The sequence below is a fragment of the Bufo bufo genome, chromosome 11, assembly GCF_905171765.1.
Source record: "Bufo bufo chromosome 11, aBufBuf1.1, whole genome shotgun sequence".
Lineage (NCBI taxonomy): Eukaryota > Metazoa > Chordata > Amphibia > Anura > Bufonidae > Bufo > Bufo bufo.
In genome coordinates, this window is record NC_053399.1 from 10246765 (window position 1) to 10390943 (window position 144179).

At 46.5% G+C, this 144179-nt stretch overlaps 4 protein-coding genes across 7 annotated transcripts in view; 1 reads left to right on the forward strand and 3 right to left on the reverse strand.

Moving 5' to 3' along the window:
* Positions 1-3274: 3274 nt before the first annotated feature.
* On the reverse strand, positions 3275-24073 carry AK7 (adenylate kinase 7). The gene is made up of 18 exons (XM_040411658.1): positions 23891-24073; positions 20574-20759; positions 19408-19516; positions 18350-18444; positions 18155-18265; positions 17778-17861; positions 16980-17068; positions 16229-16319; positions 15533-15610; positions 11783-11932; positions 10572-10700; positions 9839-9953; positions 8467-8595; positions 8285-8353; positions 7072-7269; positions 6202-6422; positions 5365-5523; positions 3275-3360 (listed from the first exon to the last, which is right to left on the reverse strand). Exons 1-18 carry the CDS (start codon positions 23975-23977, stop codon positions 3322-3324), a joined length of 2139 nt encoding a protein of 712 aa, XP_040267592.1. The 5' UTR covers positions 23978-24073; the 3' UTR covers positions 3275-3321.
* A 3737-nt stretch (positions 24074-27810) lies between these two features.
* On the reverse strand, positions 27811-33158 carry LOC120982370 (GSK3B interacting protein). The gene is made up of 4 exons (XM_040412457.1): positions 33031-33158; positions 32837-32916; positions 30567-30818; positions 27811-28093 (listed from the first exon to the last, which is right to left on the reverse strand). The coding sequence occupies exons 1-4, from the start codon at positions 33071-33073 to the stop codon at positions 27932-27934; spliced, it is 537 nt and encodes a 178-aa protein (XP_040268391.1). The 5' UTR covers positions 33074-33158; the 3' UTR covers positions 27811-27931.
* Positions 33159-33793: 635 nt separating this feature from the next.
* On the forward strand, positions 33794-93346 carry ATG2B (autophagy related 2B). Of its 3 annotated transcripts, none has more exons than XM_040412454.1 (42): positions 33794-33992; positions 37106-37268; positions 37391-37540; positions 38530-38632; positions 38708-38870; positions 39925-40104; positions 41804-41900; positions 45217-45399; positions 45489-45643; positions 46715-46817; positions 48910-49171; positions 50945-51095; positions 51778-51870; positions 54517-54705; positions 55837-56110; positions 56205-56316; positions 58128-58323; positions 59285-59427; positions 60647-60804; positions 62353-62525; positions 63290-63440; positions 64497-64696; positions 65602-65682; positions 67124-67230; positions 67626-67718; positions 67918-67988; positions 68385-68452; positions 69103-69273; positions 69914-70055; positions 70967-71169; positions 72868-73097; positions 74039-74147; positions 75960-76154; positions 78899-79000; positions 80299-80377; positions 81567-81756; positions 81855-81924; positions 84159-84241; positions 87520-87641; positions 91182-91336; positions 91703-91852; positions 92909-93346. In XM_040412454.1, exons 1-42 carry the CDS (start codon positions 33831-33833, stop codon positions 93137-93139), a joined length of 6213 nt encoding a protein of 2070 aa, XP_040268388.1. In that variant the 5' UTR covers positions 33794-33830; the 3' UTR covers positions 93140-93346. The 3 variants fall into 3 exon arrangements, with proteins under 3 accessions (XP_040268388.1, XP_040268389.1, XP_040268390.1); XM_040412455.1 differs by having other exon boundaries at positions 63293-63440; XM_040412456.1 differs by lacking the exons at positions 87520-87641; positions 91182-91336; positions 91703-91852; positions 92909-93346 and adding an exon at positions 84611-84793 and having other exon boundaries at positions 84159-84265.
* An 8279-nt stretch (positions 93347-101625) lies between these two features.
* Positions 101626-144179, reverse strand: part of LOC120982178 (B2 bradykinin receptor-like) — a 50730-nt gene continuing 8176 nt past the window's right edge. The window contains exons 1-3 of one of the 2 annotated variants that reach the window (XR_005774856.1): positions 142180-142298; positions 118132-119806; positions 101626-101637 (exon numbers count right to left, since the gene is read on the reverse strand). Coding sequence is in view for 1 of the 2 variants with exons in the window: in XM_040412159.1 (XP_040268093.1) it covers positions 118705-119806; positions 143566-143588 (1125 nt within the window). In the remaining variant the exon portion in view is untranslated. Of the gene's footprint in view, positions 101638-116484; positions 119807-142179; positions 142299-143565; positions 143713-144179 lie in introns of those variants that run through there. The other variant, XM_040412159.1, reaches the window with a different exon arrangement.

Genomic DNA, 144179 nt, shown 5'->3' on the forward strand with positions numbered 1-144179 from the left:
CAGTCAAGTCACATTATACTATGAGCACCAGCTAATATCCAGAGTAACCGCCACATGCAGCATAGACAGCAGCTAGATGGCCCTGGAGTGATTCAGTAAGGTCCTGGTAGGTTGTCACAGGTATCCAAAGCCATGCCGACTGCAGTGCATCCCACAGCTGCTGGAGGAAGCACAACCATCGAGGTGGTCCCACAGATGCTCCATTGGGTTCAAGCTGGGGAACTAGGGGCCAGTGTAGTACTTGGAAGTCTTGGTTATGTTCTTCCAACCAATGTTGGACATTTGTAGCCATGTGTCACATGTCTTGCTGGAAGATCCTATCCTCCCCAGGAAAGAATATCAGCATGTATGGGGCCCAAAAGCCAATAAATCACCCCTTTTTGCAACTCTGAAAAATCCTTTTACCCATGACAGCAACAGGGATGTATGTGGAGACAGCCTATCGCACACCCTGCAGTGTATATACCCACCGAGGCGGCTCAGGACACGTGACTGGGCACCCACCTTCTCACTTAGGGACCTGCTCAAGGCGACTGAAGACGACTCCTCTTTAATGAAAATAGCAAAACACCATCTTGTGTGAAATGCAGAAAAAGAATCAATTCTGTAAACCTACTTCATGTCCGACTCTCCCCCTATAACTTGCTCCTGACCGTTCGTTAGTCGTCGACAATCAAACCTCCGTCGTGGTTGTGCAGTCACTTAGCGCCATCTTGTGGAGAATGCGCTCCTTTCACGCTTGGCATCGAGTACAAGCTCTCAAAGGCAATTAGGGAGGCTTTACACTAGTGATAAAAGCCGCAGAATACTGAACTGTCTTAGTGAAAACATGTTCTGTACAAATTAAAGAAGAAAGCAGATCAGACGCCTGTCGACAGCGATCAGCGATGAGAGTGTTAGGAAGCGGCGGCCGCTCATCACAGGCACAATGTACGGAGCTGGGAGAGTTTCTTACCAATATGCTGTGTGGAGGGCAGGCTGACCACTGCTGCTTCTGGATGGGTCGTATTGTGGGCAACTGGTGCACCCTGTCTCCCTATTCCTTCCTTTCATGGCCCGCTCTACACTAACTCCTTGGCATCTAGTGACATTGGCTGAAGTGGGCACAATAGGGCTCCGTCAGGGTGGGTTCACATCTGTGCTCATATGTCCATTTTGCAGATCCGTCATAGGAAGAGAAAATCAAAATTGATGGAAAGCCGGATCCGTCACTTGACTTATAATGGGGTCGACCGTGTTTCTGTCATGGTACCTGTCATTTACTGCATGCTTGCTAATTTTTTATTGATAAAAAAATTTGAAAACCAACGTTCACTTCACACATACCTGTACTTTGTGTTGGTCTATCACATAAAATCCCAATAAAATACATTTAAGTTTGTGGATGTAACTGACAAACAAAATGCAACATCACTCTGCAAAGTACATATAATAATGCCATACTTGCTATAAAAAATACCAATGTTACATTGTAAATGTGAGATTCTTGGCAAATACTTTTGTACAAAATTATTTTTGCCCGTCTGCCGGCGTCAAGGCGATCTCTTTAAGACGGGAAGCTAACACTAAATACAACATTCACTGAATGCCATAGCAGCCTCCATTAAATTCAGGGAATGCAGGCTCCACATGCATGCTGAGCCCACACTATTGTACCTCTTATGGTTCCCATATTAGGCTACTTTCATACTTGTGCTAGGAGGGTCTAGTACTAATGCTAGCCCCGTATTAATGCTAGCCCAATTGTGCCGCCGGCCCCATTAACTATAATGGGGACAGGCTGGAGGTCCGGCCACAGCATGGCAAACATGCCGAGAGGTGGCCGGAATAAAACTGCAGTATGCTGGAACAACCCGCAGGACCTTCCTAGGCACAAGTGTGAAAGTAGCCTTAAAGAGATCGCCTTTACGCCGGCAGACGGGCACAAATAATTTTGTACAAAAGTATTTGCCAAGTATCTCACATTTACAATGTAGCGTTAGTAGTTTATATAGCGAGTATGGCATTATTATATGTACCTATTTTGATGTTTGTGTTTGCAGAGTGCCGTTTTGTTTGGCCCTTATTTTTGTATTTTCAGCCATGGCGACATGCTCCTGCACATTCGGATGTGCTGACTGACCCCCAGTTTTGTTTTTCTTTAAGTTTGTGGATGTAACGTGAAAAAAATTAGGAAACGTTTAAGGGGTATGAATACTTTTTCAAAGTACTGTATGTGTTTTCCAGCATTTATTATGCAATGGAAGCTCCTGAATAGTTAAATTATCAGTCACTGTATTGGCACTATTAGACTGATAAGCCAGAACATTAATACTACCTGCCAAATATTGCGTTGTGTCGTGAATACCGCTGTGAACCGTCGAAGCATTGGCAGTACATCCATAGACTGGACATGATCCTGACTCTGGTCACCATTCCCTGGACCACTCCTGGTAGGTACTGACTACTAGATACCGGGAACACCCCACAAGACCGGATGTTCTGACCCAGTCCTCTACACATCACAGTCGCTCAGATCCTTACAGTTGCTCATTTTTCCAACACAACTACTTAAGGAATTGACAGTTCACTTTCATCCTAAAACATCCCACCCCCTGACAGGCGCCATTGCCACCATATAATCCTTGTTCTTCTACCTTTCAGTGCTTTTAATTTTATGACTGACTGGTGTATAGCTCGTTTAATAAGTCACTCTATTGCACTATTATAAACACACTATACGGGCAGTATGGTGGCTGGTTAGTGGTGGTTAGTGCTGGTGTCCTGGGTTCGAATCTGACCAAGGACACCATCAGCATGGAGTTTGTATGTTCTCCTCGTGTTTGCGTGGATTTCCTCCGGGTTCTCTGGAACTTAGAATGTGAGCTCCACTGGGGACAGAAAGCAACGATAATGTCTGTAAAGCACATCGGAATATAGTAGCGCTATATAAGTGTAAAAAATAAATAAAAATAAAATATATGCCAGTATTACACTGCATCCATGTCCTGAGACCCTTCATGGACTTGTGCCACTGGCATCAAAGTGTTTGTCATGGGTTTGGATTTTAAAAATTCTCTTTCATTCCCCATTGTAGACCCCCCTATTGAGCACCATGACTCGGGGTCACATGCCATACAATCTGATAACTCTGGGGTTGTACCACAGGATTCTGAGATCTCAAGACCGTCGCCCCCACCATTGTCATCCCTGCATGTGTTTTTTGGTGACCTCCGTCTTCCCTGATGTCAGTCTAATCCTGCTCTTCATATGAGACACACTTCACAATGGCTTTCACGTATTCCACAGGTTTTAATTGAACAGACAGCTCTTACATAATCTTCATTCTATCTGAGGATTGTGCTTGAACAGATATTCTGCCTGTAAGAAGAGAAATAGGCATATGGAGCTGTTTAGAAATCCGCTCGGTAGTAGCAGGTGAGATTACATAGTAGTTAAAGGGGTCGGCCGCTTTGTGAAAAACAAAAAAAACTCTAAAACATCAGAAACTCGCCAGCTGCCCATGGATTTCAGCTCTAAACAGTGGACACTGGCGGCCATGGAGATCAAGATGCCAGCGGTCACACCATTAACCCTTGGGACTCCTGCCCTATAAGCATCCTCTGCGTTGATGCTGAAAGCATTGTGGACATGCATCGGAATCTGCTGTATCTGCGCATGCGCTGAGGATGCATCAGGGGTAGCGGTAATGTGGATAAATCATGTGACCACTGCCATCTTGATTGTCATGGACATGGTGGCTGCCAGCGTCCTGTGTTTACAGTGAGAATTCATCTGCAGTGGGTAACCCTGAAGGTATAGGGGGCCTGGGGTTTCCAATGGCAGTGGACACAGGTTTATGATGATGACCAACCCCTTTAACTGCAGTTTATGTAAGTCTGTACCCAGCAAATGGGCCTGTAAATTTTCTTTAAAATAGGAAGAGTTTGTAGTAATCAGGACACGGGTCGTCAGAAAGAGGAGGAGCAGGAGAAGCCATGTAATATCTGTCGTCATTTAATCTAAATCAGTGGTTCTCAACCTTTCTAAAGCCGTGACCCCTTAATACAGTTCCTCATGTTGTGGTGACCCCCAACCATTACATTTTCCCATATGAGCCGCTGACGCGGCTGGGTATGACATAGTTATGGGGGATCTGTGGAGGACACTTATGGGGGACCTGTGGATGGCACTGTTATGGGGTGGATCTGTGGAGTACGCTGTTATAGGGGATGTGTGCTATGACACATAGGGCCATGAGGGGGGCCAGCATAAGACATATAGCATCTTATGCTGGTCCCCCTCATGGCCCTATGTGTCCCTCATGTGTCCTAAACTGCGCACATAACTGTCTTTGCGTGTAAAGTATGTTACTCCTGTGTGAAACAATCTCTCTCCTATTTGTAGTGTTATACTACCCTACCTCGTGAGATTTCCCTACCTCCTGACTTCCTGTCGCACTGCTAATGATGTGAGGAGGCGTTCCTGAGTTTTGACGATCTGCGGCATGCGCAAACCGACAGTTTATGGAAAATCTCAGTGGAGTTCAGCTTTACACCGGGACACTGCGCATGCGCAGGAGAGCCTTAGTAGGGAAATATTACGGCCCAGTGCACAAGCGCGGCTAACTCCGGCCGGCGCATGCGCAGTGTCCCGGTGTGAAGCTGAACTCCGCTGAGATGTTCCATAAACTGTCGGTTTGCACATGCGCAGATCGTCAAAACTCAGGAACGCCTCCTCACGTCATTAGCAGTGCGACGGGAAGTCAGGAGGTAGGGAAATCTCACGAAGTAGGGTAATGTAACGCTACAATCGTGCAGCCCTAATAGGAAGCCTCAGGCGACCCCCCGGAAAGGGCTGATCGACCCCCAAAGGGGTCGCGACCCCTAAGTTGAGAACCGCTGATCTAAATAGTTGTCATGTAGTACTACATTTCGCCTGTAGTGGCCGCTGCAGGGAAATGCATGGCTAGCTGAGATTTCCTATCGATCCCTGAGGTTTTCAAAACGTGGATCTGCATCAATCAGATGAAAGCTATGGCAGATTCCTTCTAAAGGGGTTGTCATGATAGCATAACTGCTTTAAATATACACGATCCTGTAGCACAAGGCTGCCACTAGGGGGAGCAAATTGAAGACAGATTTACACAGTGCGGTATTTTAGAATCATACCTTATGGAATCTCTGCACTTGCAGCATGATTGTCCTTCATGTGCCAAGGCACCTATGGGTCTTTCTACAGCAGACTGCAACCTCTGTACTGTCTATGGCTATGGAACTAAAGGCAATCCTGGCAATTTGGAAATTCTGGCTCTTCAACATTTTTGGGGATGGGAGGGCTAGAAGATGTCTAAACATCTTAAGACCACGGCGAATGAGATCTTACCAGATAATCTACGGGGTCGTCCGGTCTGACTTTGCTGCACTCATTCAGCCCCTGTATCAGAGTCGGCATGACGTTCTTCATTAGGTAATTCCTTAAGGGGACTGACTGGGCTTCCAGCATCTCGTGCTCTTGACGTTTTACCTCTTCAAGGCGACTGTTCTGTAACATTAGAGATGGATGTAACTTGCAGTGTGCAGGTCTACGTAAATGACGATTCATATATCGTAGGTCAAGTTACAGCAAGTTGAGGATAATTTTACTGCTGTAGTTTACTATGGTGCCTGACCCAGGACCTGTGACCATGGTAAAGGCTCTCCATAGGAGCCTGTGGTCAATGGACGCTATAAAGTGGCATCCATCAGAGGTATACGTCAGAAAATCTGACTGACACTGCAAAATTAAGGGTGAAAAGTGGGTAGAATTAGGCTTGTTTCACATTTGTGTTTGCCGATCTGGCAGGCTGTTCTGGCCGGGAGCAGCCTGCCAGACGCTACCAGAATGCCATCCGGCCCCAACTATATTGGGGTCCGGCGGTGATCCGGCAAGCATGCTGAGAATTGGCCGGACAAATACTGCTGCAAGGCACCAATGTTGCGCAACATTTTTTATAAGGACACTACAACATTTGCAAAAAATCCATCCAAGTTGGATCTCTGTGTGACGGTCGCAGTCATGGCATGTCGCAGTGCAACACCATTGATATATCATTACAAAAAAATGTCCCGCGACATTGGAGCAACATGAATTTTGCAGTGTAGTTGTAGCCTTTTTGTCGCACGTCACATGCCGCCGTGTAGCCCTAGCCTAACACAGAATACGGTCATTGAGCACACTCACCCACTCCTCCCATCGGGCAATCTTCTCAGCTTCCTCTTCAGACTCCATCCTTTCTAATTCAGCCTTTCTTTCTGCCTCCCGAGCAAGACTTGCCTCTGCCTGTTTCAGCTCCAGCTCTGCTAACTCTTCGGGTGTCAGGCCATAGTTCCGAGGTTCCCCGACCTCCTTGGTAATTTGCTTTGTAACATCTCTGTATTGAGGATCATCGTCTTTAGAAACATCTGTAGCAATGATGTGTTGAAAATGATAATTAGTATGAGGGTTGTACATAGCAGAGATGGGGCCTATAGTGAAAGTCACAATGGGCCCCCTCCGCTATGATGCTGCTTCACACCACTTCTGTATCCTGAAACGTACGGCCCAGCCAGGCTCGCCTCTCATTTTTCATGCTTTGTGTGATCCTCAGGCTGTTTGCTGTGCTGGTGAGTAAAAGGAGCTTCGCACAGGTTCACATTGCCCATAGGGAAGGTGGACACACTTCTGTACAGACGCCTATTAATGCATATGACAAGTCTACCCTAGTAGGCAAACACATGGGACCGCCCTAGGGACCACTGCTAGGTCAAGGGCTGTCCACATGGTGATGCAAGCCCCAGAAATTACGCCACCAGGGCCAGCATTCATTGCTACACGGAGGCTTCCTTGCATGCACATTGCTGTGGTCAACTACCCGGATCAGCTGATCTACTGATCTAACCAGCGCACTGACAGCAACTGCCAGGCATCACACAGACGACCGTGATGTACACAACGTGGGTAAAAACCAGAATTGCTGTTCCTGTGATGTAAGATGTTCGGATCTCATGATCTGAGCCTTCTGGGACTTGCCGTTCACATTCTTCCTCATTCATCTGTATTCCCAGGACCTACCTATATGCAGGGGGTGAATTTCAGCTTCATCGAAATAGTTCAGAACGGTTTCGTCTTCAGTGTTTAATTCACGAAACGTGGCGAGAGCTCGCAGGAAACGATCCTGAGCGTAATGCGTCCCAGCAACTACACTCTCGGGTAGGTTAATCACCCGGTTTTTAAGGAAGTTGTCAGACGCGTCCAATGAAATAACATAATCTAAAAAATAATCACGAAATAATTAGTAAATCCACAGCCAGCCTTAGTGCGTTCTACTGACCAGCTGTGGAGCAATGGAAAGCTGGTCAGACACATACTACAGCCATGATCCCTGACTGCCCCGCGAATGTGCACTTTCAGCACAGTCCTGCAGGCATGTTATTACTATGGAGGGAGATAAGCGTCTTAAAGGGATTCTGTCATGAGATTTGAGGCCTATAACCTAAACATATGGCCAGGTCCCTACTAATAACATTAATCCGAAACTGACCTTATTAAATGTGCCTGTGGCTCTATTAGCATATAAAACAGGTTTTTATAACCTGTTACTCACTTACCAAATGTGTCCAAGGGGACGTCTCATCATGCAGGGTGCCCGGCTGCAGCCGCCTTCCGACTAGAAATCGCCGCCCTCCCTTTCAATAGAGCCGCCTACCTCACCTCATCGCCGCCTCCCTCACCTCAGCGCTGCCTCCGAAATCGTCCGCTCTCCTCAGCCAGATCCCGCGCGTGCGCACTAAGTATAACTAGAAATAGATCAAAAGGGAGCCTCTGTAGAAAAGCAGCCTGTGCGCTCCGAACAGCTTTGCACCCGGCTGTAAGAGGTTGGATGGCTGCAATAGGGCGGTCAAGGCAGGTTTGAGCGAAGTGCGCCGGCCGGCGCATGCGCACTTCGCTCAACGAGGCCACTGCCGAGTCCGCACAGGCGCATCAGGTTATACCTAGTGCGCACGCGCGGGATCTGGATGAGGAGAGCGGAAGATTTCGGAGGCGGCGATGAGGTGAGGTAGGCGGCTCTATTGAAAGGGAGGGTGGCGATTTCCAGTTGGAAGGCGGCTGCAAGTCTTTTGCAACTGATGCCGCTTATCTGAAAGTTAACTATATATTTGGAAAAGGTAAAATCCAACCTGTTGGGCCGTCTCATACCCGATGAATGTGTAAATCACAAGGGTCACCAAAGGTAACCCTATGTATTAAATAAAACTCCTTATGGATAGGCTTCCTATTCACATACCTGGGGTGATGGTTTTATCGACGCGTGGTGCCTTACTCCTGCTCTCCTCCTCTTCTTCACCTTCTTCTGCTAAAAACAAGTAAGAGCCAACATATAAGATAACAGACATATATACATGTATTTCATAAACTCATTTATACAGGGATGGACAAAGCTCATCTTCAGGGGTCAAAAATACTTACAGGTAAAAAGGTCCTTGGCTTGTTCGTAGGTCTTAGGATATCCATCCAGGACATAACCCTGGTTCTGACAAGGCATAGATTTCAGTTTTTCTCTCATGAAACGGATCACGTAGCTGTCATCCAGGCGCCCTGCAATACACATGAGAAATATCATAATGGGTTTTTTGGAGAGTAATTGTTAAATATATGAAATACTCTTCTGGTAACAATGGATAACAATGTAATTAGGAAAAAGAAAAAATCCCATTACACTTCTCCGGCAACATGAAACATACAATAACTACTCAGATTCCAACATGACTTAGTGTCGCGTACATTACTTATCCTGTACTGATCCTGAGTTACATCCTGTATTATACTCCAGAGCTGCACTCACTATTCTGCTGGTGGAGTCACTGTGTACATACATTACTTATCCTGTACTGATCCTGAGTTACATCTTGTATTATACTCCAGAGCTGCACTCACTATTCTGCTGGTGCAGTCACTGTGTACATACATTACTGATCCTGAGTTACATCCTGTGTTATACTCCAGAGCTGCACTCACTATTCTGCTGGTGCAGTCACTGTGTACATACATTACTTATCCTGTACTGATCCTGAGTTACATCCTGTATTATACTCCAGAGCTGCACTCACTATTCTGCTGCTGCAGTCACTGTGTACATACATTACTTATCCTGTACTGATCCTGAGTTACATCCTGTGTTATTCTCCAGAGCTGCACTCACTATTCTGCTGGTGCAGTCACTGTGTACATACATTACTTATCCTGTACTGATCCTGAGTTACATCCTGTATTATACTCCAGAGCTGCACTCACTATTCTGCTGGTGCAGTCACTGTGTACATACATTACTTATCCTGTACTGATCCTGAGTTACATCCTGTATTATACTCCAGAGCTGCACTCACTATTCTGCTGCTGCAGTCACTGTGTACATACATTACTTATCCTGTACTGATCCTGAGTTACATCCTGTATTATACTCCAGAGCTGCACTCACTATTCTGCTGGTGCAGTCACTGTGTACATACATTACTTATCCTGTACTGATCCTGAGTTACATCCTGTATTATACTCCAGAGCTGCACTCACTATTCTGCTGGTGGAGTCAGTGTGTACATACATTACTTATCCTGTACTAATCCTGAGTTACATCCTGTATTATACTCCAGAGCTGCACTCACTATTCTGCTGGTGGAGTCACTGTGTACATACATTACTTATCCTGTACTGATCCTGAGTTACATCCTCCATTACCCGTTACCTCATACTCCTGCACAATCACCTTTTTTGTTACTTGCCTAATTGGAAGAGTCTTTACATAGGGAGACGATATATAGAGCAATGGATATTGTGCACAAACCTCCATTTTGCTCCATGTTCTCTTTCACAGAATCCAGTAGTTCCTGCCAGGCTTCCGGGCCTTCCTCTGCCTCCTCCTCCTCCTCTTCTTCTGGGGGAGATTTCACCAAACGTTCCTTTACGTGAAGAAAAATGGACAATGCGATTAGTGATCGATGACGATTCCAAAGTTAAGAAGAAAACCAGACACACAGAATATTTACTCAGGTCCATAAGAGGCTAATTTCTTAAGCCCTTAATAACTGCCAGTACATGGTTGAATTAATAATTAAAATTATTAATAAAAATAATAATAAAATTCGAATTAAGGATTCCAGAATGATTCAATACATTTTATACAAACAGATAAAATTACGGATACGTTACATAATAACCTGAAGAAATCCTTTATCAGCTTATAGAGTAAATGTTTCATATGTGAAGAGTATTAAAAAAATGTAGATAATTGTATTTTTAAATTTTCATATGACAAAAAATATATATAGAAATGACAAACTAATATATGTGTACCCCTACCGAGTCCTACGTCTCCCCCATATAGAACCATGTCAGTGCAAAATTAAAAGGCTGCTGAAATGCAGAGGCAAAAATGAGAATTATTTTGGCATGTCATGCCACACGTAACATCTCGGCCTTAGACATGCACGCTTGGATCAGCTGAGCATGCATGCATATGATGGGTGAAATCCGGCGTCCACACCCCATTGGTGATATCACGTGCACACATAACTCACCAGGTTGTCGATGGCCTCCGTGATGACCTCCTTTATGTGGATGTGATGCAGTTTGTAGTGCTTGCACAGTAACTCTGAGACTGTTGTCTTTCCCACCGCAGGGGGGCCGAGAATGCAGATACGTATAGGCTGAAAACACAAACCAGAAGGGAATGTCATCCAGATATTCTGGGTCTAACCTCAAGATATTGACTGGACCCGTGACACACACTTAAAAGGGGTGTTCTCACCTCAGGCACAAATCGTCACCAATGTCAGATAGGTGCAAGTTCCACCTCTGGGACCTGCTCCTATCTCCAGAATGGGAACCTTTGAACTGAACAGAGAGGAGCTGTACATGCGCATCGATCCTCCGTTCGCCGATATAGGATTTTTTCCGAAAATAAGCAAGAGCTGGCTTCACCATTTCCAGCAGCCCATAGCGGTAAATGGAGAGGGGGTCGTGCATGTGCGGTGTGCTCTCCATTCACTGCTATGGGACTTCTGAAAATAGCTGAGTGCACTCGATCGGCTATTTTCAGAACTCCCATAGCAGTAAACGGAGCGTGCGCTGCACATGCGCAGTGTGCTCTCCTTCACTGAGATGGGAATACCCCTTTAAATATTGATCGCCCTATCCTGAGGGATAAGACATCAATATGTGATTGAAGTGAGTCAGACTACAGGCACCCTCACCGATCGGCTGTTTTAAAGGGTCATGGCGCTCTCCCCGGCATGTGACGTCACGTTTATCGGTCATATAGCCTTCTACAGCTCAGCTGCAATACCAAGCACAACCACTATTGAATGTGCGGCGCTGTGCTTTGTATACTGCAAATAGGCTGCAATGCTCCTCCGAGTGCCGAACAGCTGATCGGTCATTATTATTTGAGTACTGGACAATCCCTTTAATGCCATCATGTTATAGCCCTTCTGATACAGTCAGTGTGGCTTCCATTGCATGGCATTAGCTTTTCCAGCCTCCTGACAGGCAAAACTACTCAGTTATGAAGTGAAACATCACAGTCGATCACTTAGGATCCCAGGAGTGAAACACTCAGCAATCGTCATAATGAATAAAGGCAGAAAACCCCTTTAATTCATGTAAGGTTATTTTTTTCATTTTAGGTGGGCGAGCATTTTAATTAGCATGAAGGTATAAAAGAGTAAGGGGTGTGGAGGTGACCACGGTAAGTACATTACAGTATAAATGTCCAGATAGTCACACTTACCAGTAAACCTCGACTCTGCTTATATTCCTTGATGACGGAAGCAATGTTCTCCACAATCCCGGCCTGAGACACCCAGTTAATATTGAAGTTCTCCTTTAAGAACACGGCCTCCATCCTCAGGTTCACCAGTAAATGGTCAATGTCCAGTTGCTGAAAGACAACAGATATCAGGCATTGATTAGAGTTCTGAGAAAGTCACGGGATTGAAAGCGTAACGTATGATAGGATGAGACACGGGATAGAAAGCAGGATGTATGATAGGATGAGACACGGGATAGAAAGCGTAACGTATGATAGGAATAGACACGGGATAGAAAGCAGGACGTATGATAGGATGAGACACGGGATAGAAAGCGTAACGTATGATAGGAATAGACACGGGATAGAAAGCAGGACGAGTGATAGGATGAGACACGGGTTAGAAAGCAGGACGTGTGATAGGAATAGACACGGGATAGAAAGCAGGAGGTATGATAGGAATAGACACGGGATAGCAAGCAGGATGTATGATAGGATGAGACACGGGATAGAAAGCAGGAGGTATGATAGGATGAGACACGGGATAGAAAGCAGGACGTGTGATAGGAATAGACACGGGATAGAAAGCAGGACGTGTGATAGGAATAGACACGGGATAGAAAGCAGGAGGTATGATAGGATGAGACACGGGATAGAAAGCAGGACGTGTGATAGGAATAGACACGGGATAGAAAGCAGGATGTATGATAGGATGAGACACGGGATAGAAAGCGTAACGTATGATAGGAATAGACACGGGATAGAAAGCAGGACGAGTGATAGGATGAGACACGGGATAGAAAGCAGGACGTATGATAGGATGAGACACGGGATAGAAAGCAGGACGTATGATAGGATGAGACACGGGAAAGCAGGACGTATGATAGGATGAGACACGGGAAAGCAGGATGTGTGATAGGATGAGACACGGGAAAGCAGGATGTATGATAGGATGAGACACGGGATAGAAAGCGTAACGTATGATAGGAATAGACACGGGATAGAAAGCAGGACGAGTGATAGGATGAGACACGGGATAGAAAGCAGGACGTATGATAGGATGAGACACGGGATAGAAAGCAGGACGTATGATAGGATGAGACACGGGAAAGCAGGATGTGTGATAGGATGAGACACGGGAAAGCAGGATGTATGATAGGATGAGACACGGGATAGAAAGCAGGATGTGTGATAGGATGAGACACGGGAAAGCAGGATGTATGATGGGATGAGACACGGGATAGAAAGCGGGAGGTATGATAGGATGAGACACGGGATAGAAAGCAGGATGTATGATAGGATGAGACACGGGATAGAAAGCAGGAGGTGTGATAGGATGAGACACGGGAAAGCAGGAGGTGTGATAGGATGAGACACGGGATAGAAAGCAGGAGGTGTGATAGGATGAGACACGGGATAGAAAGCGGGAGGTATGATAGGATGAGACACGGGATAGAAAGCAGGATGTATGATAGGATGAGACACAGGAAAGCAGGAGGTGTGATAGGGATGAGACACGGGATAGAAAGCAGGAGGTGTGATAGGATGAGACACGGGATAGAAAGCAGGATGTATGATAGGATGAGACACGGGATAGAAAGCAGGATGTATGATAGGATGAGACACGGGATAGAAAGCAGGATGTATGATAGGATGAGACACGGGAAAGCAGGATGTGTGATAGGATGAGACACGGGAAAGCAGGATGTATGATAGGATGAGACACGGGATAGAAAGCAGGATGTGTGATAGGATGAGACACGGGATAGAAAGCAGGATGTATGATAGGATGAGACACGGGAAAGCAGGAGGTGTGATAGGATGAGACACGGGATAGAAAGCAGGAGGTGTGATAGGATGAGACACGGGATAGAAAGCGGGAGGTATGATAGGATGAGACACGGGATAGAAAGCAGGATGTATGATAGGATGAGACACAGGAAAGCAGGAGGTGTGATAGGGATGAGACACGGGATAGAAAGCAGGAGGTGTGATAGGATGAGACACGGGATAGAAAGCAGGATGTATGATAGGATGAGACACGGGATAGAAAGCAGGATGTATGATAGGATGAGACACGGGATAGAAAGCAGGATGTATGATAGGATGAGACACGGGAAAGCAGGATGTGTGATAGGATGAGACATGGGAAAGCAGGATGTATGATAGGATGAGACACGGGATAGAAAGCAGGATGTGTGATAGGATGAGACACGGGAAAGCAGGATGTATGATAGGATGAGACACGGGATAGAAAGCAGGATGAGTGATAGGATGAGACACGGGATAGAAAGCAGGATGAGTGATAGGATGAGACACGGGATAGAAAGCAGGATGTGTGATAGGATGAGACACAGGATAGAAAGCAGGATGTATGATAGGATGAGACATGGGATAGAAAGCAGGATGTATGATAGGATGAGACACGGGATAGAAAGCGGGAGGTATGATAGGATGAGACACGGGATAGAAAGCGGGAGGTATGATAGGATGAGACACGGGATAGAAAGCAGGAGGTGTGATAGGATGAGACACGGGATAGAAAGCAGGATGTATGATAGGATGAGACACGGGATAGAAAGCAGGATGTATGATAGGATGAGACACGGGAAAGCAGGATGTGTGATAGGATGAGACACGGGAAAGCAGGATGTATGATAGGATGAGACACGGGATAGAAAGCAGGATGTATGATAGGATGAGACACGGGAAAGCAGGATGTGTGATAGGATGAGACACGGGAAAGCAGGATGTATGATAGGATGAGACACGGGATAGAAAGCAGGATGTATGATAGGATGAGACACGGGATAGAAAGCAGGATGTATGATAGGATGAGACACGGGATAGAAAGCAGGATGTGTGATAGGATGAGACACGGGAAAGCAGGATGTATGATGGGATGAGACACGGGATAGAAAGCAGGATGTGTGATAGGATGAGACACGGGATAGAAAGCAGGATGTGTGATAGGATGAGACACGGGATAGAAAGCAGGACGTGTGATAGGAATAGACACGGGATAGAAAGCAGGATGTGTGATAGGATGAGACACGGGAAAGCAGGATGTATGATGGGATGAGACACGGGATAGAAAGCAGGATGTATGATAGGATGAGACACGGGATAGAAAGCAGGATGAGTGATAGGATGAGACACGGGATAGAAAGCAGGATGTGTGATAGGATGAGACACGGGATAGAAAGCAGGATGTATGATAGGATGAGACACGGGATAGAAAGCGGGAGGTATGATAGGATGAGACACGGGATAGAAAGCAGGATGTATGATAGGATGAGACACGGGATAGAAAGCAGGATGTATGATAGGATGAGACACGGGATAGAAAGCGGGATGTATGATAGGATGAGACACGGGAAAGCAGGATGTGTGATAGGATGAGACACGGGATAGAAAGCAGGATGTGTGATAGGATGAGACACGGGATAGAAAGCAGGATGTGTGATAGGATGAGACACGGGAAAGCAGGATGTATGATGGGATGAGACACGGGATAGAAAGCAGGACGTGTGATAGGATGAGACACGGGATAGAAAGCAGGATGTGATAGGATGAGACACGGGATAGAAAGCGGGAGGTGATAGGATGAGACACGGGATAGAAAGCAGGACGTGTGATAGGATGAGACACGGGATAGAAAGCAGGAGGTGATAGGATGAGACACGGGATAGAAAGCAGGAGGTGATAGGATGAGACACGGGAAGTGATTACCGTCAGCTCTTTGTTCAGGAACGCCGCCTCCTTTGATACTCTTTGTGATTTTCCGGGCCCCAGGTGACGGCTGATACACTGCAGGAGAATTCAGAAATAAAGGAGGAGATAATATATATTTTTATAATTGGTCAGCTTACCGAATGGGCAAAAGGGGCAATTACCCTGCGGCCTTTACCAGTATGGGTGACTTCACACAGGCCTGCTCTCTCTGTCCTCCCTGTGTTTAACCCCTACAGCACTAATGTTCGGGCAGCGTACGGCATTGCTATGTGTCACTGGTATGTAGGAACCGTGTGACTGTGTGATGTAGACTCACCCCTGCCCATCAGCTGGGTAGTTTGGGTGCTAGAACTTCACAGCCTCATCTGTTGTGTAGTGGACAGAGCTGGTGTCATTTTCAGTTCCGTCCACTACACGATGGGTGGAGCTGTGTGGTTCCTGGGCTGGAGATACTGCTGAAGAGCTGATCGGGGGGTGTCAGTGCTCTGACAATCAGATATTGATCACCTATCCGGAGGATTAGCCATCAATATTAAAATCCTGGACAGCCCCTTTAAAGAAGAAGCATGGATCAGGAAGTGTATTTTGGTGTCATGCTCCGCCCCTTTCAGTACTGGGCATGGCACAATGCAGGTTTGCCCTTTACATAGAATAAGAGAAATGATAAATGAATGGTCAGTGATATTTCTGTACCTTGACGACCTCCTCCAGCGTGTGCACGGCTTCATCCACTGCCACCAGGTAGTGAGTCCTCGGCCTCCGGTCCACTATGTTTTGTACCACACTAGACTCAGCATATAAATAAATGACCGTGTCATTACATATTAAAGGGATTTTCTGGCGATACATCAGTGGATCAGTGTGATATGAGATTGGTGCTGGTCAGAATAAAATCAGAAAAAAGAAGAGGCCTCGCTGCTTTAATGCAAACAGCGCCACTCTCATCTGTGTGGCCATCTTTAGTATTGCACTTTCTAACTTAAAATGTCATACGATATGAAATGGTTAAAGCATGATTGCTTACTCCAGCCCACCTGTAGAAGCCCCTCTGCTGCCCAATCTGCCACATCTAAGAGGGTGGCTATGACACAATTTAATCTAAACTGTGATTTGGTATCTGCACCTGCGAAGAACACTTCCAGGACCTGTGCAGTAGAGGACGCAGCCAGGCAGCCGGCCCCGTGGGTATATATTGGACACTATGAACACAGCAGTCCTACATATTGCAACCGTGGGCAGCAGGGGCGGCGGCTATAGATGTGATGGGGTAAGCAATGCGCCCTCCCGGTACACGTCAGTGCAGGGCACTTCAAAAGTGTAAGCAGAAGGCGGACAACCACCACCTATGCACCTGAACGGCTGCAACACCAGAAAGAGTTCCATGCATATGGGTGGCGCCATGTTGGTCACCGCAGTGATGGGACCACGTGTAGAAAATCATTACCTGCCTAAATCAGCAATATGAATCATTGGGGTGATGTTCTGTCCGTCTCCATAGATGGATAATGCAGGCGATTCCCCCATCCAGGCCTCCTGCACCCATGAAACAAGCATTACCAATCTGATTGTACAGATATCCCACCAATTGTACATTTTACATTTCCTCTGAGGAGTTCATGACTCTTCAAAGGGAACCTGTCCGTGCCCATTAAACCGCCAGCAGTACCGTAATTGCAGCCTGTAGCACAATTATAAAGGTGTCTGTGTCTTTTCTGTACAATGCGCCAAAAGTCTGAAAAAAGACTTTTATTCAACTAACCGATAGTCTTGAAGCGAAGCGTGCCCCGCCGCCTTCCCCGCCCTCTTAGTATTTCATTGATAGGATGTCCAATTCCTTCACTGCCGGGCGCTTGAGCGTAGTCTCGCGCATGCGCAGGCTCTCATGTGCGAGTGCCTTATCATTGAGCCTACCTCACAGAGGCGTGGAACAGTGCGCAGGCGCAGGGACACATCGCACACGCAAGACTACGTTTGAGCGTCCAGTGGTGAAGAAATTGGAATTCCTATCAATCAAACGCTAAGGGGGCGGGGCACGCTTGACTTCAGGCGAGAAACCCGCTGCCCCCTTGACTTTTTACATAGCGCTCCCAGTTGAATAAAAGTCTTTTTTCAGACTTTTGGCGCATTGTACAGAAAAGACACCTTTATAATCGTGCTACAGGCGGCAATAAGGTACTGCTGGCGGTTTAATGCGCATTTTATAGGTGACAGGTTCCCTGAATTTTCTATGAAAGGAACCTACCTTAAAAATTGCATGAAGAACGCCTTCCTCCGCTCCATAAGGCACCCCAGATGCAATGACATATGTTGAAAATTTCCCCTTGTTCTGTGCAGGACAAAAAAAACCTGAATTAATGTTTCCTTATTAAACTAATTATTACATATTACTTTTTAGTGCCACGGAGAGAAAATCTTCCATAACTGTAATTCTACTAATCACCACTAGATGGCAGTGTTAGCCTTTTCATATTATCAACAGGGATTTTGCATTATGTCATTTGGGACAAGTGCAGAATATTCACAGATCAGAACGGCCTGTACATGGCGGTCACTGGCGCTTTCCTATCCTAGCAGCATTTTCTGTGACGCCCCCGTACACGCCACCCAGAAAATACTCACAGATTTCCCCATCTTAATCACCAGCTTTTCTACACTCATGTGATCTTTAAAGTTTAAGTGACACTTCCGTCTCCGATAATCGTCTTCAGTGAAAGGAATTTCAGGATCATCCTTTAAAGAGAAGGAAAACGTGAAATTGTCTCTCGTTACGTCTTGAATTTCCAAATCCAGCTTCCACATTCTAGGCGTACTTACCGGATCGAGGGGCTTGCTCCGCGCCCAGGTCATGACCGTCGATATTAATACGAACAGTTTTTGGCTCTGGAAGTTTTCAATCTCGGTGTGAAGTGCTTGAGGATGCAAAATGAGATTATAGACTGCGTTATCCTGAACCGGGGGAACTTCTGATAATCCGGCGCCGCTGCGGTGGGTGGAGACTGGATTGTTGGAAGTTTATAGTAATGAGCCATGCAAACCTCTGGTGGGGGAGATTTACTAAATGTTAGGCCTCATGCACACGGCCGTTGTTTGGGTCCCATCCGAGCCGCCGTTTTTGCGGCTCGGATGCGGACCCATTCACTTCAATGGGGCCGTGTGCTGTCCGCATCCGTTGCACCGTTCCGTGGCCCCGCAAAAAAAATATATAGCATGTCCTATTCTTGTCGGTTTTGCGGACAAGAATAGGCATGACTACAATGGTCCGCGGTTTGCGCACCGCAAAAAACGGCATGGTCGTGTGCATGTACCCTAAAGCATAGAGTGGGGTACATGATGAGGGACGCCCGCTTCTATCTAGAAGGAGCTCAGGCTTCCTGCACACAGCATTTTTTGTTTGCATCTCCCCCCCCCCCCCCCATTTTTTGTTTGCATGTCCCCCCCCCATTTTTTGTTTGCATGTCCCCCCCCCCCATTTTTTGTTTGCATCTCCCCCCCCCCATTTTTTGGTGTGTTCTTAGAATACATTTTTTTCCACTTCCATGGAGCTTTCTATGGGAAAAACGCCTGAAAAAGACGATATACTGCAAGCATCCTGCATTTTGACAAAAAATGCCAAAAACATCTTTGCAGTGAATTTTATAAAACACTATAGACTTTAAAGGGGTAACATGCCACTAGAAGAAATGGCACAGCTGAGACCAGCCATTGGCGGCAGCGGCACACGTGGGCCGGGCACTGGAAGATCTCTGGACGGCATCGGGTGGCGGGTGACTGTGATATTTCTCACCACATACCATGTGTGTCACGTTTATTGGTGCCATTTGCCAATCTGGTGCATGTTACTACACTATAAACCTTTCCCCGTCGTCTCTCACCGGACACGGCCCATGACGCTTCCTCGATCTGAGCCGGCTCCTCCGTGACGTTGTAGATGATGACATCACTCTCCAGCAGATGATTTAATAGTTCATCTCTACCGGAGACCTAAAATACAGAAGACATGGTTTATGGGACAAATCCTCGCGTCTCTGTCCAGCAGCGACCCACGTCAAGGGGCCAGGAATCACTGCAGGCGCTACCTACAGAATTAACCCCTTATAGACACCTCTGACATCCGAAATGTATACTCTGCCCACATGCCAAAGACAGGAACAAGAGCAGCGCTCATACTGCAGCGTCTTATGTTAGCAGTAAAGTGGATTCAATCTCACCCACAGGCTGCGAGAAGAATCCACAGACTGAGCCGCGCAGCAGATTCTAAACCTGCAGGTGTCTGCGCTGCTGAAGACTGAACTCAGAGGAGGAAACCTGCTGCAAGAAATGCAACAGCTCTGCATGGAATGCAAATTCACAGACGCTGCCAGTATACAGACCTTTCCCTGTATACAACCCCACACCGGATCCTCCCTGTCAGACCCCTAAACTAGAACCCCCCTGTATACAGAGCCCAGGACAGATACCCCCCTGTATACAGACACCAGGACAGATACTCCCCTGTATACAGAGCCCAGGACAGATACCACCCTGTATACAGACCCCAGGACAGATACCACCCTGTATACAGAGCCCAGGACAGATACCACCCTGTATACAGAGCCCAGGACAGATACCCCCCTGTATACAGACCCCAGGACAGATACCCCCTGTATACAGAGCCCAGGACAGATACCCCCCTGTATACAGAGCCCAGGACAGATACCCCCTGTATACAGACCCCAGGACAGATACCACCCTGTATACAGAGCCCAGGACAGATACCACCCTGTATACAGAGCCCAGGACAGATACCACCCTGTATACAGAGCCCAGGACAGATAACCCCCTGTATACAGAGCCCAGGACAGATACCCCCCTGTATACAGACCCCAGGACAGATACCCCCTGTATACAGACCCCAAACTAGACGCCCTCCTGACCAGAATGTCCCTGTATAGAGACACCAGACCAATCCCCTAAACAAACAGATCCTAAAATAATAGTGATCCCAGACCTGATCCCATAAATACAGACCCCCTATGTCTACAATTGAACAGGACTTTACCACGTAAGCTTCCACTGAGAAATTCGGCTTCTTTCCAGAAGAATTGGACAGGGTCCCTACAATCTGGAAGAGCCCCTGCCCGGCGTTACTGTCTCCCGAAGCTTCTTGGACTGACTGGGCTTCCTCTTCCTCGGCTCCTTCTTCTGCTTCTTCAAGGGACGCTCCAGCCACACACGTGGACAGGTACTGCAACAGGAAGGAAAGCACAAAACCTGATGCCGTGTACAGTCACTGACAAGAAAAACCCCGCACCACAAAGGAGCTGTCAGAAGGAAGCCTTCTCTGTGTGACTGATGGTATTAGAGGAAGAGGGGAAAACTGTGCAATGGAAAGGAGGCCCCGTCTAGGGATTGTAATGAAGGGGCCGCTTGTGGTGGGAGCTGCTGGTGCTTGTTGGGGGACTATTGCCTCTACGGGTGTCGGGCCGTCCAGAGCCCGTTTACTGTGTGAGCCCTCGTGTAACCACTGCTCCCAACATCTCCTAACAGCAAAGACAGAAGGGCCTAGATGGTGGCAATTTATCCTGCTTCATCTCCGTCCAATGATGCACCTCTTCTCAAAGTCTGGGCAAAATGTCCAAGAGGTAGATTGCCCAAAAGTAGCCTCTGAGAGCCCTTTTACAGGGCAACGGGTGAAGCACTTTTACACCCTCTTAGGGTCCATTAACACATCTGTGTGTGTTTTGCGGATCCGCAAAACACGGAAACCGGCAATGTGCGTTCCGCATTTTGCGGACCGGACATCGCCGGCACTAATAGAATATGCCTATTCTTGTCCGCTATTGCGGACAAGAATATGACATGTTCTATTTTTTTCGGGATCGGAATTGCGGACCCGGAAGTGCGGGTCCACAGTTCCGGATCCGGGCTGCACATCGTGCGGCCCCATAGAAATAAATGGGTCCGCAATTCCGATTGCGGATGTGTGAATGGAGCCTTATGGTAAGACCCAGCGTCTTATCACAGCAGACCTGTAATCATTTCACTATCTGCCTCAGACAGAAGGGCCGGACGAGTTTTGCAGCAATTACTTTTATTTTTTTTATCACCAGTTAATTGCATTCAGCCGTAGATGTATCGCCACGGAGGCCAGCGATTGGCTGCGCAGTACTGGCGGGGCCCACCAGAGCGGCAGCGCAGGAGTGACAGGGAATTTAACAGGTATTAGTTATTTGTATTATTTCATTTCCTACTCTTAGACAACTTTCTTAAAATCCTGGGCAACCCGTTTCTTGCAGGGGGTCACCAGTGCTGGAAATTATACAGTGGAAGGACAAGGGTCCCTCCTCATGCTGGGAGCCGCGCTGCAGTACGCCAGCGCCGGAGACGGCCCAGTGACTGGGGCTTTCCGTACAGTATTAGAACGTATTGGCTCCGATGAGCCGAAGTTATTGGTTTGTGAAGTCTCGCGAGACTTCGGGTAATAACTTCATAACTTAATTTCTACTGTAAAAAAACATTTCCCGAACTCGCGAGACTTCACGAACCAATAACTTCAGCTCATCGGAGCCAATACATTCTAATACTGTACGGAGCTCCTGCTCCGTATAGTACTAGAGCTCATGCACATGACCGTTGTTTGTTTCCGTGTCCGTTCTGGTTTTTTTGCGGATAGGATGCGGACCCATTCATTTCAATGGGTCCACAAAAAATGCGGACAGCACACCGTGTGCTATCCGCATCAGTATGTCCGTTCCGTAGCCCCGTTTTTTTTTGCGGACCGCAAAACACACAACGGTCGTGTGCATGGGGCCTTAGAACGAAGTTTTATGCGAATCGACTTCGGATGAATCATTCGCTCATCCCTAGTGATGATTCGGGCTACATGCACACGACCGTATGTGTTTTGCAGGCCGCAAATTGTGGATCTGCAAAAAAAAAAAAAACGAATGACATCCGTATGCCATTAGTTTTTTTTTTTTTTGCGGATCCATTGAAACAGAACAATGCCTAAAACGGACAAGAATAGGACATGTTCTATTTTTTTTGCAGGGCTACGGAACGGACATACTGATGCGCACAGCAAACAGTGTGCGGTCCACATGTTTTGCAGACCCATTGAAATGAATGGGTCCGCATCCTATCCCCAATAAAAACGGAACGGACACGGAAACAAAATACGTTTGTGTGCATGAGGCCTTATCCTGAGGATAAGAAAACGCCTTATTTACACGCCTGTGTCCATTTTTCATCCGTGTCGATGTCCGTGTTGCATCCGTTTTCACGTGGCCCATTGGCACTGATCTGTGTCCTGCTGTGCACTGCCAGGCTGAAAAGGGGATTCAGCAACAGTCCGTGGAAAACGGACCAAATGCGGACGGCATCATAAGGCTCCATTCACACGTCCGCAAATGGGTCCGTATCCGTTCCGCAACGGACCCATTCATTTTCTATGGGGACGGAATGGATGCGGACAGCACACAGTGTGCTGTCCGCATCCGCATTTGCAGAGCGCGGCCCCGATCTTCAGGTCCGCAGCTCCGCAAAAGATAGAACATGTCCTATTCTTGTCCGCAGCTTGTGGACAAGAATAGGCATTTCTATAGGGGGTGCCCGGCGGGTGTGTTGCGGATCCGCAACACACCACGGACGTATGAATGGAGCCTAAGACCTAAATGGCCATTCGGATCAGAAAATGGACTAAAGTCGTGCACGCTTCCACTCTTTCCAGTCACGGATGTCCGCTGCCGCTCCATGAAAGGTTTTGCTCTGCCATCTCCACCAGCCCCTACAGAGTTTGGAGGACGTCCGGAAATATCAGTCACGCTCAGCTCTTTTCAGAAGTCCCATAGCAATGAATGGAGAGGGCGCAGCGCATGCACAGTTTAGGAGGGGGTCCCACAGATGCGGTCCCACTAGGCGGCTCCTACCGCAACATGCCGCAGACGTGAGCCTCGCCTGACCTACATCTATGAATCCGTATTGTATGGAATATCAATCCCCAGCCTCTTCACTGCCCATAGCAACCAATCAGAGCGAAGCTTTCATCTTTCCAGAGCAGTTGCAGAAGTGAAAGCTGAGCTCTGATTGGTTGCTAGGGGCAACAAAGACCATCTTTGGTAAATGAGGTCTAAGATGGACGTAGCAACTGATTTCTTTACACTGCGACAGTCCCTGTACCCCCCATAGGGCCCGGTCCTGATGCTGGACTGAGCCCTCCTACATTTAGTCAGTGTCTGGGATTGTCCTCATAACTTCCAACCATAGTCCTATAAATCCTCCATGCAGGGTCATCACAGACATGGGGCTGTATGGTCATGAATACAATGTCCAACCTTCTGTAGAAGCACAAGCCTTTATAGCATCACGCCGTGTTACCTTGCCTATGTTCCGGGCGGCGTAAGAATCTAAGTTGTTGATGAAGATCCGTTTGGGTCTGACGATTCTTTCTCCTTCCTCCGCCATGTTGCTCTGCTGGTTGCTAACGTCGCACAGCGGTTGCTAGGGGCGGTCCCCAGGCTTTTGGTTCAGAGCCTCGGCACGCGTTGCCATGGTAACTTTTCGCGAGGTCTTTGGATAGGCAGGCACTGCCGCGGACACCTATAAACTTGTAAGCTGCCTTCGAATAGGGGTCTTTGCTGAGACAGGCGCCGCGGCGGACACCTACACCGTAGAGAAGGACGGGCTGGAGACCTGATTGGCTGCCAGTGACAATAGGATTCTTACTAAACGCACCCAAAGGTAGCTGAACGTGTCAGTGTCACCCCCAGCACCTCCGATACTGCATGCACCAAGATGGGAAACATAATGCTTTGAAAAGCCGAACTAATAAAGTTTGTTTCCAGTCCCTGCTACTTTCAAGATCTCTGCTTGCTGTCAGAGAAACAAGGGGTGCTACCCTCGGTTATAACATTTGTCTTGTATTTTTATGCATTTCACACAAAAAAAAACTTCACACAGCACATGAATAATAAAAAAATATTTTTTACTTTTTGCCCAAGACAAACAATAAGAAAACGGTCCCCGGCTTCAGTATCTGCACAGGTCCCTGTAAGCAGGGCGCGGCTGACGGCCGACACGGTGATTATTACAGTGTGATAAATGCAGATTAAAAATATTAAAAAGCTGCTAAAAACCCAAGAACATGTGCACCAATATATACATCCGGATGTCGTGGGGGTCATGACAAGAGAAAGCGCCCCTCGGCTCCAGGGAATCTCTAAAGGGGTCACCGCTTTCAATGGGTTAGAAAAATAGGGTCCACTTTTTCCTTGTTAAACAGCGCCATCATTGTCCATGGCTGCCACTGGTACTGCAGCTTAAAGGGCCTATGACACCGGCTGACCGGTTACATGTGCGCTTAGCAGCTGAAGGCGTCTGTGTCGGTCCCATGTTCATATGTGTCAGCATTGCTGAGAAAAATGATGTTTTACTATATGCAAATGAGGCTCTAGGAGCAACGGGGGCGTTACAGTTACACCTAGAGGCTCTGCTCTCTCTGCACTTTAACACAACCAGGTGTGATGAGGTTTTCATTGCCCGGTCCTGTCAATCAAAGTGCAGAGGGCGCAGCAGCTGCAGAGAGAGCAGTGCCTCTAGGTGTAATGTTAACGCCCCCGTTGCTCCCAGAGGCTCATTTGCATATAATGAAACATCATTTTTCTCAGCAATGCGGACACATATGAACATGGGATCAACACAGATGCCTTCAGCCGCCAAGCGCACATGTAACAGGTCAGCCAGTGCAATAGGGACAAAACTGCTGACAGATGCCCTTTAACCGTATTTATATGAAGTTTCAATATAAGACCCAGCTGAAGACTAGGGTGGTGCTGTTTTGGTGGAATTAAAGGGTATGCACAGGATTATGAAAAAACATGGCTTTCTTCCAAACAGCACATCCCCTGTCCTTAAGTTCTGTCTAATATCACAGCTCTGCTCCACTGAAGTAGATGACGCTGAGCTGCAATACCGCACACAACCTGTGAACAGGGGCGGCACTGTTTAGAATGAAGACGTCAAGGTTTTCGTCAGTGGGCTATAAAGGCTCAGTAAGAAATCAATCCTTTATCAAGCACAGCAGCCCATCATTATGAGGACCCTCCCACACGGCTTCTGGTGCATCATGAGAGGTCTTAAAGGGCTTTTGTCACCCCACTAAACTGTTTTTTTTTTTTTTTTTTTGTGTACTTATAATCCCTATACTGCGATTTATCCATACATAATGTGATTAATCATTTTGGTTCAGTAGATTCTGCTAAAAACGTACTTTTATAATATGCAGCCGCATCCTCCTATCATAATGACGCCCCCTCCTCATGTTGATTGACAGGGCCAGCGGACGGGATCTTTCTCTGCTAGCCCTGTTTGCATTCAAAATCTGGCGCCTGCGCCGTACCTGTCTTCAGTCGGCGCAGGCGCACTGAGAGGCGGCCGCTCGCTCAGCCGCTCCATCCTCAATGCGCCTGCACCGATGATGTCACATCTACACCCGGCGCAGGCGCATTGAGGAAGGAGCGGCCGAGCGAGCGTCCTCCTCTCAGTGCGCCTGCGCCGACTGAAGACAGGTACGGCGCAGGCGCCAGATTTTGAATGCAAACAGGGCCAGCAGAGAAAGATCCCGTCTGCTGGTCCTGTCAATCAACATGCGGAGGGGGCGTCATTATGATAGGAGGATGCGGCTGCTACCAGCAAGTAACCGCCGTACTTGCTGGTAGAGAGGTAATTTACATATTATAAAAGTACGTTTTTAGCAGAATCTACTGAACCAAAATGATTAATCACATTATGTATGGATAAATCGCAGTATAGGGATTATAAGTACACAAAAAAAAAAAACTGTTTAGTGGGGTGACAGAAGCCCTTTAAGATGATTAAAAGTGGAGCACCCCTTTAAATAAGCCCAGAGCTGAACCCTACAATGGCTGTGCCGAGTCTCTCCAGTGATTGTGACACTATACCTCCCACCACGCGGACATCAGAACATGCTGAGAGTTGTAGATTCTCGACGGCTGGACAGACACAGGTTGGAGAAAACGTCTTTGGGTCATGCCCCACATATGAGAGCCCTCCTTGTCAGTGACCCCCGCCACTCTCTGCAGAATAAGATAAGACGGGCGCATCCAAAATCACGACGTAAAGCGGTAAAAACGAATATTAAAACAATCAGGAAGCAGATATACAGCTGGACATATCTGTACACGGACGGAGGGGGCTCATACTTACACCATAGTAAAATCACTGATATAGGACAGCCTCATGCTAAAACAGGCTACAAAGATGCAGGATGCTGGGAGTTGTAGTTTAGCAAATGCCTTTCAGCTCCACAGGTATCTCAGCCTTGTAGAAGTATATACAGTGAGCGTGGCAGCAGCAGGAGGGATGATGGCGGCCATGCGGGAAAAGCTCCATCTCTTCCGGAGGACAGGAGGAAGGAGCAGTGAGGGCAGCCCCGTCCATCAGCCGCTCCGCGCCAAACCCATAAGATGAACGTCTGCCAATTTCAGTGCATACTGGGGGGTCCCTACTGAGAAGACGTTGGGGGAAAGGAGTGGGCATCTTGAATATCAACATGCCCAATCCTTTGATCTCAAGGGAGATAAGAGTGCAGCAACAGCGCGTTCCCCTCATCTCATGAAGAACACATGCATGCTCAGCTGAACCAAGTGTGCGCGTGTATGGGCGACAGTCATCTAAGGTGGGTGGGCTACTCCCTATAATGACAATGGGAACTACATGACGGGGGCTCCTAGCACCCACCAGTTTAACACTTTATAGGTACCTTACCATTGCTTAAAGTGACAGTGTTATGGCAGAGGCCGAAAGGGGGGTAAATGATTCATTGCGTAATGATATGTCCCGCAACTTTCTCAAGTTCTTGGTTTCATTTCCTCACTTTTTCCAATATCTATGCTTGCTGTCAGTAAATGGAAAGAATCTTTTGTATATTCAGCAGTTTTAAGGTTGCATTCACACTTGATGCAGAAATTTCTGCATCCCCATCTAAAGGGGGATATTTTTGCAATCTCCCTTCAGATGAATGGGACAAGTGCAGATATTTCTGCCACAAATCTGCAGCGTGTGAATATAAGCAAACCCTTTCCTGGCTTAGCTCTACTTTGGCACAGCTGAGGGCTTGCTACCCTGTATCGGTGCAGGCCACTGTCCAGTAATCCCACCCTATTGTGAGAGGCGGACGCTCGATTAGACAACTGTGGTTAAGAAATTACTCTTTGCGAATTTGCCCATTAGGGAGCGTGACCACAGCATGGAGGATCTATATGGCAAGCAATTAACTCTTTGTTAAAATACTGTTTGCTGGGGGGGGGGGGGGCAGAGGTGAATAAAAAGATAGAAGGGGCTTAAAAATAATAAAATCAAAATCCTGCATGAACGGCTCAGTATCTGCACGACCCCTGATCAGGACTGTCCATCGCTTTTCAGCTCCTCCAGCCTCCGCAGCAGCGCGTTCCCAAATGCCTCCCGGTAGGCAGGACTGAGAGAGTCCAGCAAGGAGTAGATGGTCTCATGGTACTGGCTGCGACAGCTTTCATCAACCTGGTCAAACGCGAAGCCCACCACCTGAGGAGGAGGAAACGTACAAGGCATGGAAGAGACAATATAGATAGAACTGTTCATAGACATACACCGCTGGAAACATGAGACTATGCCTATTAGTGCATCCCCGGCTCTGCTAGGTCTGCAGGAGAATGTCGTGGACCCCATGAACATCCAGGGAGACTTAGGCTACATGCACACACGGAAAAAAAACTGCAGTTAAAAACGGACACGCTGTCAGTTTTTCATTGCCATTTTTCAACCATTTGTGCATCTATTTTCTGTCCGTCCTTAATGGCCGTTAAAAATGGAAGAATTTCATTGGCTTTTTGTTTTTAAATCTCAACCACTGCAGCATACATAATGTCCCCCATAGTGACCCCCGGCTGTAATAATGTCCCCCATAGTGACCCCCGGCAGTAATAATGTCCCCCATAGTGACCCCCGGCTGTAATAATGTCCCCCATAGTGACCCCCGGCTGTAATAATGTCCCCCATAGTGACCCCCGACAGTAATAATGTCCCCCGACAGTAATAATGTCCCCCATATTGACCCCCGACAGTAATAATGTCCCCCATAGTGACCCCCGGCAGTAATAATGTCCCCCATAGTGACCCCCGACAGTAATAATGTCCCCCATAGTGACCCCCGGCAGTAATAATGTCCCCCATAGTGACCCCCGGCAGTAATAATGTCCCCCATAGTGACCCCCGGCAGTAATAATGTCCCCCATAGTGACCCCCGGCAGTAATAATGTCCCCCATAGTGACCCCCGGCAGTAATAATGTCCCCCATAGTGACCCCCGGCAGTAATAATGTCCCCCATAGTGACCCCCGGCAGTAATAATGTCCCCCATAGTGACCCCCGGCAGTAATAATGTCCCCCATAGTGACCCCCGGCAGTAATAATGTCCCCCATAGTGACCCCCGGCAGTAATAATGTCCCCCATAGTGACCCCCGGCAGTAATAATGTCCCCCATAGTGACCCCCGGCAGTAATAATGTCCCCCATAGTGACCCCCGGCAGTAATAATGTCCCTCATATTGACCCCCGGCAGTAATAATGTTCCTCATATTGACCCCCGGCAGTAATAATGTCCCCCATAGTGACCCCCGGCAGTAATAATGTCCCCCATAGTGACCCCCGGCAGTAATAATGTCCCCCATAGTGACCCCCGGCAGTAATAATGTCCCCCATAGTGACCCCCGGCAGTAATAATGTCCCCCATAGTGACCCCCGGCAGTAATAATGTCCCCCATAGTGACCCCCGGCAGTAATAATGTCCCCCATAGTGACCCCCGGCAGTAATAATGTCCCCCATATTGACCCCCAGCAGTAATAATGTTCCTCATATTGACCCCCAGCAGTAATAATGTCCCCCATAGTGACCCCCGGCAGTAATAATGTCCCCCATAGTGACCCCCGGCAGTAATAATGTCCCCCATAGTGACCCCCGGCAGTAATAATGTCCCCCATAGTGACCCCCGGCAGTAATAATGTCCCCCATAGTGACCGCCGGCAGTAATAATGTCCCCCATAGTGACCGCCGGCAGTAATAATGTCCCCCATAGTGACCCCCGGCAGTAATAATGTCCCCCATATTGACCCCCGGCAGTAATAATGTCCCCCATAGTGACCCCCGGCAGTAATAATGTCCCCCATAGTGACCCCCGGCAGTAATAATGTCCCCCATAGTGACCCCCAGCAGTAATAATGTCCCCCATAGTGACCCCCAGCAGTAATAATGTCCCTCATATTGACCCCCAGCAGTAATAATGTCCCCCATAGTGACCCCCAGCAGTAATAATGTCCCCCATATTGACCCTCAGCAGTAATAATGTCCCCCATAGTGACCCCCAGCAGTAATAATGTCCCCCATAGTGACCCCCAGCAGTAATAATGTCCCCCATAGTGACCCCAGCAGTAATAATGTCCCCCATAGTGACCCCCAGCAGTAATAATGTCCCCCATAGTGACCGCCAGCAGTAATAATGTCCCCCATAGTGACCCCAGCAGTAATAATGTCCCCCATAGTGACCCCCAGCAGTAATAATGTCCCCCATAGTGACCCCCGGCAGTAATAATGTCCCCCATAGTGACCCCCGGCAGTAATAATGTCCCCCATAGTGACCCCCGGCAGTAATAATGTCCCCCATAGTGACCCCCTGCAGTAATAATGTCCCCCATAGTGACCCCCAGCAGTAATAATGTCCCCCATAGTGACCGTCAGCAGTAATAATGTCCCCCATAGTGACCCCCGGCAGTAATAATGTCCCCCATAGTGACCCCCGGCAGTAATAATGTCCCCCATAGTGACCCCCGGCAGTAATAATGTCCCCCATAGTGACCCCCGGCAGTAATAATGTCCCCCATAGTGACCCCCGGCAGTAATAATGTCCCCCATAGTGACCCCCGGCAGTAATAATGTCCCCCATAGTGACAGGCATGTGAATAGCACCATCCCCTAATAAACCCCAGCAGGAGTCCTGCCTCACCCTCAGGCCGGCGTCGGTGAGCTCCAGGCAGTACTTGGCGCCCTCCTTTATCTCCACGTTGATGTAGGCCACGTCCACAGCGCACGGTAAAGTCTTGGAGACAAACATGTTGGTGACGGCGAACAGGACGTCATTTACCACGGCTTCGGCTTCCAGCCTCATGTCCTTCACGTCTGTCCCCTCCAGATCGGAATCACTGTCATAGACGGTGTTGATCGGCAGCTCCACAGGATTATAGTCTACTTCCATTTTCTGCAGAGAGAAGATGTAAAATGGGGATAAACAGTTGTGGGGAGCGAGATAAACCAGCAGTGGCTCCCAGTCTATCGATGTGAAGCTTAGAGAGGGGTCCGTGTCCATCTTCTGGTCCCTACACTGTTTTTTTATTTTTACTGGCACTGCATGGGCACAGTTACATGTACCGATCCAGCGATGTTGTGGCCACAAGCAGCACTGCTGAAGCCAGGCCGGAGCGGCACATTTGACCATGGCCAGCCTGATGAGAACAGTGTGGGAACCAGAAGTTGGAGACAGTGGGGGGAGAGGACCGGAGCGGCGGGGAGCAGGTAAGTATGAATCTTCTGCAGGAACTTGCCGAAAAAGCATTATTACCAGAATACCCCTTTAAAGGGACTAGGGAGGGTCATCAGGAAAGTCCCCGTTGCACCAGAGACCGTGCCTTGTAGGCTGAGCTCAGCTGAATGTGATGACGCCTTAGTGATCCGTAGCTTCATTCTCGAGAAAAGTGCTTTTAATCCATATACAAATGAGCAGTTAAAGGGGTATTCCCATCACAGACAATGGGGGCATATTGCTAGGATATGCCCCCATTGTCTGATAGGTGCGGGTCCCAGAGGTGGGACAATGGAGCAGGGAGAGTTGTGGCTCGAGGACCCCAGGTTTCCCGGGGTCCGGCCACCACCAAGCGCTGCTCCCATACAAGTGAATCGGAGCGCACCACGCATGTGCGGCCCCCGCTCCCATTCATTTCTATGGGGCCGACGGAAACAGCCAATCCAGCGCTCGACTATTTTCAGCGGCCCCGTAGAAATGAATGAAGGGCAGCTGCGCATGTGCAGTGCGCCCTCTACTACTTTCCCTGCGCCGTTCTACCACCTCTGGGACCCACACCTATCAGACAATGGGGGCATATCCTAGCACATGAGCATCATGGAGGGGCACTTAGGATCCCCCTCTATGAGCAACAACATTTGCAGTGATTTGCACACGTGGCTCCTGTCCTTGCATTACACGGACATCCATTGGTAGGAACGGCCGCCACGTCATACCACATTGCCTCTGTGATGGAAGTGCCTTTCTAGCTGTGGCTTCCCCTGTTTGCTGCGGGTGCCATGAGCCGGCCTGGGGTGATCGGCCGATTGCCCTGGTGGACATGTTGGGAAAGGGGCTGCCTCTGACAACCCCTGTAACCTAAGCGTAAGAGAGGCAAAAATATCTCTTCTGTGCAGTTTTAAGTCTCTCAAAGGGGTTGTCCTCATCCACAGAATAGGGGATAAGTATCTGATTGGTGGGGGTCTGACTGCTGGGACCCCCACCAATCACAGGGCCTATGATTCCCCACTTGAATGGAGCAGCTATAGGGGGTTGGTGATAGGTGAGCGATTGTACTCTGCTATCTCTGGCCTTCCCACAGAGCAGCATTCCAATGGAGAGCACGGGCCCCTGTTCTCATGATCGGCAGGGGCCCTGGCGGTCAGACCCCTACCGATCAGGGTTCAATGTACCACCCAGACCACAGCGCGTCTTTTCGCACCCAATGTCAGATCAAAGCAGTATCTCTACAGTAGGTATGCCCAACTTGTGGCCCTCCAGCTGTTGCAAAACTATAACTCCCAGCATGCCTGGACAGCCTACAACTATTAAGGCATACTGGGAGTTGTAGTTTTGCAACAGCTGGGGGGGCCGCAGGTTTAGCATCCCTGGTCTAGAGGGTCAGGCTCCAGAATCCCTGAAGTGCAGGTCTGTCAGGGTTTCTAGATCTGAACAGACTATAGTGGCGTGTGCACTGGAACTAAAAACTGCAAGTGTCCAATCAGAATTCAGCTTACATTTCCCTAGGGGAGTCTTGATATTGAAAGCTGAACTCTGATTGGTTGCTATGAGTAACAAGGACAATTCGGTGTTGCTTTAGAAAAAAATGGAGGCCAAGTCTCATCCTCAGCCAGTCACAAACACAAGAAGAGGAACACTGAGTTAGGTCCATCCCTTCTGTACGAGCAGAAAACCTCGGCTGCACCAGAGCCACTCACCTGCTCAGTTCTGTCAACTGCGTACAATTCAGGGCACTTCCTGTAATGTGATCCGTTACCCATGACGTCACTTCCTATATCTAACAAAAAAAACACAGAAATTATTGTCCCCCACTCCCTCGTCTAATGTTCTGTACGGGCGGCCATTTTCCCGTAGATCATTTTCCATTGAATCGCTGGCAAAAATATCTTACACAGAATGGCTCCACTATCAGACTCATTGGTTCCACTCCGCATTGTGACTCGTGAGCGCCGCCTAATAAACACTGTACAACAGCAACAGCGGGGACTTGAGCCGCTGCAGGTGCCCTGGACTGCAATGGCGCTCCGTGTCGGATAAGCGACTTCCTGTCACGTGACCTGACGTCATTGTTTATGTCTAGAGACCACAACGAGCTGAGCCGGGGGAGATCCGGACGTGTCTGACGAGGGGCCCGGCAGCTCCAGGGGCCCTGAGTGCTCTCCAGTGACTGACAGGACAGTGTCATAGACTGAGGATGGCTGAGTGACACTCACTGAGGGGCCACGGTCTGTGTGGTTGTCACTGGTGGATTATTTGTGGTTGTACTTGGTTGTTGCTGATTTTCAAAGGTGTTGGTTGTGGTTGTCGCTGGTTGTTGGTTGGTCGTGGTTGTCGCTGGTTGTTAGTTGGTTGTACCTGGTTGTTGGTTGTGGTTGTTGCTGGTTGTACCTGGTTGTTGGTTGTGGTTGTTGCTGATTCCCAGTCGTCGTATTGTGTGTAATGGCATACTAGTATCCTGCATCTTACCAGGTTGTGTTGCTGATTGCATGGCAGATTGTGTCATTGGTTGCATGTGATTGTACTGCAGATTATCCCCCCCCCCCCCCTATTGGTCGTCATTGTGACCCCCGGATCACTGCCTGATTGGTTCATTGCTGTACCCCATGTGACCTACTGATTGGACGAATGACTCTTGACAGCCTGATGGTATAACCAGCTTGGGGCCCCCAGAGCCTCTCCCCTGTGGCCGCCATGCCGTGGCCCTTCTCAGAGTCCATCAAGAAGAGGGCCTGCAGGTACCTGCTCCAGAGATACCTGGGCCACTTCCTGCAGGAGAAGCTCAGCCTGGAGCAGCTCACCCTGGACTTGTACCAAGGCACAGGCACCCTGTCCCAGGTGCCCCTGGATAAGTGGGTATGTCTAGAGCTCTCCTTTTTATGTTCAGCAGCTTTCAGCTAAAGTTTATTACCGTTTTCAAGATCTCTGCTTGCTGTGAGAGAATAGGGGCTATATATAATACTGGTGTATTCCAGTCGTCACAAGTTATTCCCTACTAACTGATTGACGGATGTCCAAACGCTGGGACCCCCGTCTATTCCAAGAAAGGGAGGGGGGATCCTGTTTCCCCATCCTAACGGAGCAGCAGGTCATCATGCAGCCGCTCCATTCATTCTCCATAGGACTGCCGGAGCTCACCTGTCCCTATAGAGAATGGAGCAGCCGAGGACATGTGTGACCCCCTTATTCAAATGGGGGAATGGGAACCCCCGTTCTCGTGATCGGCAGGGTGCTTCCGGCTGCCGGGCAATAAGTGTTTTTTTTTGTGGGGCAGCTCCTTTAAAAATGATCTGCTGCTCATGTCTTGTGGAGACCATGCCCCGATGGGTCCGAGCTGTTTTGGGGGAGGTAGGTGGTTTTAATATTATGGCTGATCAGTGTATATCCCTTTAACTCGTCCACAGAGGAGCGAGGTCATTCCTGTCCCTACTACATCTGGACTTTAACCCTTGATTCGGTGCTTCTCCAGGATCACGTGATCTTGTTGATCATTGGTTTCAAAAACTTTCTGCTGAGGCCAGAGCTGCACGGTCTCCAGTACTCCCAGTCTCCTACTGGTAATCGGCCTAGTTTATCCACCAGTGTCAGTCTTCTAGGTCAGGGATGCTCAACCTACGCCCCTCCAGCTGTTGCAAAACTACAACTCCCAGCATGCCTTATTAGCTGTAGGCTGTCCAGTCTATACCAGGGCTGTGAGTGAGGGTCTGTAGAGCGTCCTCGGCTCCTGGCTTATAGCGCCTACTACAGGTGGTCTCCAACCTGTTGTTTATGAGCTCAATCGAAACTACAACCCCCAGCATGCCGTGCCAGCCTCTGTAGGGGGGGGGGGGGGCCTCACTGGCTTTTTTCTATCCTCTCTGAGGGTTCACCACTGGTCATTCATGGAAACTAAAAATCAGATTCTTTCTCAGATTTTTCGAATCCATTTGGAATCTGAAAGCCACAACCTGATTGGCTGCTGGGGCTACTCAGACTCTTTGCTTTTGTATTAGTTGGGATTGATTTCCTAGATTTCCAGTGAAGGGGTAACCATGCCCCCCTCGTATATTCTTGTTTGTAAGTCATATGGATCTGTGACGCTCAGCTGCCTGCGGTGTCTGATGGACGTTGCTGCGCCGTGTACTGCAGAGGGTTAATGCTAAGTGCTCGGTGTGATGATGGCCCTTCAGAAGTGGATGCGGTCAGCCGGATGATTAATAATGGATTATGTAGGGATCTATTCTAGGCTGGAAAGTAACATCTCTGTTTTATAGGAAGTTACGATGTATCATGCAATGGGTAAGGGTTTCCTATGGATGGGTATAGGTGATCGGTGAGGGGCTGACCCTGTGGACCCCCATTAAAGGGGAGCAGCATTGTAGTAGGGAGCTCCCTACTCTACAATGTTGATGGTGCTGTGTAGCTTCTCCAGCTGCACCAAACTGCTGATCGGCTGGACCACCCCTTTAATCACTGAAGTAGAGACTGGCCAAAGCATAGTGACCCCTGGGGGGAACCTGACGGTAGGGGCTCATGCACACGGATGTTCATGTATTGCGGCCTGCAGGTCGTTTGTGCACCGCATGTTCTATTTTGTTGCAGTGAAGACGGATTCAACTTAAATGGGGCTGCATCCATCTGCGGTAGTCACACGGATGGTTCCTGTGCCCATAACGAGCGGCACACGTTTGTGTTCATGAGCCCTACGGGCACTTTCACACACGGCAGATTTTGTTGCAGAAAATTTTTAGCGACTGAAAATCTGTTCTATTCACTAAAACGGGGCTTACAGACGTCCATGTTCTTGAGGCCAAGACGACCCCATTCAAAGGAACGGAATGGATTTTGATTCGCAAAATATTTTCTGCAATACAGTGCCCCCCCAGCGGTCGGACCCAGCAGTGTGTGAAGGCTCTCTAAGGCCCTTTCGGAGGGCGTCCATGTGGGAGCTGTATTTCCCGTTGTCTGGCCGAAAACCCGACATTTATGCCAGATCTTATTACAGTCCATGGAGATCCAGCAGTGAACTGTAGAATCCGGCGAGATCCGGCAAGCTGTTGTCTGCCGGAGATGTGAGCGACACCTAAGTGTTCAGTTTATCCTGCAGCTCTAACACAGGGAAAATGAAGCATTGCTCCGTACCCGATCACATTAATGGATTGTTTGTATAATACAGGACAGGACAGGTCCGCCAGAGCAAGAGCCGCTCTCGGGTCCAAACATGGGGATCGTGAACAAAGGACCCCCACCCTTCTGAATTCAGAATTCACTGTCATTTTGTAGTATAAAGGTCACCGAGAGGCACGGAGCATTATCAATCATGTTAATGCTCCGTGTCTCTGCCGTCCGGAACGGGGCTTGGCTCTCTTTCACGCAGCGGATTATCCGCCCGTGTGAAAGAGCCCTTAAGGTCACACATGCACATCCAAGGACATGAGCTATGTGCACCGGGTCTACCCTTCATCCAAGTCAGTACAGGTACAGTACAGAGCGGTCCTTCTCCCCAGGAACCCCTTTAGTTTTAACCCCTTTCATTCTGATGATGCAGAACTGCGTGTTCATGCTTTGGTATCTGCACCTTGGGAGACGGACGACATCTGCAGAGAAGCCTAAAATAGCTTTCAGATGACAGCATTGGCCTCATTGTGCTGAGCGATGGGGAGAAATCACAGATGCAATTCATCTTTGGAAAATGCACAATTGTGTCAAGTGGATAAATGCAGAGAGCTCGGCTCAGGCTGATAACAGAGCGATTGTCCCTACACGGGCTCATTCACCGAATCTGGCGACTGTCACCAGACTAGCAATCCATCGAATGTGTATGCCTCCAGGTGGCAGATGACATAAGGATCGGGCATGTTGGATTTCAGCTGCATGATCCCTTTTATTCTTAGGGGTGATGAGCCGCTGCTGGAGGCGTCTGGTTGTCGCCCAATATCCGACTTTTGATGTGATGAATTACCTCTCGCACTTGTGTCTCCCATTTTCAGAGCCTTAATGAAATCATGGAGTCCGCGGATGCCCCCCTGGAAGTAACGGAAGGCTTCATACAGACCATCTCCCTGTCGGTGCCTTGGGGGTCCCTACTACAAGATAACTGTGCGCTAGAGGTGAAGGGTCTGGAGATGGTGTTCAGGCCAAGACCTCGACCACGTATGTAAAAGTCGCAGGATGTCGCCGCTCCTCAGCTCTTCTCGCGTTAGATCGCACGCCGTGATCAATGCTGTCGTCCTGAGCAGGTGACGCTTTTCTGATATCTTGGTTTTCCTGCGCAGGTTCTGCCTCTGAGCCGATGTATTGGTCCAGCTTTATGACCAGCAGCATGCAGCTGGCCCGGGAGTGTCTGAGCCAGAAACTGACCGATGACCAGGAATCCTCGCAGCCTTTTGAGGGGTTGGAGAAGTTTGCAGAAACCATAGAAACCGGTGAGACATCGGGGGGCAGAGGCTGAACTTTGCTTTTGGGGATAAGCAGTTTGTTACAATATTCTTCCTTGTGTTTCTACTTCTCAATTTAAGGTCTCTGCTTCCTGTCAGTGAATGGAAACATTCTTGCTTACATCCAGAGGTTGAAGATCTAAAATATTTCATAACTGAGGGCTTGTCACAATTGTATCTAGTATGGCCTATCCTCTGAGTTAAACTGTCTGTATTGCACTGATATTTTTTTTTTACCTGCGCTGACACATTGCAGCAAACTATTTAATACAGTTTGCTGGTGATCTTCTCTGCTCAGACTGGGTACAATTGTAGCAAATCTTCAGCTGAAGAGAAGCATCTAAAGGGTTGTCTCACCAGTTTTTCTAATCTTTGTGGATCGGCACGTAATACATTGATGGGCAGGGTCCACCAGACCAGGAGCTGCTCTCCATTTTGGCTCATAGATGGCCATCCTGAGCAGGGGCACCCCCTCCCATGGCACCATCTGCATTAAAGGGGTTGTCCAGACTTTTGATATCCTGAGGATAGGCCATCAATATCAGTTCAGCAAGCGTCTGACACCCAACCCCACTGAAGTGAATGGGAGCAGAGCTGCAGATACCAGCTCCGTTCACTGCACAATGGGCAGAGCGGTGTGGGTCCGGCCCTGGCGTAACAAGGTAACAGCTGATGGGGGGGGGGGGGGGGGAGTTGCAGGGTCTCAGACCCCCATTTATCTGATATTGATGGCTTATCCTGAGAATAGGGCGTCCGTATCAAAATCCCAGACGAACCCTTTAACAAAGTGAATTGAAGGGGATTGTCTGTATGACCCAGTCTGTAAGGCTGCGCATGTTTTCAACCTCTGTAGGTATTCCCATGCACTGACAGCAACCAGAGTTCTTAAAAATGGTGAGGGATTAAAATGTATTTGCCGCACGTTGAGCAATCTGAATGCATTTCAATGGTTGCACAATTTCCTTGTTATGTTTCAGTCCTGCGACGGGTCCGAGTCACTTTTATTGACACCGTATTTAGAATAGAGAACATCCCTGACAACTGTAAAACTGGCTGCGCCCTTGAAATTAGAATCAGCAGGTAAGAGCTGTGTGTGGACGTGTGTGATCTGATGTGCAGGTAGGTGGCCTCGCTCACGCTGTCATCTACTTACAGGACTGTCTATTCCGATGAGACGGTGGACGAGCAGTCCGGTATCAATGTCCACAGACCTTCTGCCTTTGCTCATAAAGTTCTTGAACTGAGCGGAGTCTCCTTCTTCTGGGATGAGTTCTCGGCATCTGCAAGATCCTCACCTGTTTCTTCTACTTTGCACGTGGTAATGGGCTGCTTGTTTTCTGTATCTGAATGCACTTATTTACTCCCATAGTAGTGAATGGAGAGATCCGTACTTGTGTGGCCACCTCTCCATCCACAGCAGCCTGAGAAGGGGCACTATTCTAGAGATGGGCACCTGTCGGACATGTATGCTATAAATGTCCCGAAGGGGCTAGCCCTTTGAAAGGTCACTGAGTTTTCATAAAACTTTTGATATGTCTTAGGTACGTATCAAAAGTTTTGATCCCAAGAAGCAGGAGAGAAAAGTGCGCCCAAAGCATCCTCTCTTTCCTCCCTGCAGGGGACGGAGGAGAAATGGGCCCATGGACTTTCTATTGAGTGTGTCTCGCTTCCTATCCTGCAATGAGGAGAGACGGCACGCTGTGCAAGCACTTTTCTCAGACCCCCACCATTCTAAACTTTTGATGTGTCTCTATGATTTATATCAAAAGTTTTATGAAAATTCGGTGAATAGGGCCATCATTAGTTCCCTGCACAGCTGGGCCGGGGTGCAACTCTGCGGATAAAGCTTAGAAGGGGCTGCACGTCAAATCAGGGCTGGGGCATCTTCAGTCTCGGGATAGGTTGGGGTCCCAGAGGTTGGACCTGCACTGATGATAAAGTGATGTGATTTGCTATCACTTTTAATATGCCAGCACCCCTTAGATGGGCTGTCCCTGTAATACACAGACCTGCATATGTCAAGAGTTGTCCAAAGCAACTTCATATCCTATATTTCTTTCTAGATCTTTCATTTTGATGAGTGCGACTTCTGCCGTGTCCTCGGTCAGTGGTCTCCAATTTGTAGTTGTTCAGGTGTCACAAAACGACAGCCCCCATCAGGCCTGTGGGACATGCTAGAAGCTGTCGTTTGGTAACAGGTTCTGTCTCCTAGAATAGGACCAGGAGGACCTAACGTTTATTTCCTTCAACCTCCCAAGTGCAGGAAAATGTGTTCCTGTGGGCCAGAGGCTGATGGGAGTGATATTCTGTGATATTGGTGGTAATCAATGAGGTGCAATCAGTGAGCTGTGAGATCTATCGCTGTTTTTCAGGAAACTGAACCAAAACTGTCTCCGAGCTGGAACCCCAAACCAGTGTTTGAGCCCCATCCACAGTTCACAAGGAGCGTAACCGAAGTCACTCCCTCTGACCCAGTACAGATCGCCACGCTGGTCGGCAAAATTGAGCTGGGGCTAATCCTGAAACAGAATGAAGTCCTTCCGGGGGCAAAGGTCAGTGACACATGAAACAGATAGACAAAGAAAAGCGTAGGAGCCGCAAGAAGGAACCGATCCAGAGTCTGTTTGCCAGACCACGGGCAAATAAATCCACTGCGGGCTACTGCAAAATCCACGGGCAAAGCTCGCTCCATTTCCACAGCAGATAGAGCGTGCTCCAGATTTGACAACCTGCAGAATGCTAGATTTATTATTATTATTATTATTATTATTTTTTTTTTTTCTTTGCTCAGAACCTTTCCATTACATGTGGATGACTGTTTCAAGACCTCATCCTCGTGTACTGTAATTTGGTGTGGGTTTGCAGTGCGTTATGTGCTCCGTAAATCCACACTCACTGTTCAGGTGGCTGATTTTTCAAGCTGAAAAACCAGTCGATTAATTTAAAGACAATCCTGAGTTGAGCCTTGGACTTCTGTCGCAGATCCACGCACTGTTTCGCTGTGTTCAGTGGGTTAATACACACGTGGCTACCAGACGCATTTTCTGTGCAGAAACCGACTCCAGAATCTTGTCGGTTCACGTGTTTTCAACCAGAATTCTGTATAATATTCGTACCAAAGTCCATGTTGAACATGTCCCAAGAGTGGAGTCTGCTGTCTGATTGATGCATGTCCCTCCTTTGGGACCCGCACCTATGTGGAGGTCAGGGCCCCCCAACCTGCCTGATGAAAGCTGACTGGAGAGATGACTGCGCATGTGTGGGGCTGTCACCATTCATTTGTATGGGAGTTCTGGAAGCATTTGAACATGTCTGCTCTTTTGTTTCTATAACTCACTTTCTGGTGAACCGTCACACACGTGCAGCCACTTCTCCATTCATTCTCCTCTTGAATGCGATGGCTGCCTCACCAGTTAGCTTTGGGTTCCTTGGTCCACATAGTCTGTGAATTTACCATCATTGACTGTGATAGAAATAACCTTATGATTTAAGCCTTAGGCTACTTCCACACTGGCGTTTCTAGGTCCGTTTGTGAGATCCGTTTCAGGGCTCTTACAAGCGGCCCAAAATGGATCAGTTCAGCCCCAGTGCATTCTGAATGGATAAGGATCCGCTCAGAATGCATCATTTTGGCTGCGTTTGGTCTCGGTTGCGTTTTTTAGACGGTCACTAAAACGCAGCTTGCAGCGGTGTATGCGGAGCCTAACGTTTTTCACTGACACAATATGGTGCAATTGTAAACGGATCCGTCCCCCATTGACTTTCAATGTAAGTCAAGACGGATCCGTTTTGACTTAGACTTTTTTTTAAATGAATAATGCAAACGGATCCGTTATTAATGGATACAAGCGTTTGCATTATTCATGCGGATCCATCTGTGCAGATACAAGACGGATCCACACAAAATGCGAGTATGAAAGTAGCCTAATTCACACTTCAGTGTTTGATCAGAGATTTCCATCAGTGACTGAGCCAAAACCAGGATCGGAGCCTCCACAGACATCAGGTATAAAGGAAAGATCTGCTCGTGTTCTGTGTTTAGAGCCGCACCTGGTGATGGAAATCACTGACCGAACACTGACGTGTGAATGAGCCGTTAGTCACATTATTTTGTGGAAATGACTGATAATCCCTTGCAGATAGTGTTAGGGGTGCTGATACTCGCGCCCCACTAATCTCCATGGTGCCATCAACAGAGGGGAATATACTGATCTGTTCTTCTTTCTTCTACCTTCATCTGATTGGCGTCAGCTGGATGTGGACGGTCGGGTGGATTCTTTTCACGTCTTCCTTTCTCCTCGACAAGTTCACCTTCTGCTGGACATGCTGTCGTCCATTGCAGGGCCAGGTAAGAAAGCCTCTGACCTCGCCAGATAAAGCTCACGTCGTTCCTCCAGCCCTGTCCTTTCATTGACCCTTCCAAAAAACATCTGTTCATTTTTACGTTCTCTAATCCGCTGCTGCAGTGTTCGCTTCAGGCGGCTGTTATCACGTGTTAATGGGTTTCCAGCTAAAATGCATCATCACAAATTTTTATGAATTTGTGCAGAAATGGCTAATGTTTTATGGTGCAAGCCGGTTCTTTTATTACTGTCCCTTTTTAATATAAACATTTTTCTGTGGTTTTATAGCATTATTATTTTTCCTGGGATTCATAGCTGTGTGATTTGGGTTTATGTAAGCAGATTTTCTCCATTGAGCATGAATGCATTAAAGGGGTTTTCAGATATTTATTTATTATTATTATTATATATATATTTTTTTTTTTACTGATTACTTTATCCTCAGGAGAGCAAAATAGTAGAAGTATCCGCGGCGGCACTCTTCAATTTGTGCAAAAAAAAGTGTTTTTATTCCATCAGCAGCATACAATGCAACGTTTTGACTTAGACAAGTCTTCATCAAGCATTATCCTCAGGATAGGACATCAGTATTAGATAGGTGAGGCGGTCCAACACCCGAGACCCCCGCCAATCAGCTGTCTGAGAAAGCAGTGGCGCTACTGTTAGGACCGCGGTCTTCTCTTTGCTTTTCCAAGGCGAGTGATGTCACGTTCATCGATCATGTGGCATAAGAGCAGCTCAGCCCCATTCAAATGAATACCAGAGCAGCTATACAATGTACGGCGCTGTGCTTGGTAAGCTGCGAGAAGACAGCGACGCTCACAGGAGTGATGCTGCCTTATCAAAACAGCTGATTAGCGGGGGCCCCCAAGTGACCCCCACCCATAAGATACTGATGACTTCGGGTACTTTCACACTAGCTTTATTCTTTTCCGGCACTGAGTTCCGTCCTAGGGGCTCAATACCGGAAGAGAACTGATCAGTTTTATCCTAATGCATTCTGAATGGAGAGCGATCCGCTCAGGATGCATCAGGACGTCTTCAGTTCAGTCTTTTTGCCATTTCAGGACGGAGAAAATACTGCAGCATGCTACAGTTTTCTCTCCGGCCAAAAAGGCTGAACACTTGCCAGAATGCATTCAAGTGTATTAGTGCCGGATCTTTAACCGGATCCGTTTTTCCAGATAACACCGGAGAGACTGATCCGGCATTTCAATGCATTTGTCAGGCGGATCCGGATCCGTCTGACAAATGCCATCAGTTTGCATACGGAACTGCCTGCCGGAATCCTCTGCCGCAAGTGTGAAAGTGCCCTTAGCCACAGGATAGGTCATCAGTAAAGAAAAAAATAATCTTGGAAAACCCTTTTTAAAAACAGCTCCTTTTTCTATTGAAAGTGACCTCACAGTCAGCTGATCGCTGCAAGGTCGGCATCAGAAATCTGTTGAAATTTATGGGCATCTCTTTTCCAGACCCTCTGATATTCAGTTAACAATCTCCTCCTAGTTTCAGAGTTTTCTTTTGTGAGGTGTCCCTCCCAGTAATACACGCTGAATCTGTGCATCCAGGATGCTGCTGTCTTCACTAGCTCTCATGTATCAGCACAGCTTCATTCATAGACTGATTTTTCCCTTTTTATAGCTCATGAATCTCCTACCCTCTGTACTGACAGTCGCTGATGCTGTGGAGTGTGAACCTCTCCCTCTTCTTGCAGGATCTGTTGTGGGTGCTCTGATTTCTCTTTACACATGTACACAGCCTGGTTGATTTCTCCCTATCTGCAGCCTGTTTGCTCTTTCCTCCTAGGATGAGCTCTGATAGATTTTTGTCAGATGCACCAGCATCTAGGTAAAGCACTGTTAGGACATTTTTAATAAGTCTGTACAAAGTTGCTTAAAGGGGTTTTCCGAGACTTCCTCTGGATAGGTCATCAGTATCTGATCGGTGGGGGTCCGACACCCAGGATGCCTGCCGGTCAGCTGTTTCAGAAGGCATTGGTGCTCGCAGTAGTGGCCTTCTCTCACAGCTTTCCCTAGACCAGTAACGATGCGTTCATCAGTCGCATGGCTTAGGCGCCGCTCGGCCCCATAGAAGTGAATGAGGCTGAGCTGCGATACCAATTATGGCCACTATACAATGTACGGCGCTGTGCTTGGTAAGCTGCGTGAAGGCTGCGGCACTTACAGGAGCGCTAGTGCCTTCTCAAAACAGCTGTTTAGCGGGGGTCTCGGGTGTGGGACCCCCACCGATCAGAAACTGATAACCTATGCAGAGGATACGACATCAGTTATATTGGAAAACCCTTTTAATTTTGAAAGCAAAGAAAAATGTAAATAATAAGGGCAAAGGAGTCCATAATTGCCAGAGGAAGACACAGCTGCCATTCATACAGCGCCCACTTCAGGGCAAATATAGTATTACTGCGTCTCCAACATTGTGATACATGGACTTGTTAAGTTCTCTGCAATAAGAGTCGCTGTTAGGCTGGGTTCACACGGGCGTTGCTGGTGACGTGCGGGGGAGTTGCGGGAAAATGCACGATTTTTCCCCACGAGTGCAAAGTGTTTTAATGTGTTTTGCACACGCATGAGAAAAATCGGCATGTTTGGTACCCAGACCCGAACCCGGACTTCTTCACAGAAGATCGGGTTTGGGTTAGGTGTTGTGTAGATGTTATTATTTTCCCTTATAACATGGTTTATAAGGGAAAATAATAACATTCTTAATACAGAATGCATAGTACAATAGGGATAAAGGGGTTACAAATAATTTAACTCCCCTCATCCACTTGTTCGCACAGCCAGACTTCTCTTCTGTCTTCTTCTTTGATGCCCAGGAGGAAAAAGGACCTGTGGTGATGTCACTGCGCTTATCACATGGTCCGTCACATGATTCATCATGTGGCTTCTTTTTGCTGCAGTTTTTCTTCCACTGTCTTCAGTAGGGAACAACCATGGCATTGTAAACGGCACTGATCGTGGTTTTTCTATAGAAGCTGGGATACGTCCTAGAACTAGATTAGACAAATACGGCAAATAGACACAATGAAGTTAGATTTACTTTACATCCATATTCCGCACCAAAATAATGGTTCACGCCATGTATAAATGTGACCCTTTTTTTCTGGCCCCTTTTATCCACACTATTTTTGTAGACCCTTTTCAGAACGGTCTTCTGCTGCTCTTAGGCGCGGTTCGGTGCATTTTTTTGCTTGTTGGATGTCCCCCAGTGTTCTTTCTGTCTCGGACCTGACTGCCTCTCCCCTGTATGGAGCTGCTTCTATGTTTGTGACGTGTATTCGGCCCATTTTGCTGTTCTCAGAAACCACTGACCGATTGGGCATGTCTAGAAAAGACAGGAAGAGCCGCCCGATGCAACAAGAGGATGAGTTACGGCTTCAGATGGAGCTGAAACGGTATCTGAGAAAGGAAGACTTGTCCGGGGGGGCATCTGCGGAACACAGCTTCTATGAGACAGACACAGCAAAGACCCCTTCTAGCCATGGTAAGGAGCGGGGCGCTCCCCCTGTATGTACAGAGAATTTAGCATTTGCCAGTGCTTGTAAATATAAAATAGTTTTCTCCCCCATTTAGATGAAGAAGTTTTCTTCTCGATGGCAGATATGGACATGTCTCACAGCCTCTCCTCCCTCCCACCTCTTGGAGATCCACCAACAGTGGATTTAGACCTGTCACTGACTAGCACTTACAACAATTCTCCTGTTGGATCACCACTAGGGGGCACTGCGGTAGGTATAGTTTTATGTATATGTATCTATCTAGACATGGTATAAGCTAAACTTCATTGCTGCTTTGTGGGCCCCTCACTGATCGGCTGAGTACAGCCTCAAACAGTCTATGTATAGAGCAGGCATCCTCAAATTGCGGCCCTCCAGCTGTTGCAAAACTACAGCTCCCAGCATGCCCGAACAGCCTACAGGTGTCTGCCTACAGCAGGGCATTGTGGGAGTTGTAGTTCTACAACAGCTGGAGGGCCACAGGTTGAGGATGCCTGGTATAGAGGGCTGGCAGCCAAATGAGTCAGTGATTCACCTGAGGACACAGAACAAGAATACTCCTCATCCTGAGCTGCAGTCAGGGACCGCATCAGTAGGAGCGTGTCTGTGTGGTCAGAAGCCAGTCAATGCCTGTGATTGACAGCCACAGCTCCGCACTGACAGCAGAGACCAGCTCTGCCAGTTAACCTGTTGAATTTTGCATTCAAGATTGATTGCATCAGTGAGAGGAAGACTCCCTTTCGGAGACCCCCCACCCCCACCACCATATGATTGTGTCACTGGGGATCTCTGTGACGCAGTGAAGGCCCATAACTAATGTGGGTGGATACCCAAGGTGCCCTGAAGGACCCCAGGTCAGCCTGATTTACTTATGCCCTAATCACAGCTCATCTGCCATTAGTACATGGATATATGATGTATGCCAGTACATTATACTTAAATGAAAATCTAAATCCCTCTATGCAATAATAAAAATAAAGTACAGGAAAAAAAAGAAAATGTACAAAATGCCTTTTTTTCCCCCCAACAAATTATGTTAAAAAATAAATTAAAAAGCTTCTGCCAAGTAGCTGTCATCTTGCTCCAACCTCAACCGAGGTCTTGGTGTCTTTATGCTTTATACAAATAACTAATAGATTTAGTTTTTAAAACTATCCACCAATGTAAAGTAGAAGATGAGGCCGGTATCCCTGTAAGTAAATAAGACCGAATTACCAAGATATTACCGCCGCTCTAACTTCTGGTTTACCAGCACATAGCCACTTGTCCCTATAAGAATATTTCTCTTCTGTTTATTTCTAGGCAGCATGGAGTGACTACCAGGAGCACGGTCGATTGGAAGAGCCGGCAGCACGAGGGGCTTCATTCAAACCTAGTGTGCAGCAAAACTCCCTTCGCAGAACCTGTAAGTTAAGCTGGTCTTTTAGCATTGCAATAAGATTATTAGTATGGACATTAGTAGTTACACATGCCGAAAAAGTGTATTTATTCATGTATATTATGTATATGTGTGAAGAAATACACTCCCCCCCCCCCCCCCCCCCCCCCCAATCTACAGAGGAGTGCCGTGGACTTTTTTTGTCCAACCATCCCATCCCCCTTTTTTTTTTTTAAACTAAATACAATTGAATAGTTAATAACATCATAATAATTTGTCGTTAATATTTCTATTAATTATATATTCATATACATATATTACCGGTAATTACTTTATATAAAATGAAATATATAACTATAACGACAAATTATTTTTCATATTTCCTATTATGTACTAATTAATATACAACCTACGGTAACTATTCAAATTAATAAATAACTAAAAAAACAGATACTGATGTAAAATTTGTATTTGTTCATATAACATAACATGAGTGTAACTTTAAAATATAATGTAAAGCAATGAAAAGGTACTGTTGGGGGTGTGGGGGGTAAAAAATAAATAAATAAATAAAGCATTTAAAGGGAACCTGTCACTGGGATTTGATGTATAGAGCTGAGGCCATGGGTTGCTAGATGGCCGCTAGCCCAGCACCGCCCCGCGTTCTCAGAATCTCCTCCTTGCTCCCTGACGTCAGACAGCCAGAGCGCCGTAATCTTGCGATGCGCGAGCTAGCGCATGCTCAGTGTCCTCATAGTGTTCCTTCCCTGTGCTGGCATCAGCCTCGGGGAAGGAACTGCGCATGCGCTTGCTCGCGCATCGCGAGATTACGGCGCTCTGGCTGTCTGACGTCGGGGAGCAAGGAGGAGATTCTGAGAATGTGAGGCGGTGCTGGACTCCTTCACGCTGGACTCATCTCACGTACAGGACTCATCTCAGGTTAATTTGCATATGGATCAAATCGTTTTGTTTTACACAATAAAAGCACACAGAGCTATGGGGACTGGGTATTGCAGATGTGTTAGCGGCCATCTAGCAACCCATGTCCTCAGCTCTATACCCAAAATCCCGGTGACAGGTTCCCTTTAAGTTTATTAGCTTCCTTCACTTGTAGACTGTACACTCCATTAAATTCAGTCTAGGGCTCAGTAGGAAAAGACAAAAATTACTGCTACGCTTTACTTTCTCCCTGCTGATGCGAGCTGCAGGTGCAGACAGTGATATTCTACTTGTATCAATAGGAGAAAAACAGAACTGGATCGCACATCCACAATGCTATTCTTAGATCTAAATTGAACTCTCTTCTCAGCGCAATATTAAAGTGTACAGCCCCCTATACTGCATACTGTACAAGAGGCATTAGTGTACATTTTGATCAAAAGGCATAAGCCCATTCACCACGCCAAGGTTGCCTCTTTGAGTGGGACCTTCTCACACTGCGATGACAAAGCGGCACTGCCCTAGTAGTGATATTCTACTTCTTGTAGCTATATATTTCTCTAATGGAGTTAGCCTTGTGTCTTGTCGAAGGAACTTGCTAGCTAATAAAGTCCTGTGATCACAGCAGCATCAGCGCCAATTCATGTATGCAGTCTCTTTCCGCTGCCTGACAGGGTGTGACCACAGGAATCCAGTAACGGGAGAAATGAGAAGTGTAATGTGAGCTATCAGACACATAGAAAATATTAACGAGAATGCTGCACAGAGGATTTAAGAGTGAATGGAGCAACGGTCACAATTGCACTCTATTCAACTCTATAGGACTGCCAAAGCAAGATGGAATACAGCCGTCCGGCAGTCCCATAGAGATGAACTGCGTGCGAGCGTGACAGTCTGTTTACTCAAGAGACTCAAGGACCCCCAGTCTCGTGATCGGTGGGGTCCGACTAATACCGATCACCCATCCTGTGGATAGGGGAAAAGTTATTCTGGGACGTCCCTTTTTGTGCCTAAACAGAATGCCATTGAAATTACCGGATCAGTTTCACGGTACACCAGGGAGGGACCCTCATAACTTACTGGAGCTTTTAGTTCCACACCAACTGCCTCTGGCATATTGTATGTATGGTGGATATGTTTGTATGTTTGGCTGCACATATAATTGCGCTTTCTATTACAGCACTACCAAACCGATCTGTGTCGCTGGATGACTCTCGGCCTGAGCTCGTGTTCAGACTTGCTGTGGGCTCGTTGTCCTTCTCGGTGCTACATATTGACCCTCTACCACCAACCGAGAGCACATCCAGCCCTAATCCACTGACACCGCTGTCTCTCAGCTTCTTCAGCCGCATTGAGACGCTGGATCCACAAACCTTTGCACAACAGGACTTTACCTTTTTACGGAATGTTTTTGCTGAAGCATGCACGCACGATCACCTCAGGTATGAATGAATTGTGTCACATTTTACTTGCATTTGCTTTGTTGATGTCTCTAAATATCTAAATAATATTTAGAGTTGTTGCGATACCAAATTTTTGATTCGGTTTCGATACCATAAAAAAGTATTGCGATACTCGATACCATTCGATACCACGTGAAAAAAATAAAACGCCAAAAAAGCCACGTGCAATCTGCATTTTAAAAAAATGGCCAATCGCGCAGTTTTTATTTATTTTTCTGCTCTGGCGCTTACCGCATAGATTTATTTATTTTTTTATATTTTAATAGTTTGGACTTTTTGGACGTGGCGATATGTAATGTTTATTTATATTTTTATATGTAAAATTGGGAAAGGGGGTGATTTATACTTAATATCTCTGTGTTTTTATAAAAATAAAAAAAATACTTTTTTTTTTTTTTATTTTTTTTTTTTTAAACTTTTTATTTAATAACTATTTCCCCCCTTAGGGGCCAGAACCTGGGATCTTTTAATCCCTTGTCCTATTCACCCTGACAGATCTCTATTAGGGTGAATAGGACTTCACACGCTCCGTGCTGCTCTGTGCACACAGCATCAGGGATGTTACCATGGCAGCCAGGGCTTCAGTAGCATCCTGGCTACCATGGTAACCGATCGGAGCCCCAGGCTTACACAGCTGGGGCTCCGATCAGAAACTGCCACTGCCACCAATGAGAAGGGGACCCTGTGGCCACTGCCACCAATGATTTTAATACTGGGGGAGTTGAGGCCACCAATGATAATTGACCTTTTAATACAGGAGGCGGGTACTGGCAGCAGATCAGCGGCAGTTAACCCCTTGGGTACCGCACTGAGGGGTTAACTGCCGCTGATTGCAGCTCCCTGTCAGAGGCAGGGTGCCGGCAATGTGTTTCTGCTGCCGGCACCTGCCTCCTGTATTAAAAGTTAAAGACAACCTTTCATGGGTCCTGACTTTAAGTAGCAGGCTACATAGATCAGCGCCCCGGGATCTCCCTGCACTTACTATTATTTCGGGGCGCCGCTCCGTTAGCCCGCTGTGTCCCTCAGTATTTTCGGTCTCTTGGTAAAACTGGGAGGAGCCTGCCCTTGTTCTCCCTGGGCGTCTCCTTCTCCCAGGCTGTAGCGCTGTCCAATCACAGCGCAGAGCTCACAGCCTGGGAGAAGGAGACGCCCAGGGAGAACAAGGGCAGGCTCCTCCCAGTTTTACCAAGAGACCGAATACCAAGGGACACAGCGGGCTAACGGAGCGGCTCCGAAATAATAGTAAGTGCAGGGAGATCCCGGGGCGCTGCTCTACACAGCCTGATGGTTACTTTACAATGTTCGGACTGATGAAAGGTCCTATTTAACCTTCGTTGGTGGCGCAGTGCGCCCTCCCCTCCTCCGCCCCCTCTCTCCTCATTGGTGGCAGCGACGGCACAGGGGGAGAGTGACTCCTTCTCCCCTGTGCTGCTGAGGAGAACACTGAGCGCGCCGACAGCAGCGCGCTCCATGCTGTGATATTAGGCTGCGCAATAGCGAAGCCTAGTATCGAAAATTGTCAAATCCTGGTATCGAGGTCGATACCGGACAAAAGTATCGAAAATTCTATTCCCTTAACAACCCTAGTACATACAGTATACTACATTACTTATCTTTTACTCATACTGAGTTATATTCTGTATTGTACTCCAGAGCTGCGCTCACTATTCTGCTGGTGGGCTCACTGTGTACATAATGACCTAATCAATGTTATTTTTTATAATCTGACAATCTACTTGCTTGTCTTAATAGGTTCATAGGGACACAAATAAAAATCTCCCATGAGCAGCGGCAGCGGTCCGGCTCCCGGTGTTACGGCACGGATGTGTGCGTTGGTCAGATGGAGCTCCTGGAGTGTCTCTTCCCCTGTGACTCGCAGCGTGTCCCTCCTCAGTACACGGAGGTACGGCCTTTCTACAGCTGGGGGGTTACAGTTCTATCTTCCTAGACTCGAATGATGTGCTGAGGAACACTACTCCTGTTATGCTCTTCAGAATCTCAGGTCATTCACCTTCTTAAAGGGGTAGCTGCCACTGAAAAGTGGCAATTTTTTAATTCAGCTTTTCCACATTAATGGTTTTCATCTACAGAGAAACTACGACTCTCAACATGTCGTGGCAGTCCATACAAATGCAACCAAAATCCTGTGCTGATCCTTTATTGCATACCTGGCCCATTGGTGTAGTGTGCAGCATAGCCAGGAAGTGGCGTGGATTTGTGTTGCTGCTCTTGGCCATGGTTCACACTACGACTACATACAGGGGCTTTCCCTCACAACTAAATATGCAGCTTTTGAATATTTTATCAGTAACCCAATCTGTGTGTAGTGTTGGTGAATGGAAATTGGGGGTAAACCTGTCCTGATTGTGTACTGCTCTGACACACTGTAGCAAACCATGCATGCAGCTGTGTGAACAGTACAGGGTCAGGATGGGTTTTCAGCCTGTAAATGGCATCCGTAACCCTTTCCATTCACTGAAACCCAAAGTAGGGTTGCAGATGTTCAGTGTACGCAGCCCCCCGCATCATTGTATAATTCCTCATTATGATGAGAGCGACTTCCATAATTCATATTTGTCTTCCAGCTGCTGAAATTTGCCCTGGATAATGATCCTGACTGCCGGTCATCTCCGTGCGTTCACTTACACTGCAAGCGTTTAGAAAACCGAGGAGCACAGGTGACACAGATGCTAACTGGATAGGGGTTTGGCTTATGGCTTATACCCACACTGCCGTCTCATTAGAAAAACCACACAAAAAAAATAGTTTTAAGTGCCCTGAGCACCTGTCGGTGCATATGCCCCAAAATGGAACATGAGGTTGCTACAGTGGATTGTGGGGAAGTAGTAGGAGAGCGGAGCGGGCAGATGACCCAGCCTTTTGTGCTGTCACATCCATGTCAGAAGCAGCAGCACAGCCAGCTATGTACAGGAGCTGCACAGACTCTACAGCAGCAACGTGTAAGGCATTTTAGGCCTCTTTCACACTTGCGTTGTCCGGATCCGGCGTGTACTCCACTTGCCGGAATTACACTCCGGATCCGGAAAAACGCAAGTGTACTGAAAGCATTTGAAGACGGAACCGTCTTCCAAATGCTTTCAGTGTTACTATGGCAGCCAGGACGCTATTAAAGTCCTGGTTGCCATAGTAGGAGCGAGGAGCGGGGGAGCGGTATACTTACAGTCCGTGCGGCTCCCGGGGCGCTCCAGAATGACGTCAGAGCGACCCATGCGCATGGATGACGTGATCCATGCGATCACGTGATCCATGCGCTTGGGGCGCCCTGACGTCACTCTGGAGCGCCCGGGGAGCCGCACGGACGGTAAGTACACTGCTCCCCCGCTCCCCGCTACACTTACCATGGCTGTCAGGACTTTAGCGTCCCGGCAGCCATGGTAACCATTCAGAAAAAGCTAAATGTCGGCTCCGGCAATGCGCCGAAACGACGTTTAGCTTAAGGCCGGATCCGGATCAATGCCTTCCAATGGGCATTAATTCCGGATCCGGCCTTGCGGCAAGTGTTCCGGATTTTTGGCCGGAGCAAAAAGCGCAGCATGCTGCGGTATTTTCTCCGGCCAACAAACGTTCCGTACCGGAACTGAAGACATCCTGATGCATCCTGAACGGATTACTCTCCATTCAGAATGCATTAGGATAATCCTGATCAGGATTCTTCCGGCATAGAGCCCCGACGACGGAACTCTATGCCGGAAGACAATAACGCAGGTGTGAAAGAGCCCTTAAAGAGGTTTTCCTTGAATTTAAACACAGGCCAAGGAAAGGGCAGCCATGTTCATCCAAGTGCCGCAGCATCTTTAACCCTTAGGCTACCAGCGCCGTACATGTGCGGCGCTGGTGCGATGTGCAGCGGGCGTCATGTCCAGCAGATCTCTGCTGTTTCACACAGCAGAGACCTGCGGCTAATTACCGTGACCGGTCGTGGTAATTAAATGCTTTAGATGCCGTGATCAAGTGAGATCACTGCACCTAAATGCGCTTCCGGGCTTCCTACCTATGCCCCGTGTGTCCAATCCGGGCATAGGTAGTTGTGCTGAATACTGGTAGCTTTAGTGAGTACGCGAATAGTATTCAAACTGCAATTCTTATTTTGGCCACCAGATGGCAGGCCAGGATAAGAAATGAGGAAAAGTGAGCAAAATACGCTAAATAATCCTGATAAACCCCAAAAAAATAAAAAATTTAATAAGCTCATATATGAGGCACATAATAATCACAAAAAATTAAAAACAAAATGATAAATAATATATAAAAGTTTAAATCACCCCCTTTCCCTATAATTAAAAAATAAATGCCTAAATAACAATAAATATAAACATCATGGGTATCACCGCGACCGGAAATGCCCATACTATTAAAATGGGAAAAAAAAAAAAATACACAACAGCGTAACGGGAAAAAAGGGTCAAAATGGCCAATTTGCAGTTTTTTCATTGCCAAAAAATGTAATGTGATCAAAAAGTCACTCACACTCCAAAATGGTATCAATTAAAAGTACAGATTGTTCCGCAAAAAATGAGCTCAGTAAACAGAAGTATAAGAAAGTTATGGAGGTCAGAATATGGTTATATAAAAAAAAAAAAAATTCTCAAAGTTTCAATTTAGTTTTACACTATTTAGACATAAAGAACCTATACACATGGGGTATCGTTATAATCGTACTGCAGAGAATGAAGGGCATTTTGCCGTAAACAAAACTCTGTGGGAACAAAACCCGTAAAACGGTGGAGGGATTGCGTTTTTTTTTTCAAATTTTTATTTTTTTACCGCTTCCCACAACAACATTTTATGCCATAATTAATGGTGGCATTAGAAAGTACAACTTGTCCCGCAAAAAATAAGCCCTCCTACAGCTATGTGACCGGAAAAATAAAAAAGTTATGACTCGCGGAAAATAAGGAAGAAAAATTAAAATGAAAAAACCTCCGGTATCCAAACGGGTTAACAACTGATTGTTGATATTTAAGTCCCAGAAAACCCCTTTAATAAATACTAGATAATTGTGCCTGTAGGGAGCCAACGAACAATGAAATAACTCAATGCAAATTTGTCCACAGCATATGATGTGCATGTTTATAATTTGGTTTGTGTTTCAGTCTCTTAGCATTTGTAAGATCTCTGCTTGCAGTCTGTGAATGGGACTGCTTTTCTTTACATCTAGAGGCTGATTACCGTTCAGACTCCGATGCACTGCTTGTTACAGAGCTTCTTGCATGATCCCTCTCCGCAGTCCTAGGTTTAGGTTTTAGGGATGCGATGCACAGTCTCTTCCCACGTTGTAATGCCACCCTTTGTCTTCTGCACAGGGCAGCTCTGGGCGCCTGAGTTCTCTCCCACAGAGGTCCGAGCTGCACGTCCAGCTGTCGTCTGCCTCCTGCGAGCTCGACATCACCATCGTGGACAGGTTAAACTCGCTACTGCAGGTGCAGAAGTTGGGAACCGTGGAAATGATGACCTCACATCTCTTCACGTCTTACAACAAGCACATTAGTCTGGTGGGTGTATGTTTTTATTCCCTGTGAAAGGGAGATATAGGTAAAGGTAAGGTTGGGCTTGAGCCCATTAGACAGGCCAATATACATGGAATATTGACCCCATGCTGTGAATTATGAGAAGATACCTGGGAGCGCTATGAGCATATAAAGGCACAAGGCCACACGTCGTGGAACGGGCCCCAGGGAAATCAGGAGTTTGATGTCAGTCCTTAAACAATTTAAAGAATGGTCAGACTGAAGTTCTGCAGGAGAGGTTTATTACAGCCCAGGTGACCTGTGTCCCCCTAGGGTCAGCCACAGGTCCTTTTGCCAACCAAAGTCCCTTCTTAAAGGGATATCATAGCCTTCTATTAATCTTATGGCGTATCCTTTGGGCGTGTTATGTTATTATGATCAGTGTGGGTGCCCCACCAGTCCAGAGATCCAAGGGCATTTTCCTTGCACAGTGGCCCTCCAGGGCACCCGCAGGTAACGGCACCACAGCCTCACGCCAGTGAAATATGGCCGAAATTATTTCTGCTGCATAGGCGCCTCTATGCAGCAGAAATAAGCAAAAGAGCGGAAGAGCTTTAAGGGGGTGTACCATGTAATAAAAGTCTCCCCTATGATCTAACCAATGGGACTCTCCTTAATCATGAGAAGGGGAGACTTGGGCAGTCAAATAAATTGGAGTCAAGCATTCGAACTGCTGCCACATTCATTTTTTTTACTGGATTGCCAGAGATAGCCAAGTACTGTGTTCAGCAATCCCATCAGTGTGCATGCCTGAATGTCACTCCATTTATACAGAAGGACACAGGATCCTAGTGTCCATATTTGGGGGGGGTCCCAGCTCTTGGAAAACCACCAATCGTACAACTATCCTGTAGATAGGGGCCAAGTTTAAATCTAAGGTCGACATGTGGATGAAGAATTTCCACTGACATCTGTTGAAATGTAGTAAAGCCGATTATTGTGATTGGCGCACAGTCGTAGGTAAATCATGTGCAGTTACTTTCTAGCACCTCCTGCCGTGACGACTGGTCAGACACCTGTTGGCACAGCTGGAGGAAAATGGTGGCAAAATGACAAACCTGCCAAATTCTACATGAAAGGAGAGGCTGTTTATATAATTGTGCGTCTGTTTTTCAGCACAAAGACTTTCCTGAGGTTCTTCTGGACGACTCTCGATCTCCTGCAAACACAAGGACATCCGTCCTGGTTTCCGCACCGTCACTCAACCTTGCCGTGCGCTTCCCGATTCCTGACCTCCGATCCGACCAAGAGCGAGGTCCTTGGTTCAAGAAATCCCTCCAAAAAGAAGTCTTACATTTAAACTTTTCCGATGTGGAGTTTAAGACTGAGGTCCGTAGCGGCAGCTCCCCGGAACAACTGAAGCTGGAGCTCACATTTAGAGAGCTAACGGGTAGGCACCTGCAGTAGAGAGTCCAGTGAGCGTCACTGAGCCCGCCTGTATTAATGAGAGAGTCCATCCGTTCTTCACTCTGTGTCTTATCCAGGGGCCTTCCAGGAGGACAGCGATGGCCAGCAGATCCAATTCCTCAAGGTTGTGAAGAAGAACAATGGAGTGGATGGAGATATGACCACATCTGACAACTTTGACTGGCCAAGGTTCATTACCTGTGTTACAGTCAGAAAATTATATTGTATTTGTTTAACTTTATCCGGGTTTCTTATCTTTCACAGTATAAATATCCATTACTTCTGTCTTCCTTAAAGGGGTGTTCCAACTTTAGGCAACTTTTCACATTTGGCCAGTACTGCGCCGTACCTAAAAACTGAAATAAAAATATACACTCGCCTGTTCCCTACCGCTCAGTTCCCGGTCAGATGCTCCTCAGCGATTCTTCTGCTCCTAGGGCTATACACATTTAGACGGGGACACTTGAGCTGCTGTGACCAATCACTGGCCTCTGTGGTGACATGTCCACAAGTAGCATGTCATTGTGTCACATGCCTCTTGGGGGACATGTCACCGCTCAGGCCAGTCATGGGCTGCAGTGACCCCATCTATACCAAAAGTAAAGCGGGTATCGGAAGAACATTGAGTGGAGCAGCAGTTGGCAGATAAGTCTGATTTTTCAACAGGTGCATCATGCTGCTGAGGACAGTTCAAAATGTACCTAAAGCTGGACAACTCCTTTAAATAACTTTGCAAATAAATTACATTACTTATCCTGTATTATACTCCAGAGCTGCACTCACTATTCTGTTGGTGCAGCCACTGTGTACATACATTACTTATCCTGTACTGATCCTGAGTTACATCCTGTATTATACTCCAGAGCTGCACTCACTATTCTGCTGGTGCAGTCACTGTGTACATATATTACTTATCCTGTACTGATCCTGAGTTACGTCCTGTATTATACTCCAGAGCTGCACTCACTATTCTGCTGGTGCAGTCACTTTGTACATACATTACTTATCCTGTACTGATCCTGAGTTACATCCTGTATTATACTCCAGAGCAGCACTCACTATTCTGCTGGTGCAGTCACTGTGTACATACATTACATATCCCTGTACTAATCCTGATTTACATCCTGTATTATACTCCAGAGCTGCACTCACTATTCTGCTGGTGCAGTCACTGTGTACATACATTACATATCCTGTATGCATCCTGTATTATACCCCAGAGCTGCACTCACTATTCTGCTGGTGCAGTCACTGTGTACATACATTACTTATCCTGTACTGATCCTGAGTTACATCCTGTATTATACTCCAGAGCTGCACTTACTATTCTGCTGGTGCAGTCACTGTGTACATGCATTACTTATCCTGTACTGATCCTGAGTTATATCCTGTATTATACTCCAGAGCTGCACTCACTATTCTGCTGGTGCAGTCACTGTGTACATACATTACTTATCCTGTACTGATCCTGAGTTACATTGTATTATACTCCAGAGCTGCACTCACTATTCTGCTGGTGCAGTCACTGTGTACATACATTACTTATCCTGTACTGATCCTGAGTTACATCCTGTATTATACTCCAGAGCTGCACTCACTATTCTGCTGGTGCAGTCACTGTGTACATACATTACATTACTTATCCTGTACTGATCCTGAGTTACATCCTGTATTATACTCCAGAGCTGCACTCACTATTCTGCTGGTGGAGTCACTGTGTACATACATTACTTATCCTGTACTGATCCTGAGTTACATCCTGTATTATACTCCAGAGCTGCACTCACTATTCTTCTGGTGCTTGCTCTCAAGGGATCTGCACGCAGAATACAGTTGTGCATTAGATCTGTACAGATTTTCTTCCTCTGTGTAACAGCAAGCAGGGCTCTTTAAAATAGTGAGGAATTGAAACACCGGTTATGTTATAAAGTTGAGGAACTTTTTGTAACTCAAGCCCACATCACTGCTCTTTAAATGAAAACTTTGTGTCCTTTTTGAAGGATTGTGCTGAGAATCAATCCCATCGCTGTGCACTCCATCCTGGAGCGAGTCTCTGCAGAGGAAGATGATGAAGTCGATGGAAGATTTCAGGAGGATGATGAAGGAACTTCCCACTCACTTAAAGATGTCTGTGACTTCAGGCGTCCAGAGCCGTCACCGTTCTCCTCTCGAAGGGTCATGTTTGAAAATGAAGAGGTGAGATCAGTGTAATGTGCTGAATCGGAGGTGGAGGGTGCCGGGGCTCTTTTTTTTGGTGGCTGTCATATTGACTGGATATGTCATAGATCCTATTGGGTAAAATCAGCTGCTTGGACCCTCACCATTCATATTGACTTCCATTTAGTACGGTCAGTTCTTGGGTTTGGTTGCGGTCCAGACCCCTACCAATCGGGTGCAATATGTAATCGATGTCTATGTCGGACGTTCTGATCAGTGAGGGTTTGGTTGTGAAGACACCCACTAGTTTCTAAAAACGGAGCAGAAGCGTCCACCTGAGCACTAGAGGCCTCTGAGAGCCAATTGTGCGGTGCATGGGCCAATAGAAAGTAATGGGGTCCATACACCGCAGAGATGATGAACGGCTTTTATGTTAGTGAATCTCAACACTCGGACCCTCCGCGATCAAAAGGTATATAAAAGTGTAGTTGCCCTTTAACCCCTTATTGACATTTCATGTGCATCTGCATCCTAATAGCAGGAGGGGTGTATGGAGTGGGCTCATGAGCTGCACACACTCCATATGTGGCAGGACTGGCTCCGTTATACAGCTGACAGCTGCCCACAGTGACTAGGATAGGAGTGAACTCCGATCCGGGTCATTTAACCCCTCAGGTGCCACAGTTAAGAGCAACTGCAGCCTCTATACCAGTTCTCCTATAGACCACCCGCAGCAAAAATTAAAGGGTGCCAGTCAGTTGTTCTGGAATCGCCATAGACTGCAATATGCCGTGTTTGTTCAACTTGCCTCATGTACCTTAAAATGATGCCAATCAAAACTACAGCTCGCCCCTTAAAATACAAGCCCTCACAGGATCTGGATGTCAGAATATGGTGAGAAAAGCAAACTTTATTATGCATTTTTTTTTTTTTTTAAGAAGTCCTCTTCTGTACTTGTGCAGAGCATGCGTTACTCAGTTGTGGTAAATCTTTTTGTCAGATGGTGATGCCTGGAGATGCCATAGAAATGACTGAATTCCAGGAGAAATCCATCAATAACTCCCATTATGTGTTGGAGCTGACTCTGCCCAGTATGTACTTGATGCTACCAAATAAAGTCTTCTATGAGAAGCTCTACAACAGGTATGTCCGGTCCGGTCGTTCCTTCTGCTTTAGGCTAGCTTCACACCAGCACTAGGGAGCCGGCAGTCTATTCCGGCAGGGAGCATCCTGATCGATCTCTCTGCATGCCATCATTTCCGAAGCTTGTACTTCTCCGCCTGGCCCCATTATCTATAATGGGAATCGACAATCAGCTAGAAGAAAACCGCTGCTCGCAGCCCGCCTGATCCATAGCGCTAGTGTGAAACTAGCCTTAGGCTACTTTCACACTTGCGGCAGAGGATTCCGGCAGGCAGTTCCGTCGCCGGTAGTACTGCCCGCCGGATCCGTCAAAACGTATGCCAACTGATGGCATTTGTCAGACGGATCAGGCTTCTGATCCGTATGACAAATGCATTGAAATACCGGATCCGTCTCTCCGGTGTCATCCGGAAAACCGGATCTGGCATTTTTATTTATTTAAAAAAAAAATTGCAGTCTGAGCATGCGCAGACCGGATCTGGCATTAATGCATTTCAATGTGCAAGTGTTCCGGATTTTTGGCCAGAGATAAAACCGTAGCATGATGCGGTATTATCTCTGTCCTGAAAAGTCAAAAAGACTGAACTGAAGACCTCCTGATGCATCCTGAGCGGATCGCTCTCCATTCAGAATGCATGGGGATGAAACTGATCAGTTCTTTTCCGGTATAGAGCCCCTAGGACGGAACTCAGTGCCGGAAAAGAATAACGCCAGTGTAAATAGATTACCCTGTTTAAAGTGTATGGGCATGTGACCCAATTTTTCAAAATTGGCCTCTTTACTGTTCAAAAGATATATATTTTTTTTAATTTTAATTTTTTATTTTTTTTTGCTTAGTCACAAACCCCAGTTTTGCGACTTTTGCTATGCTAAAGTCGCAACTGACATTGTACACTGCTCTCAGCAGCCTTACTAAAAGGCGTGGTGAGGGTGGGATGTGGGCAAGGCCATCGCACCCGTCACATTCATCATGATGTAGGCCAGAGACTGGCGGAAATAATGACTGAAAGCTCTGGCAGCTCCGAGCTGCCGTAGATTCCATTCTCGCGCGTAGACTGCCAGAGGAGACATGTCCTTTATGTTCCTGCAGTTGGTGCATGGATTACAACCCTTCATAACAAGTGGTCCTTACACGTTTGTGGACAGACTGGTGAATGTGACCATAAATGCGGGTTTGTTTCGGTCATCCTCGCTGTTACTGAATGTGTGTCTTTTCTAGGATAAGCAATGATTTGCTGCTCTGGGAGCCCACCGCCCCCTCACCGGTAGAGACCTTTGAGAACTTATCCTATGGAATCGGCCTCTCTGTGGCGAGCCAGCTCATCAACACCTTCAGCAAGGACTCCAGTGGAGCATTTAAGTCTACACTTCATTATGGTGAGAACCGTTAGATGTGGATTGTGGATACAGAAAGCAAAGGGGCCCTGTGCTAGAACAGGATATGGGCCCCTTGCTTTCCGTTAGCCCATCATAGAGCCCCCTTCCCTTATGTCGCCAGCAATACTCCAGTAGGTCTGAGCTATGAATTTTGTGTTCTTGGTCCTTTGTGTAATCTGTTAGACCAGAGCTTTGTGTGCTCTCCAGGGTGAGGGTCCAAGCTGTGCACCAACAGATATCGTCTTGTTAACATTTCCCAAACTATTTGCATCAAGATTTATTTTTATTATTATTATTATTATTATTATTATTGTTTCTTAGTAGGAAAACCAGACTAGAAACCAAAGTTAAGACTCTAGACCCCCAAACTCCTTCACACCGCAGATGATACTCCTCAATTCAAACGCCATAACTCATTCACCCTTTAAAGGGTTCTGCAAGAATGGGGGGTTTTGGCAACAGCCCCCCTGCCCTACATGGCAGGCTCAGCACTCCTCTCGGCCTGCGATGCTCTGCATGGCTACCTACCTCACTGTCAACATCCTGCCTGTGGCAGAGACTGGATCATGTGACCATTTGTCATGCAGTAAGGGGAGCCGGACACCTCAGTGGCCAGTGAATGGCTGCGGCGATGTCAAACTGGATGTTGTCAGCGAGGTAGCCCTGCAGAGCATCGCAAGCTGGGAGGAGAAGGAGCACGGAGCCAGCGTTGGTAGGCAGGTATGTAAGCTTCCCTTTGCAGGTCCTGCCAAATGGCCATTCTTGCACACAACCCCTTTAAACTCATTCAGATAAATTTTAGGGTCTGGTCTGGGGTCTGAATTAAGCAGACCCCCTAAAAATTATTCAGACCCGACAGGAGACTAATTTGGGGAGACTTTACACTTCTTCAATGCATCCATGATAGGCACAGGCCTCGTGGGGTCCCTGGTCCGAATTCTGACTGTAATTGGACAGTTGAGTACCCCATGATAGTAAGGCTACAGATCCGCACCGATAATGTAAGCGCTTGTATCCGTTCAGAACTGATCCGTTTGCATTATTCTTTAAAAAAAAAAGTCTTAAGTCAAAACGGATCCGTCTTGACTTACATTGAAAGTCAACTGGAGGCGGATCCGTTTTCAATTGCACCATATTGTGTCAGTAAAAACGGATCCATCCCTATTGACTTACATTGTAAGTCAGGACGGATCCGTTTGGCTTCGCATCGTCAGGCGGACACTAAAACACTGCAAGCAGCATTTTGGTGTCCGCCTTCAGAGCAGAATGGAGACTGAACGGAGGCAAACTGATGCATTCTGAGCGGATCCTTATCCATTCACAATGCATTGGGGCTGAAACGGATCTCGCAAGCGGACCCAGAAACGCCAGTGAGAAAGTAGCCTAAAAAGCTACCAGCTGCTTTACTGGCTCCACCTATGCGAAGTCTGCCCTAAGATTTAGTTCCGATAGAATCTTTTGTGATGGTTTTTTATTTAGAAAAGCGGGGAAACGCCATAGCTAAATGGCAGTGTGTGTGTGTCTAAGTTAATTGATGATTCTTTGCAGATGATGACAGCGGTTCAGAGGAAGAAACCTTACAATACGATTACATCCTGGACTCCAACTATCATAATCGGAGAAAGAAAAAGCTTGAGTGTCCGAGCAAACAATCTCAGAGCTTCCTGTCCGTCCTGGTGAACATCAACCATGGTCTGGTCTCTTTATTTACAGATGTCAAGGTAAAATGGCTCTCTCTTGGTCACCTAGATTGTCGTTTCAGATCACATAGCTCAGTCTGAAGGATCTCGGGCTAAAATGTTTTGCATGAAATAAGAGTCCTTTTCGGGATTGTCCTGTCTGTTCATGTGTCCTGTTAGAAGGTCCGTCCGTGGAGCTGCTGCAAACACACGACTGCATGTGCCAGCTGATTGCTTGTAGTTCCAGCAGCCAGCACCCCAGAGCTGCTAAATATTAGGGGCTGCCCTTTATCCAAATTTCTGTCTGGCCACCCCTGCTATTACAATCTGCCAGTAAACTTTACACCCCATTTATTGTAGTTTTTAATTTGCCCATGGTTACAGGTTCATAAAGCAATCCTGGACCGCCCTGGTCAGCGGAGGCAGGCTATGCTCCTCCATGTACTTATTGCTGGCACACACTTGTTATGACATTCCCTCTCAGTAGACCATACAGAGAGCCCCTTAGATTAGCTGAAGTGGGCACCGCGGTCCCTCCACCGTTGTACCCCATGCAGCTTTGCTTCTGAGCCCCATAGTGCTGGCTGCAATATCAGGTACCGCCCCATGTTTGGAGCGCTCCAGCATGCCCCTTTCTGCATAGTGGTAAAAGTTGAAGGAGTTGAACCCCCACATCCTAGGAAACTCCCTTTTAATATATAAATATCTTATTTGACTTTATAGGGATGATTTAAATCTCTTTTCTATGGTGATTTATTATAAGGGCAGTCGCAGTGAATAATAACCTCATTTATGTTTGCTGGCAGCAGTCAGATGGAAAGATAATGGAAGGCAAGCACGGGGAGTTCTGGCTGGAATTCAACAGCGGATCGCTCTTCACAGTGACTAAATATGAAGGATTGGAGGACAAGCACTTCTTATGTCTCCATGCCGGCAGCCTGAGTCTGTACCATCAAGGTAAACCCCTATCTTAGTCCTTGCAAATCAAATATGGATGTGTCCGAAGATCTGCTACCCCAAAATACCCCAGCCAGTAGTGGTGCTTTTACCTGGTTGGCCCTGGCTGGCGGTTTTTATATATCTATAAGGCTAGGTCTACACGATGACATTTGTCGCGCGACATTTTGTTGCACTAATGTCACGCGTCAATTTATATAACGGCAGTCTATGGTGTCGCACTGCAACATGCTGCGACTGCGACGCAACAGTCGCAGAAAAATCCAACTCGAATGGATTTTCTGCCACTGTTGCTTCGCAGTCGCAGCATGTTGCATGTTGCAGTGCGACACCATAGACTGCCATTATAAAAATTGTCGCGCGACATTAGTGCAACAAAATGTTGCGCGACAAATGTCATCGTGTAGACCTAGCCTAAGGCTACTTTCACACTGTCGTTTCTGGGTCCGCCTGTGAGATCCGTTCAGGGCTTTCACAAGCGGCCCCAAACGGATCAGTTCAGCCCCAATGCATTCTGAATGGATAAGGATCTGTTCAGAATGCATCACTTTGGCTGCGTTTGGTCTCTGTTGCGTTTTTTAGACGCAGCTTGCAGCGTTTTGGTGACCGCCTGACTATGCCGAGCCAAACGGATCCATCTAGACTTACAATGTAAGTCAATGGGGACGGATCCGTTTTTCACTGACCCAATATGGTGCAATTGAAAACGGATCCGTCCCCCATTGACTTTCAATGTAAGTCAAGACTGATCCGTTTTTACTTAGACTTTTTTTTTTTTTTATGAATAATGCAAACTGATCCGTTATTAACGGATACAAGCAATCGCATTATTGGTGCTGATCCGTCTGTGCAGATACAAGACAGATCCGCACAAAACGCGAGTGTGAAAGTAGCCGTACATGTATAGTCGCGTGTAAACTGGGCAGATGTATCGAGGTTTTGGGTTGGCATTGTTCTGCTATGCCCAGAGAGTTGGCGGCTCCAGTAAAGGCAGAGTTGTTGCTGCACGCTGTATTCACTGCTTAGCCATATCTTCTATTTCTACCGATCACTCAGGTGTTTTGGACGGCGTAGTTGTTCCATCGGAGCTCAGACTCCCGAGCCTGCCCCAGCCGCACTGGTTAGAGCCGACCATTTATTCCTCCGGAGAAGACGGGAGTCATCGTGCCTCTAGTAACGGCGTGGGAGTGGACACCATGAGCATGCTGACCGTGGCCGTAAAAATCCAGTCCGATAAATCTGACGGCAACACAAAGGTCTCTTGATTTCGCTGTTCTCACCTCTGGGTTCTGTGTGACCTATAATATAGGATCTGTTTGTTTCACTGCTGTCAGTGAATGAAATCTTTCTCTATCCAACGTGTAACGGCCCATGTGCTGCTCACCATGGTTTAGACTGGGCAGTTTTCTGTGGACCTGAACAATGTGTTGCCATTCTTTCACAGCAAGCGGTGATCTTGAATGTAGCAGTAAATTTCTACACAAAATATATTGGAAAGTTTCAGACTTTTTCATTATACAGTGTGATGCTCCTTTAGTGTAATGCAATTGGTCACCATAGAGGGGGATTCCTCTCTGCCGGGGCACCTACATGCAAAATGTGCATTGGCAACCGGAAAGATTTCAGGACTTTGATTCCTTTTATGGAGAAATTTGTAAAACAAAATGTTTTGAGGTCCAATTTCTTAAGGGGTAGTTTCTTAATATATCCTCATAGTGGCTGGAGCTCCTTTTTTCTAATACAGCGCTCCAAATCCCCAGAAATATACAGTTAAATGTTTACTCCCTCTTCCTTCCATTTCTTTTCGATTTATGTGGAGGGGATTTTGGGGGTGGGGAATGCTATTATTAATGATGTCTTTTATATGCTGCTTGGCCTCCTGCAGCCGCCACCAGGGGGAGCTCACTGCATTCGGCGTTATTGAATCCAGTGTATGACCTGTATGCAGTAAGCTCCCCCTAGTGGTGGCTGCAGGGAGCATCATTTTATCATTTCACTCTCTGTTCGTGCAGGGAATTTGGAGCTTTGACTACTAGATGTAGTAACTTCTGTGCTAATTTCTCAGTATGTGCAGATGAAAAGTAAAGTCCTGCCGCAGACAAAATGTATTTGGTTTATTTAATGTCCTTCATTCAGCTTTTTAATTTTTGCGCTCTTCCAGGAATTCCTTGTCGCTGTGGGTCTGCGAGGGGCAACACTGAAACACCGGGTTCTTCCGTCTGAACACACCTGGCACGAGCAGGTCCGCCTTCATTTAGTCTGGTCACAGTTGCTTGCATTTACACAGGCAGCTGTATGTCAGCATTTAGGATATACCGTATTTTTCACCCATAAGACGCACCTAGGTTTTTGGGGAGGAAAATAATAAAAAATATATTTTTAACCAAAAGGTGTGCTTTTGGTGGGTTTGGAACTAATGGTGGTCTGTGGATGGCACTGTTATGGGGGGGATCTGTGGATGACGCACTGTTATGGGGGGGATCTGTGGATGACGCACTGTTATAGGGGGGGATCTGTGGATGACGCACTGTTATGGGAGGATCTGTTGATGACTCACTGTTATGGGGGGATCTGTGGATGACGCACTGTTATGGGGGGATCTGTGGATGACGCACTGTTATGGGGGGATCTGTGGATGACGCACTGTTATGGGGGGATCTGTGGATGACGCACTGTTATGGGGGGATCTGTGGATGACGCACTGTTATGGGGGGATCTGTGGATGACGCACTGTTATGGGGGGGATCTGTGGATGACGCACTGTTATGGGAGGATCTGTGGATGACGCACTGTTATGGGAGGATCTGTGGATGACGCACTGTTATAGGGGGGGATCTGTGGATGACGCACTGTTATAGGGGGGGATCTGTGGATGACGCACTGTTATAGGGGGGGATCTGTGGATGACGCACTGTTATAGGGGGGGATCTGTGGAAGACGCACTGTTATAGGGGGGGATCTGTGGAAGACGCACTGTTATAGGGGGGGATCTGTGGATGACGCACTGTTATAGGGGGGGATCTGTGGATGACGCACTGTTATAGGGGGGGATCTGTGGATGACGCACTGTTATAGGGGGGGATCTGTGGGTGGCACTGTTACGGGGGGGGGGGAAATCTGTGGGTGGCACTGTTACGGGGGGGGGGTCTGTGGGTGGCACTGTTACGGGGGGGGGGGGATCTGTGGGTGGCACTGTTACGGGGGGGGGGGATCTGTGGGTGGCACTGTTACGGGGGGGGGGATCTGTGGGTGGCACTGTTACGGGGGGGGGATCTGTGGGTGGCACTGTTACGGGGGGGGGGGGGGGGAATCTGTGGGTGGCACTGTTACGGGGGGGGGGATCTGTGGGTGGCACTGTTACGGGGGGGGGGGATCTGTGGGTGGCACTGTTACGGGGGGGGGGGGAATCTGTGGGTGGCACTGTTACGGAGAAAAATACGGTAGTCACATGTAGTAGATTTGACACAGAAATTTCTTCGACTGAAAATCCGTTCTGAATTGGGTTGTTTGGTGGCCAGTGCATGGATTTCTGCCAGCCCCATTCAAAGAAATGAGACTGGTGCAAACATTTCTGCAACAAACCGGTCCGGTGTGACTTTACCCATAAAATAATTCAGCACCAGAAGCGACCCATGCCACTCCATGATGTTCCTTCTTTTTGTTTCCCCCCCTGTGCTCTATAGATACTGCAGTTTCTGAATATTACGGACGAGCCAGTTTTGGGCTATAACCCTCCTACCTCCATCACTACCTTCCATGTTCACCTCTGGAGTTGTGCTTTGGATTACAGGTAATAACCCTCATTAATTAATTTTCCCCAATACTGGCATCTCCTGCAAGCAGCTGAATTTACTGAGAGGAGCTGCGACCAGCCAAGTATTTCCTCTGCAGCAGGAAATATATATATAATTACATGGCGGCCATTCCCATGAATGACTATCCATGTAATAGAAGACATCTCAAATCCGCCAGGATGGGAGTTTTCCTTGCAGATTGGATTATTCTTAGCATTTTAGAATGATTTTCAAGAACTTCTTAGAGTCAATGGAGGGAAACTTAGACCGTCATCGTGGGTGCATGGCACGTTTTAGTGTATCAGTCCTTATAACAAGCTGTGCAACCCCTAAATGTTAAACCATTCATGTTTCCATTCGCTGACTGCAATGGCAATGTTTTCTTCCACAGGCCTCTCTACCTGCCTATCAGAGCTCTGCTGACTGTGGAGACCTTCAGTATTTCCTGCAGTGTCGCTCTGGATAAATCCTCCTCCAGTCTTCGGTAATCTAGACCTTTCCTTGCACCAAACATATAATTCACCAGCACTGACTAATACATTAATAGTGTACAATCCTGTCACTGTATGCACTAGCAGGAATGACCTACAGCTCTATATACATTCGTCCTGTTGTTCCACCCTTTGGGCACCAGGTGGCACTGTAACACTCTAATATGATGCTTCTATCCCCTTGTTTTTTAGGATTATCCTGGATGAGGCCGCCCTGCACTTATCTGACAAGTGCAATGCTGTGTCTGTCAACCTAAGTCGAGGTGAGAGCAATCAATGTGTTAAAGGGTCCATTCGGTATTGTTTTCTGACGTGAACTCACACCAGAAACCATAACTATTCAGAAGGCCGCCCAGTCTTGCATAAGTGAAGTTCATTTATGATAGAATGAAAGTTTATGTTTTCCAAATGTCCCTCATGCTTCAATTGCACATAACTTTTGGGATTTTCTACTTTCTGTCAGTGAATGCACACATTCTTGTTTACATTCAGAGGTTTAAATCTTAACCTAGCCTGGAGCAGGGCTGCGTTCTCTTCTCATTCACTGACAGCAAACCGATTATTATTATTATTATTTTTTTATTTTTAAAAAAGGTCAGGAATTGGAACACAGTGTATACGCAACCTCTTACTATTACTGTATTGTTTTTGTGTTGCAGATTACGTCCGCGTTCTGGACATGGGGCTCTTAGAACTGACTATACTGGCCGTGAAGTTTGGGGAAGAGGTAATTTCCTTTGCAATCACGATGGATACGCTATAAATGTCTTTGTTCCTGATGCTCCTAGCATTAATTAATACTGAGAGCATCAGACCATATTGTGGCTGTGAGGAGGGCTCAGGCGGCCCCCTGGGCATCGGCCCACCATGAAGTTTCCCTGTAGGGTCTTTGAGCCAGTCCGCCCCAGACACTTCCTGGTGTGGAGTGAGCGGACATATGCAGTCCATCAGATCAATAGTAAGACTGTGCAGGCACATGTAGGTCAGCACTGCATATAACTATTCACTCCGGCATTATGGTTATGGTGTTTGTGTGACCAGGGCACCTAGCCGCCATGGAAACCCATTAGCACCCTGTGATTGTGTTGTGGGGCACTGATGTGCCCACTTAGATGGCATGGTTACTATTGATTAAGCCATCTAGGCGGCTAAATGGTTGGGACTGGAGATGGATATCTGCTGTGTATTATAGCTGGCACATGCCACTGGTGGCACAGTTCTCGAGCAGTCTATTGGGCCTGACATTACATCCTATTGTGGTAAGAAGACTGTAATAATGTATTGATACTTCCATGTGCAAGAAGGGGTTAAGCGTTGAGGGTAATGTCCATCCACATTACTGAGATTTATTCTGGCGTTAATGCTTTCTCCTGGCAGAACAAGCCACGTTTCGAGATGTACTGCTCCAGTGATGTGATTCATATCAGGACGTGCTCCGACTCCTGCGCTGCGCTAATGAACCTTATCCAGTACATCGCCAGCTACGGAGACCTGCACCCGCCCAGCAGAGCCCAGGCTTCCCCCAGAGCACAGCAGAAAGCCAAAAAGGTCAGAACTAAATGCCTTAAAGGGTTGTTCCCATCTTGGGCTACTTTCACACTGGCGTTTTGGCTTTCAGTTTGCGAGATCCGTTCAGGGCTCTCACACGCGGTCCAAAACGGATCAGTTTTGCCCTAATGCATTCTGAATGGAGAAGGATCCGCTCAGAATGCATCAGTTTGCCTCCGTTCAGTCTCCATTCCACTCTGGAGGTGGACACCAAAATGCTGCTTTCAGCGTTTTGCTCTCCGCCTGACGAAGCAGAGCCAAACGGATCCGTCCTGGCATACAATGTAAGTCAATAGGGACGGATCCGTTTTCTCTGGCACAATAGAAAACTGATCCGTCTCCCATTGACTTTCAATGAAGTTCATGACGGATCCGCCTTGGCTATGTTACAGATAATACAGACGGATGCATGCGGTTGTATTATTGTAACGGATCCGTTTTTGCAGATCCATGACAGATCCGCCCAAAACGCGAGTCTGAAAGTAGCCTTATGTACTCTGGAGATCAGGGGTCTCCATTGTCTACGGGAATTTTCCTGGTAGCCCATTCCTATATTTATCTGAGATTTTGCACTCTGATCGGGCCGCTCACAGAGATTCTAAGGATAGGTGTCCTGGTAAAGGCTTTTGTTATGTTGCAGACTGACGCCTCTACAGGATCCAGCTCCAGGGGCCCAATGCTGGCGGAGAAAGAACAGCAGATTCTGCGCGATTTAATGAGCGACGCCATGGAAGACACGGACGTTTACCAGGATGCTGTGCCAGCAGAATTCCAGCTGAATGGTAACTCCTAATACATGGCATATAGTAGTAAGGGGAGGCAGTCGCCGATTTTCTCTTAGCCATGAAGCTCTGATCGGCTGTTTATAGACGTTTACTTCGTTTTTGTCCCTTCCTTATAAACCTAAAGGAGACCCAGTGTACTGTATTCTTAAAGGGATTTTCCAGTTTTTAGATTATCTATCCTCAGGATAGCTAATCAATATCAGATTGACGCTCCCACCAATCAGCACTTTGCAATAGCCACCAGAAAGAGCCACCTGAATATGAATAGATTGACAGCTGTGCGTTACAATTCTCCTTGTCCGAGGGGTGTGTCCCTATTCTCTCAGTACTGAGTGGACAATGTCGGACACCCCCCCCCCAACTGTTAACACCTGGAATGATACACATTCTAAGCAAAGATGCTTGAAAATTATTTCATGGGGGTCAGTTGTTACTAAAACAGAAACGTCGGGAAAGATGATAGATCCTCTTTAAAGGGGTTATCCAGTTCTAAAATGCCCCCCACAATGCCTGGGCCCCTCCTATAGATCATACTTACCCCTGCACGCACAACAGGGAAGTCCAACAGGTAAGTATGATCTATAGGAGGGGCCTGGTCATTGTGGGGGGCATTTTTAGAATTGGATAACCCCTTTAAACATGTGACCAGTCAGAAACTTGTGTTGAGCCTCCCACGTGGGCAGCGCTTGGTTGAGCTCTGTGTCCTTCTTGCTCTCATCGACGCTGCACAGGAGCCGTATACAGCAAACCGTATCAGATTCCTTTATCAAGACTTTTTCCGGAGTTACTTTAGACGCTTTAAAGCGATAATAACGAAGCGTTGTAATGCAGCCACGGGGAAAGGTATTTGCGGTCTTCAGGCTCTAAACCTCGTTCTGCCGCTTTAACAGAACTTCTTTATATCTTAGGAGTGTCCGAGAGCCGGTCAGAACTGCAGAAGGCGCCTTGCTCAGACCTTTTTCTGTTTCCTGATGAAAGTGGAACTTTATCTGAAGAATCCAGCCCCACATTCACGACGGCCGCTCCGCATCTCATCACTGATGCCATTCTTGATGCTCCACTCGAAAGCGATGACTTCTGCATTCTGTACGCTCCCAAGACGCCAGTGTCGGTACGGTTTCTGGTCCTTTACACTTGGTTTAATGCATGCACACTATTACGTACGCCCTCTTTTACTGGAGGCCATTTTTGTGTTCTTGATGGACAGACCATCTCAGAAAAATCTGAGGTTTAGTCGGCTTAAAATATTCACGTTGTTCACTAACTTTATCAAGATTCTTTCTCCAACTGGATTATTTTGTAAGGAAATAGTTCACCTAAGTTGACATGGCTTCTGTTGGGAGATGATCCCCCAAATCAGTAATGCACTTGCACCATGAAATGTGAGTCACTTAAAGGGCTATTCACTAGGATGTGCAATCGCTTTGTGATCCGTGTCAGTCCAACATCCAGGACCCCCACCAGACCTGAGAGCGCTATATGGTTTCATCCTCTTCACAGCAAAGACCAGCCACTCGCCATGCAAGGAACCGCAGCACAGCCCAGTTTAAGTGAATGGGGCCAGCTCTGGTGTCCTGCACATCCAGGTGGTCATGGGCACTGCTAGAAGGGGATGCCATGCTACAGCAGCGGGGGTCCTTCACTCTGAGGGTTGCCAGGGGGTCCCAGAGGTTGGAGCCCCACTGATTATTAAGCGATTTCACATCCTAGTGAGGTGAACAGCATTTATTGTCTTGTGACGCCTATCAGGGAGGGTGGGAAGGGGGGAGTTATTAAGCTGCAAGTGAGCAGTCCGTTCTTGAAGCTGATGTGTTGGAAGCAGGAAAAATGGCCAAGAGTAAGGATCTGAGAAAGACCATATTGTGATGTGTAGACGACTTGGTCTGAGCATCTCCAGAACAGCCGGTTTTGTGGGGTGTACCTGGTATGTAGTGGACAGTCCCTGAAGTGGTCCAAGGAAGGAGAATTGGAGGACCGATGACTTTGGTGCCCAAGGCTTATTAATACATGTGGAGGTGAAGCCTAAGGGCACTTTCACACTAGCGTTATTCTTCTCCGGCATAGAGTTCCGTCAAAAGGGCTCTATGCCAGAAAAGAACTGATCAGGCATATCCCAATGCATTCTGAATGGATAGAAATCCGTTCAGTTTGCATCAGTATGCCTTCCGTTCAGTCACTGTCAGGCGTTATGGCCGGACATACTACCAAAGCATGCTGCGGTATTATGTCCGTCCAAAATGCCGGATCTGGCATTAATTCCCATTGACTTGCATTAGTGCAAAACAACTGAAGGACGAATCCGTCCATCCGGTCTGCGCATCCGGGAAAACTGTGAAAAAGACTGCAAGATGAATCCATCCGCATGACAAGCAGAGAGACGGATCCGTTCTTGCAATGCATTTGTAGACGGATCCGCACCCGGAGCAGTCTACAAATGCTGTCAGTTGTCACACTGATCGGCGGATCCGGCAGGCAGCTCGGACGACGAAACTGCCTGCCGGATCACACGAACACTGGTGTGAAAGTACCCTAACGCGTCTAGTCCGATCGCACAGAAGTTGGGCCGAACAAGTCACTGCTGGCAATGAAATAAAAGGTGTCAGATCACACAAGGCGTCGCAACTTGCTGTGTAGCCGCCTTGTGCACAAAATGAGGTTTTAATGGTCTGGTGATCAGTGTATATTGTAACAGCCCGCCTGTAATAAGTGAGCAGTGCTATTGTTTACCATGTATGACGATGGTCCATCATCCGACGAGCAGGGTGCTGGGTATGGAGATGGGCAGGTATGATCCATGTCTATATTTCAGGATAAAGATGGAGAGCCGGCGGTGAGGAAGCTGGTCGATGATGCCATTCTGATTAAGGAAAACTATTTCAGCTCTCCTGGGAGAAAGTCTGACACCAGCAAAGCCCCCCTTAACTTTCCTGTCCCTGTCGTCCGATATGTGGTAAAAGAGGTCTCCCTAGTATGGCATCTGTATGGGGGCAAAGACTTTGGAAACGCTGCACCTTGTTGTTCTCCGGCCAAACATTACATGTAAGCATTGTGTGCAGGGCTGTGGAGTCGGTAAGCCAAAGCCCCGACTCCTCAATTTCCCTTAACCCCGACTCCCACTCTCTCATACATGGCGCATGTTTAAGAGATACCTTAATTTAAGATTTTTATCACCCTTGGGGTCCATTCACAAACCCTGACACCGGCCATGTGCGTTCTGCATTTTGCGGACCGCACGTGGCCGACACTATATCCGTGGCTGCGGACAAGAATAGGACATGTTCTATTTTTTTTTTTTTGGGGTCGCGGAATGGAAGTGCGGATGTAGACGGCACACTGTGTGCTGTCCGCATCTTTTGCGGCCCCACTGAAAATGAACGGGTCCGCACTCGATCCACAAAATTGCAGAACGGATGCGGACATGTGAATGGACCCTTATGATACAATTATCAAGCTATTTAGCTAGAACATAAAATATATATTTATTGGATAAAACTTTATTGTTTATATGCATTTAAAATGTAGATCAAGAAATAACCAAATGTATAAATAGTCTTAAAAAATATCCTACCGTTTTGTGCATGCAGCTCCTGTGCAGACTCATGTTTTATTTTAAATGCACTGGGCAATAGAATCTCATTGTTTTAAGGGTGGACATGGCTATTAAAGACACAGGGATCATAGCAAACTGTGTCTTAGTTTAGGTAGATCAGATGTGTTCTGTGGGAAGCAGTGGGTCAGTATTGCTGGAGCTATTAGTACTACTAAAGACCAAGTGATGCCACAATGAAGAGACGACCTAGACCAGGGATGGGCAAACTCGGCCCTCCAGCTGTTGTAAAACTACAAATCCCATCATTCCTAGTCTGCCTACAGCAGGGCATGATGGAATTTGTAGTTTTAAAACTGCTGGAGGGCCGAGTTTTCCCATCCCTGACTTAGACAGTAGATTTTCTATATATCATTGATTCTTTTGTGCACAGGAGCCCCCACAGCTCACCGTCAAGTACACCAACGAGGAGAGCCAGCAGTTTAGTCCGTGGTGGTCGGGGAAGGAATCAAGATTTGCTGATGGAGATCCAACTGACCAAGGTAAGACCATGTATTATAATGCACATATCCACCCATCAGTCATAGCAGCTCTGCTGGGGGTTGTCATCCGGCTTCTGTATGGTCCTGAACATTCCTTCAGGAATCTAGGAAAGCTGATGTGATAGACTGCAATAGGCAGCATCAACACCTACAACAACCTCAATATTAGGGATGAGCGAATCGACTTCAGATGAAACATCCGAAGTCGATTCGCTTAAAACTTTGGTCCAATACTGTACAGAGCAAGCGCTCCGTACAGTATTAGAATGTATTGGCTCAGATGAGCCGAAGTTATTACTCTGTGAAGTCTCGTGTGACTTTGCGTAATAACTTCATAGATTACATTTTACTGTAAAAATTACACTTTCCGGACTCTGGTTTGGTTCCAAGGCACCACTTGGAACCAAACCAGAGTTCGGGAAATGTTTTTTTTTTTTGTGGGGCGAATACTAATGAGCGCTTCCATTATGGAAGCGCTCATTAGTACCGGAGGACTAATTTACCGCTTCCTGGTCCTCGGCTGTGCAGGGCTGCGCACAGCATGAGGGCGCTCTGTGACCTCACGCTGTCTGCGCCGGTATACAGCACAGCCGACAGCAGGAGGAAGCAGATCACAGGGGCGGTGAGGAGCGGCGGCGTCCAGGAGCAGGAGAGGTACCGGTAAGTGTTTTTTTATTTTATAAAACATGAGGCTGAGGCATAATGGGGGCTAATAAGATGCCTAAGAAATGATATGGGGGCTGATGAGGCATGGGGCTCTTATCTGAGGTCTGATTGGGGTCTTATTTACATTGGGGGTCTGATTGGGGCTGTCAGCTTAGGTCTGATTAACATTGGTGGTCTGACCTGAGGTGTAATGAAATTTATATATTTTTTCTCTTATTGTCCTCCTCTAAAACTAATACGGTAATATAAAATCTTATAGCGCAAATAGTCACACATGATTAAATCCCATAATCATGATACTCAAACTAAAATTGATTTGACACCTGATTATGTAATATAAGATCTCATAACGCAAATACACAATCCTATAAAAAATAATTTACTTCTGATATAGATATGTAATTATTTTGATATAAATGACTATTATTTAGTGCTACACGTCATATCGATGTTACAATAATGCTTCTGATGGACATTGTCTGGTATTGTGCCCCATGTATTTTTCTGTATCAAATTGCCATCGTGTCGTCCTTCTTTCTAATGTCTGATCTATATTATGAATTTTGATTTAATAAAGATTTCTATATATTTTATGATGATAGTCCCATTGATCCTTTTTGTGGTGCATAGGCCACATCCGCATGGAGTTTGTATGTTTTTCCTGTAGGTGCCGTAAGGCAGCCATCTCCAACATGCTGGGGGTCGTAGTTCTAAAGTAAATATCTCACTGGGTGCATTTGCACAGGTTTCGGGTGCTGTATGTAAGTTTCGTTGCCATATTGGCCAAGAGGCATCGTGTCACTAGATACACCTGAAGCTTTCTTCAAAAGGCTTGTCCCAAGATGTAAACCTGCCTACAGTGTAGGTGATAAGGGTCTGACAGCTAGGACCGCCACTGACCATGAGGGAGGGGGTCCTTTGTTACCTATGAATGGAGCAATGGCGGCCTGTCTATCTCCGTGGGACAATACAGCACTTGGCTTATCTCCATTAGTTCCCTAGAGATGAATGGAGCAGCTTGATGGATACAGGCCAGAACACAAGATCTCAGTTCTCATGATCACTGTGTGTCCCAGGGTTTGGACCCCCACCAGACACTTTAAATCTAGACAACCCCTTTTAATGCCATGCTTTCTGTGTGCACAGGTTAGGTTCCAGCATGAAGTTTACCCACAGGCTGATGAGGTGGTGGAACGTACACTTTCCGAACAGCCAGTATCACGCCAGGTGTTCATCGTCCAGGACCTGGAGATTAGGGATCGCTTGGCCTCTTCTCAGATGAACAAGTTCCTTCACCTGTACAGCAGCAAGGAGATGCCAAGAAAAGCCCATTCTAATATGGTAAGGCCATCATACTGCCACAGGTAGGGTCCCTTAAAGGGGTATTGCATATGGCATAGGAGATCTCAGAGTAACTGTGGTCTGGTGGATGAAAAGGAACCTGATTGCCGTCTACCATATATGTATGAGGTCTCGTTTGCAGCGAGGGCCCCAAGAGACAAGGTCTAGACAATGCAAAGAGATGTTCAAGTCCTGTGAATGAAGGGGCCGCAATGCATGACACCCGGCCACCCACAGAGAACTGCAGCCAACTCCATTTACTCATCACTGTGCAGGTAAAACTTAGGCTACTTTCACACTGGCGTTTCTGGGTCCGATTGTGAGATCCGTTTCAGGGCTCTCACAAGCGTCCCAGAACGGATCAGTTCAGCACCAATGCATTCTGAATGGATAAGGATCTGTTCAGAATGCATCAGTTTGGCTCCGCTGCGCTCTGGAGGCGGACATGTCCGCATGACGATGCGGAGCCAAACGGATCCGTCCTGACTTACAATGTAAGTCAATGGGGATGGATCCGTTTTCACTGACACAATATGGTGCAATTGAAAACGGATCCGTTCCCCATTGACTTTCAATGTAAGTCAGGACGGATCCGTTTTGACTTGGCATTATTCTTTAAAAAAAAAAAGTCTAACGGATCCGTTCTGAACGGATACAAACGTTTGCATTATCGGTGCGGATCCATCTGTACAGATACAAGACGGATCCGCACCGAACGCAGGTGTGAAAGTAGCCTTAGAGGGGGACGAAGTGCTCAATCAGCGTCGTGGCCCCGTCATTCTCAGCATTGCAACATCTCGTTGTCTAAACCTTGCCTCTTGGGGCTCTCGCTGCAGAGGGGACCTCGGACACCTATGGTAAATGGCAACTCTAATGAGGTTTCTTTGCATCCACAGTTGCTCACAGATCGTCTGTCCAAGAGAATCTTACTAAATGGCAGGATATTAAAGGGTTTGTCGACCAGGGCATCCTCCATTCCTCTGGGCGCACTCCCCCCTACTGAGCTGATGGTGTAGGTCCAGTGTGGGTGACTACAGCTGCTTTATCTGCACAGGAGCTGTAGAGGCGCAGTAATGTGCACATGAAGCTCTACCAGCAGTCACTCCTCTGGTCACTAGGTGGCGCTGATGCAGGCAGGATGTATTTCCAGTAGTCTTGAAGTCCCCGTGGCAGGAATCTAAGTAATGACTTCTAGACTGACCACATCCACCCCGCAGATAAATCAGATGCTCAGTAAGCAGCAGATTAGCTCTGACCCGGGACACATTGCGGGGGAAGTGCTAGTATTTGCATCTGTGTCTGATATATTGCAGGTTTTTAACCACGAGGTTTAGATATATGAAAGTGATTTCCTTGTTTATCTTGAATTGCAGCTTACAGGACGCAGCTGCCGTGCACGGAGCGGGCCTCACTTATTCCTCCAGCTACAGCACCTCTTGTGCAGCCAGACACATTAGATAGCCTCTTGTCTGGCTCTGCTAACCCCTCCCGCTACACTTGCATGCTCAGCTGAGGATGCATCTGCTGTGACTGGATACAGGGGATTGAGCTGCTGCCAGACATCTCTAGCAGCTGAGATCCCTTAAAGGGGTTGTGCGCTCAGCGAAGAGATGTTTCAGTGCCGCTATCCGGTGCGTCTTCTGTCCTCCGATCAAGAGCTACTCTACTGGTAGCCCCGGAACGTCAGCCGGACACGGGCACTCAGTATCCCACCCCCTCAATCTTGTTCTGTCTGAGAAGGGGCCCATATGATTAGTAGATCTCACACCGCCAGATACTGCCTGTCACACGACTGGGGACAGAGTGGTGTTCGTTTGCAAATGTGTGAAATACGTACGACCACCTTTAGACAGAGATTGAGGAAAACGTGGTTAAAAAGGATATTAGAAAGTGGCAGCATTCCTCTCTTCTTCCTCCTGGAAGTGGATGACTCGTCGTTGTGCCATGTTCAGTCCTTGCAGGCCGTGTCAGACGATCTAGAGGCATACTCGCCCTCACTGATTCCCCCATTGCCAAGCTGCTCTGGTCCTTACTGTTAAGGCCAAATGGTGACCTGCCTTAACCATTTAATGGCTGGGTGGGACGCACCTGGCATCTCTAGCACGTCAAGCCAGAACAGGATCTGGGGAACAGCTGGAATTGGAGCAGCAGCAGGGGATCGTCTCTCCGCCTCGGAGAACGCTCGTGTCCAGGAGCTGTTAATATAGAGGGGACTGAGACGCTGTATCACACGTAAGGGTCCATTCGCACATCCGCAAAACATGGACACTGGCAATGTGCATTCCGCAATTTGCGGAGCGCACATCGCGGCGCTATAATAGAAATTGCGGACAAGAATAGGACATGTTCTATATTTTTGCGGATGCGGACAGCACATTCTGGCCCCGTTGAAAATGAATAGGTCTGCACCCGTACCGCAAAATTGCGGAACGGATGCGGACCCATTTTGAGGACGTGTGAATGGACCCTTACCCAAGGAGGAGAGCGGCGCTGCTCCTAGAAGAAAAATTTCCGACTCTTCTAAACCCCTTTTTAAGCACAAAAATTCAGTGATCGCACATCTTGTGTAACATCTGCGCCGTCTAGCAGGGAATGGCTCACATCTGAGTAACACTTGGCCGGACTTCACAGGGAAACACATGTTCTTACACTGCCTAGAAATACTGCTCTTGTGCGATGTTCCAGATGTTTTATTACATGAGGACAGACCACGTCTCCTCACAAAAATCTTATTTTTTTTCCAGCTCACAGTCAAAGCCTTACATGTGCGACCAGAGTCTTCCCATTCCCCACAAGAATGCTGTCTGCGAGTGACGCTCATGCCGCTCCGCCTCAACATTGACCAGGTGAACCCTGCTTCACAAGACAAGGCTGCAGATTGGAGAGGTCTCCACTAGAGGGCGCATTCTAGTCGTACACCATCACTTATGATCAATGAGGGTTTGACTTTTGTGACACTTTCACCCACTTAGTGCAGCTCTGGAGTATAATACAGGATGTAACTGAGGATAAGTGATATAATGTATGTACACCGTGACTGCACCAGCAGAATAGTGAGTGCAGCTTTGGAGTATAATACAGGATGTAACTCAGGATCAGTACAGGATAAGTAATGTATGTACAGTGACTGCACCTCTGGAGTATAATACAGGATGTAACTGAGGATAAGTGATATAATGTATGTACACCGTGACTGCACCAGCAGAATAGTGAGTGCAGCTCTGGAGTATAATACAGGATGTAACTGAGGATCAGTACGGGATAAGTAATGTATGTACACAGTGACTGCACCAGCAGAATAGTGAGTGCAGCTCTGGAGTATAATACAGGATGTAACTCAGGATCAGTACAGGATAAGTAATGTATGTACAGTGACTGCACCAGCAGAATAGTGAGTGCAGCTCTGGAGTATAATACAGGATGTAACTCAGGATCAGTGCAGGATAAGTAATGTATGTACACAGTGACTGCACCAGCAGAATAGTGAGTGCAGCTCTGGAGTATAATACAGGATGTAACTCAGGATCAGTACAGGATAAGTAATGTATGTAACACAGTGACTGCACCAGCAGAATAGTGAGTGCACCTCTGGAGTATAATACAGGATGTAACTCAGGATCAGTACAGGATAAGTAATGTATGTACACAGTGACTGCACCAGCAGAATAGTGAGTGCAGCTCTGAAGTATAATACATGAAATGTGTACTGCTGTTCAGAGGTGGATATATTCTTTTGAGGGGTTCTACAGTTATTTTTTGCTCTGCTCAGTTTAGCGCGTTATAGTTCACGTCTTTGCAGTGAACAGATTACCAGATTTTCTGAATTAATGGATGCCACATGAAATAACTTTCTCTGTGAATACCTTTTCCTTCTTGCACAGGATATGCAGGGTGTGGCCCTGTCCTGAGCTTTATTTATGAGGTCCTCCGTTTGCATCCATAACTTACAAAATAACTATTCAGCAGGTCTGTTTTTATAATCGCTCCCTGATGGTCTTGATGTTTCTGTTTTAAGGTTTCTTGAAGACAGAAACAAGTTTATGGTGGATTTGCCCTTTAAAGTCATACTTATAGCTGCTGTTCTGCATTTTGTCAATGTAAGTGAAGTGGGCGGAGCTGTGACTACATTTCTTTTCTTGTTTAGGATGCCTTGTTTTTTTTTAAAGATTTCTTCACAAGTCTTTCTGCAGAAGTGGAAATACTGGTGACTCCAGACCCTGAAGGTATGTTCAACGTCACCATAACATCAAGCTGCACAGTTATTTCTTGCAAAGACAGAGTTGATAATATGGCATCCATATCATCAGTAATTACCAGTATCATCTGAGCCTTTAAATGTATGTAAACCATCTGCTTTACTGTACATAGAGCAGTATTATAGTAGTTATATTATACAGAGAGCAGTATTATAGTAGTTATATTCTTGTACATAGGAGCAGTATTATAGTAGTTATATTCTTGTACATAGGAGCAGTATTATAGTAGTTATATTCTTGTACCTAGGAGGCAGTATTATAGTAGTTATATTCTTGTACATAGGAGCAGTATTATAGTAGTTATATTCTTGTACATAGAAGGCAGTATTATAGTAGTTATATTCTTGTACATAGGAGGCAGTATTATAAAAGTTATATTCTTGTACATAGGAGCAGTATCATAGTAGTTATATTCTTGTACATAGGTGGCAGTATTATAGTAGTTATATTCTTGTACATAGGAGGCAGTATTATAGTAGTTATATTCTTGTACATAGGAGCAGTATTATAGTAGTTATATTCCTGTACACAGGAGCAGTATTATAGTAGTTATATTCCTGTACATAGGAGCAGTATTATAGTAGTTATATTCTTGTACATAGGTGGCAGTATTATAGTAGTTATATTCTTGTACATAGGAGGCAGTATTATAGTAGTTATATTCTTGTACATAGGAGCAGTATTATAGTAGTTATATTCCTGTACACAGGAGCAGTATTATAGTAGTTATATTCCTGTACATAGGAGCAGTATTATAGTAGTTATATTCTTGTACATAGGAGCAGTATTATAGTAGTTATATTCTTGTACATAGGAGGCAGTATTATAGTAGTTATATTCTTGTACATAGGAGCAGTATTATAGTAGTTATATTCTTGTACATAGGAGCAGTATTATAGTAGTTATATTCCTGTACATAGGAGACAGTATTATAGTAGTTATATTCTTGTACATAGGAGGCAGTATTATAGTAGTTATATTCTTGTACATAGGAGGCAGTATTATAGTAGTTATATTCTTGTACATAGGAGGCAGTATTATAGTAGAATAGTAGTTTTATTTTTTTACATTTCGCTAGTCTAATCAGATATATATTTTTTCTGTTTGTAGTGCTGTTTGTCGATTCATCTTTATGCATTTTTTTTTTTTCTTTCAGTTAAAAGACCCCCAGGTTCTGACGTCACATGCACTTTGCCAAAGCATCTGAACCCCCAAGAAAGAAATCCTGTGATTTCATTTCTTGGACAGAATCAGCCGGTGAGAAATGGGGACATGAATTTTGCAGAGTTTGACGATGACTCCATGAGCGATGTCTCCACATTTGACGACCAGCCTGTGTTTTTCCGGTGTGTGGCATCTTTCTGTGTCTCATATCAGATATCACATTGCTATTAGTCCACCTCACATCCATCTTCTTCTCTAATGTTCTCTTTTTCTTATGCAGGGAGTTCAGATTTATCGCTGAGGTTCCAATAAGATTAGATTATCACGGAAAACATGTCTCCATGGACCAGGTAGGCTTGACCCCATTTGTTATGCAGTAGACACAGATAATCTACAGTGTATATTTATAAAGGTGGATTTAGAAGCGACAACTAGCAGCAGATTATCGGGAAGGAAGCGTTCCTTCTCGACAGTCGGCTGCTCGTTCAGTGGAGGCGAAGTCCTGCATTTATCATGCAGCGATCACCTCCACTGTATGAGGATGAGGGATTGCTATTGTGATCATTCATTCTTATACAGCTGCATTGTTTCTGGGAGGCAGATCGCTGTTTAGACCACCCAATGAATGAGCGTTTCACACATTTACACAAGCAGATTGTCGGGAACGAACGTTCCTGCAAAGTATCTGGACACCTTAAGATTTGATGTACCTACCTACACAAACTAGTAAGTGACTTTAAAGGGCTTGTCCATCTTCCAATTGCCACTTAAATTCCCCTCCTACTTTGCACCCTGCTGCTCAGCTTGAGCTCTGTGGGTCCACATTCTCGCATGTAAACTTCCGTCATAGACTTCGGTCATGCACAGCAATGTTTAGATGCGTGGAACAAATGCAGTGACGCACTGAGCCAGAACCGAGCACTGAGTAGGTTTTAAGTTTAGTTAAGTTTCTAGTAACAGGTCCCACTCAGTTGGGGAGAGAGGATTATTTAAAGTGCATATTTCAGCATAATCAATCCTGGTAAACCAGGCACACTGTGGGCTAGGGTTGATCATTCTGAGTGCAGCAATTAGAGGTTCTCAGAGCACTGAGAGCTTAGCTGGCCCCTTGGAGCACCACTTCACCACTCGCTGTTCTGCACGGATTGATAGGGCCAGGCGTCCACACTGCTCTGATGTCTGTCCCTGAAATGGAACGAGTACAATTGCTGTATGTGCAGTTCAGATCTCAGAGTGCTGTCCCACCCTGAGATTTGAACTGTGCATGCACTAATTGGACTCTTGCCGGCGCACGTGTGAGATTTTAGGGCCAAGCATCTGAGCAGTGAGGATAACTGGCCCTGTCAATCCGTGCAGAACAGGGAGTGACGATGGAGGAGAAGAAGAGGTGAAGTGGTGCCCAGACGGGCTAGCCAAGTCCCTCAGTGCTCCGAGCACCTCAATAACATAAAAGTACACATTTCTCTAAAATTACACCCTTGATTGCTGCAAGAGAGTTTAGGATGCTATGTAACCCTTACAGTTCTGGAATGTTTTGGATAACACTGGCAGCATTATATCAGTGTCATCTAATACATTCCAGAACTGTAAGGGTTACATAGCATCCTAAATCAATATAATGCTATGTGACCCCGTCAGTGCTGGGGAGGTCAGGCCGGGAGCTGTGCTGCGGACTCGCGGTGTGACACACGCTCATCTGCAAGGGGCCAAAGGCCACATTCAGATGGTTGTAATGTGTGCATCAGTATTGCAGCAAATACACACAAGCTAACGCCATCATAGTACAGACCGCTAGACCTACAGTCAGGCTCGGATTTGCGGCTGTAATACTGAATACTAGGATGTGTTCACATTACCTGCCTGAATGAGGCCTGAAGGCACAACGCCGAGCTGTGCAATCAGATGCTCCAGAGCAGGGATCAGCAACCTCCGGCACTCCAGATGTTCTGAAACTACAACTCCCAGAATGCTCCATTCACTTATCTGGGAGTTGTGAGAACAGCCGAGCATGTTTGCATGCTGGGAGTTGTAGTTTCACAGCAGCTGGAGTGCCAAAGGCTGCTGATACCTGCTCCAGAGTTATTTCATTGGGAGGAACGGAAGTATTAACTAAAATATACATGGCAGAAGGGTGGACAGGCCCTCTGTAATGGGGGTCGTTCAGCTAAGGAGCCGATAACCCCAGTGGTCGAAAGGGGTGTCCAATAAAAATAAACAAACACTTATACTAGTCCAAAGTGCCTCTGCCTCATTCTACCACAAGTGTCTCGGTCCCATGACTTCTGCATCCATTCACTGGCCTCAGTGGTATTATGAATGGTGTGTGACCGCTAGAGGGGTGCCGTTCAAGCACAGGTAACTGGTCACAGAGCCAAGGTAATGGGTTACGCCTTCCAACCCCCAAGAATGTCTGTCTGCTTCTAGGTCAGACAACGCCCTCTAAGGGGCTTTCTGGGTTTGGGATCTGTTCAATAACTGATCCGTCATGGCTCTGTAATGAATGGAAGCCATGCTAATGCGAACAGAGCCCGATATGGGTACATTCAAGTATTGATATAATTTTGTGTATTTTTTTTTTTTCTAGGGTACATTAACTGGAATATTAATAGGATTGGCTCAGCTGAGCAACTCGGAGTTAAAGCTGAAGAGACTCTGCTACCGGCACGGGTAAATAAAAATGATTGCTGTCAATTAAAGGGAACCTGTCACCTGGATTTTGTGTATAGAGCTGAGGACATGGGTTGCTAGATGGCCGCTAGCACATCCGCAATACCCAGTGCCCATAGCTCTGTGTGCTTTTATTGTGTAAAAAAAAACTATTTGATACATATGCAAATTAACCTGAGATGAGTCCTGTCCTTGACTCATCTCACATACAGGACTCATCTCAGGTTCATTTGCATATGTATCAAATAGTTTTTTTTACACAATAAAAGCACACAGAGCTATAGGGACTGGGTATTGCGGATGTGCTAGCGGCCATCTAGCAACCCATGTCCTCAGCTCTATACACAAAATCCTGGTGACAGGTTCCCTTTAAGGGATTGTTCTAACTTACAGAGGTAGCACTTCTTAACTGCTGTTTGTACAGTTGGCCTCTCATTCTTTTTGTATTAGAGCATCCACGCTGCACATATGACCGTTCGGCGCACTATACTATTAATGTGGTTTACCGAAAGTTGATTTGGCGCCTGTTACATCTGTATGTACAGCTTCCCCACCTAGTATTATATATTATATATTTTTAGAATACATTGTGCCATTCCTCTGGTATTCACCCTGGAAATATATGAATAAATTGACACCTGGGTTTTACCATTCCCCAGTGGCAGCAGTGACTGACAGTGATCAGGGTAATGTGATGACCTACACTTAGGATTAGTGTTGAGCGAACTTGTGTTTTCAAGTTCAGCACACAAGGTTTAGATTCGGGTTGTCTAAGAATTCAGTTATGAATTTTGCTACCACGGACCATAACTTATGGTCCGTGGTAGCGGAATCCATAACGGAATTCTTAGATAACCCGAACTTGAACCTTGTATGCCGAACTTGAAAACACAATTTTGCTCAACACTACTTAGAATAATAGGTCATCAGTATCCGTGGAAGTTTGACCCCTAAACCGCTGGCTCCAGGTCTATACAGCACCCTCCGCAGTGTAGTGGCTAGTTACTGCAGCGCTACTTCATTCAAGTTAGGCCGAATGCACACGGCCGTGAGCGGTCCGTGGTAACCCAGCCTGGATTCCTGCTGAGAGCAGGAGCGCACGGCGTCATTGGTTGCTATGACGCCGTGCGCTTCATGCCGCCGCTGCACTACAGTAATACACTCTTATAGATCATACTAGTGTATTACTGTAGTGCAGCGTCGGCATGAAGCGCACGGCGTCATAGCAACCAATGACGCTGTGCGCTCCTGCTGTCAGCAGGAATTAAGGCCGGGTTACCACGGACCGCTCACGGCCGTGTGCATTCGGCCTTAATGGAACCAGGCCCAGTCAATACACAGTGGACAGAATTGTGTAGATTTGGCACCTGTTTTCAGCACCCAGAGCTCCTGGAAACGGCTGATCAGCAGGGGTGTCAGGAGTCGGACTCGCACAGATTGACGGTCTGTCCTAAGGATAGGTAATTAGTAAGTAAGACATCTAGTTGTCAGTTTATTCATAAATTGCTAGGTGGAATAACTGAGGCATAGCAAAACAGAGTCACAAGAATAGATGCTCTAGCATTGTTTTTTCATGGGGAATGTAAGTAGTTACTATAATGGAAATGTCAGAAGAGGTGACCGCTCCTCTATAAGAGGGTCTCTATGTAAACCTGTCATCCTGTGAGAGCACAGTATGGCTTTAACATGTTCCTTTCATGGTCAGGCATCAGATTCACACAAACGCACCTGGGATTAAAGAGTTGGCCAGGATTTGAAAAATATGGCTGGTTTCTTCCAAAAATAGCACCACACGTCTACACAGGCTGTATGTGGTACTGCAGTATAATCCCATTCACCTGAATGGCGCTGAGACGAGTGAGTGTCACGCTCTGGACTCGCAGAGCACCTCCCAGCGCTGCCGGGGGTCACATAGCATTATATTGATTTATGATGCTATGTAACCCTTACAGTTCTGGAATGTATTGGATAATGCTGTCAGTGTCATCCAATACATTCCAGAACTGTAAGGGTTACATAGCATCATAAATCAATATAATGCTATGTGACCCAGTAAGTGCTGGGAGGTCAGGCCGGGAGCGTGACACTCACTCGTATGAAACCAGCCTCAATGCCACACACAACCCATGGACAGAGGTGGCGCTGTTTCTGGGAGGAGCAGGTTTGTTTTTCTTACCGTGCACAATCCCTTTAAGGCTATGACCACCTTTGCAAATAAACTTTTCATTGTTCTTCTTGCAGGTAAAAGGAAAAATGAAGCAACTTTACGATGGGGCTTGAGCAAACCTTTCCTGCCGTTTTGCTTCTACAGCTCCTTTGCAGACTATGCGTCTCCATGGTAACAGATCGGCACACAACCTGTAACTTCAGATCTTGCAGCCTGACCCCCCCCTTCCATCCGTCTGGCTAACCCACCACGTGGCCCACTCACCAAGGAAATGGGGTACACATGGAGGGAAGTCCTAGACTGCAATATGTGGTCTGTTACCATGGAGACGCAAAGTCGGCATAGGAACTGCAGCACCAAAACGATAGGACGTTTTAGTTAACATCTATAGCAGAGCTGCTTCAGTTTTTATTTTGCATTTATTGGAACATTGGAATAAATTTGGGTTTTGAAGGAAGAGCATCCTGAGGACACGGATGGGCGACCTGGTAATGTTAAAGGGGCTGTCCGGTTTCAAGAGGAAAGCAGACAACTAAAATAAAGAACAGATGGTCAGTTATCTGACAGATGCTGCAACGCTGCTTCAGTTTTCCTGGCTGCGGCGGTGACATGTCGACAACTTGTGACCGCTGCAGCCAATCACTGACCTCAGTGGTGCTCTGAAGAGGCCAGTAGTTGGCTGCAGCAGTCACTTGTCAGTGTGACATCACTGCTGCAGTCAGGAAAAGGAGAACTGGGTAACAGGTTGGGATCTGCTATGGGTCGATCCCCCTCAGTGGTATGGTTTACTCTTGAAACCAGACAACCCTTTTAGGGTATTCTGATCTGGGACATTTATGTCATATGAATAGGATATGCTATAACTGCCCAATAGGTGCAGGTCCCATCTATAAGACCGGGGCCCCGGAGTGATCGGAGAGCATGCCGCACATGCAAGGCCCCACTCCAATCAATGCTACAGGACTTTCAAAGTGGACAGCAGTGATTGGAGGGGGTCAGTCATTACTACAAACTAGGACCACGTACTGTCCCTGCTCAGACCATAGCGAGGAATTGTCACCATGTTGCTTCCTTCATAAACTACTTCTGATGCCAGTTCTCTCTTCTCCAGTCTATTAGGAGTGGATAAACTGTTCTCCTACGCCATCAATGAATGGCTGACGGATATAAAGAGGAGCCAGCTGCCCGGCATCCTGGGAGGAGTGGGGCCGATGCATTCTTTAGTTCAACTAGGTAATTCTTCATTCACTTTTTTACATATATTTTTTTTTTTTCCCAGCGTCACTGTGTGTATTATAGGGAACTGTGATCTGCAGTAATACAAGAGTAGTACAGCATATGAGGAGTCCAGATCTCCATTATTTTATTTCCCTACTGCCCCCCATTCTCCGGACCGCTGAGCTGTGCTGCCACAATGGGGAGGACTCTGCGCTGCTCATGTAACGTCAGGCGCAACCATGTACGGTATTTCTGAGCAGCTTTAAATGCCGGGGGAGAGTAGGAAAGTAAAGAGAGGTCGATCTGGACTCCTTATCTGCAGGACTACTCGTGTATCACAGCAGATCGTGGTGGCAGATTCCCTTTAAGAGTTCTAGTTTTATGTGACTAAGGCCTCATGCACACAGCCGTTGTTTTGGTCCACACCGAACCGCAGTATTTGCGGCTCGGATGCGGACCCATTCACTTCATTGGGGCTGCAAAAGATGCGGACAGCACTCCGTGTGCTGTCGCCGTCTCGTTTTGATAAAAATACCTTTTATCTAACCTGTCAATCTTGTGGATAAGGTGCCCAGGGCGTTTCTGAAGCTGCCGCCCGCCGCCGTTGGTGCCCAGCTCCTCCCCTGATCCTTTCAGCGCCGCCTGAATGTAAAGAAATCCGGCTCTCGCTCAGTGCCCCCTCCTCGTTTTCAAAGATCCCGCGCGTGCGCACAGGCCTGTGCTCGTCTTATGAGGAGGTTGAGCGAAGTGCGCGCATGCGCGCGGTCCGCCAAAAAAATACAACCTGTCCTATTCTTATCCGTTTTGTGGATAAGAATAGGCAGCTATGTCAATGGCTGTCTGTGCCGTTCCGCAAATTGCAGAACGCACACGGACGCCATCCATGTTTTGCGGATCCGCAATTTACGGACCGCAAAGCACACAACAGTCGTGTGCATATAACCTAAAGCTTGCTCACGTGAATTTGTCTCTGGCATTTCTTAACCCTTTCAGTACCGGGCCACTTTTTACCTTAAATCCCAGGCAGTTTTTTTGACAATCTGACACTTTATGTAGTAAGAACTTTGGAACACTTTTACTTATGAGAAAACAGTCTCAGAATGGTTCGGATGACACATTGTACTTCATGACAGTGGTAAATTTGAGTCAATATGTTTCACCTTTTATTTATAAAATAATCTAAAATTTACCAAAAGTAGAGAAATTCTAATACCTCATAAAATGGTTATCAATCATCATTCCCCAGATGTCTGCTTTATGTTGGCATAATTTTGTAAATGTCATAAAAAAATTTTAGGACGTTAGAAGGCTTATAAGCAATTTTTACAATTTTTTACAAAATTTCCCAAACCATTTTGCCATTTTCTGAGAGCCCTATTTTATTTTTTGGACGATTTGTCTTGAGTAGGGGCTCATTTTTTGCAAGATGAGATGACGATTTGATTAGTACCATTTTGGGGTACATAAGACTTTTTGATCACTTGGTATTACACTTTTTGTGAGGCAAAGTGACCAGAAAATTTCTTTTTTGACCCTTTTTTTTTTTTTTTTTATCGCGTTCACCTAACTGGGGTGGATCTTGTAATATTTTTATAGAGCCAGTCGATACGGACGCGGTGATACCTAATATGTATACTTTTTCCTTATTTTTTTTTCTGCAAAACTTTTCTTTTTTAACTTATTTTTTTACTTTTTTTTGTCCACTTTGAGACTTCAGCTTTTGGGGGTCTGATCCCCTTTACAATCCATTACAATACTTATGTATTGCTATGGGGCCCAGTACAGCTAATCATGTCTCACCATCATCAGCCCTATTAACCCCTTAGGGACACATGACATACCGGTACGGCATGTTTCCCGAGTCCTTAAAGGGCTTCTGTCACCCCACTAAAGTGATTTTTTTTTTTGGGGCTAGTTAAATTAGTTATATAGCGATATATGAAAATATAATTGTGTTCCTTACTTTGATCCAGCAGTTTATTCAAAAAAACGAAGTTTTATCATATGCAAATTCGGTCTCTACCAGCAAGTAGGGCGTCTACTTGCTGGTAGCTGCTGCCGAAATCCGCCCCCTCCTCTTGTTGATTGACAGGGCCAGCCGGGATCTCCTCCTCCGGCCAGCCCTGTCGGCGTTTCAAAAATCGCGCGCCTGTGTTGAATCGGCGCAGGCGCTCTGAGATGAGGAGGCTCGTCTCCTCAGAACTCCCTCAGTGCGCCTGCGCCGATGACGTCTTCTATTTCGGTGATGTCATCGGCGCAGGCGCACTGAGGGAGTTCTGAGGAGACGAGCCTCCTCATCTCAGAGCGCCTGCGCCGATTCAACACAGGCGCGCGATTTTTGAAACGCCGACAGGGCCGGCCGGAGGAGGAGATCCCGGCTGGCCCTGTCAATCAACAAGAGGAGGGGGCGGATTTCTGCAGCAGCTACCAGCAAGTAGACGCCCTACTTGCTGGTAGAGACCGAATTTGCATATGATAAAACTTCGTTTTTTTGAATAAACTGCTGGATCAAAGTAAGGAACACCATTATATTTTCATATATCGCTATATAACTAATTTAACTAGCCCCAAAAAAAAAAATCACTTTAGTGGGGTGACAGAAGCCCTTTAAGGACACATGACAATACGTGTCATGTGTTGACAATACATGTGTTGTTCTGATCACCGGCGGGCAGTGATCAGAACAAGGTGCCTGCTCAAATCATTGAGCAGGCACCTCGGCTAAATGCGTGAACCCCCCCGTGGTGTCTGCCATCGCCGCAAACCGCAGGTCAATTTAGACCAGCGGTTTGCAGCTTTTACCTGGTGCGGCGGTGGTGCCATCAGGTCCCCGTGGGGGGGGGGGGGGGGGGGGGGGGCACAGGCCTGTGCGCACGCGCGGGATCTTTGAAAAGGAGGAGGGGGCACTGAGCGAGAGCCGGAGGCGGATTTCTTTACATTCAGGCGGCGCTGAAAGGATCAGGAGAGGAGCTAGGCACCAACGGCGGCAGCTTCAGAGCTTCAGAAACGCCCTGGGCACCTTATCCACAAGATTGACAGGTTAGATAAAAGGTATTTTTATCAAAACGAGACGGCGAATTTATGTTATAACAACACCTTTGTAATCACAAGGGCGCCATGGAGAGAACAATACTTTTAAAAGGGGGGGTTAGAAAGTGGTGACAGAGTCCCTTTAAGGTGAAATAGGGCTGATTCCTTAAGGGGTTAAACCAGGCGTGCCACCGGGTAAGGTTGATCATGGTGAATAAAATTAGCTCTTTTTTGCTGCAAAATGATGTACAGTTGCAGCATAATAATTATTACATTTATTTTTCAGCAAATAAGGTAATGAGAGCACCAAGGGGCTGGCCTAACCCCTCTGTTTAAAACCTTGCTCCAGCGAGACTTCATTGGCACATGCGCAGCTGATGTCGGGATGCTCTCCCCACTGACATCTGCACTGCGCCAATAGAAAGCACGACATATCCGTACAGGACACGTGTACATATAACTAATACTCCTGGCTGCCTGTAGATTGGGGTCTGTCAGCGCCTCACACTGTTTGTCTGGTTTCAGTCCAAGGTCTTAAGGATTTGGTGTGGCTGCCCATAGAGCAGTACTATAAAGATGGCCGCATTGTTCGAGGCTTTCAGAGAGGGGCTGCGTCATTTGGCACATCCACCGCCATGGCTGCTCTGGAACTGACCAACCGAGTCGTGCAGACCATACAGGTATCTCCTTCCTGCTGTTGCAAATAACCATTCACAGATGAAAAGAATTTCCCCACCGTGGACACGTATGTCATATACACAGAAGTGAGATGTCCACCTATAGGGAGGGCGGGAGTCCCTGGACGTGAGGTCTGTCTCTTGAGGCGGCCATCGCATTAATGAAATAGTGGCTGTGCCATTTGTGCAGCCATCGAACCTGGAATCGCTGAACTCCTGTCCTGCTGGTAGGTGGAGGTCCCAAGGTGGGCGACCACGTGGTCTCTCCTGTGGTTATGCCATAAATGCCTATGGTGGGACACTCCCTTTAAGAAGCTCAAACAGTTTCATAACACAGGTCTGTCTTTCTATCCACTCCCGTTCTCTTAGGCTGCTGCAGAGACCGCCTATGACATGGTGTCACCTGGACCAAGTCCTGTAGAATTAAGAAGAGCAAAGCGATTTTCTCACCATAGGCTGGTGCATCAACCCGTTGACCTACGAGAAGGCGTCGCGAAAGCTTACACCGTGGTTAAAGAGGTAATACTGCATCTGGAGAATATGACATTTTCTGTTCTATGTGCATTGATTCCTTTTTAAGATCTCTGCTTCTGGTCAGTGAATAGGAACATTGTTTACATTCAGATGCAGGAAATATGTCCTGATCACACAAGTGCTTGCTTTAGAGCGGGTCCTGGGGGGATGAAAGTACCGTCAGCATATGGTTTTACCTCCAGTCACCATGGCTCTCAAATTGATTGTTGGCGGCCACATGACTTTGCAGCTAAACAGTTTGGTTCAGGCTTCTTAGTTTTGCAGGTAAAACTGCAGTTCACTTGCAAAATTATGTGGCCAATAACGATGTGAGCTTCCCCTTGTAACAAGCCCTGCACCGTGTGAGCGCGACATGACTGGGACCGATTTTCATCTGAATGTCAACAGTGAAGGTTCACATTCAGCGACTGCAAGAAGAGATATTAACAACTGAAGAATTCAAGGAGTCTTGTGGTATTTGATATTGATGACCTATCCTGATGAAACAGTATCAATATCTAGATTGGTGGTGTCTGACGTTCTGTACCCTCACCGATCAGCAGGATAGGTCATCAATATCTGTAACCCGGACAACCCCTTTAAGCATTGAGCTCACTGAGCATGTGTCACAGCTACAGTAGGGCAGTGAAATGTATATACTGATGACCCATCCTTTGGATAGGTCATCAGTATCTGATTAGTGGGGGGGCCTGACACCCGGGACCCCCGCCAATCAGCTGTTTGAGAAGGATCGGTGCTTGCTGCTCACCAAGCAAACGTACATGATGTCATCCATCACAGGGACAAAGACGTGGTCACATGACTACAACTAGAACATTGGTTCACATTTCTATAAGCCTCATTCAGATGAATGGCACAGTTGAATAAATTTCTGCAAAAAATCTGCCCCTTTTTGAATTCACCCTAAGAGAAGCCCCCCCAGCACGTTAACATCACTTTTGATATTGCTTTTCTGTCTAGCCTTACCTTTGACTATAATCATGGCGTCTCCTATGCTCCAGGTTGCCCCCAAACACCTCTTTTTCCATATTGTTCTTCCAGGGGATCACAGACACGGCTCAGACCATCTATGAGACAGCAGCTCGCGAACACGAGAACAGAGGGGTCACCGGCGCAGTGGGCGGAGTCCTCCGACAGATACCACCCGCTGTTGTCAAACCACTTCTAGTCGCAACGGAAGCCACATCAAACGTGCTGGGTGGAATGAGGAACCAGATCAGGCCTGACGTCCGGGAGGAAGAGTCACAGAAATGGAGAATAGAAGAAGGATAGAGCGGAGAGCTGGCGGAGCGTGCGGACATACAGCAGGGTGAATACTGTGACCCAAAATTACCAGGCTGGCTCAAATTAAGCTTTTTTTTTTTTTTTTTTGGCTCAGGAACGGGTGACTCTTACCTACCACATTTGGAACCTACCTGGGTGCACTGACATATGCAGCTCAGCTATCATGGCTCCTCAGCTTCAGCTCCCTCCGTGAATTCCAAACAGGAAAAAGAGAATCTCTCAATTTTGGCAATGGCTTTTCACAGGTGTTCAGCAAAGCGTTGCTCCTTTTTTTTTTATCCCATCGGCTTTGCACTTGGTTGAAAGATTCCGTTCCATGTCGTAGGTAGATGTCGCGTGGCCGAGTCCCCCCCCCCCTATCGCCGGATCTCGCGGTCAGAAGTCTTGTGTTACGTTTAGTCTGTACATTTGTAATCTGTTTATAGTGTTAATAAAATGTGTGATGCGCAATGTGTTAGTCTCATCGAGGGGCCGCCGTCCGAATAGGTAGCTTACACGCCAAGTCTCGTAGTATACATTTGCTGTAGGCTCTGGGAAAGAGGACGACGTGTCCATCGGACATAACCTTACGCCTCCATTCTCCCAACAGAAGCCAAATGGCGTGTCAGGATCATCATTTCAGCGCAATCTCAAAAATAATGTAAGGAAGGGCCAGGTGATCTTAGGTGCGCATTTACAGGAAATCCTTAATCCCTAACCTCATGGCCCCCATGGATTCTGGATTATCTAATGTTCAGATAAAAGCATATAAAATTCTGTACCAGAGACCCAATAGGTTCTGGATTATCAATCAGTTCTTATATTACCGGCCTGTAGGCCTTCACTGCAATATAGCATGCATATAAATCCAAGGGAAAAGATACTATGAAACTGGAGGTGCAACACGGGGCCCTAAAAGGCTATGGACTCTATATGTAACACAGCTTTGGCCATGAGAACATATAGGAAATTAACTACGTGAAATCCTGCCTTCCTGCAGCCACCACTAGGGGGAGCTCACTGCATACAGTTTTATTGTTGACTTACAGGTTCTCCGGGCTTTACATATTGATGGCGTATCCTCAGGTCATCACTATCAGATCGGCGGGGGTCCGACTGGCAGCTTTCCCTGCACAGCGCCGTCCATTGGATAGCGGCTGTACATAGTAAACTGTGAGGAGGCTGTGGCACTGAGCGCTCCGGCTTCCTTAGACAGCTGATTCCACACCGCCGCACCGATCTCATATTGATGACCTGGGGATATGTCATCCACATAAAAATCCCGGAGAACCCCTTTAAAGGGTTATTCCCATCTTGGACATTTATGGCCTATTGATAGTATATGCCGATAATTGTCCTACAGAAGCAGGTCCCACCTATGAGACTCGCTTCTCTCTCAAGAATGGGACCCCAAAATTAATGCAGAGCAACCTGCGCATGCACCCGTAATTAGTTCCTACTTGTAATGAAAGGGTGGTCACCCAGTCAGGGGGTTGCTAGGCAGCCTGAAGAATTCTCTAAAAAAAAAAAATAATAATGGTAAGTACCAATAATTAATAATACGATGAAATGAGCAAATTCTTTTCGGTTTGTGATTTTATTTTACTTTTTGCTGTTGTGCCAAAAGATTTGACACTTTTATGCTGCGCTCGCATAATTTAATATTATTTTTGTCAAACTTGCAGATTGTGCTCAATTCTTGCCTAATTTCATGGGAGGAGCAAAGTTATGGCAGAAATAAACTGATATATTTAGCTGAAACAAAACCGCAAAAAAACTGAACTTTTTTCAGAGACAGAGGAATTTCCTCCAGGAAAGGTTACGTCAGCGTCTTCTAGAACGTTTTAATCCGACTATAAGGGCCAGGAAGTCCGCAAAAAATGTCCCCTTAAGTGGAATAACCTTTGGAACAATAGATTGTATACAACTTCTCAGCAATGGGAGGCAAGATACAATGTTTACAGTCGTGGCCAAAAGTTTTGAGAATTACATAAATATTGGAAATTGGAAAAGTTGCTGCTTAAGTTTTTATAATAGCAATTTGCATATACTCCAGAATGTTATGAAGAGTGATCAGATGAATTGCATAGTCCTTCTTTGCCATGAAAATTAACTTAATCCCAAAAAAACCTTTCCACTGCATTTTATTGCTGTCATTAAAGGACCTGCTGAGATTATTTCAGTAATCGTCTTGTTAACTCAGGTGAGAATGTTGACGAGCACAAGGCTGGAGATCATTATGTCAGGCTGATTGGGTTAAAATGGCAGACTTGACATGTTAAAAGGAGGGTGATGCTTGAAATCATTGTTCTTCCATTGTTAACCATGGTGACCTGCAAAGAAACGCGTGCCATCATTGCGTTGCATAAAAATGGCTTTACAGGCAAGGATATTGTGGCTACTAAGATTGCACCTCAATCAACAATTTATAGGATCATCAAGAACTTTAAGGAAAGAGGTTCAATTCTTGTTAAGAAGGCTTCACGGCGTCCAAGAAAGTCCAGCAAGCGCCAGGATCGTCTCCTAAAGAGGATTCAGCTGCAGGATCGGAGTGCCACCAGTGCAGCGCTTGCTCAGGAATGGCAGCAGGCAGGTGTGAGCGCATCTGCACGCACAGTGAGACGAAGACTTTTGGAAGATGGCCTGGTGTCAAGAAGGGCAGCAAAGAAGCCACTTCTCTCCAAAAAAAACACCAGGGACAGATTGATCTTCTGCAGAAAGTATGGTGAATGGACTGCTGAGGACTGGGGCAAAGTCATATTCTCCGATGAAGCCTCTTTCCGATTGTTTGTTTGGGGCATCTGGAAAAAGGCTTGTCCGGAGAAGAAAAGGTGAGCGCTACCATCAGTCCTGTGTCATGCCAACAGTAAAGCATCCTGAGACCATTCATGTGTGGGGTTGCTTCTCATCCAGGGGAGTGGGCTCACTCACAATTTTGCCCAAAAACACAGCCATGAATAAAGAATGGCACCAAAACACCCTCCAACAGCAACTTCTTCCAACAACAGTTTGGTGAATAACAATGCATTTTCCAGCACGATGGAGCACCGTGCCATAAGGCAAAAGTGATAACTAAGTGGCTCGGGGACCAAAACGTTGACATTTTGGGTCCATGGCCTGGAAACTCCCCAGATCTTAATTCCATTGAGAACTTGTGCTCAATCCTCAAGAGGCGGGTGGACAAACAAAAACCCACTAATTCTGACAAACTCCAAGAAGTGATTATGAAAGAGTGGGTTGTATCAGTCAGGAATTGGCCCAGAAGGTGATTGAGAGCATGCCCAGTCGGATTGCAGAGGTCCTGAAAAAGAAGGGCCAACACTGCAAATACTGACTCTTTGCATAAATGTCATGTAATTGTCGCTAAAAGCCTTTGAAACGTATGAAGTGCGTGTAATTATATTTCACTACATCACAGAAAGAACTGAAACAAAGATCTAAAAGCAGTTTAGCAGCAAACTTTGTGAAAACTAATATTTTTGTCATTCTCAAAACTTTTGGCCACGACTGTGTACGGCGCCCCTTTAGGAAATGCGACACCTGTAGGGTTTACTAACTAATATTCGATCAGACCTGTTATCTTCTAACAGAATTTAAAAAATTACAATATTTTTTTTTTTTTACGTGGTGTAGGCAGACAGCAGGAATTGTATAGGAGGGAGTGTAGATCTCGTCTAGAAGGTTAAGCTGGGCGAGATATTAAGAGACTGATAATGTTGTTTTGTTCAGGAGCCTAGTTACTGAACTGTTGGTAAATCAGGGCCGACTTGGTTGGAGCGGTGAATAGGTGGTGGTGGGATTCACCACTCCCACTCCGTTACAGACAGTGGGGGAGACTCAGCCCGTTCAGCTGAGGAAAGAGTCCCTCATTACAGGTACATAAAAGTCCGAGGGAACCAGCGGTGTCTCTGCAAACAACCCAGCTGAGAGACGCCAGCAGTCTACAGGCTGGTAACAGAGCCGAGTGTTACCATACCCCGGGACTGTTGCGTCTGTGTCACCGCCACGCTGCCCTACCCCGCTTCAGAACATTACAAGTGGTGGAGGATGCGTGCATGGCAGAGCCGTTGCCAATAGCTACGGCGTGACCTGTATAGACGCTGAAGATTTTCCTCAGCGACTTTGCCTGTGGATGGGCGGGTCCACGAAAACTTTGCGATCACTCCGGAAAGCATTTCCTGTAGATCGGCGGGGCCACAAAGATTCTGGTAGGAGTTATATGGTGTACGGTTGATGTCCTGGGTGAAGTCCCTATTGACCATGCAGTCACAAACCCACCCTATGGAGGAAGTGGTAAAACTCTGGTGCAGGCCCAGTACTGTGCCTTGGAGCAGCAGCGCCAGTCCCAGGAACAAACCGCACGTCTAATGCTGGAAAAAATGGCGTTGTTAAAAGAGGTGGTCTTGGCACCTTCTGAGACCCACTTAGGGAGGGGCCCTGCGAGCTGGGGTGCCAGGGAGGCCGTGCAACGCTCCCTTCAAAAAATGATATTGAGACTTACCTTACCATCTTTGAGAGGGCAGCCCAAAGGGAGAAACTCCCCAAGGAAGACTGGGTTGCAGTACTGGCTCCCTATCTGATCGGGGAACCCCAAAAAGCCTATCATGACCTCGGTGAACAAGATGTCCGAGATTATGCAAAATTGTGAGTAGAAATACTCGCTCGGTTGGGGGTCACAGCAGCAGTACGGGCTAGAAGAGTCAGGGCTTGGGCATACCAGTCAGACCGGCCGCCTCGATCCCAAATGTTTGATCTTTTCCATCTGGTAAAAAATGGCTGGAAGCAGATGTCTGCACTCCAGCACAGATTGTTGAGAGGGTGGTCGTCAACCTTTTATCCCGGGCCCTCCCCAGTAAGCTGCAGCAGTAGGTTGGCCAGGGAGATCCCCAGGGGGCAGACCAACTAGTGGAGAGGTTTGTTGCCACAGAGGGAAACCTCCAGGAGGGGCCCACCAACTCAGGATCCTCCGGGAACTGTAGGGCTCCGATTGGCACATGACGTCCTTTGGTAAAAGGGGATGACAAAGAAACCTCAGGTCCCAGGAGAGACTCCATGGTTAGGAGACCAGGGCAGGTCCAGTGTTGGAGGTGCCGGGATTTTGGTCACGTCATGGCCCAAAAGGTTAAACTGAACTGGCGGGGTGGGGACCCGGTGGCGAAAATCAATCGCCAGGAAGTAGAATGGATATACAGAATAGTTATACGTTTGTAGTGAAGTATAACACTATGAAGGGGGGGGGGGGGGTACAGTTAGAATGGGAGGTCTTATTGGTTGCTACAAATCACATGTCAGGTTTGTGAATGGGGAAGGACGTGTGGTGATAGTAGATGTGAGTGCAATGTGATTTGCTGAGTGATAACATGTGGGTAACGCTAAATAGTGTAAAGCTGAGGATAGAGGTCTATTGGTTAGGAGTTGTAGTTATGCAGGATGGATTATCTATCACGGAGGGAAGCTATAATGACTCCGGTCACATCTTTTCAAAAAAACAATGTATAGTTTGAAGGTCTGTTCTAAGCGAATAGGGTTGCTATACTGCGGAGATTTAATATATGTAGGGCTGCAACGATTAATCGACTTTATCGATAATATTCGATAACAGGATTCGTTGTCGACGAATACAGTTATCGAATAATCGCCGATTTGTTGCTATGCGGGCAGGCGGTTTACTTTAAATCAGCACATCTTTATTACCTTACAATGAAGCTCCAGTAAAAGGCAGAGCGGGCGGCAGCGTAACGTCACTTACATGTCGCGCCTGCTTCATTCATAAAGTGGGCGGAGCAGGCGCGTCATGTGAGTGAGTGACGTTACGCCGCCGCCCGCTCTGCCTGTTACTGGAGCTTCATTGTAAGGTAATAAAGATGCGCTGAGTAAAGGTTACTGCCAGAATAGTCTGCTGTGAGCAGCTGGGCCGGGGCTGTTATGGGAGGGGGGATTTGTTGATGGCACTGTTATGGGGAGGGGGATCTGTGGATGACACATATAGCATAAGATGCTATATAGTGTCATCCACAGATTCCCCCTCCCCATAACAGTGCACAGATTCCCCCTCTCCATAACAGTGCCGTCCACAGATTCCCCCTCCCCATAACAGTGCCGTCCACAGATTCCCCCTCCCCATAACAGTGCCGTCCACAGATTCCCCCTCCCCATAACAGTGCCGTCCACAGATTCCCCCTCCCCATAACAGTGCCGTCCACAGATTCCCCCTCCAATAACAGTGCACAGATTCCCCCTCCCCATAACAGTGCCATCCACAGATTCCCCCTCCCCATAACAGTGCCGTCCACAGATTCCCCCTCCCCATAACAGTGCCGTCCACAGATTCCCCCTCCCCATAACAGTACCGTCCACAGATTCCCCCTCCCCATAACAGTGCCGTCCACAGATTCCCCCTCCCATAACAGTGCCGTCCACAGATTCCCCCTCCCCATAACAGTGCCGTCCACAGATTCCCCCTCCCCATAACAGTGCCGTCCACAGATTCCCCCTCCCCATAACAGTGCCGTCCACAGATTCCCCCTCCCCATAACAGTGCCGTCCACAGATTCCCCCTCCCCATAACAGTGCCGTCCACAGATTCCCCCTCCCCATAACAGTGCCGTCCACAGATTCCCCCTCCCCATAACAGTGCCGTCCACAGATTCCCCCTCCCCATAACAGTGCCGTCCACAGATTCCCCCTCCCCATAACAGTGCCGTCTTTAGATTCCCTCTCCCCATAACAGTGCCGTCCACAGATTCCCCCTCCCCATAACAGTGCCGTCCACAGATTCCCCCTCCCCATAACAGGGCCGTGCACAGATTCCCCCTCCCATAACAGTGCCGTGCACAGATTCCCCCTCCCATAACAGTGCCGTGCACAGATTCCCCCTCCCATAACAGTGCCGTGCACAGATTCCCCCTCCCCATAACAGTACACAGATCCCCCTCCCATAACAGTGCCATCCACAGATTCCCCCTCCCATAACAGTACACAGATTTCCCCTCCCCATAACAGTACACAGATCCCCCTCCCCATAACAGTACACAGATCCCCCTCCCCATAACAGTACACAGATCCCCCTCCCCATAACAGTACACAGATCCCCCTCCCCATAACAGTGCCATCCACAGATTCCCCATAACAGTACACAGATTCCCCCTTCCCATAACAGTACACAGATTTCCCCTCCCATAACAGTACACAGATCCCCCTCCCATAACAGAGCCATCCACAGATTCCCCCTTCCCATAACAGTACACAGATTCCCCCTCCCCATAAGTGCCAGCCACAGATTCCCCCTCCCCATAACAGTACACAGATTCCCCCTCCCCATAACAGTGCCATCCACAGATCCCCCCCATAATAGTGCCATCCACAATTTATTTTAATATGGCCTTTGAACATAATTTTTCAAGTAAAATCATATAAACCCCTTTTTTTTGTCATGTTAGTGTTTTTTCCCGATTAATCAATGAAATTATCGACAACTAATCGATTATTCAAATCGTTATCTGCAGCCCTAAATATATGTAACACAGGCAACGTGAAATTACCATGTGTAAGACAAAGACTATTGATATTTATTGTTGGGGTCTGTGAGAAGACGCACGTCACCGAGCTCCTCTGTGCCATTAACCAGTTTATCCTGAAAACCTGCTGATATCGAGCTACCACAGCACCGAACGTGCCCGAGCTTCCTCCGGTGTGCAGCGGGACCAACAGCTCCTAACCATGACGAAGAAAAAGAACGCCAAAGGAACGGTGAAAGAAATCCAAGATGGCGCCGGAGCGGAAACTCTGGGGCGCCAGGGCCAAGCAGCAGAAGCGCAACGTGAGGCTGCAACGAAACTGGAGAAATATGCCAGAACATCATCTGCCCTATCTAGAAGGGGAGCACAAAAAAAGTAAGTACATACACAAGATGTGTTAACTATGGAGTCTGATACTGAAGGAGACGGGGCTGAAGGGGTGCACACTGATAGATATCACGTCCTACAAATAGATGACAAGGATGTGGATTCGGGGGCGCAAGAATCAGATTCAGGTGAACCGACCCTAAAAGATGTTATGCATAATGCACGCTATCACTAAATGTGGCAAATCTCTAAGCACCCTCACGGTACGAGTGGGAGCTATAAAGGAAGACATTACCATTGTCCGGCATGATTTGAAAAAGTTGGCAGAACGTACAACAGCCCTAGAGGGTGGAATGGGAGATGTGGAAGATGTCCTACCGTCAATAAGAAGAGATTTAAAGGAATATACTCAGCGGATGGATATGACTTAGAAAAACGGTCCCGCCGAAATAATGGTAGACTGGTGGGGGTGCCTGAGAAAACAGAAGGGGCGAATCCTATGGAACTTTTTGAATTATGGCTAAAAGAAAATTTTGTCTAACGTCTCATAGAGTCCCAACCCGCCCATTACCACCGGGTGCACCTCCAAGACCTGTATTGATGAAAATACTGCACTACAGAGACCGGGACATTATCTTGAGGAAAGCTAGAGAAATGCCTGACCTTACCATTAACGGACACAAGGTATCGCTCTTCCCTGACTACTCCGAGGAAATACAGAAAAGGAGAGCAAGATTCCTGGACATCAAACGACGCTTGAGGTCACTAAATGTATCGTACTCTATGATATATCCAGCTAAACTGAGAATAGTCGCAGTGGGGAACTACATTCTTTGAGGATCCGAAAGAGGCGACGAGATGGCTAGAACGTCATGAGCGACAATTGGCAGAGCAAAGAAACAAAGACCCACAGTGATAAAAACTATGCACAAGTAACAAGTCTGCTCATAGTGCGGCTGTATGTACGTACGTGCGAATGACCAGACCAAGTGCGTGGTACAACATGACGGGCAACATAGGTCGGTTCTATAAGAAAAGAATGAGAGATATGAATAACAGTCTACAGACTGTCTGAAAGAGGCGCAGAGGGCGAGGATGTTAGCGGTTATACAGTCATTTGCCTTAGCAGCGCCACCCTGTGATTTGGTGGCAGGTACTACTTTGGCCCACAGACCTGTAATAAGGTGTTTTAGTGGGGACCTGCTGGGGAGGCCGAAGTTTTGAAAAATTGCCTTTCTAGAGGCAAAAAGTTTGAGGGGTGTTGTATTATGGGAAAGAGGTCAGAACTAGTGTTGAGCGAACTTCTGTTTTAAGTTCGGCGTCTAAAGTTCGGCTTCCGGTTAGCGGAGAATCCCGATATGGATTCCGAATTCCATTGTGGTCCGTGGTAGCGGAATCAATAATGGCCGATTATTGATTCCGCTACCACGGACCACAACGGAATTCGGAATCCATATCGGGATTCTTTGCTAACCGGAAGCCGAACTTTAGACGCCGAACTTAAAACAGAAGTTCGCTCAACACTAGTCAGAACCATTACGGAGCACTGAGGATATGCCTTTTTCAGGCCGCTGTCCCTGGACAGGACCAGAAAATAATTTACTGCATCAAATTTACGTAGGGCGGGGATGATTAGGTTTTTGAGCTGGAATGTTAGGGGAATAAAAGAAGGGCCATATTGGATAGCATAAAACAATATCAACCTTTAATATGTTGCCTACAAGAGACCCATTTAATGCCGGACGAAAACCCAGTTACTTAATCCTCAATGGGAAGGACATTGTTTTCATGCCACTTATTCTACATATGCGAGAGAAGTGAGTATCCCTATTCATGGGAATATAGCATTTACAGGTCTGTCCCAAAAGATAGATGCAGAGGGGAGATATATATAATCTACAGTGTAAAGTCTATACAACCCAATGTATTATAATAGGTGTATATGTGCCACCGCCATATTCACCGCTGGTGCTCGGGAGTGTACTGGCTTTTGTAGCGGAGCTTCCTGACATTCCGGTAATAATATTGGGAGATTTTAATAATGTTATACACCCAGGTCTGGATACGATGAGTATGGGTCAGCAACTAACGGCAAGTGAAATCACCTCATTTGGGAGACTGATACAAGAAGCAATCCTGCTAGATTACTGGAGATTGATGAACCCACAGACAAAACAATACTCCTGTTATTCGAGTACGTATAACTCCCTATCCAGGACAGATTTAATCCTAGGTAATGCTGCCATCGGACAAACACTTCAAGAAATGCATTACTTTCCCCGCAGAATATCGGACCATTCTCCGGTAATGGCGCTAGCCAATTTTTTGCTTCCCAATTTACAAGGCAGTAACATAGTATATAAGGCCGAAAAAAGCCCTCTGTCCATCCAGTTCGGCCTCTTATCCTGCAAGTTGATCCAGAGGAAGGCAAAAAAAAAAAAAAACTGTGAGGTAGAAGCCAATTTTCCTCACTTTAGGGGAATAAAAAATTCCTTCCCGACTCCAATCAGGAATCAGAATAACTCCCTGGATCCCCGACCCCTCTCTAGTAGCTATAGCCTGTAATATTATTACACTCCAGAAATACATCCAGGCCCCTCCTGAATCCCTTTATTGTACTCACCATCACCACCTCCTCAGGCAGAGAGTTCCATAGTCTCACTGCTCTTACCGTAAAGAATCCTCTTCTATGTTTGTGTACAAACCTTCTTTCCTCCAGACGCAGAGGATGTCCCCTCATCACAGTCACAGTCCTGGGGATAAATAGATGATGGGAGAGATCTCTGTACTGACCCCTGATATATTTATACATAGTAATTAGATCTCCCCTCAGTCGTCTTTTTTCTAAAGTGAATAACCCTAATTTTGATAATCTTTCAGGGTACTGTAGTTGCCCCATTCCAGTTATTACTTTAGTTGCCCTCCTCTGGACCCTCTCCCGCTCTGCTATGTCTGCCTTGTTCACAGGAGCCCAGAACTGTACACAGTCCTCCATGTGTGGTCTGACTAGTGATTTGTAAAGTGGTAGGACTATGTTCTCATCACCGGCATCTATGCCCCTTCTGATGCAACCCATTATCTTGTTGGCCTTGGCAGCAGCTGCCTGACACTGGTTTTTGCAGCTTAGTTTGCTGTTTATTAAAATTCCTAGATCCTTTTCCATGTCAGTGTTACCCAGTGTTTTACCATTTAGTATGTACGGGTGACTTGCATTATTCCTTCCCATGTGCATAACCTTACATTTGTGTTAAACCTCATCTGCCACTTATCTGCCCAAGCCTCCAATCTATCCAGATCCCTCTGTAGTAGTATACTGTCCTCTGTAGTATATATATATATATATACAGTATACTGTCCTGTGTAGTGTAGATATACAGTATACTGTCCTCTGTAGTATATATACAGTATACTGTCCTCTGTAGTATATATATACAGTATACTGTCCTCTGTAGTATATATATATACAGTATACTGTACTCTGTAGTATATATACAGTATACTGTCCTCTTCAGTGTTAATTACTTTACACAGTTTAGTGTCATCTGCGAAAATTGATATTTTACTATGCAAGCCTTCTACAAGATCATTAATAAATATATTGAAGAGAATAGGGCCCAATACTGACCCCTGAGGTACCCCACTAGTGACAGTGACCCAATCTGAGTGTGTACCGTTAATAACCACCCTCTGTTTTCTATCCCTCAGCCAGTTACTTACCCACATACAGACGTTTTCTCCCAGTCCGAGCATTCTCATTTTATATACTAACCTTTTATGTGGTACAGCGTCAAATGCTTTGGAAGAAGTCCAGATATACGACATCCATTGATTCGCCGCTGTCAAGTCTAGAACTTACCTCCTCATAGAAACTGATTAAATTAGTTTGACATGACCGATCCCTCATGAATCCATGCTGATATGGCGTTATTTGCTTATTTCCGTTGAGATGCTCTAACATAGCATCTCTCAGAAAACCTTCAAACCGTTTACCTACAACAGATGTTAAACTTACCGGCCTATAGTTTCCAGGCTCTGTTTTTGGACCCTTTTTGAATATTGGCACCACATTTGCTATGCGCCAATCCTGTGGGACATTCCCTGTCAGTATAGAGTCCGCAAATATCAGAAATAAGGGTCTGGCTATGACATTACTTAATTCCCTTAGGATACGGGGTGTATGCCATCTGGTCCTAGTGATTTGTCTATTTTAATCTTTTTAAGTCGCTGATGTACTTCTTCCTGGGTCAGACAGGGCACTTTTAATGGGGAATTTATTTTTACATTCAGCATTTCATCTGACAGTTTATTTTCCTCAGTGAATACATTGGAGAAAAAAAATATTTAACAGCTTTGCTTTCTCCTCGTCGCTCTCTGCGACCCCCCCCTCATCACTCTGTAAAGGGCCGACACCTTCAGATTTATACTTTTTAACATTTATATATTTGAAGAACATTTTAGGGTTAGTTTTACTCTCTTTGGCAATTAATCTCTCGGTCTCTAGTTTGGCCGCTTTTATTTGTTTTTTTACATGTTCTATTTTTTTCCTTATAGTTTTTCAGTGCTTTCGTGCCACCCTCCTGTTTTAGTGTTTTATATGCTTTCTTTTTGTCATTTATTGCTTTCTTAACAGTTCTGTTTATCCACATTGGCTTCTTTTTGTTCCTTAACCTTTTATTCCCATACGGTATGTACCTCTCACAATGAGATTTTGGGATGCTTTTAAAGATATCCCATTTTGTGGCTATATTTTTATTTGTGAGGACTTTGTCCCAGTTAGATAGGCCTATGGCCTCTCTTAGTTGGCTAAATTTAGCTTTTTTGAACTTTGGTATTTTTGTTCCTCCCTGAAGAAACACTCTTTTGAATGATAATTGGAAGGTTATTACTTTATGGTCACTATTTCCCAGGTGTCCCCCAACCTGCACGTCTGTTGTTCTGTCAGGTCTATTGGTTAAGTCCAGTATGGCCGTCCCTCTAGTCGGGTCCTGAACCAGTTGGGAAAAGTAATTGTCTTTGGTTATTGCCAAGAACCTGTAGGATCTGGAAATGTAATCCATACTGGTTACACATACTGCCAGATGTTGGTGGAATAGGAGATGCGCTAAAAGAATTCTTTGAATATAAAACTTACCTTCGGCTTCCAAACTAGTGGTTTGGGAAACTATGAAAGCCTTCTGACGAGGGTTATTGATAGCAGATGTCAACCAACAACAAAAAATGAAACCAGGGCCACAATGCAGAAACTAATAACAGATGTAGAGACGGCAGAGGCTGAGCTAGAGGAAAAATGGAAAGAGGCACAACAAAAACTGAATGATAGACTGATATTAAATGCAAGGAATAAAAGATTTTTTTCAAAAACAATTATATTATGAAGAAGGGGAAAAGGCTGGTAGACTGTGAGCAATGGTTTCTAAAGCTCAACAACAATCGACTTATATAGCTGCTCTTCGAAACACAGAGGGGGAAATCCATACGTTGCCGGAACAAATACTTAGGATCATGCACTCGTTTTACTCTTCTTTATAAGACGTGTGCATCAGATGAAGAGATGCAGAGGTTTCTCCAATCATTAAAACTTTGCACCTTATTTGAAGAACAAATAACTATGCTTGATAGTCCTATAACTATAAAGGAAATGGAGGTCGCTCTGGGAGATATGTCCAATAATAAGGCCCCAGGGAGAGATGGACTACCGGTGGAAATATATAAAAAGTATGCTTCGATACTTTTTCCCCAACTATTAGAAGTTTTTAAGGAGGACAAAGAGACGGAGCGTTTACCGGCATCTATGAATGAGGCTATAATAGTGTGAGCGAGCGTCCTCCCCTCAATGCGCCTGCGCCGACTGAAGACCGGTACGGCGCAGGCGCCAGATTTTGAACGCAGACAGGGCCAGCCAGAGGACGAGCGCGTTTGCTGGCCCTGTCAATCAACATGAGGAGGGGGCGTCATTATGATAGGAGGATGCGGCTGCTACCAGCAAGTAGCCGCCCTACTTGCTGGTAGAGACCTCATTTACATATTATAAAAGTCAGTTTTTTGAAGAAACTGCCCAACCAAAATGAGTGAGAGCATCATATATTGATATATCGCATTATAAGGAATTTAAGTTGCCCAAAAAAAAAAAATGACTTTAGTGGGGTGACAGAAGCCCTTTAAGCCAGCCAGGCCCAGACTAGAGACTGTGAGACAGACAGTGTGTGGCGTGGCGTGGCGTGGCGTGGCCCTACTGATACCGAACAGACTGGACTGAGACTGACTGAGCCTGACCTAGTGGTGACTGTGTAGCAGGTTAGGTACAACTTGGCTACTTTCACACCTGCGTTCAGAGCGGGTCCGTCTGCTGTCTGCACAGACGGATCCGCTCCTATAATGCAGACGTTTGGATCCGTTCAGAACGGATCCGTCTGCATTATAGCTTAGAAAAAATTCTAAGTGTGAAAGTAGTTCAGATGGATCCGTCCAGACTTTACATTGAAAGTCAATGGGGGACGGATCCATTTGAAGATTGAGCCATATGGTGTCATCTTCAACGGATCCGTCCCCATTGACTTACATTGTAAGTCTGGACGGATCAGTTTGCCTCCGTACGGCAAGCAGCGTTCGGGTGTCCGCTTGCTGAGCGGAGGCTGAACGGCGCCAGACTGATGCATTCTCAGCAGATCCGCGTCCACTCAGAATGCATTAGGGCCAGACGGCTGCGTTCGGGGCCGCTTGTGAGCCCCTTCAAACGGAGATCACGAGCGGAGCCCCGAACGCTACAAGTAGTGACTAGTGACTGAGTGGACTGACTAAGTCTCTTTATATTTTAACTAGAGAGATTAGATCTGACTCTGACTGAGTCTGAGAGGAGAGCTGGCTGGCAGCTGCCCCTAAATCTTCCTGATTTAAAAGTTAAAGGGGTTCTGCACTTTAATTTAACTGATGATCTATACTCTGGATAGATCATCAGCTTCTGATCGGTGGGGGTCCGACACCCAGTACCCCCGCCGATCAGCTGTTTGAGAAGGCACCGGCGCTCCAGTAGCGCCGCGGCCTTCTCACTGTTTACCGCCGGCCCAGTGATGTCACGAGTTACGACTAGTATCAACTAGCGTGGGCGGGGCTAAGCTCCATTCAAGTGAACAGAGCTTAGTCGCGCTCAGGCTAGTTGATACTAGTCGTGACGTCAGTGGGCCGGCGGTAAACAGTGAGAAGGCCGCGGTGCTGCTCGAGCGCCGGTGCCTTCTCAAACAGCTGATCGGCAGGGGGTACCGGGTGGCGGACCCCCGCCGATCAGAAGCTGATGATCTATCCAGAGGATAGATCATCAGTTAAATGAAAGTGCAGAACCCCTTTAAAGTTACTGTCAGTGCAGCCTGGATGATTACAGTGTTTACTACTTTACCGTTTAGAGAAATCATGTTCCAATGTGAGCGGTGGGAGGGTGGTCTGTGGTCTGTGGATGTCATGAGTCATTACACTGTTATAGGGGGGAGGGATCTGTGGATGATACTCTTATTGTGTTATAGGGAGGGGGATCGGGGGTCTGTGGATGTCATGACACTGTTACGGAGGGGGGGAATCTGTAGATGACACTGTTATAGGGAGGGGAATCTGTAGATGACACTGTTACGGAGGGGGGGAATCTGTAGATGACACTGTTATAGGGAGGGGGATCTGTAGATGACACTGTTATGGGGGGGGGGATTTGTGCCACTCTGTGGATGACACTGTTAGGCTCCAATGTGCGGGTCTGCATTTTTTTTTCGGGAACGGAATTGCAGACCCGGAAGTGCGGGTCCGCATTTCTGTATACGGCAGCACGTCGTGCTGCCCTATAGAAATGAATGGGTCCGCAATTCCGTTACGCAAATTTCGGATGTGTGAATGGGGCCTTATAGGGAGAGGGATCCCGGTATGACACTGATATGGGGTGGATCTGTGGATGACACATAGCATAAGATGCTATAAACGGTATGTGTCATCCACAGATCCCCAGGCAGCTAGGACATGTTGAAATCTGAGTGATTGGGGTTTTTCTTCCCCATTGCGGTTTTAGGTATTGGGTAAAGTATCGCAGCATTTCTAAGCATACTTGTGTAAATGTATCGTTGTTATAGCTGCCCCCCCTACTTTTGTCCTGGCCCCCAGTGGGCCCCCCCCCCCCCCCCAAAATTTGAAAGCTAGAGACGCCACTGACTGGGAATCATCTCTCCCGGAAGCCATGACAATTATGAATCATTTTGGTAAGCTATCTGGACTAGCCATCAACTGGTCAAAATCTGACCTGATGCCACTGGATCAGGGGGGAAATTCAACCCCGTATAGTACAGGGGGCCTGGCCTACAAGTAATCACATCCTTTAAATATTTGGGAATACAGGTATCTACCAATACACAGGAATTTGAAGACTTAAATCTAACACCACTGATTAATGGGTTTAGAGGTAAATTACAAGCACGGACTAGACTGCCCCTCACTATAATTGGACGCACTCATCTACTAAAAATGATTCTTATGCCCCAACTTTTATATCTTATAGATAATGCCCCGATCTGGATTCCACTCAGGTTCTTTTATAAGGTGAATGCAATATTTAGCGATCTAATATGGAAAAGAAGTACCCCACGTATAAAACTTCCTACACTACATAGGCCAAAAACACAAGGGGGACTAGCTGTGCCAGACCCGTGGGTGTATTATCTAGCAGCCCAATTACAACATATCAGAGGTTGGGGGATGGCGAGAAGATAAATACAGCAGGAAGGATAGGGAGGCATCTCATTAACCGACAAGGTCTAATGTCAGCCTTAGAAGACGGTAGAGGCACCCAATATCAGCTGCTATGTACAATACATAATGTTTGGTGGCAATCCAGAGACATAGCTAAAATAACTGGATTTACAATTTATACCCCAATCTGGCCCAACTACATGTATAAAGAGATGGACAACGTATCAGATATACAGATATGGACTCAATTATACTTTAAGAGTTTGCACAAATACAACAAGAATTTAATATACCCAAAAACAAGAGAGTATTACACCTGCGCCAAAACATACCGTTCTAGATCTGACAGAACTACAACTGGGGTGATATCCCTCCACTATAGAACACTCATGGAAATGCAACATAAAAACGGAGCACTACAATTATATGATAAATGGAAAAATGATATTGGAGAGTTGACAGAGGAACAATGGGAGGGAGTGCTGGCGGTGAGTGAGGCACATAGCGTATCTCAATTATATTTGCTTCACAGGGTATATAGAACTCCGGTATTGTTGAAAAAAATGGGCTATCGAGTGGATGACAGTTGCCCAAGATGTGACACACATAGTGCAGATCTAATACATCTTATGTGGAACTGTCCAAGACTTAGAAGATATTGGACAGAAGTCATGGGACTAATTAATACTGTATTCCACTTAAATTTTCACCGTTGACGTGTATTCTAGGTTATGTTAAAATAATGCCTAGTAGGGTGAAGAAAAAAATTGCTATTATGCGTATCTTATACCAGGCAAGAAAATGTATTGCACATCACTGGATTGATCAGCAGCCCCCAAAGATACAGGAATTAGGGAGCAGAGAGAATAATTTAGTGCAATTGGAATGATATGTACCAAAAGAGAGGTTCTATTAAGAAAAATTGAAGTAATATGGTTTTCATGGATGAAACATTATGATATACCCTGAGGACACAGTGAGATAGCAGGATAAATCCTACCAGAGATACAGCTTATTACCACTTTAGGGTAGTATGAAAGGTGGATGTACGGCAGGTGTGCAAAGTACTAATTTAGGAGAAAGACAAACAACATGTAAGAAGCATAAAGACGCGATAGGAGGAGGAGATCATTATAGCCATGGAGCTAAAACCAACTCTGAACTTCAATTGGTTGCGGACCTGAAGGAGGAAAAGGGAAGGGGGGAGGATAAGGGTTTGTGTTATTGTACGATTTAAGGTCTTTCAAAAAAAAAAAAGTTAATAAAAATTATCTGATTAAAAAAAAGATATTGATTGTTGATTTAATTTAAAGTATAATTAACAGAAATGTGGTTGTTTTAATCTCTCATAAGTTTTAAGATATGGGTATTTTATATGGAAGAGGGGTGGGGGGGGTATGTCTTTCTCGTCATCGCCTACCCATATAAATAGAACGCCCAATTGTGGGTGTAACATTCGCCCCTGATGAAGCTATTTTGGCAAAACCTGGGTCGGGCAGTCTTGTGAATACGGACGACTTGCTGATTGCTCAATGCCTGTTGATTTTATACCTTTGTGAGCATAATAAATCTTTTTTGATATATGGAAAGTTGATGGACCTTCACTATGTGCTCCAAATTCTAAAATCCACAGAAGGGTCGTTTTTGGCAAAAATTATCCTCTATTGGAACTCGGTTGTACTAGAAGAGACTGTCATATCCTCATCTACACTTAGAAGCTACAGCCTATACGTGGCAGCGCGACCACCTCTTTTGCGTAGAGAGATCTAATAAGACCCTAAAGCATATGCTAAAAAAGGTAGTGGAACAAGACGGTCATGACTAGGACTGTCTCCTCCCATACAGGAGGTGCCGCAGGTTTCTCACCTTTTAAGCTGGTTTATGGTCGACACCCAAGGGGCTTGTTAGACGTGGCAAAAGAAACCTGGGAAGCTGAGGCCACCCCCTATAAAAGGGTTATTGAACATGTGGCCCATTGTTAGAGAGCACCTGCAAGAGGCGCAACGTAGAGTATATAAAAGGGCAGCGAAAATCAGACCGTTCAATCCGGGCGACAGGGTGTTAGTCTTGGTGCCAACAGTCGAAAGTAAGTTCTTGGCAAAGTGGCAAGGTCCTTATGAGGTAGTAGAGAAGGTCGGAGAAGTAAATTATAAGGTACATCAACCAGGAAGACGTAAAGTTTAAACAATACCAAAAGTATCATGTAAACTTAATAAAACATTGGAATGACAGGGAGGCCTTGGTCGCTGCCAGTCCCAAGAGTAGTATGTCACCACATCCAGCTCCCACAATTAAAATAGGAGAAATCCTCTCCGAGACCCAACCGCAGGGAGTAAAACAGTTCCTGCACTGCAGAGGAATAAAAGGAAGTTCTCGGACCTGCCCTGGAGGACCCACCTCGTAAAGCATGATATGGTCACTGAACCAGGGAAAAAAGTGAACCTGAAACCCTATAGAATACCAGAAGCCCGTCGTCTCGATCAAAGTGAAACGTATGCTAGAATTAGGGGTAATAGAAGAGTCCCAAAGTGGGTGGTCCAGCCCAACAGTGTTGATTCCCAAACCAAATGGAACGTGGCAATTTTGCAATGACTTTAGGAAGCTAAATGAAATCTCCGAATTTGATGCATATCCCATGCCCAGAGTCGACGAATTGATCGATAAACTAGGCAGGGCCAGATACATGACGACTCTGGATCCGACCAAAGAGTATTGGCAAATCCCCTTAACAGATAGAGCCAAGGAAAAACACGGCTTTTTCCACCCTGGAAGGTTTGTTCCAGTACAAGAACATGCCGTTTGGGTTACATGGAGCGCCGGAAACATTCCAGAGGTTGATGGATTTGATTTTGAGACCCCATAGTCGTTACGCAGCAGCTTACCTAGACGATGTGGTTGTGTTTAGTGCAGATTGGGGAAGTCACCTCCGTAAAGTACAGGCAGTACTAGATGCTATAAGTGACGCAGGTCTTACAATAAATGCAGAAAAGTGGGCAGTGGGACTGGAAGAGGCCAAGTACCTAGGATATGTTCTAGGCAGGGGTATAAATAAGCCCCAAGTGAAGAAAGTGGAGGCGATACAGAATTGGCCGAGGCCGGTAACTTAAAAAAACAAGTGGCGGCCTTCATAGGGATCACTGGGTACTACCGGAGGTTTGTACCTAATTTTTCGGCAATAGCAGCACCCTTGATGGACTTGACAAAAGGAACAAAGTCTGTAATGGTGTCTTGGTCCCCAGAAGCTGAGAAAGCGTTTCACGGTCTGAAACCGGCTCTGTGTGAACGACCGGTGTTGGTGGCACCGGACTTCACCAAGGAGTTCTTGGTACAGACGGACGCCTCTGACACAGGACTGGGGGCAGTACTAGTCCAAATGGTGAAGAGCACCCAGTATTATATTTAAGCAGGAAGTTGGCGGAGAAGAACTACGCAATTGTAGAGCGCGAATGCTTAGCAATAAAGTGGGCATTGGAATCCTGCTAGGTAGTAAACTTAAACTAATGTCAGACCGTGCCCCACTAGTCTGGATGAAGCTTAATAAGGAAAAGAATGCCAGGGTTACAAGATGGTTTCTCGCTCTACAGAATTTAAAGGGATTCTGTTATCAGATTTAACCCCTCTAACCTAAACATATGATCATGTCCAGACTAGTAAGAAGAATCCTAAGCTGGCCTTATTAAACCTCACTGTGGCTCTATTTGCCCAAAAAACTGTTTTTTATAACCTGTCACTCACTTACTTAAGGTGCCCAAGGGGAGGTCCGTTAATACAGGGTGCCCGGCCGCACCCCTCGCCGTCCGGTGCCCAGCGCCGCCTTCTACAGCTCAGTGCCGCCTCCGCAATCCTCCCCGTCCCTGCACACTAGGCTCAGCCTGATGCGCCCGTGCGGACTCCTGGCAGCGGCTTCGTTGAGCGAAGTGCGCATGCGCCGGCCTGATGTGCACTTCGCTCAACCCTGATATGACCTGCAGAATGGCTGAGCCTAGTGCGCAGGCGCGAGATCTGGTCCATAGAAGAAGAAGGGGGGGGGGTGTAGGCAGACAGCAGGAATTGTATTGGAGGGAGCGTATCTCTCACCCGGAAAGTTAAGCTGGGCGAGATATTAAAAGCCGGATGATGTTGTTTTGAACTGTTGGTAAATGGTAAATTGGGGCCGGCTTGGTTGGAGCGGTGAATAGGTGATGGTGGGATTCACCACTCCCACTCCATTACAGAGAGTGGGGGAGACTCAGCCCGTTCAGCTGAGGAAAGAGTCCCTCATTACAGGTACATAAAAGTCCGAAAATAGCCAAATACTCTCATACAGATAGGGACTGGCTGTACGTGGCAACCCCTTGAATGTATTAGCAATATGCATTGAACCCCCTAAGCTCCCCCTAGTGGTGACTTCAGGGAACCAGAATTGTATCATTTAATTATGTCTGTGCTGGGGATTTGGAGCTCTGTATCAGGAGCACTACTAAGAAATGACAAGAACAATGGATCTGGTCAGTCTGCCGCCCAGTGTTTCCCCCGAGCTGTCCCCTCATTGCACTTTTTACATTTCATTTCTTTTAAATCCATAAACCACCTAATATCTGAGAACAAAATGACCAAAACGACCCTGTGCGACATGGCGAGGCAGCCTCCTGGACGGCAAATACCACTTGCGTTGACTGTAATTAGTTCCTACTTGTAATGAAAGGGTGGTCACCCAGTCAGGGGGTCAGGGGGTTGCTAGGCAGCCTGAAGAATACTCAAAAAAAAGATGAAAAAAAATAATGTTAAGTACCAATAATAATAATAATAATAATAATAATAATAATAATAATAATACGATGAAATGAGCAAATTTTTTAGGTTTGTGTTTTTATTTAACTTTTTGCTTTTGTGCCATAAGATTTGATCCATTTGACACTTATGCTGCGGTCACATAATTAAATTTTTATTTTTGACAAACTTGCAGATTGTGCTCCATTCTTGCCTAATTTCATGGGAGGAGCAAAGTTTTGGCAGAAATAAACAGATATATTTAGCTGAAACGAAACCGCAAAAAAACAGAATTTATTTCAGAGAGCGAGGAATTTCCTCCAGGAAAGGTTACGTCAGCGTCTTCTAGAACGTTTTAATCCGACTATAAGGGCCAGGAAGTCCGCAAAATATTTCACCTTAAGGCCTCATGCACACGACCGCATGTGTTTTGCGGTCCGCAAAAAAAACGGATTGGACACAAACAAAATACGGTCGTGTGCATGAGGCCTAAGTGGACTAACCTTTGGAACAATAGATTGTATACAACTTCTCAGCAATGGGAGGCAAGATACAATGTTTATACGGCGCCCCTTTAAGGGAATGCGACACCTGTAGGGTTTACTAACTAATATTAGATCAGACCTGTTATCTTCTAACAGAATTTAAAAAAATTGTGTGTGGTTATGGGGGCAGCCATCTTGCCTGAGCTTCTGTTCGCAGCATTCAGAGATTTGCTTTACAGCAGCCTCATAGATTATTGGAAACTGTAGACTAGAGATAAACCATTTACCTCTATGGATGAGTGTTGTGGGCATGCTCTGTGACCTGTGCAGAAGTCATTGTGCAGGGAGGGAGAAGGAGACAAGTGTTACATCACCTATTGATTTCTATTGGGGATTGTTGTGTGACTTGTGCAGAACTCATTGTACAGGGAGGGGGAGGAGATGACCTGTGAACAGCACCCATTGTAAATGTTGGATCTTGTGTTATATATGATACCTGTCCTGGTAATCCTGCCTGTGACAATATTGAGATGACTGCTAAGAAGCTAAGTGTCAGACTGTTATAAAAACAAAATGTGTTTAAAGGGAACCTGTCACCAGGATTTGGTGTATAGAGCTGAGGACATGGGTTGCTAGATGGCCGCTAGCACATCTGCAATACCCAGTCCCCATAGCTCTGTGTGCTTTCATTGTGTAAAAAAAACGATTTGATACATATGAAAATTAACCTGAGATGAGTCAGAGCTTGAAAATATGACTCTTCTCTGGTCACACAAGTAAGATATGACTCTTTTATGTTAATTTGCATATGTATCAAATCAGTTTTTTACACAATAAAAGCACACAGAGCTATGGGGACTGGGTATTGCGGATGTGCTAGCGGCCATCTAGCGGCCCATGTCCTCAGCTCTATACACAAAATCCCGGTGACAGGTTCCCTTTAAGATAAATACTTGATTTATAGAATAGGTCATTCCCTTTAGGCTACATGCACACGAACGTGGTTTGGTTCTGCATCCGAGCCGCATTTTTTTGCGGCTCGGGTGCGGATCCATTCACTTCAATCGGGCTGCAAAAGATGTGGACAGCGCTCCGTTGCTCTGTTCCGTAGCCCCGCAAAAAATAAAAATAACATGTCCTATTCTTGTCCATTTTGCAGACAAGGATAAGCATGGTTACAATGGATCCGCAAAAAAAAAAAGGATGCCATACGGACGTCATCCGTTTTTTTCGCAGATTCGCAATTTGCGGACAGCAAAACACATACAGTTGTGTGCATGTAGGCTTAATGTGTATCCTCATGGCAGTAGTATACACCATGGAGTTAGTGAGATTTATGGGTCAGCAACTTCATGGCGGCCAAATCTGTAGTCACCCAGCTTTACCCGAATCATAAAATAGTTAATGGCACTTTTAGCAATTAGATCAGAATTAAAACTCCTGGTGCGCGGAGACGCGGGCCACAGGAGGCACCATAGTGCAGAGCAGGGTCGGCCTTACAGTGCCGCAACATCCACAGAGCCAAGAACCAATCATTATCCCACAAATGTACCTTGTAAAAGTCAGCGTTTATTATCTAATGAGGTAATAAAAACAGGGATTAGTTTATTAACAGCAGACGACATGTACCATTTACAGATAATATATATTATACATTCACCTTCTGTTTAATATATAACACACCCTATATCCTTCATGAAAGGGGCTATCAAAGATTTTTTAAAAACATGGCCGTCTTCTGGCGCCACCCCTGTCTTCAGGTTGTGTGTGGTATTGCAGCTCAGCCCTATTCACTTCCATGGAGCAGAGTGGCAATAGCAGACACAATCCATGGGCAGACATCGCACAGTTTCTGGAAGAAAGCTGCCATGATTTTCTAATCCTGCACAACCCCTATACATAGAATTTGCATTGCATTAATATCAGTCACAGTGGATTCAATGTCCTTACAGATACCAATAGCTCCACAGGGGGCATGGATCTGTCAAAACCTTAAAGGGTATGTATACTTTTTCAACCCCATATTTTCTTGCTCAATACTTCTGAAATAAAGCAACTTTTTAAATGCTTTTGATTAAGAATCTCCTATCAATTTGCATGTTTACAGCTCCTCTACCAACCCATGTGTCTCCATGGTTACAGACTACAAGCAAACTGTAGTCTGATCCTTCTGTTGTGGACTAATACAAGACTGATCAGACCACAAAGGATTGTCTATAGTGTGTAACCATAGTGACACATAGGTCTGCGCTCAATACTGTAAGCGGGAGGAGGTTTAAAGGGGTTGTCCAGGATTAGAAAAAAAAAAACTTCTGCTTTCCCCTGCTACACTGATCCGTGGGTTGTGTCTGGTACAGAATAAAAGCAGCCATGTTTTTCCAATCCTAGAAAACCTCTTTAATACAGACGCTTCATTGTAGTCGCACTAAAAAATGCTTGCAAAAGTATACACACCCTTCAATCACTGTATGATGAAAAGTCATAGAACTTTATTATACATTGTTTCAACTCCTCATTATTTCCAAGATTTTCATAGCATTCAGAAGGTTAACTGCTCACAGCTGCAGTTTGTTACAATGTATGAGTGTAGGTGCTTCATGTTGTTTCCTACACTGACACATTGTAACAAACCTTCAGAGAAAGTTTTCACTCGCTTTGTTCAAAGAAATCTTACAAAGGAATAGAAACACTTGTCTGGAGAGCTGCGAAGCTTTTCATTGTACGTAAAATTGTAAACCCCCTTTAAGTACGGTGCACATACTTACGCAGCGTGCACATGGAAGTAGGCGTTCTGTGCCGCATCTGTACCCAACATTTGTCAAACAGATCCAAGTAAATAGATTCCATCAGATCCCATATGAAGGCAGAGGAGTAGCCTAAAGCCACTGCGCCCCAATGTAAAACTACATCACACTCACTCATCTGTCTGGACGAGTCCGGTCGGGCCCCCAGCAGGTACCAGGGCCCCAGGTGTAACTGCTGGTACCCTTCCAGAGACAGCATCACTCATTTCCATAGATTGTGTTTGGAATTGCAGCTATTCAAGTGAATGAGTGCAATACCAGACACAGCCCATGGGCCAGAGTGGAGCTGTTTATAGGAAGAAGAAGAAGGGGCAGCCACTTATTTCTAATCCTGGTCAACCCCTTTAACTCTTTAGGAGTCACTAGTTCATTTCTGAGCTAAAGTCCTAGTAATCTAAGACAGACCCAGTAGTCGTTAGGCAGTGTATTCCCCAGCCCGGCAGCAGTCACGCCAGTCATTCCCCTGCCATATTAATCAGATTTTTTTTCTAAAATCCTAAACGGTTCCATACACCACCGCAGGACATCTGAATGGACCAGATGTGTACATTGCAGTCTATGGCCATATTACTTCATGTAAAAATACCCCCCCCCCCAAAAAAAAATCATATACAATACATGTCCCTTGTAATGGAAAAATAACACTGCTGTCCCAAAAAAAAACAGGGTCAGTCCTTCATAAATATCACACACGGCAAGCACTGGTCCTCCTGGAGCGTTCCAGAGTCTAGCTACAAAAAAAAAACATAAATAAAACACCCGCTTCCCCTAATTGGGGCGTACCAATGTCCTACCATGTACGGGAGCCCCAACAAAACCATCTGGAAAATAGGAGTCTGTGCAAAAAAATAAAAATAAGAAAGGCAGGAATCTGAAAATACACAAATAAATAACGGAAGCTTATTCCAAGACCTGTTTAGTTAGGGATCGTAAATCGGAAAGACTTGCGCGCAACTTCACAGACTAGACGCGTTTTATGTCCTGATAATTAAATTTTGCTGGCCCATGGAGATCGAGGTTCGCACGGTGACTCCGGAGTAGTTCCTGGGCATAGGCTGGTTTTTTTGGGATTTTATCTGGGCCAGAAGTTGCCAATAGACCTCCTTGGCCTTCTTTCGGAAATGATTGCCAACCATGACGTAGAGCAGAGGGTTGATGCAGCTGTTGCTGTAAGCGATGTAGGAAGAAATTTGATTCCCGATCTCGATAGCCAGAGCCGCGGCACACCCTTCAAAGACCCCGAGTGTGTCGAATGTGTCAATGAAGGTGAAAACGTGAAATGGAAGCCAGCAGATGATGAAGACCAAGAGCACCGACAGCACCAACCATGTGGCCTTCTTCTCGTTGTTGATCTCCTTGAATTGCTGCATGGTGTTGTTCCGTAGGACGCCTATAATCTGGAAGGTGCAGAAGGCAATGACGGCTACCGGGATCACAAAGCCACATATGTTGGTAATAAGATTGTTGGCAACGTGCCAGCCCACAGCAGGGGGGACGATGATGCAGGCCGTAGTGTTTAGTGCTGGAACAAAGATCACCTTTCTAAACACCACCTTGGGCAGGCTGACGCCTATGGCAAAGATCCAGATGATTGAACAGTTGACTTTGGCGCACCAAGGGCTTCTCATTCGGCCAAATGACATGGTCTTCACCAGAGCTAGATACCGGTCGATGCTGACCATCATAAGGAAGTAGATGCTGCTGTAATTGTTGAGTTGGATCAAGGAGTTGACGGCCACACACATGAAGCCTCCAAATGGCCAGTAGAACTTGTTGGTGATATATATAGCCCAGAATGGTAGGCCGCTGATGAAAATCAGGTCGGCAGCCGCCATATTCCCCAGGTAGATCTCGGCCACTGTGCAGCGACTGTTGTGAAGGACAAAAACCAAGATGACAAACAGGTTTTCTACGAAACCCAAGGCGAAGATGAACCACATGTAGATAGGTTGGTAGGCGAAAACCCATTCAGCATTTTCCGGTAGGAAGCAGGTTTCAAGCTTCTCGGTGGTGTGATCCGGAACCAAGGTTGTCGCCCCAGCTGTCAGGTTGTTGATATTCATCTCCATGTTGGACCTGTGAAATACAGGAGAAGACATTTAACAAGGTAATGATGTTTCTGACGTTATGATTACAGGTTATTAGGATGGGGCAATTTGGGTAAGATCCAACTTTCTATTACTGGAACCTTTCAGTTCTACCAATTCCCCTTGAACTACCTGGACCCTAAAACTGTCCATCAACTTGATATTTGATGGCAGTGGTTCCTACCTATCACAAAAATGGTAGTCAGAAAGGCTGGATTTCCACCTATCGAATCAATGGCTGACAGATATCCTCAAGATGCTAGGGTTAGGGTCCCTCTCCACCCTGGAACGTGACTGCTCAGCCAGACACTGGGTACAGCGGTGACCCACCTCATGCAGCCACATTCCCATGTGAAGAGGCTCTCTACATAAGGAGAAATACGATCCCACATTTCCCTCTTGTATTCATCAAGTTACCATTAGCTTTGATACTAAATGGAGAAGCAAAGTCAAGAACTCTTCTGAATTCCGCTCACCAGACAGCAATGCCTTATGGGCGCTCAGATGACGGACCTTAGACACATGACTATCCTGGAGAAAACCATAGACTCGTTCCAAAAATGGCCTCCAGATGTTTTACTTTTGCTTTGGTTGTTATTGGAGGGGGAAGAACCACGATGGCACTGCAGTATCTTGTACAGTTTTGGCGGGTGAAATAATGTTCCGCTATTGGAGGAAAGCTTCTATTTACAAAAATATAATAATTATAATTTTTTTGCTAAAGAGTCTTAATTATTCAGGGGCTGCATAAACCTCAGGGTCCTGATCCTGGAGTAACGAGTTTGTGTTATGAGTCGTTCTGAAATACAAAAATCCTGCATGAATTATGCAAAGCTTTTCCCAGAAATAAATAAAATTCTTTCTAATGATTCAATGCAGAGAAAACAACATAAAATGGGTCTTCTAGACAAAAAAATAAAAAATAAAGATTTGCAAAGTTCTGTCTCTGGCTTCTGTTGGTTCTTGCTCCCATTGGCTCTACAGCTCTGTGGACAGGTGGAGTAGTTGAGCGCAGCAATCTCCGGCACAGAGATGAATGGCGCGGGTACACGGGATCGCCGTCTCCATGAACGGTGAGGCTCACAGCAGCCGGAGAACCCCTTTAAGAGGGAAAGCCACTTACAGCACAAAGGGGTTTTCTGGAATTAAAATATTGATGACCTATCCATAGGATAGGTCATCAGTATTAGATCAACGGGGGTCTGATACCTGACACCCCCCTTCGTTAGGCTTTTAGCAGCAGCCGCAGTTCCAAGAGGTGAAGAGTGTATGGAGCCAGAACATCACAGCGCCCTACATCACATAGTGGTCATTCTCGGGTACTACAGCTGAGTGAATGGGCGTTCAGCTGTAGTACCCAAAATGACCATTGAACAGCATATGGCGCTGTGGTGTTCTAACTCCATACACTCTTGATTCCTAAACCGCAGTTGCCGGTGTCAGACGCCCCACAGATATTGATGATCTGTTATATCTGTTATCCTATCAATATGTTAGTCCTGGAAAACCCCTCTAAAGTAAATCTCCATTTAGAATTTTAGATTTGCCTACTATAGAGCTATTTATTTATTTATTTTTTAATGCTGCAATGCATTCAACAGATAGCATCAATGCATGGAAACCATCAACAAGCTGCTGTTTGTGGATCTCATACATATTATAAAGCTACATGTGAACAGACCGGCAGAATGAGTTGCTTTCTGAACCCCTTGCAGTCTGGGCCATTAACATCTGAATTCCCACATTCACGCATTAGGTATTTCTACATTAATCAGACGGTTTGGTATTTGGTGCCTCATGAACGTCAGGTATGTATGTGTTTTAGCCAGCTGCATTTTAAAGACCCGGACCACCCGTGGTTCAATGATTGGGGTAGAACAGGGATGCCCAACCTGCAGCCCTCCAGCAATTGTAAAACTACAACTCCCAGCATGCCCGAAAATCCAATAGCCTACAGCCAAGCATGGTGGGAGTTGCAGTTTTACAACCGCTGAAGGGCCGCAGGTTGGGCATCCCTAGAGTAGAAGAACCGCCGCGGTAGGTCCGGGTATTGAGGCCATTATAGGATGCCTAAAATGTGGCCATATTACTCAGCATTAATAAAATTAGCTGCTTACACTGGGCCAGAGAATGAAACCTGCACAGTAAGATCCATCAGCAGCTGCTTGTTGATGGTTTCCATCTAAAAAGACCCTACCGTGAACCCTACAGGAGTGAGCTATAGGTGGAACCAACACATGCACTGTAACCATGTACAACCGTCCACCCCCCATCACAGAAAGAATACAGAGTATCAACACACGCCAACTGCAAGGTGTGAATACACCCTAAGGATCGGGGGACGCTAATATGTCATTTACAGGGAGACCTACGGTGTGGCGCTGTGTGTGCAGGTTGGGTTCTCGTGACCACCACAACACCCGGACCCCCTCCCGCCACCTTAGTGGATCCCCCGATACGGAGCCTCTTCCTGTGAGTCTTGGCTCATAAACCTCTTGCACCTGCTCTTGTGATGATTATAAAATGCCTTTCGTTTACACCAAGATATAAACTGTGTAAAAACTCAATATCTTCCACAATTATTAGAACGTAGAGCGGTGGTCTCCAGCCTGCGACTCTCCAGCTGCTGTGGCACTACAACTCCCAGCGTGCAGTTTCACAACAGCAGGAGAACGTGGGCGACAAAGGTTTTCGGATTCATCCTGCACGTAGAATATAAATATTTTGCTACCGGAAACTGTCCATAAACTGCTGCCGACGGTTCCATCATTTTGTGTGTGTTTATGTAATTCATATTTCCCAACTTTAGAGAAGCGGCTTTTTTATTTTATTTATTTTTTCCTCATGCCCTGACCCTTTAAGTAGGACGCGCCCCCACAAATAGTGCATGTGACCCTCCTGATCATATCCACAAATGAATACTGAGGGACCATTCACACATCCGTATGTGTTTTGCAGATCCACAAAACACGGACACCGGCAATGTGCGTTCCGCATTTTGCGGACCGCACATCGCCAGAACTATAATAGAAAATGCCTAATCTTGTCCGCAATTGCGGACAAGAATAGGACATGTTCTATTTTTTTCGGGAACGGAATTGCAGATCCGCATTTCCGGATCCGGACATAGAAATGAATGGGTCCGCAAAATGCGGAACAGAATTGCGGACGTGTGAATGGACCCTAAACCAGTGATGGTCAACCTGAGGCTCTCCAGCTGTTGCAAAACTACAACTCCCAGCATTCCTAGACTGCCAACAGCAGGGCAGGGTGGGAGTTGTAGTTTTACAACAGCTTGGGAGCCGCAGGTTGGCCATCCCTGCCCTAAACTAATACTGCCCATTACCCCCCTCCCCCCCCCAAAAAAATAATAATACAGAGCTCTGAGCAGATCACCGGCCCCCGCTATCTATATACAGACCCCAGACCAGAGCTCTTCGCTCCGGATTCAGCACATGGTGAAACCTAAGTGTGCAGAGAAATCTCCCGGGCACGGCGTCTTCTTATATTTAGGAGGACGCAGTGTCCAGGGGAATTGGCCTGAGACCTCCTCTTTTTCTGTGTGGCGATAACCGTTTGCCACAGTGATAAGTTTACAGCGCGGAGTCGGAGTTTTCTCAGGATAGATCCCAGCAATGCTTATTCAGAGACGCTTTCTGCTTCCCCTTTCCCTTGGAACGCTGCCTGTGCCAGGAATGAGCGGAGTCGGTGCCAGCTCCAGATGCCAGCACTTAATGCAGCTGCTTAAAACAGAAAACGTATAATAAATCGAATCCGATAACAGGAACAACTTCCTGTATTTAGAGCCGGAGTCACGTCCGGGGTCACACGGCGGCCATTGTGCTTTCTTACTGCTGTCGCACTTGACCTAAGTGCTCAGGAGAGAAGTAGAAACTTCAAGACGGCTCGTTAATAAAGAGCAGCTAAAGATGTGGAGTGCAAGGAGATCATGCACAGCGGCAATAGGCAGGTGCCTGTGGCGCCGCTTATCTCAGAGGAAACAATAGACCCCAAAAAAAAGAAGCGAGAAATCCAACCTAGCGACTGACGTTCAGAAAAGGCCTGTCAGCTTAGACTGTGTTTCAACTCCTGAATTGAATGTCAGTGAATGGAAATATTCTTAGAGACCTGAACAGAGCTAATACGGTCTCACAGCAGAGGGTTTGGTACAGTTGTATCCAGTGCAGACAATCCTATGAGAGGTTAAAGGGTTTCTGTCACCCCACAAAACTCTTTTTTTTTTTGGATAGTTAGATTCCTTATAGCGCGATATAGGAGAATATAATGCTCTTACTTACTTTCATGCGGCCGATTCTTTATAAAACGAACTTTTATAATATGTAAATGAGGGCTCTACCAGCAAGTAGGGCGTCTACTTGCTGGTAGCCGCAGCAGCAATCCGCCCCCTCGCCGTGTTGATTGACAGGGCCAGCCGTGATCTCCTCCTCCGGCCGGCCCTGTCAGTAATTCAAAAATCGCGCGCCTCTGGTCATTCGGCGCAGGCGCTCTGAGATGAGGAGGCTCGTCTCCTCAGAACTCCCTCAGTGCGCCTGCGCCGATGACATCACCGAAAGAGAAGACGTCATCGGCGCAGGCGCACTGAGGGAGTGCTGAGGAGACGAGCCTCCTCATCTCAGAGCGCCTGCGCCGAATGACGCGAGGCGCGCGATTTTTGAATTACTGACAGGGCCGGCCGGAGGAGGAGATCACGGCTGGCCCTGTCAATCAACACGGCGAGGGGGCGGATTGCTGCTGCGGCTACCAGCAAGTAGACGCCCTACTTGCTGGTAGAGCCCTCATTTACATATTATAAAAGTTCGTTTTATAAAGAATCGGCCGCATGAAAGTAAGTAAGAGCATTATATTCTGCTATATCGCACTATGAGAAATCTAACTATCCAAAAAAAAAAAAAAGAGTTTTGTGGGGTGACAGAAACCCTTTAAGGGATCAGCAGCAGTTACATTTCATCTGCACTGATACATTGTATCAGTCTGCTGCTTCACCCACAGATGATTAGGTAGACTGAACACAAATGTAGCAAATGTTCAGCTGTGAGAAGCATTAGGGTACATTCACACGCAGCTGAAATGCGGTTTTCTTCCAGATTTGTTTGCGAAAAATTTGCAGCAAAGTGAATGAGATTTTGTCAAGGTTTTGCGGGAAGGAATCCAAAATTCTAAAACCTTTTATTTATTTATTTATTTATTTTGTTGCAGGTAGACAGTCTCTGGAAGGTAAACAAGAATGTCCCCATGTTCCCATTCACTGTCAGCAGGCAGAGATATCGAAATGGAGGGGAACTGAGACAAACTGTATCAGGAAATTGCCTATGGAAATGAAACAGATGCTGCTGTTAATTTAATATGCCTTGTGTATCAGTTTTAGAACCACTTTCTGACTGACGCAGGCTGTTTAGCTGGTTACTGTATCAGTTGGACATGATCAGGATGGGCTTTTTCAAGCCTCCCATTCACTGACAATAAGCAGAGGTCTTGAAAACGGCAAAGAATGGAATCTATGTGTATTTGAAAGTTGCAGGACTATTCATTACACAACATCTGAGGTTTTCTTTCCATAAAACCAGAAAATCCCTAAAAAACAGAATTTTCCAGACGTCCTGGCATTTCTGCCGTGACGTTCGCCCACGTCCCCTCTAAACGCCCAATAAAACACCGGAAGCCAACGGCCGCAGATTCCAGTTATTTGGGATGAGCAGCATCTCGGGGCGGTTTTAGGGTTGGTGCTGTACTCCCAGGGCCAGGAAGGTGCACCCGCGCTCTCCTACCGGGAAGCATGCAATGGAAAGATCTTCCTGTGCTCTGTGCATGAAGGAAGGGGGCGGAAATCGGTGCAGAGAGGTCGTGACCTTCCGCCGCAGGGATTTACAGGCAGGAGAGGAGGAAATGCTAGAAGCATCTGCAGACACGGAACATGTCACCTCACTAATATAGTAACATTTACAAGACTGGGTGACGTGTTCTGGGAACACCGGGGGCTGCACAATGTGACGGCGGATTTACAGACAATAGGGCGGATTTACTAATAGTGTCGCACTTTGCGCGGTCTAAAAATATGACTCACAATTCTAATATTGGACAAATTTACAGTTCTGGCGCGTGGACCTTCATCAATTTGGAGTAGTAATGAGGGCTTCGCTCGCTTCGAGCTTCGGATGTGCTGGGATTCATGCTGTACAGAGATCCGTCTCCGTACAGCATTACAATGTATGGGCTCCGATGAGTCTAAGTCAGTTTTTCGCAAAGTTGCGCGTAACTTCGTTGCTTCGGTAGATGAAGTCGCGCAAGCCTTTGTTGAATAGCTTCCGTAGTTGATTTTTAAAGTGGAAAACCAAACACGGCGTTGGTTCCAACTTATACCTCGGAACCAAACTCGGCCAAGTTCAAAAAATCAACTACCGAAGTTATTCAACGAAGACACGAGCGACTTCGCAAATAATTGACTTTAGCTCATCGGAGTCCATACATTTTAATGCTGTATGGAGACGGATCTCCGTACAGCATTAATCCGAAGTAGTGAACGAAGCGAATTCGGATGTAGCATCCAAAGCTCGTTTCGCTCATCACTAATTTGGAGTATCGTAAATCCTGCACCAGATTTACTCCAGAATTCCTTATGTACGCCAAAAAAACCTGTCTAGTCTAAGTTTACGATACCTATAGGTTGGCATAGTTTCGCTCCAAATATGCGCCGGAATTTTGGCGCTCAGAGCCACACTAGGCAATGCCCCCTTCCCATGAAGCCACACCCTTTCACAAAAAGTTACGCCCCTTGTATGAAAGGCTTAGAAAAGTGTATAAAACAGTAAATGTGATGCACATGCATGCACACTAGTTTTTTGTTTTGCTTTGTTTTTTTGGGGCGCAGAGCGTGCCAAAAAAACTGCTACATTTTCAATAGTAAATCTGCCCCCCCTTGTTTCCTATTGCATCAGGCAGCATTGGCGACTTTTCAGAAAGGACTATTTCATGCCTCGCCTCTTAGAATATAGACCACGCCCCTTTTGGGTCAATAGGGTTTCAGTAATGGGTGGATCCGTATTTGCTCGTACTCTCACAAAATGTGCCAGGAGTCTGGAGGAAATTGCGCCAAATTAATGTTTTAGACACTGTGCAGGAGCTGGTACTCACATGTTACCGTGCAGGGCACCAGTAAGGCCCCTTGCAGACGAGCGTGTCTGGATGCATTGCGGATGCGTTCAGTGAAAACTGTGTGGTTTCGCAAGCAAAGTCATTCAGTTTTGTTTGCAATCGCGTTCAGTTTTTATTGCACGGGTGCAATGCGATTTACTGCGTTTTGCACGCATGTGGTAAAAAAAACTAATGTTTACAAACAACATCTCTTAGCAACCATCCCTGAAAATCGCACCCGCACTTGCTTGCGGATGCGATTTAAACGCAGCCCCATTCACTTCTAAGGGGCCTGCATTGCGTGAAAATCGCAGAATATAGAACATGCTGCGATTTTCACGCAACGCAAAAGTGATGCGTGAAAACCACCGCTCATGTACACAAACCCATTTAAATGAATGGGTTAGGATTCCGTGCGGGCGCAGTGCGTTTGCATCACACCCGTGCGGAATTCTCACTCATGTGAAAGGGACCTAAACCAGTGGGGGGGGGGGGAGCCCACTCTTCTGGAGGTCTCCCCTTTTTTGGAGGGGGGATTCATCCAGATCCCATGCTTAATAAAGTGCAGGTACACGAAATAGAATATTATATAAAATATAAATAATATACAGTATATAAATAAATATAAAATAGTTTATATCAGCACTCGTCTGATAAATTGTATCAGTGCCACTGAAAGGATTTTTCGTTCCACCATATTCAGGGCACGTCCATCTTGTTGCATTTACTTTTATTTTTTTCAGTAGACCTGAGTGCTCTTGTGTAAATCCCAGATCCAATGTAATCTTCAGGATAGCCGCTCTTTTTTATATGTGCAGTGAATGCAGATATCTCTGATATTTCGGTCTTCTAGACCTTTTTCAAGCAGTGTCTGGTGGGTTTAGCACATAGTCATAGAAGTACAGTGGGCCGCGCCGATACAGGATGCCACCATACAGTTGCAAGAAAAAGTATGTGAACCCTTTGGAATGATATGGATTTCTGCACAAATTGGTCATAAAATGTGATCTGATCTTCCTCTAAGTCACAACAATAGACAATCACAGTCTGCTTAAACTAATAACACACAAAGAATTAAATGTTACCATGTTTTTATTGAACAAGAAGCATTGCCTGATGTGAATGATGCCTCGCACAAAAGAGCTCTCAGAAGACCTACGATTAAGAATTGTTGACTTGCATAAAGCTGGAAAGGGTTATAAAAGTATCTCCAAAAGCCTTGCTGTTCATCAGTCCACGGTAAGACAAGTTGTCTATAAATGGAGAAAGTTCAGCACTGCTGCTACTCTCCCTAGGAGTGGCCGTCCTGTAAAGATGACTGCAAGAGCACAGCGCAGACTGCTCAATGAGGTGGAGAAGAATCCTAGAGTGTCAGCTAAAGACTTACAGAAGTCTCTGGCATATGCTAACATCCCTGTTAGCGAATCTACGATATGTAAAACACTAAACAAGAATGGATTTCATGGGAGGATACCACAGAGGAAGCCACTGCTGTCCAAAAAAACATTGCTGCACGTTTACAGTTTGCACAAGAGCACCTGGATGTTCCACAGCAGTACTGGCAAAATATTCTGTGGACAGATGAAACCAAAGTTGAGTTGTTTGGAAGAAACACACAACACTATGTGTGGAGAAAGAGAGGCACAGCACACCAACATCAAAACCTCATCCCAACTGTGAAGTATGGTGGTGGGGGCATCATGGTTTGGGGCTGCTTTGCTGTGTCAGGGCCTGGACGGATTGCAATCATCGAAGGAAAAATGAATTTCCAAGTTTATCAAGACATTTTGCAGGAGAACTTAAGGCATCTGTCCACCAGCTGAAGCTCCACAGAAGATGGGTGTTGTAACAGGACAACGACCCAAAGCATAGAAGTAAATCAACAGAATGGCTTAAACAGAAGAAAATACGCCTTCTGGAGGGGCCAAGTCAGAGTCCTGACCTCAACCCGATTGAGATGTTGTGGCATGACCTCAAGAAAGCGATTCACACCAGACATCCCAAGAATATTGCTGAACTGAAACAGTTCTGTAAAGAGGAATGGTGAAGAATTACTCCTGACCGTTGTGCACGTCTGATCTGCAACTACAGGAAACGTTTGGTTGAAGTTATTGCTGCCAAAGGAGGTTCAACCAGTTATTAAATCCAAGGGTTCACATACTTTCTCCACCTGCACTGTGAATGTTTACATGGTGTGTTCAATAAAAACATGGTAACATTTAACTCTTTGTGTGTTATTAGTTTAAGCAGACTGTGATTGTCTATAGTTGTGACTTACATGAAGATCAGATCACATTTTATGACCAATTTGTGCAGAAATCCATATCATTCCAAAGGGTTCACATACTTTTTCTTGCAACTGTATATTGGATCTGTGATTTGCACAAGAGCACTCAAATCTACTGACATAAAAGAAGAAAAAAATGTACTGCAACCAGACGAGCGTTTCCTGAATTTTGAATGAAATTTGAGCGTCTGGTGCCCCGTGCCAAGCCTTTCCCTGCAATCCCTTAGGGCCTGTGTGGACAGCCTGGCAATCCCCATCCCGATGTTCATTACGTAACTTGCATCCGGTGAGTCACAGACAAGTCAGGACCTTCATGGATTTCACTAATCTTGGGTCCAGAATAGTCTCTGTAACATCAGTATTGTGAGGGCAGGAAGGTTTCTCCCAAAAAAAACACAGCATGTTGATATTACTGTATAGAATAATTAATGACAGGCTCCAGACGCGAGCGCGGGCGCTGGAGCTAAGGACGTGGGAGACAAGACCCCATGACCTGATATTATCCAGTTTGTCAAGTGAAAAAAATCAGGCGAGCTGCACTTAAAGGGGTTGATCCAAGATATAAACTAGGGGATAAGTGCCTGATCGATGGGGGTCTGACAGCTGGGACCCCCACCAATCATGAGAAGATGGGTCCTGCATTCCCTGAATGAAAAAAAAAAAAAGAGGTCGTCTCATCTGGAAAATCCCTTTCCGTGTGCCCTACTAGACCATATGTACGTGATTAGGAAGGGATGGGATGGACTAGAAAATTAAAGTGGCCCTGGAAAAAAAACAAGTGGCCTCATTTTGTAGTCCAAATTTACAGAAGGCAGGGCCAACAGAAGTAGGTGGAGCTAGCAATACCGTATTGCGGCATATTATACCACCCTAGCAGCGCCAAATACCACAGTGCATCACAGTTAAAATACTGCCCCAGAAACACAAAATACCTCCCCAAAAACTGTCACTCTGTGGTGGCCAGCTCCATCTGCCATGTTCTGTCCGCTTACTCCAGTTGCCTTAGGATGCCAATACAGTTGATTTCAGGAGTCAGGAGGGGAGCGTCAGATCATTACTTACCTGGCTGACAGCCGTGAGAAGAGCTCATGTGGCCCTCTGGGTATCGGCCCACCAGGCAGTTTCCCTTTAGGTTCTATGGCCAGTCCACCACCGAGTCCTCCTCTCAGAAGCGCGCTCAGGAGATTACTACATACAGTTTGAATACTGTACGGAGCGAGAGCCTTTTTGAAGTAATAACTTCGGCTGATCGGAGCCAATACATTCTAGTACTGTACGGAGCGTCCGCTCCGTACAGTATTCAAACAAAGTTTTATGCGAATCGACTTCGGATGTTTCATGCGAAGTCATCCCTAACAGTCACCACTAGAGGGAGCTCAGGAGATTACTGTATACATATATATACAGCCACCACTAGAGGGAGCTCAGGAGATTACTGCATACAGATATGTACAGCCACCACTAGAGGGAGCTCAGGAGATTACTGCATACATATATATACAGCCACCACTAGAGGGAGCTCAGGAGATTACTGCATACAGATATAGACAGCCACCACTAGAGGGAGCTCAGGAGATTACTGCATACAGATATGTACAGCCACCACTAGAGGGAGCTCAGGAGATTACTGCATACAGATATATACAGCCACCACTAGAGGGAGCTCAGGAGATTACTACATATAGATATATATACAGCCACCACTAAAGGGAGCTCAGGACATTACTACATACAGATACATACAGCCACCACTAGGGGGAGATCAGGAGATTACTACATACAGATATATACAGCCACTACTAGAGGGAGCTCAGGAGATTACTGCATACAGATATATACAGACACCACTAGAGGGAGCTCAGGAGATTACTGCATACAGATATATACAGACACCACTAGAGGGAGCTCAGGAGATAACTGCATACAGATATATACAGCCACCACTAGAGGGAGCTCAGGAGATTACTGCATACAGATATAGACAGCCACCACTAGAGGGAGCTCAGGAGATTACTGCATACAGATATATACAGCCACCACTAGAGGGAGCTCAGGAGATTACTGCATACAGATATAGACAGCCATCACTAGGTGGAGCTCAGGAGATTACTGCATACAGATATATACAGCCATCACTAGGTGGAGCTCAGGAGATTACTGCATACAGATATATACAGCCACCACTAGAAGGAGCTCAGGAGATTACTGCATACAGATATATATACAGCCACCACTAGAGGGAGCTCAGGAGATTACTACATACAGATATATACAGCCACCACTAGAGGAGCTGAGGAGATTACTACATACAGATATATACAGTCACCACTAGACACTAGAGGGAGCTCAGGAGATTACTACATACAGATATATACAGCCACCACTAGACACTAGAGGGAGCTCAGGAGATTACTACATACAGATATATACAGCCACCACTAGAGGGAGCTCAGGAGATTACTGCATACAGATATATAAAGCCACCACTAGAGGGAGCTCAGGAGATTACTACATACAGATATATAAAGCCACCACTAGAGGGAGCTCAGGAGATTACTACATATAGATATATATACAGCCACCACTAAAGGGAGCTCAGGACATTACTACATACAGATGCATACAGCCACCACTAGGGGGAGATCAGGAGATTACTGCATACAGATATATACAGCCACTACTAGAGGGAGCTCAGGAGATTATTGCATACAGATATATACAGACACCACTAGAGGGAGCTCAGGAGATTACTGCATACAGATATATAAAGCCACCACTAGAGGGAGCTCAGGAGATTACTACATACAGATATATACAGCCACCACTAGAGGAGCTCAGGAGATTACTACATACAGATATATACAGCCACCACTAGAGGGAGCTCAGGAGATTACTACATACAGATATATACAGCCACCACTAGAGGGAGCTCAGGAGATTATTACATACAGATATATACAGCCTCCACTAGAGGGAGCTCAGGAGATTACTGCATACAGATATATACAGCCACCACTAGAGGGAGCTCAGGAGATTACTGCATACAGATATATACAGCTACCACTAGAAGGAGCTCAGAAGATTACTGCATACAGATATATATACAGCCACCACTAGAGGAGCTCAGGAGATTACTACATACAGATATATACAGCCACCACTAGAGGGAGCTCAGGAGATTACTACATACAGATGCATACAGCCACCACTAGGGGGAGATCAGGAGATTACTGCATACAGATATATACAGCCACTACTAGAGGGAGCTCAGGAGATTATTGCATACAGATATATACAGACACCACTAGAGGGAGCTCAGGAGATTACTGCATACAGATATATAAAGCCACCACTAGAGGGAGCTCAGGAGATTACTACATACAGATATATACAGCCACCACTAGAGGAGCTCAGGAGATTACTACATACAGATATATACAGCCACCACTAGAGGGAGCTCAGGAGATTACTACATACAGATATATACAGCCACCACTAGAGGGAGCTCAGGAGATTATTACATACAGATATATACAGCCTCCACTAGAGGGAGCTCAGGAGATTACTGCATACATATATATACAGCCACCACTAGAGGGAGCTCAGGAGATTACTACATACAGATATATACAGCCACCACTAGAGGGAGCTCAGGAGATTACTACATACAGATCTATACAGCCGCCACTAGAGGGAGCTCAGCAGATTACTACATGCTGGTCATTGGTGACTGCAGCCCTCCAGAATTTTATCATGTATGTCTATGCAGGGGATTTGGAGCTCTGTATCAGAAAAACGATGCTCCGGCTGCTTTAACAAACTGAATTAACCCACATATTTGTATCTAAACTACAAAGTTCAGAGGTGGAGATCCGCCGCTATTCCTTAGTGTGCTCCTAGCCTTCTACGGCTATATCTGCATGCACTTGGTCGTCTGTTTACCTCTCGCAAGTATAATGTTCAGCAAATTCAAAGATATAAACACACACAAAAAGGAGAAAAAAACTTAAATGGCGTCGCCCTCTAAATGTGAGGATCTCACGGCCCGGATGATTGAGGCGCCGGTCGCTGAAGTAAACACTCTAAAGACTTTCCCCGCTACGAGTTCTGGACGCGCTCCTGATTTTAAGACATTTTTTCCTGCGTCGATTACACCAGGAGAACGGAGTATCAGTCTGTTCTAATCTCTCTTCTGCTCCTGCCTTCAGTTTCTGGGACAGGAAGCAGCTACTAGTGTCAGCCATATTGGCGGCTCCTGGGGCCGATTGCTCTGTCACCCAGAGGGGCCGCCCCCTCCCCCCCAGTGTGCAGAGACCTATCTGATCGGATCTATGCCTGTAGGGGGTGGAAGAGCACTTTGCTATTGGTCACAGACATGAACCGTTCCCCAATTTTAGGAAGTTGTAAAGCAAGAAATGCAGTGCAGTAGAGAGGAAGTAGCTAACTTCTCCTCCTACTTGCTTCTCTCAACAGAGGTCCCCAATTGCCCATGTGAGCAGATCGCTAGTGCCCTCTGCTCCATTCATTTCTATGGGACCATCTAGTAGGGTGCTCGGGACCCCCACTGCCCTCTATAATCCTGAAGGTACTGGGGACTGTGTCCCCACTCATTTTTAAAGGGCACCATCTAATGCCTGCCGCTCCTGCCGTCTTATCAGCCGATATGTATCTAGAAAAGAGGTTGTCCACTCGCCTCTGCTACATCTGTGCATCCGCAAGTATGTTATAAAAAACATTATTTGTTTTCTGAAGCTTTCCTCTCGGAAATTGCCTGCATCTGCTTTTTCCAGTATAATCTGATTTCGCGGGTCAGGCAATGTAATTGTAAGAGGACGGGTCAGTGCAAAGAGCGCACACAACAACCTACTGAACCTTCTCAACCAAGGGGATGCCATACAGCTGCAGTGGGGCCCTTGGATTGTTGGTCCCATCCTCTTTGCTAGAAGCCTGTAGAGGACTTCCCGGCCATGGTGTCATTCATAATACTGGTGTCTTGTGTGGTAGAGGGATCTTTGGGCCCCTCACACAGTAGGGCCTGGGTGCAACTGCTACCCCTGTAGCTGGGTCCCTGCTCTCCTCTGTGCTACAGCTAAGCCAAGGAGAACATCCAGCATGCTGATGGAGCTCCCTACCTTTTGACCCACCATCATCTGTACCTCATGAGTGCACCCTAATTTAAAGGGAACTTGTCAGGGTTTGTTTTTTTTGCACCTCTTCATCTTTCTAGCGCTGTCCTCATGTGTAATATTAGTCGCTGCATTATATAAAATGAGAAGTTTAACCGCTGCACGCGCTGTATGAAAAGGACCTGGAGGTGGAGCTGCTCCAATGAAGAGTCCTAAATTCATCCCAGTTTGACTTGATTGGCGTCTGTGAGGCTGGGATAAGTCATCTCAAGCCTGCTCTAAATCCTGCGCATGCACTGTTGTTTTCTAGTTCTGGCAAATGCACAATGGAGATATACATGTACCGGCTTCATCAGCACACTGCGCATGCACCTCGCCACCATGACTCTTCAGCCGAGCTGCTCCACCTCCGTGACTCTTGCAAGGTAGTATACATACAGCGGGTGCAGGGGTTACCCATCTTATTTTACATATCGCATTGCTCCTCACTACCAGTAGTCACACTTATTTCAGTTTAGTGCTGTTTGCCTAAAATACAGGTCTAAATTCTCCCTTAAAGGGCGACTCCACCCAAAACTCCAATGTGAGCTAATCTCGATAACCCATAGATTGGTGGCTCTAGAACCGGGAGGTGGCGGTGTGTCGTGTGCCATTTCTGCCTCATTCACATCCTAATGGAGTTCAGAGTGACAACTCTGATCACTGGGACAGCGGCCGACACCGGGGGAGGAGAGGGGCAGCGTTCCTCCCCAAAACTTCCCTGCTTCAGTTGTGACTACCTGGCTGTGTCGTTATTTATCCAGAGTTTCTGGTTTTGCTCACGGAGCAATTCCACAAAAATACCTGTACGTCTTAAAGGAATTCACCAGTTCTGTTCACGTTCTGGAAAATATCCAAAGGATTTATTTTTCCAGACACTTCAGTTAAGAAATGTCAAGTATTTAGGGTAACTGCATGAGGAGTCAGAGAAGGATAGCAATGCCAAATCTGTAATCACAAACTGGCCAACTTCTGAGAAGAGACATAAGGGATTCTGTTATATAGTGTACTAAATTTGTAACATATGCCAACACCTCCACTCTAAGGTATTTGAAACACAAGTGCACATAAAGCTCCCTTTATCACACCCCAAAGACAGACCCTAGACCAGACCCTCGACCAAACGCTAAACCAGACCTCCTAAAGTCAGACCCTAGACCAGACCTCCAAAAGACAGACCCTCGACCAAACGCTAAACCCGACCCCCTAAAGTCAGACCCTAGACCAGACCCCCTAAAGTCAGACCCTAGACCAGACCCCCTAAAGTCAGACCCTAGACCAGACCCCCTAAAGTCAGACCCTAGACCAGACCCCCTAAAGTCAGACCCTAGACCAGACCCCCTAAAGACAGACCCTATACCAGACCCCCTAAAGACAGACCCTAGACCAGATCCCCTAAAGACAGACCCTAGACCAGACCCCCTAAAGACAGACCCTAGACCAGACCCCCTAAAGACAGACCCTAGACCAGACCCCCTAAAGACAGACCCTAGACCAGACCCCCTAAAGACAGACCCTAGACCAGACCCCCTAAAGACAGACCCTAGACCAGACCCCCTAAAGTCAGACCCTAGACCAGACCCTAGACCAGACCCCCTAAAGTCAGACCCTAGACCAGACCCCCTAAAGACAGACCCTAGACCAGACCCCCTAAAGACAGACCCTAGACCAGACCCCCAAAAAATGGACCCTCGACCAAACGCTAAACCAGACCCCCTAAAGACAGACCCTAGACCAGACCCCCTAAAGAGAGACCCTAGACCAGACCCCTAAAGACAGACCCTAGACCAGACCCCCTAAAGACAGACCCTAGACCAGACCCCCTAAAGACAGACCCTAGACCAGATCCCCTAAAGACAGACCCTAGACCAGACCCCCTAAAGACAGACCCTAGACCAGACCCCCTAAAGACAGACCCTAGACCAGACCCCCTAAAGACAGACCCTAGACCAGACCCCCTAAAGACAGACCCTAGACCAGACCCCCTAAAGACAGACCCTAGACCTGACCCCCTAAAGACAGACCTTAGACCAGACCCCCTAAAGACAGACCTTAGACCAGACCCCCTAAAGACAGACCCTAGACCAGACCCCCAAAAGACAGACCTTAGACCAGATCCCCTAAAGAGAGATCCTAGACCAGACCCCCTAAAGACAGACCCTAGACCAGACCCCCTAAAGACAGACCCTAGACCAGATCCCCTAAAGAGAGATCCTAGACCAGACCCCCCTAAAGACAGACCCTAGACCAGACCCCCTAAAGACAGATCCTAGACCAGACCCCCTAAAGACAGACCCTAGACCAGACCCCCTAAAGACAGACCCTAGACCAGACCCCCTAAAGACAGACCCTAGAACAGATCCCCTAAAGAGAGACCCTAGACCAGACCCCCTAAAGACAGACCCTAGACCAGACCCCCTAAAGACAAACCCTAGACCAGACCCCCTAAAGACAGACCCTAGACCAGACCCCCTAAAGACAGACCCTAGACCAGACCCCCTAAAGACAGACCCTAGACCAGACCCCCTAAAGACAGACCCTAGACCAGACCCCTTAAACAGAGACCTCAGTTCAGACTCCCTAGACAGATCCAGAGCACACTCACTACTCCTCACTCTTGCAGCCTTCCTTGCTGCCACTCAGGAGTAATAAGAACCGCAGAGCTTTCCCAATATTTGGGGACAGTTGACAATCGTGTATTGAGCCTAAGCCCCATCAGTGGGATGTCTATGTAAGTCAAGGATGTGACTGAACCTCCTGGGGAAGAGCCAAGGCTTGTAGCATGTTTGCTTTCTGGTTTATGGAGACGTCTAACCACCCTCATAATTAATGTCCATGGTGGTTCTGGGGGCTTCATCCATGGAACTGTTCAAAATTCTTGGCAGAGAGAACTGGCCTGGTCAGGGATGTCGTCACCGCCGCACGCTCTTCCACATCACACAAAGGACATTTCTGCTCGATGTTTATTCTTGATGACAACGACTTCACATCCCGTCCAATGACCAAAGAAAATGATCCAGTCTGTCGGCTCATGATGTGAGAGAGAACAGCGAGGTTCAGCTTTAGAGGACACAAAATTTATTCCCTTACTTACAGTTTTCAAACACATCTGATGTATTTACTGGGCTGATGTGGAGCAGAGAAGGAAAACTTAATATTTACATAGCGCATTTAATGGCAAAAATAGTGATGTAATCACCAAACAGGCCAGATGTAGTAGAGCCGGTCAGGGGAAGGTGTCACATCAGCTTCTCCTACCGAAAGCTCACGGCTGGGCTGAACTTGCCCCGGATCCACAGACTGGAGCTAACATCTGGTCCACCATGGAGAACCCCCAGAGGCGCTGGATCCTCCAGTGGGAGACACCCCTTAAATCCACTCTACACTCAGGAGACCACAAGCCGGGCTCTGAGGGGCTCCGACCAACTACTCTGCCTTGGCCAGGAGATTTAGATACAGGACTTGAGCACCAGGGTAAATCTTTACCCCAGTGGATGGAAAGCCTAGCTACTGCTCTGCTGTGACTTTGGCACACTAGCTGAATTCACTTCATTAAGGTGGAAATACCCTTCCAACACTTACCAGCCCAATGCTCTGATCCTGTGGTGGTCTACAAGGTGCCCATTAGAGGCCTAACACATCAACAACCATCTCAAGAGACGACTCCAACCGAAACCCAAGTATTCTCCAAGCTCTTATGTGTTTAATGAACCTAATTACCAGATCCTCATTTCCTAATAACCGGGCCAAGAGACGCCCGGGATCATTACCCCTCTCCTGCTAATGCACCGAGGCTTCCCCGAGGTGATGATGGAACGCAGATGTTGCAACAAGCCCCAGTAAATCACCAGCAGACGTGTCCCACCGAGTGGAGATTATTAGTAGATAGACATCCTATGATCCATCATCCCAGAGGCCATTAATGTATCCTCGCTGTCCAGGGATTAGGGCGATATTAATGTGCGCACAATACACAATATCCAGACACTACTCCGCTCGTTACAGTGTGAATAATGTAACGTAATACAACACGGCATGGGTTCAATGGCTGCCAGACTACAGCTCCCATCATCCTCGACTCCTGGGAAACCATGGAAAATCTAAAGGAGACTACAGCAAAATTACTCTACTGGGCAGAATCATAAAGAATATGGATCCGTTAAAGGGGAACTCCACTGAAATGAAGCTCAAAAATCAACCTGTTAGTGAGCCAAATGTAACAGACACCAATCACTGCAACTCAACATCATCTGCCCTGCGGAAGTAAAGAAGATCAAAATCATATCCATCTCATATTTATCTACATATCTTGTATCTATCCATCTAATATTATCTATAATGTATCCATCTTTCTCATATCTATCAGTCCAATATTCATAAAGGCTGAGATATGAAGCTTACATCAAAATTGTAGAAAAAAAATCCTGGGGCTCATCCCATCGATCTATCTATTATCTATTATCCATCCATCCATCTATCTCCTATCTATCTATTATCTATTATCCATCCATCCATCCATCCATCTATCTATCTCCTATCTATCTATTATCTATCTATCTATTATCTATCTCATATGTATCTATCTATCTATTATCTATTATCTATCTATCTATTAATCTATCTATCTATTATCTATCTATCTCATATCTATCTATCTATCTTCTATCTCATCTATCTATTATCTATCTATTATCTATCTATTATCTATCTATATATCTCCTATCTATCTATTATCTATCTATCTCATATCTATCTTATCTATATATTTATCTATCTATCTATCTATCTATCTATCATTTATCTCTCATATATATGAGTCCAATATTCCTGATGTCTGACATATGAAGTTTACATCCACATGTTATACACGGATCGGTTGCTGCTGATTGGAATTTATATAAATGCATGTGAGCTCCTCAGTTCACGTATTGGTCAGTGTGTATTATTTATTATACTCCCTTCTATTCCGCAGCGCCCAAATGGGGCTCACAATCTAAGGTCCCTATCAGTCTGACTTTGGAGTTTGGGAGGAAACTCACGCAAGCACAGGGAGAACATACAAACTCCATGCAGATGTTGTCCGTGGTCGGATTCGAACCCAGGACCTCTGTGCTGCAAGGCACCAGTGCGAACCACTGAGCCGCCATGCTGCCCACCCGCCACTTTGTGGGTCCTTATGCTATTAGGTGCAGCAGTGCATGGCGACCGCTGCAGTCACAACACCCACAGGGCGACCAGCAGTCCATCAGCTCCTCCGCTGCCAGTCTAGGAACCCTTGACCCACACCATGGGCACTTCCACCGTGCAGAATAGATCCCAAACACTTACCTTTCCATGTGGTCTCAGTAGACTGAGGTAGTGGTCGCCACGCAGGGACCCTCATACAGGCGGCGGCTGTGACCTGGCACGTGGGCTCATACAGTTCAATCAGAATGTAAACTAAAACCAACACGAAAACATCTGCAACTTCCTGATTACAGGATTACATTGTTATCAATGTGTTACCCTTTTCAAGATCTCTGCTTGCTGTTAGTGAGTGAGGAATTTTTTTTTTCTTTTTACATCTAGTGGCTCAAGACCTGTACAGTCCTAATGCCGTCTAGAAAATCCTATATGCTGAACACTAAAGACTCCAGGCTGATGCACTTCACCTGCACTGATACATTGTAGCAAACCATCAGCGCAGAAGAGAGACATTTGAGCTGCTGCTGTGCTTTACTCATAGGGGATTGTGTTCACCAGATGCAGCTGAAACAAACCCTCCGCTGTGAGGCATTAGGTCTGTTCAGGTTTTCACCTTCTGAATGCAAATGAAATAAACCCACATTCTCTGAGTGCAAGCGGAGATCTTCAAAATGGTAAAGAACTGGAACACAAAGTGCAAAGTACTTTAGAAAGTTGCGGAACTTTTTATTCTAATCCGATTCATGGCTGGCTCCTACATGACGTGGTTGCTTCTGCTGGGGGGCCACAGATGGTACATATTACTGCCTGTGGTGTGACATATTACACCGTAACATCCACCTCCCCTGCTGCGCAGGAGTCGCAGAATTCAGTGAATTTTTATGCTCTGGCCAGTTTTTAAAGAGCTACGATGCCATAAACCAAAGCCTAAATATGGGACAGACTCATACATGCAGCTTGTCTTAAAGGGGCACAGAGGGTCGGAACCCCCCAACATACAGGGGATATTCCCGGTGGAAGTTGTGGCTGGTCATACGCGTCTCCCCTGCGGCCACATTACATGCAGGTCAAAGGACAACCGTGTAATAGTGGTCTCCAATCTGTGGCAAAACTACAACCTCCAGCTGTCAGGGCATGGCGGGGGTTGTAGTTTCACCACAGCTGGAGCGCCAGAGGTTGCCGATCCCTGCTCTAGCGCATAGACCAGAGCGAGGCACGAGGTCCCAAGGAGTCCTTCTGGAATACATTGGGTCAATGAGATGCAGACTACACTATTCCATGCTTCCGTAAAACAAAAAATATACTGTAGGGGGGCACCTAGCCTTTCTGCTGCCTGAGGCGAAAACTGAAATGGCGCCCCCTCCCTCTCCAATGCCAGTTTCTTAACCTAAACCCTTCCCTTTCTTAACCTGCCCCGACCTGGGGCTGCCTGAGGCGATCGCCTCACCTGGCCTCATTGGTGGTGCACCCCGGGAATACGATACATTATCTTTTTTTTCCAACCAGGTCCTATGGGCGACGCGTATAACAGTGGAATACACTGCAGCCCCCCATCACTGGTACGCACAGGGATATTCTCTCCGTCAATGTACGGACAGAAGTCAAAAATGGAGTCTTAGGCTACTTTCACACCGGCGTTTTTACTTTCCGTTTGCGAGATCCGTTCAGGGCTCAGCGGTCCAAAATGGATCAGTTTTGCCCTAATGCATTCTGAATAGAAAAGGATCTGCTCAGAAAGCATCAGTTCCGTCTCCGTTCCGCTCTGGAGGCCGCCTGCAGCGATTTGGTGTCAATCTGATGAAACTGAGCCAAACGGCTCCGTCCTGACACACAATGTAAGTCAATGGGGACGGATCCGTTTTCTCTGACACAATCTGGCACAATATAAAACGGATCCGTCCTCCATCGACTTTCAATGGTGTTCATGACAGATCCGTCTTGGCCGTGTTACAGATAATACAAACGGATCCGATCTGAACGGATGCAGACGGCTGTATTATCTGAACGGATCCGTCCATGACGGATCCGCACAAAACGCGAGTGTGAAAGTAGCATCGAAACATATCACAACCAGCTTGATAGGTGTGACACGTGCAGGCATCCAACAACCAGAATACAGAAAAAAAAACATCTTGTCGTGGTAATTCTCGAAATAGTCAAAATGCTAAAAACGCCGTGTTCTGCGTGTTATCCATACAACTAACATATGGCGCGGTGAAATAAAATTGTAATACCTCATAATGTCATTAAAAAAAAAATATGGTAGTGAGGAGCATATTATTTTCTGATGGCATTTAATAAACAACATAAAATAAAAACAAACAAATAAAAAAAATGAAAATGTAAAGAATACAAAGTAACAAAACAAATGAAAGTGTAAAGGATACAAAGTAAAGCAACATTAAAAAGTATTATAAGCCCCAAATGGAAACTCTACTCTACAGAGGACGGAGCGGACGGTTATGGATCGCTGCCAGAAAATATAACTTAACATTTTCTCTCTTTCTACTTTGAAACGACTCATTTTTTTAAAATAATAAATTGTACTGAGCAAAACAGTGGAAATGACTTCCTTACCGTGTGGTGCGGTCCCCAGGGGTCTGCTCCTGGACGCCGAGGTCTTCTGGCTGCTGCTGCTGCTGCTGTGGGTTTGGAGTGTTTGTGTCGGTGGAGATGTGAGCACGGTATTATACACAGAGAACTGTTATCATCACACCCCTGACTGGAGGCCAGAGGAGGGGCCACAGTGGCTCCAGAACCCCGGCTCTAGGCTGCACCAGAACCTCAGACATATATAGAGACCCTCCGCCTGCACACTCCTACATGTGTCCTCTCTATATAGAGAGCACAGATCCCCCCTTCATATAGTAAATTCCCTCCGCTCTGTTCAGCCATTTAAAGGTTTGCACTAATCGTACTCAGTCAGAGGTTTGTCTCTTCACGACTGTACGGTGCGGCTGTCCAAACCATGGTGGCCGATGGAGGGACATACGACCAGATCCGTCCATCAGAATCCTCCTCTAACCATTAGAAAGGGCATCTGTCAGCAGAATTGCACCTATGAAACTGCCGCGTCCTCTGCACTTCGATTGACAGGACCAGGCAGTGTACACGACGTCATCACACCTGGTCCTGTCAATGGAAGTGCGGCAGCTGCAGAGAGAGCAGAGCCTCTAGGTGCAATGGTAACGCCCCCGTTGCTCCTAGAGGCTCATTTGCATAAATTAAAACAGCATTTTTTCCCAGCCATGCAGACACATATGAACAGGGGACCAACACAGATGCCTTCAGCTGCCGAGTGCACATGGAGCAGGTCATAGGTACAAATCTGCTGACAGATGGTCTGGTCGCGTGCCCCTCCATTAGTGGCCATGTTCCAGACAGCAGCACCATACAGTCCGAGGTCTGACATCCGATATAATGACATCGATATCACAATATAGAAGTCACTTTGCATTGGGGTCCAGGAGCTGGTCTCCTATAACTAGAATGGCCGCCACAACAGAGATGGTCGCCCTGGAAAAGAGCCACTTTTTATAACAAGGCAGGATTAGAAAGCAGCGCCACTCTTGTACCTATGACTGTGTCTGGTATTGCAGCTCAACCTTAGTCAAAGGATGGCTGCAATACCAGACATGGCCACATGGACTGGCGTGGCACCATCTCCTGATAAAAAGCCCTTTACCAGCGGCTAAAAAGATGGGGCCCCCAATAATGGCACCAGCTTCTAATGTCCAGGAGAGAAGGGTCCGGTGTTGGTGTCCCTCTGCATGCCCCTTCTATAACCCTCAAGGATTATAATTGCAACCAGGACTTTGTCTTCTCTTCTCATGGACCAGACAGCAGCCTTTATGGTAACAACCCCTGTGGGCAATGCTCCCATTAATGGTTGATATCCAGGAACCCAAGGGGACAACCCAAGGACTAAGGTGTAGAACATTATATATATATATATATATATACCTCAGAAGGATGCAGTTTTCCATACACTCAGGCAGTCTTTATAAAATTCCTTGAATCTGAAATGTGCAGGTTCTGCGAGTCCGATAGTCTGAAACATGGTTGTGGAGCAGAACCTCCTGATCATCTGGAACTGGAGGATGAAAACTCCTACGATCAAGAAAAACAGTATTAGTAAAAAAGGATTGTGTTTATTTGGGTCCCACATGGAAGTGCAGGTTGTTGGAATAACCAGCAGGAGGAGGGAATGTGGAGATGGCAGAGGACAGCATGTAGGACCCTTCCTCTTGTTAGGACTTCTGCTTCATGGCTGTCTAGCGAGGTGGAATTTAATCTGGAGGTCACAATCCATCAGTAATTGTGAGCCATTGGCATCCCTTTAAGTGGTGGTCCTGCCAGTCTAATGGGCCCAGAGTAGTGGGTGTAGTAATTAGAGGGTCTGACTACACAAATCATGGTCCCTTGGTGGTGAGGGTCAAATAGGGATCACAGAATTATGGCCACTCAAAGTGGAGGAACCTTAATAATGGGGGGGGGGGGGGGATACAAAGGGAGCGAGAGAAGACCATACAAATCATAACCTCTCCATATCCTCACCTCGAGACAGCGGTGGCCAG

Coding starts and splice junctions, on each gene's coding strand:
- LOC120982370 (XM_040412457.1), bottom strand. CDS start 33,073: ATGCGGAGTGGAACCAATGAGTCTGATAGTGGAGCCATTCTGT. Junction 32,917..33,030: donor TGATAGTGGAGCCATTCTGT/GTAAGATATTTT, acceptor TTTTTTTGTTAG/ATATAGGAAGTGACGTCATG. Junction 30,819..32,836: donor CAGTTGACAGAACTGAGCAG/GTGAGTGGCTCT, acceptor TTCTCTCTGCAG/AAAATGGAAGTAGACTATAA.
- AK7 (XM_040411658.1), bottom strand. CDS start 23,977: ATGGCGGAGGAAGGAGAAAGAATCGTCAGACCCAAACGGATCTTCATC. Junction 7,270..8,284: donor CGATAAAACCATCACCCCAG/GTATGTGAATAG, acceptor ATTATTTTTTAG/ATTATGTTATTTCATTGGAC. Junction 6,423..7,071: donor AATTCACCCCCTGCATATAG/GTAGGTCCTGGG, acceptor TCATTGCTACAG/ATGTTTCTAAAGACGATGAT.
- ATG2B (XM_040412454.1), top strand. CDS start 33,831: ATGCCGTGGCCCTTCTCAGAGTCCATCAAGAAGAGGGCCTGCAGGTAC. Junction 73,098..74,038: donor TCTCCGGCCAAACATTACAT/GTAAGCATTGTG, acceptor TTTTGTGCACAG/GAGCCCCCACAGCTCACCGT. Junction 74,148..75,959: donor TGGAGATCCAACTGACCAAG/GTAAGACCATGT, acceptor CTGTGTGCACAG/GTTAGGTTCCAGCATGAAGT.